The sequence below is a fragment of the Triticum aestivum genome, chromosome 4A, assembly GCF_018294505.1.
Source record: "Triticum aestivum cultivar Chinese Spring chromosome 4A, IWGSC CS RefSeq v2.1, whole genome shotgun sequence".
Lineage (NCBI taxonomy): Eukaryota > Viridiplantae > Streptophyta > Magnoliopsida > Poales > Poaceae > Triticum > Triticum aestivum.
In genome coordinates this window covers 386,144,193-386,288,371 of record NC_057803.1, presented here as the reverse complement: position 1 = coordinate 386,288,371, position 144,179 = coordinate 386,144,193, and the positions used below count along the sequence as shown (strand labels likewise).

Here is a 144,179-nt window from a genome sequence, read left to right as displayed (position 1 = left end):
TCTCGATCATTACCCGGACTAACATAGCAGTATGACCGGGCACGTCGAGGCACCGGGTCAGGCGAACCACTTGGTTTTGAACACGGTTGGCCATCTGAAAGCACAACCACAATGCAAAGACATCAGAATTTCTAGGGAAAATTGGACAGTATAACAGCTATAAATGCTCAGAAAAAGATTTGAGACATCCACAACAGTTCGCAATACCACTCAACAACATCATATCAAGATTCTGATCCAATTAACAACATACTAAAATAGTAGAAACTGAACTGGGGCTTGTAGCATCAATCCTATAAGCTACTACAGATTAGTAACACGTGAACCTTATAGAAGGAGAGAGCCTAGTCCTTAACCCACGTTGAATGAGAAGAGAATGACTCAGATCAGAGGCATAGGGTAAAGGAGTAAAAGAGCCTTACGTTCCCTCCCACAATCAATTCCCCTTAGGGGGTTTTAGGAGCGTTTCGGAGCGTCCGATCGCGATCTGACGATCCGGAATGGAGGGGGGTTTATGTGGGCTGCAGGTGGGTTGTCAAAAGAGGTTGGGCCGAGATGAGAGAAGAGGAGTGCAGCCCGGCAGCTGTTTCCGGAGACCGAAAACGTCCAACATTTTGACCGACTATAATGTCGCTATAGTTATCCGTTGGGGCATCAAACGAACTCCGAATGCGATAAAACTTGGCAGGCGGCCTAGCTACACTATAACAAGACCGCACGCGAACTTTCAACCCACCCGGACAGATGCACGTTTTGAAAACATGAAGATGCAATGCACATGATGACAAGACAAGATGCAACACGCAAGCGAATGACATGGCAACGACAGCGAATAACTGGAAGACACCTGGCGCATCGGCCTCGGGGCGTCACATCATCCAACGGCAGTACTGCTTCTTCAACCTCTGGTCTTCTTGCTCCAGCCGCCCAAACCAGCGCCGGTCGTGCCGCGTGCTCCTGTCTTCCGTGGCCGGCTGTGATGCCGCGGAGGCCTCACCGCCCCCTACTACTCCCACCGCTGGCCAGGCCATCCCTCTACTCACCCACACCCCCTGTTATTCTGCGGAGACAGCAGCCTCACACCGCAGCCAAACCAGTGAACCCTCGTACTCCTTTTCGCGTGGGCATCCACTGATGTGTCTTCCCCGGCTCCGAGTCGTCCCCTTCCTAGTCCTCGCCGTTGTCCACCGCCCTGGTGCTCACGGCGCGGCGTGGTCAACCTGGTCAACGACCGACTTCCATCGGAAGAGTACTGTACGTGGAGAGGCTGACAGCTGGGTCCATGGCAGCTGCAAGGAAGTGCCTCCTTATTACGTGGAAAATAATTATTCCTCCACCTGACAGCGGGGACCCACCGGACGGGCCACCAGTATTTTGCGAAAAAAATCATTTCCCCCTGACTGCTGGGACCCACCGGACGGGCCACCGTATTTCGCAAAAAAAATGTTCCCCCCGCTGTCAGCTCGGACCCACCGGAAGTGCCTCCTTATTACGCACAAAAAAATGAATACTCCCCCGGCTAGCTGGGACCCACCTTGCTGGGAGGCTGACTTGTGGGCCTACTAAGTTGACGGGGACGAAGGGCTTTGTCAACTTAGTCAATATGAACGATTCTAGCTCCAGTGACCGTACGATGTCCATCCAATGGCCGTAGTGCTTCTTCAACCTCTGGTCTTCTTGCTCCAGCCGCCCAAAGCAGCGCCGGTCGTGCCGCATGCTCCTGCCTCCCGTGGCCGGCTGTGCTGCCGCAGAGGCCTCACTGCCCCCTACTATTCCCACCGCTGGCCAAGCCTTGCGGCGACGGCGGCCTCACACCGCAGCCGAACCAGTGAACCCTCGTAGTCCTCTCCGCGCGGGCTTCCACTGCCGCGTCGTCCCCTTCCTAGGCCTCGCCATCGTCCACCGCCATGGTGCTCTCCGCGCGGCGTGGTCAACATGGTCAAGGAACGACTTCCATCGGAAGAGTACTATACGTGGAGAGGCTGACAGCTGGGTCCACGGCCACAGCCCAGTTTTTTTGTGATTTGCCAAGTAAGTCGCTTTGTCAGGCCTGTTGGGCTGCAAATATTTCAAGACGAGGAGAGCTTTCATTCGGCTGGCCGAGAAAATGGCCCATTAGTAATGAGAAATGGGTTGTACATTTTTAAAACACATCAAACCGGCAATTAGTTTCAAATATCTTTTTTTTCATTTCAAGATTTTAAATTACATTAATTTTTATGCATGGAAAATTTGTTGGATTTTATATTGATATACATTTATTTTTAAAATCAGTTTGAATGTGAGTCGAAATTTTGGGATTAAAAACAATTCGGACCGCACCGAAATATGCAAAATTTCATATAAGTTTTTAACCGTTGCCACAATATGGGTTGTAATGCTAACATAAAGAATATGGGCTCCAAAAAACCTTAAGAATTAGCAAATGGGCTGTAAATTATTAGAAATAATGGCAGATGGGTTGTATGTTGTTTTCCACATATTTGAGGCTTTCCTAAAAAAAGGTAGGCGCACAAGCACTGACTGTTGGATGTCCATCCAACAGCCGCCGTGCTTCTTCAGTCTCTGCTCTTCCTGCTCCAGCCGCTCAAACAAGCACCGGCGGGACTGCCTGCTCCCTACTCCTCGCGGTCGGCTGTGCTGCCGCGCAGGCCTCACCGCCCGACCGTACTCCCATCGCTGGCCTAGCCATCCCTCTACTCACCCACACCTGCTGTTATTCTCCGGTGACGGCAGACGAACTAGTAAACCCTCGTACAGTCGTACTCCCCTCCGTGTGGGAAACAACTACCGAGTCTTCCCTGCCTCCGTGTCGTCCCCTTCCTAGGCCTCGCCGTCGTCCACTGCCCTGGTGCTCTCGGCGCGGCGTGGTCAACGTGGTCAAGGAACGACTCCATCCGATGTGGACTGTACGTGGAGAGGCTGACAGCTGGGTCCACGGCCGTAGCAAGGAAGTGCCTCCTTATTACGCGGAAAATAATGATTCCTCCACCTGATAGCTGGGACCCATCGGACGGGCCACTGTATTTCATGAAAAAAATGTTTCCCCCTAACTGCTGGGACCCACCAGCTACATCTTCGCACGCAAGGAAGTGTGTCCGGGCAAAAAAACGATTCGCCCCCTGACTACTGGGACCGACCAGCTACATCTTCGCAGGCAAGGAAGTGCCTGATAGTCAGGACCCACCTGGTCAAAGCGTATGTAGCGTTGTCATTCTGGTCACGAACGTGTACGTACATACGAGCGGGGTCTTGAACGCCTACCCGCGCATACGTACGGCCAGGGCTCGTGTACATGGCTGGGTCGGAACGAAGAATCAGCGTCGTTGTCGTGTTCATGGGGAGGCAACGGAATGCGTCGTGTTCATGGGGAGGCAACGGAATGCGTCGTGTTCATGGGGAGGCAACGGAATGCGTCGTGTTCATCGGGAGGGCTTGGATGGAACAGGCGATGGAAACGAGGTCTGGCGTACCGCAGAACAGAGGAAACGGCCTTGTGTTCGACCGGCCACGTTCGAAACGGGATCCTGTTCATCGGGAGGGGTCTGGCGTATCGCAAAATGGAGGAAACGGACCTCCTACGGTCGAAACGCGGGTCTTGTTGATCGGGAGGGGTGTGGCGTACCGCAAAACGGACGAAACGGACTTGTGTTGGAGCGCTACGGTCGAAACGAGGGTCCTGTTCATCGGGAGGGGTGTGGCGTACCGCAAAACGGGACTCCACGGGATACTGTTCATCTCCACCGTCGACCTCCTCCAGCCTCCACGGGCTCCTGTTCATCCAGCCTCCACGGGCTCCTGTTCATCCGGCCTCCACGGGCTCCTGTTCATCCAGCGTCCACAGCGCTACTCCACCGGCTACTGTTCAACCACCCCTCCACTGTCTACTGTTCATCCAGCCCTCCACACCACGGGGTCCTGTTCAACCACCCCTCCACGGGAACCCCTCCACCGTCTACTGTTCATCCAGCCCTCCACACCACGGGGTCCTGTACAACCACCCCTCCACCATCTACTGTTCATCCAGCCCTCCACACCACGGGGTCCTATTCATCCACCCCTCCACGGGCACCCCTCCACCATCTACTGTATATCCAGCCCTCCACCACACCACGGGGTCCTGTTCATCCAGAGGCAACTCCACTGCTCACTGTTCATCCAACCCCCCCCCCCCCCCCGCAACGCTCACTGTTCATCCCATCGATCGGCTTCAGTTAGCAGCAGTAGCGAAGGAATCGCTCGATCGGGTTCAGTTAACAGCCATCGATCGATCGCTCGGGTTCAGTAACGTGTAGCCTGCAGTGCAATCGCTCGGGTTCAGTTAGAGCCCAACACCTCGCTCGGGTTCAATTAGAGCCAACGCCTCGCACACACGCGCGTACGTGTACGAGAGAAACACGCATCGCTCGGCCCCCGACCTCCTGCCGTAACCGGGAACTCCCTGAAATTTTCCTCCCCATCGCTTCTACCACGGTTTTTTCCGTCATGGACGGCCCAAAGAATGTCATGCAACTGCGTCTTCGGCCCGCCCAGGACGAAAAGCCCATTTTCTGTCATGATTTTTTGTCATAGAAGTAGGAGCCCACCACATCTATGATGATACCGGGTTTTGTCACAATTTTTGTCATAGAAGTGTCATATGTATGACAGAAAAAAAAATTGTTCGGCCCAAAATGTCACGGATGTGTCTTTTTTTGTAGTGTTAACCGTTGGAGCATCAAACGGATTCCAAATGGAACGAAATTTGACAGGCGGTCTACCGGTGGTGTACCAAGGCCACTTGGCAAATCTCGGTCCATTCCGAGGCTGTTTAACACCTGCTCACGAAAAGAGACAAGGGGGGTGCGCCGGTGCACGTGGGAGTGTCGGAATGCAAAACGGACAACGGGGAAAATGCTCGGATGCATGAGACGAACACGTATGCAAATGAGATGCACATGATGACATGATATGGAATGCATGACATGAACAAAATGCAAAATGAAGACAAAAACCCAACCACGAAGGGAATCTCATAACTTAAAGCCGAAAATGGCAAGAGTCAAAGTTACAAATATGGCAAGTTGCATCCGGGGTGTTACATCATTGGGTTCGACACTCTTACTTATCGAAAGGACTACTATAGATCCCCTACACTTGAGGGTCATCAAGACTCTTTTCTGGCGCCGTTGCCGGGGAGTGAAGCATCTTTGGTAGGTGGAATTTGGTAAGGAAAAAATTTATATAGTGTGCTGAAATTTACTGTCACTTGTTACTATGGAACATAATCCTTTAAGGGGCTTGTTCAGGGTATCTTCACCCCGACCATTAGAGCAAAGAGTTGCTCCTCAACCTACTGAACCTACTGAAAATGTTTACTTGGAAATTCCTTCGGGTATGATAGAGAAACTGCTAGGTAATTATTTCGCATGTGATGGAACATTACATCCCGATTTGCACCTAAACTATGTGGATGAAGTTTGTGGATTATTTAAGCTTGCAGGTATGCCCAAGGATGTTATCAAGAAGAAGTTCTTCCCTTTATCTTTGAAGGGAAAGGCAATGACATGGTTTACGCTATGTGATGATATGGGTTCATGGAACTACAACCGATTGAAATTGGAATTTCATCAGAAGTTTTATCCTATACATCTTGTTCATCGTGATCGTAATTATATATATAATTTTTGGCCTTGCAAAGGAGAAAGCATCGCTCAATCTTGGGGGAGGCTTAATTCAATGTTATATTCATGCCTCAATCATGAGCTCTCAAGAGAAATTATTATTCAAAATTTTATGCTTGGCTTTCTCTTGATAATCGCTCCATGCTCGATACTTCTTGTACTGGCTCCTTTATGATGAAGACTATTGAATTCAAATGGGATTTATTGGAAAGAATTAAATGCAACTCTGAAGATTGGGATCTCGACAAAGGTAAGGAGTCAGGTATAACACCTAAGTTTGATTGTGTTAAATCTTTTATGGATACCGATGCTTTCCATGAATTTAGCACTAAATATGGACTTGACTCTGAGATAGTAGCTTCTTTCTGTGAATCCTTTGATACTCATGTTGATCTCCCTAAGGAGAAGTGGTTTAAATATGATCCTCCCGTTGAAGTAAAATTAGTTGCACCTATTAAAGTTGAAGAAAAGACTATCACTTATAATGATCATGTTGTTCCTACTGCTTATATTGAGAAACCACCTTTCCCTGTTAGAATAAAGGATCATGCTAAAGCTTCAACTTTTGTTCGTAAGAGTAATACTAGAACACCTACACCCTCTGAGAAAATTAAAGTTGAACCTAGTGTTGCTATGGTTAAAGATATCTTGGTCGATAATATTGATGGGCATGTTATTTACTTCTGTGATGTATCTGCTAGAATTGCTAGACCCGATACTAAAAATAAACATAGACCTATTGTAGGCATGCCTGTTATTTCTGTTAAAATAGGAGATCATTGCTATCATGGCTTATGTGATATGGGTGCTAGTGCAAGTGCAATACCTCATTCCTTATATAAAGAAATTATGCATGATATTGCACCTGCTGAGATAGAGGAAATTGATGTTATGATTAATCTTGCCAATAGAGACACTATTTCACCAGTTGGGATTGTTAGAGATCCTGCTGATTTTCTTGTTCTTGGTTCCCCACAAGATAACTTTTGTCCCATTATATTTGGTAGACCCTTCTTGAATACTATTAATGCTAGGATCGACTGCAATAAAGATTTTGTTTCTATTGGTTTGGGGGATATGTCTCATGAGTTTAATTTTGCTAAATTTCGTAGACAACCCCATGATAAAGAATTGCCTAGTAAAGATGAAATTATTGGTCTTGATTCTATTGTCGTGCCTCCTAATGATCCTTTAAAACAATATTTGCTAGACCATGAAAATGATATGTTTATGAATGAAAGAAGGGAAATAGATGAAGTATTCTTTAAACCGGGGCCTATTTTGAAACACAACTTGCATGTTGAAATCCTTGGGGATCCTCCTCCACCCAAGGGTGATCCCGTGTTTGAGCTTAAACCATTGCCTGATACTCTTAAATATGCTTATCTTGATGAGAAAGAGTTATATCCTGTTATTATTAGCACTAACCTTTCAGAGCATGAAGAAAAGAAACTATTGAAAACTCTAAAGAAGCACCGTGCTTCTATTGGATATACTCTTGATGATCTTAAGGGCATTAATCCCACTCTATGTCAGCACAAAATAAAAATGGAGAAATACGTGAAACCAGTTGTTGATCACCAACGACGGTTAAATCCTAAGATGAAAAAAGTGGTCAGAAAAGAAATGCTAAAGCTTCTGGAGGCAGGTATAATTTATCCCGTTGCTGATAGTCAGTGGGTAAGTCATGTCCAGTGTGTCCCTAAGAAGGGAGGTATTACTGTAGTTCCTAATGATAAAGATGAATTGATCCCACAGAGAATTTTTACAGGTTATAGAATGGTAATTGATTTCCGCAAAATAAATAAAGGTACTAAAAAGGATCATTACCATTTACCTTTTATTGATCAAATGCTAGAAAAATTATCCAAACATACACATTTTTGCTTTCTAGATGGTTATTCTGGTTTCTCTCAAATACCTGTGTCAAAAGAGGATCAAGAAAAGACAACTTTTACTTACCCTTTCGGTACATTTGCTTATAGACGTATGCCTTTTGGTTTATGCAATGCACCTACTACTTTTCAAAGATGTATGACTGCTATATTCTCTAACTTGTGTGAAAAGATTGTTGAGATTTTCATGGATGATTTCTCCGTATATGGAACTTCTTTTGATGATTGCTTAAGCAACCTTGATAGAGTTTTGTAGAGATGTGAAGAAACTAATCTTGTCTTGAATTGGGAGAAGTGCCACTTTATGGTTAATGAAGGTATTGTCTTGGGGCATAAAATTTCTGAAAGAGGTATTGAAGTTGATAAAGCTAAAGTTGATGCTATTGAAAAGATGTCGTGTCCTAAGGACATTAAAGGTATAAGAAGCTTCCTTGGTCATGCCAGTTTTTATAGGAGGTTCATTAAGGACTTCTCTAAAATTTCCCGGCCTCTAACTAATCTCTTACAAAAAGATGTTCCTTTTTTTTGATGATGATTGTGTAGAAGCATTTGAAATACTTAAGAAAGATTTGATTTCTGCACCTATTGTTCAGCCTCCTGATTGGAATTTACCATTTGAAATCATGTGTGATGCTAGTGATTATGCTGTAGGGGATGTTCTAGGACAAAGAGTTGATAAGAAATTAAATGTTATCCAATATGCTAGTAAAACTCTAGACAGTGCTCAAAGAAATTATGCTACTACTGAAAAATAATTTTTAGCAGTTGTATTTGCTTGTGATAAGTTCAGACCTTATATTGTTGATTCTAAGGTAACTGTTCACACTGATCATGCTGTTATTAAATATCTTATGGAAAAGAAAGATGCTAAACCTAGACTTATTAGATGGGTTCTCTTGCTACAAGAATTTGATTTGCATATTATTGATAGAAAGGGAGCTAAGAACCCCGTTGCAGACAATTTGTCTATGTTAGAGAATGTTCTTGATGACCCACTACCTATTGATGATAGCTTTCCTGATGAACAATTAGCTGTCATAAATGCTTCTCGTACAGCTCCATGGTATGCTAATTATGCTAATTACATTGTTGCTAAATTTATACCACCTAGTTTCACATACCAACAAAAGAAAAAGTTTTTTATATGATTTAAGACATTACTTTTGGGATGACCCACACATTTATAAAGAAGGAGCAGATGGTGTCATTAGACGTTGTGTTCCTGAGCATGAACAAGAACAGATCATATGCAAGTGTCACTCTGAGGCTTATGGAGGACACGATGCTGGAGATAGAACTGCACATAAGGTACTGCAATCCTGTTTTTATTGGCCTACTCTCTTCAAGGATGCCCGTAAGTTTGTCTTGTCTTGTGATGAATGTCAAATAATTGGTAATATCAGTAGACGTCAAGAAATGCCTATGAATTATTCACATGTTATTGAACCATTTGATGTTTGGGTCTTTGATTATATGGGACTGTTTCCTTCCTCTAATGGGTATACACATATTTTAGTTGCTGTTGATTACATTACTAAGTGGGTAGAAGCTATTCCAACTAGTAGTGCTGATCATAACACCTCTATTAAGATGATTAAAGAAGTTATTTTTCCGAGGTTTGGAGTCCCTAGATATTTAATGACTGATGGTGATTCACATTTTATTTATGGTGCCTTTCGTAAAATGCTTGCTAAGTATGATGTTAATCATAGAATTGCATCTCCATATCATCCACAGTCTAGTGGTCAAGTAGAATTAAGTAACAGAGAGCTTAAATTAATTTTGCAAAAGACTGTTAATAGATCTAGAAAGAATTGGTCCAAGAAACTTGATGATGCATTATGGGCTTATAGAACTGCATACAGAAATCCTATGGGTATGTCTCCGTATAAGATGGTTTATGGAAAAGCATGTCATTTACCTCTCGAACTAGAACATAAGGCATATTGGGCCATTAAAGAGATCAATTATGATTTCAAACTTGCTGGTGAGAAGAGGCTTTTTGATATTAGCTCACTCGATGAATGGAGAACCCAGGCTTACGAGAATGCCAAACCGTTTAAAGAAAAGGTTAAAAGATGGCATGCTAAAAGGATACAAAAACGTGAGTTTAATATAGGTGATTATGTATTATTATACAACTCTCGTTTAAGATTCTTTGCAGGAAAACTCCACTCTAAATGGGAAGGGCCTTACGTCGTCGAGGAGTTCTATCGTTTCGGGGCCATAAAAATCAACAACTTCTAAGGCACAAATCCGAGGGTGGTGAATGGTCAAAGAATCAAACATTATATCTCAGGTAATCCTATAAATGTTGAAACTAATGTTGTTGAAACCGTAACCCTGGAGGAATACATAAGGGACACTTCCCAGGACGTTTTAGACTCCGAAAAGGAAGAGGTATGAGGTACAGTAAGTAAACCGACTCCAAAACAGTTCTAATAGCATTTTTTTTCTCTGTTTTGGAATATTTAAGAAAATAGGAAAATAAGAAGAAGTCCGGGAAGGAAATAAGGCGTCCACGAGGGTGGAGGGCACGCCCTACCCCCCTGGGCGCGCCCCCCTACCTCGTGGGCACCTCGTGTGCTCTCCGGACTCTGTTTTCTTGCACGATACTTCTTTCGGTCTGTAAAAAATCATTATATAATCTCCCGAAAGTTTTGACCACCATACCACGCAAACATCCTCTGTTTTTGTTTCGAGCTGTTTCTGCTGCAGATTTAGAGCAAGATGTCTTCTCAAGAGTCGGTCGGGGAGAGTCGAGTGTCTCATCCGACACCGAGGCCAAGAGCAAATAGCTATGCTGACCACTTTGGGCCATCAACTGAGGAAGAGATGGAGGTCAACATGAAAAGGATAGATGCCATGGAGGAGGATGAAGAAGTTACTTCTCGTTCCCGAGCTGGATTCACGATGGGAGAACTACAGAACTCAACTATTCCAAACTCGGTCATCCCTTCCAATGTTAGGTTTCTTTCTTATGAAAATATGAAAAAGAGTGTTACTTGTTCTCCGCGGCTATGCAACACCCTTGGGTGAAAGGAGCTTTAGCCGTCACATGCAAGCTCCGTAAGGAAATAATGGACCTCAAGCAGCAAGTCAATAAGCTCGAGGAAGAGAATCGCATCCTGAGGGGCATCATCGCCAAGAATATCACATCACCACCCCCAAAGAAAGAGACAAAAACACATGGGTATGGGCACTCCCCTTGGCAACTGCCAAGCTTGGGGGAGTGCCCCGGTATCGTATCACCATCACACTTTTATCTTTACCATTTTTCTTAGTTCGATCCTTTTGATAATATCTTGATCTAGTAGAATAAAATTTTAGTATGATCTAGCTTTGAGTTTTGCTTTATGATCCTCCTATGTAATCGAGTCCGTGAGCTATATATAATAAAGATTAGTGTTGAGTCGAGGGCTTGATTACCTTGCTATGATCTTGAGGGAATAAAATAAAAGAGAAAGAATAAAAAGAAATAAAGAGATCATATGGATCTTATGGAGAGTAATGACTTCACATATAAAGAGTATGATGAATCAAAATTGTTGAGAGTTGACAAGCATAGTTTCGGTCATCGTTGCAATTAATAGGAAGTAATAAAGAAAGAGAGGTTTTCACATATAAATATACTATCTTGGGCATCTTTTATGATTGTGAGGACTCACTAAAATATGACATGCTAAAAGGTTGAGGTTGGACAAGGAAGACAACGTAATGGGTTATGTTTTCTTACATCTGAAATAAATTATATTGTCATGGATCATTCACCATGTTGAGCTTGCCTTTCCCTCTCATGCTAGCCAAACTGTGAATGAAATATATATGTTGTTGTTCTAAGAATGATCAGATGCTCTCGTGTACAAAATTTTATTTTTATCGACACCTCTATCTCTAAACATGTGGACATGTTTTTCGATTTCGGCTTTCGCTTGAGGAAAAGCGAGGTCTAAGCTTGGGGGAGTTGATACGTCCATTTTGCATCATGCTTTTATATCGATATTTATTGCATTATGGGCTGTTATTACACATAATTTCACAATACTTATGCCTATTCTCTCTTATTTTACAAGGTTTACATGAAGAGGGAGGATGCCGGCAGCTAGAATTCTGGGCTAGAAAAGGAGAAAATATTAGAGACCTATTCTGCACAACTCCAAAAGTCCTGAAACTTCACGGGAGAAAGTTTCAGAATATATAAAAAATATTGGGCGAAAGAAATACCAAAGGGGGGCCACCCACCATCCACGAGGGTGGGGGCGCGCCCTACCCCCCTGGGCGCGCCCCTGCCTCGTGGGCCCCCTGGTAGCCCTTTGATGCCCATCTTCTAAGGTCTTTTGTCGAGGAAAAAATCATAAGCTAGCTCACGGGAGAAACTCCGCCGCCACGAGGCGGAACCTTGGCGGAACCAATCTAGGGCTCCGGCGGAGCTGTTCTGCCGGGGAAACTTCCCTCCGGGAGGGGGAAATCATCACCATCGATCCTCTCATCGGGAGGGGGTCAATCTCCATCAACATCTTCACCAGCACCATCTCATCTCAAACCCTAGTTCATCTCTTGTATCCAATATTTGTCCCAAAGCCTCATATTGGTACCTGTGGGTTGCTAGTAGTGTTGATTACTCCTCGTAGTTGATGCTAGTTGGTTTATCCGGTGGAAGAACATATGTTCATATCCTTTATGCATATTAATACCCCTCTGATTATGAACATGAATATGATTTGTGAGTAGTTACGTTTGTTCCTGAGGACATGGGAGAAGTCTTGCTATCGGTAGTCATGTGAATTTGGTATTCATTCGATATTTTGATGAGATGTATGTTGTCTCTCCTCTAGTGGTGTCATGTGAACATCGACTACATGACACTTCACCATTATTTGGCCCTAGGGGAAGGCATTGGGAAGTAATAAGTAGATGATGGGTTGCTAGAGTGACAGAAGCTTAAACCCTAGTTTATGCGTTGCTTCGTAAGGGGCTGATTTGGATCCATATGTTTCATGCTATGGTTAGGTTTACCTTAATACTTCTGTTGTAGTTGCGGATGCTTGCCATAGGGGTTAATCATAAGTGGGATGCTTGTCCAAGGACAGTACCCAAGCACCGGTCCACCCACATATCAAATTATCGAAGTACCGAACGCGTATCATATGAGCGTGATGAAAACTAGCTTGACAATAATTCCCATGTGTCCTCGGGGGCGCTTTCCTTTATATAAGAGTTTGTCCAGGCTAGTCCTTTGCTACAAAAAGGATTGGGCCATCTTGATGCACCTTATTTACTTTTATTACTTGCTACCCGTAACAAATTACCTTATCACAAAACTATCTACTACCGATAATTTCAGTGCTTGCAGAGAATACCTTACTGAAAACTGCTTATCATTTCCTTCTGCTCCTCATTGGGTTCGACACTCTTACTTATTGGAAGGACTACGATAGATCCCCTACACTTGTGGGTCATCAACGATAATTTCATGCTTTGTGTGTTGGCTATTGAATCAACATTCTAGCATTGATCATGCTACCTAGCACAGATTTCCGGGTGCACCTTTCGATCAATGTTTAATTGTGGATGTTTTCTCGAGCATACCTCAATATATCATTTGATCTGACAAATGCTATATCCTTGTTCATATAATTTTGGGAATCCATCTTTGTGGAAATCTCGATGAATTGTTGTCAAGCCCATCGGCCACATTCTCATCTTTTCCATGATGAAATTGTATGACTTGTTTTTATAAGTTGTTCTTGATGGATCCTTTGTGTATCCAAAGTCCAACCATTATCTGATGACCATGTCGGTGCTACCTTGAAGCATGACTGTGGTATTCCGATCATCAAAGGAGAACATTGGAAGCACAAGGCTAAATGTTTCTTCATCAATTATCCAAACACTGCAGTATGGGTAAACATCATGATTCTCCTTGCCCCATTAACTAAATGGATAAGTACTTGATGAACTGTCATGTATATCATGCTCTGTTTGTTCTTCGGAAGCATATACTCCAATACTTTTATATAAACACCTTTTCCTTTACATTGGTCCGGTTAATCTAATAACCACATTTTCCTTTCCGTTGTTTTGTTTAACCTTCATTGTGATCTATAAGAATAAGCAGTAATATTTCCCCGCTTATGTAAACACCTTGGTGTACAGCCCTGTTACTATTGTTGACGACATTCCGGTAACCCCGGTGGACGAGAACTTTACCAATTGGTCCGCATCATCTTAACAAGCAGGAAAATGGTTCTCTTCGTCCCCGGCCCTTGGTACCGACGTTGTTGCCAACATAGCTGACAAACTATCCTCTAACATGTCTGGCTATCATGGCCATGCAATATGTCAACGCCCTTCCTATTTTTAACCCACATGGTGGGCCCGTAACCCACAGTTCCACAGGATCGAAACCTGACTCTCCTGTACATCCTTGTTTCCAAAGTTAGTCCTCACGCTTGCCTTCGTATGTAGATCACGAGCCACCTTCCTAGAGATGATCTACTCTAGTACCAAATGCAATATTTATTTTCATTGCTCTGAACCCCTTTCACCTTCTGATTAGGCATCGAACAAGTGCTTGCATGCTCAAAACTTCTCATAGTACCTTCTTACTTTGCTCTTGATATTTTCTTAAGTTTCAATTCGAGGGTTACTTTTCCGCCACTTTCCCTGATGTTATCTACCAGATAAGCAACCTTGTAGAGGTCTGTTCTTCCGAAGTTACCCCTTATCCTTTTCGTAAGTACGTTGGAGTTCCCGAAGAAAGGATGGCGACTACATCATGATGACATGAAGTAGAGAAATGAAGACATCAACAAGAGGGATCAAATCCTTCGAGAAGATCAACCAAGGATGAGAAGATCCGTTAGAACTTCGTAACCAAAACTTTCCCCCTTACTCCACCTCATAAATCTGAAGACGATATTTCTTGTAGTGGAGAAGATTTGTAACACCCCAGTGTCATGCTACAGTGACCTCACACTAATGGTCCCATGTCATCAAGTTTGACTGAGCCAAGTTGCCACTTGACAAAAATCAAAGCCAATTTCAAATTTTTAAAAAAAAACTCAAATAGATTATTTCTTCAAATGGTAAGACAAAAATTCATAGTGTTGCAAATAATCCCTGGATAATTGTCATGGTGGATCCAACATTTAATAAAATATTTATATGCCCTAAAACAGTTAAAAGAGGGGCCAAAAGAATATTTTAATTGCTTTTTAACTTATAAAAATTCTACTCTATTTTATTTAAAATGTCAAACTTTTTTTGGAGTGGCCTAAAATTATAATACTAATTAAGGTGCAAGTTTTATATTTTATAAAACTATTTAGCTTTTGAAAATAAAAGAAAATATGAGCTAAATAAAAAGAAAACAAAAGTAAAATAGAAAAAAGGGGCACTGTGCCACTGCTGCTAATGGCCACAGTGCATGTCCCAGCTCGCTCCCAGGTCGGCCCCTACCTCCCACCTCCATGACCGAGACATGGCGCTGTCCCAGCCGCACCCTGCCAGCCACCGCACCGCTACAGTCGCAGTGGGGAGGATAAGGGCGCCAACGTCGACGCCCTAGTCGTCCCAAATATCTTACGCTCTCCCCTCCTCGATCCCGTTTACACAGGGGCGCCTCCGACGCCATGCCCTCAGTGTAGCCACGACCACGGGAGGCCCCCGCCATGGATCTGCAGCTCCGGTTGTCCCCAACCCCTCCCAAGCTCGCCATCGCCCCTCGCTGTGAGCCCCCTCGCCCATTCCCCCTACGTTTCCCCTTCTTCCCAACGCCGTATCCATCGCCCGATACACCGCACGCTCGCGTCGCCTGTTGCCTCCCCCTGTGTGCTGCTGCCTGCTACTCTTGCGGCTGCACTGCTCTCTACCTGCTGCTCGTTTTGCTGTTGCACTGCTCGCTATGATGCGTGCTGCTGCTGCTCCCCTGCTGTCGTCACCGCCGCGCCCGCCTCCGACCTCCGCTTTGTTGGGGAACGCAGTATTTCAAAACAAAATCCTATGATCATGCAAGATCTATCTAGGAGAAGCATAGCAAGCGGGAAGAGTGTGTCCACGTACACTCATAGACCGAAAGCGGAAGCGTTTAGTAATGCGGTTGATGTAGTCGAACGTCTTCGCGATCCAACCGATCCAAGCACCGAATGTACGGCACCTTCACGTTCAGCACACGTTTAGCTCAATGACATCCCTCGGTCTCTTGATCCACTTGAGGACGAGGGAGAGTTCCGTCAGCAGGACGGCGTGGGGATGGTGATGATGAAGTTACCAGCGCAGGGCTTCGCCTAAGCACTACAACGATATGACCGAGGTGTGTAACTGTGGAGGGGGGCACCGCACACGGGTAAGAGAAGACTTGGTGTGTCTTTGAGGTGCCCCCTGCCCACGTATATAAAGGAGGGAGGGAGAGAGGCCGGCCCCCTAGGGGCGCACCAAGAGTATGGAGTCCTACTAGGACTTCCAAGTCCTAGTAGGAATCCCTTTCCTTTTCGGAGTAGGAGAGAAGGAAAGAGGGAAAGAGAGAGGGAGTAGGAAAAGGCAAGGGGGCGCCGTCCCCTTCCCCTAGTCCAATTCGGACCCATGGGGGGCGCACGCCACCTCCCCTTGGCATGTCTCCTCTTTTCCCGTATGGCCCAATAAGGCCCATTACTTCTCCCTGTGAATTCCCGTAACTCCCCGATACTCCGAAAAATACCCGAATCACTCGGAACCTTTCCGATGTCCGAATATAGCCTTCCAATATATGAATATTTACCTCTCAACCATTTCGAGACTCCTCGTCATGTCCGTGATCTCATCCGGGACTCTAAACAAACTTCGGTCATCAAATCACATAACTCATAATACAAATCATCATCGAACGTTAAGCGTGCAGACCCTACGGGTTCGAGAACTATGTAGACATGACCGAGACACATCTCCGGTCAATAACCAATAGCGGAACCTGGATGCTCATATAGGTTCCTATATATTCTTCGAAGATCTTTATCGGTCAAACCGTATAACAACATACGTTATTCCCTTTGCCATCGGTATGTTACTTGCCCGAGATTCGATCTTCGGTATCCACATACCTAGTTCAATCTCGTTACCGGCAAGTCTCTTTACTCGTTCTGTAATGCATCATCCCGTAACTAACTCATTAGTCACATTGCTTGCAAGGCTTATAGTGATGTGCCTTACCGAGAGGGCCTAGAGATACCTCTCCGATGCACCGGGTGACAAATCCTAATCTTGATCTATGCCAAATCACATTGCTTGCAAGAGTACTAAGGTGTGATCGTCATGTGATTTAACACCAATAGTTCACATCTTTATGTGATTAGTTCATATCTTCATGTGACTAATACCCAAAGGGTTTACTAGAGTCAATGATCTAGTTCACATCGCTATGTGATTAACATCCAAAGAGTACTAAGGTGTGATCATGTTTTGCTTGTGAGAGAAGCTTAGTCAACGGGTCTGACATATTTAGAGCCTTATGTATTTTGCACATTTTTTATGTCTACAAAGCTCTGCACGGAGCTACTCTAGCTAATTGCTCCAACTTTCAATATGTATCCAGATTGAGATTTAGAGTCATCCGGATCAGTGCCAAAGCTTGCATCGACGTAACCCTGTACGATGAACTCTTTGTCACCTCCATAATCAAGAAACATATCCTTATTCCACTAAGGATAATTTTAACCACTGTCCAGTGATCCACTCCTGGATCACTATTGTACCATCTTGCCAAACTCATGGTGAGGTACACAATAGGTCTGGTACACGGCATAGCATACTTTATAGAACCTATGACTGAGGCATAGGGAATGGCTTTCATTCTCTTTCTATTTTCTGTCGTGGTCGGGTTTTCAGTCTTACTCAACTTCACACCTTGCAACACAGGCAAGAACTCCTTCTTTGACTGTTCCATTTTGGACTACTTCAAAATCTTGTCAAGGCATGTATTCATTGAAAAATCTTATCAAGCATCTTGATCCATCTCTATAGATCTTGATGCTCAATGTGTAAGCAGCTTCACCGAGGTCTTTCTTTGAAAAACTCCTTTCAAACACTCCTTTATGCTTTCTAGAAAAATTCTACATCATTTCCGATCAACAATATGTCACTCACATACACTTATAAGAAAGGTTGTAGTGCTCCCACTAACTTTCTTGTAAATACAGGCTTCACTGCAAGTCTGTATAAAACTATATGCTTTGATCACACTATAAAAGTGTATATTCCAACTCTGAGAGGCTTGCACTAGTCCATAAATGGATCGCTGGAGCTTGCACACTTTGTTAGTACCTTTAGGATCGATAAAACCTTCTGGTTACATCATATACAACTCTTATTTAAGATATCCATAAAGGAATGCAGTTTTGACATCCATTTGCCAAATTTCATAATCATGAAATGCGGAAATTGCTAACATGATTCGGACAGACTTAAGCATCGCTACGGGTGAGAAGGTCTCATCATAGTCAACTCCTTGAACTTTTCAAAAACCTTTCGTAACAAGTCGAGCTTTGTAGACAGTAATATTACCGTCAGCGTCAGTCTTCTTCTTGAAGATCCATTTATTCTCTATGGCTTGCCGATCATCGGGCAAGTCAACCAAAGTCCACACTTTGTTCTCATAAATGGATCCCATCTCATATTTCATGGCCTCAAGCCATTTCACGGAATCTGGGCTCATCATCGCTTCCGCATAGTTCGTAGGTTCATCATGGTCAAGTAACATGACCTCCAGAATAGGATTACCGTAACACTCTAGTGCGGATCTTACTCTGGTTGACCTAAGAGGTTCGGTAGTAACTTGATCAGAAGTTTCATGATCATCATCATTAGCTTCCTCAGTAATTGGTGAAGGAATCACTGGAACTAATTTTTGTGATGAACTACTTTCCAATCCGGAAGAAGGTACAATTACCTCATCAAGTTATACTTTCCTCCCACTCACTTCTTTCGAGAGAAACTCCTTTTCTAGAAAGGATCCATTCTTAGCAACGAATATCTTGCCTTCGGATCTGTGATAGAAGGTGTACCCAACAGTCTCCTTTGGGTATCCTATGAAGACACATTTCTCCTATTTGGGTTCGAGCTTATCAGGTTGAAGCTTTTTCACATAAGCATCGCAACCCCAAACTTTAAGAAACGACAACTTGGGTTTCTTGCCAAACCATAGTTCATATGGTGTCGTCTCAACGGATTTAGATGGCGCCCTATTTAACATGAATGCAGCTGTCTCTAATGCTTAACCCCAAAATCATAGTGGTACATCAGTAAGAGACATCATAGATCGCACTGAGAGTGCGTTATATCGACTAGAGGGTGGTGAATAGGCGATTTTTATGAACTCTTCACTGAGGAATTTCAAGGTGACGAAATTCCTTAGCGAAGATCTACTTGCAGAGGAATAAGTACTCAGAAGTAAACATAACATAACACAAGCATGGTCATCATGATGAAATCAAGACAAGCACAGAGTACGGAAAGCGTAAACACAGGATAACACAGGATGAAGACAAACAGACTGAAGAAATTGAACTGAGGAAATTAAGAAAGTCTTCAGTCAAAGTCTTCCAACAGATATGAACAAGCACACAACACAGAAATGAGGAAATGGAAGGGTTGAGGAAATGGAACCAGGTAGCTTGGTGAAGACAATGATTTGGTAGACCAGTTCCAACTGTTGTGACAGTTGTACGTCTGGTTAGGGCGGCTAGGTATTTAAACCTGAGGACACATAGTCCCGGACACCCAGTTCTGAACACGCAGTTCAGAACACTCAGCCCTCACTATATTCCCCTTGAGCTGAGATCACACAGACCTCGCCCAATCACTCGTGGTAAGTCTTCAGGTGACTTCCAAACCTTCACAGACTCGGTCACTCGGCAATCCACAATTTCCTCTTGGATGCTCTAGACCATGACGCCTAACCATCTGGAAGATGCACAGTCTTCAAAGGTAACAAGCGTCGAATCCATGCAGGATCAATCTCTTCAGTGATGCTCAACCACTTTGGGTTTGTAGGTGTTTGGGTTTGGGTTTTCCTCACTTGATGATTTTCACTCAAAGTCCTCGGAGGATGGGATGCTCTCAAATGACAAGTGTCAGTTTCTCTCGGAGCAGCCAACCAGCTAGTGGTTGTAGGGGCGGCTATTTATAGCCTAGGGAGCAGCCCGACATGATAAGACATAAATGCCCTTCAATGATCTGACCATTAGGTGGGTAGATATTTTGGGACAGCTGGCACAAGGCACAACAACGATCGGAAATGTGAGTATCAAATTTCTCAGGGCTATCATGTTCCTCACTATGTAGGCAATCCGCACTGGCGAATTCCTAACTCCTCAGTCAGAACAAATTCCTCAGAGACCAAAAGAACTTCGTCTCTGTCACTGAAGAATATGACTGAACTGTATGAGATTTCCAATGGCTTCACTCGAAGGGATTGGTAGGTGTAGGATTTTGAGTTGAGAATCACATGGAAATTTTTCCTTAGTATTTCCTCGACCCCTTTTAATAGTACGGTGTTTCCTATGACTCAAGAAAGAGAAAATGGAACTACGAAAACAAGAGTCTTCACGCTTCATGTTCCTCGAATGAGTACCAAGTCTTCAAGGTCACACCAATTTCTTCACTTTCAAAGTCTTCAAAAAGTCTTCAGAAATCCAAAGTCTTCAGTCGAAGAACTTCATTTTTAGAGGTCGACTTTCTCTGTAAATATCAAACTCCTCAAAGACTTATAGACCTATGTACACTCATAAACACATTAGTCCCTTAACCTATAAGTCTTCAATACACCAAAAATCACTAAGGGGCACTAGATGCACGTACACGCACCATATCTAATAAAGTACGGTTACAACGTTCGGACACACCAGTACTCTGTGTTGTTCCAAGTGGCATGAGTTGTGAAACTATTCCACATTGTTTTAAATGAAGGCCAAACTCGTAACTCAAATATTTGCCTCTGCGATCAGATCGTAGAAACTTTATTTTCTTGTTATGATGATTCTCAACTTCACTCTGAATTTCTTTGAACTTTTCAAATGTTCCAGACTTGTGTTTTATTAAGTAGATATACCCATATATGCTTAAATCATCTGTGAAGGTCAAAAAATAATGATACCCGTCGCGAGCCTCAACACTCATCGGACAGCATACATCAGTATGTATTATTTCCTATAAGTTAGTGGCTCGCTCCATTGTTCCAGAGAAGGGAGTTTTAGTCATCTTGCCCATGAGGCATGGTTCACAAGCATCAAGTGATTCTAAAAGCCCATCAGCATGGAGTTTCTTCATGCACTTTATACCAATATGACCTAAACGGCAGTGCCACTAGTATGTTGCACTATCATTATCAACTTTGCATCTTTTGGCAACAATATTATGAATATGTGTATCACTACGATCGAGATTCAATAAACCATTCACCTTGGGTGTATGACCACGGAAGGTTTTATTCATGTAAACATAATAACAATTATTCTTTGACTTAAATGAATAACCGTATTGCAATAATTATGATCCAATCATATTATGCTCAACGCAAAACACCAAATAACATTTATTTTAGGTTCGACACTAATCCCAAAGGTAAAGGGAGTGTGCGATGGTGATCTTATCAACCTTGGAATCACTTCCGACACACATCGTCACCTCGCCCTCAACTAGTCTCTGTTCATTTTGTAACTCTTGTTTTGAGTTACAAATCTTAGCAACTGAACCGGTATCAAATACCCTGGGGTTACTATGAACACTAGTAAAGTACACATCAATAACATGCATATCATATATACTTTTGTTCACTTCCCCATCTTTCTTATCCGCCAAGTATTTGGGGCAGTCCCGCTTCCAGTGACCATTTCCTTTGCAGTAGAAGCACTCAGTTTCAGGCTTGGGTCTAGCTTTGGGCTTCTTCATGGGAGTGGCAACTTGCTTGCCATTCTTCTTGAAGTTCCCTTTCTTTCGCTTGCCCTTTTACTTGAAACTAGTGGTCTTGTCAACCATCAACACTTGATGCTTTTCTTGATTTCTACCTTTGCTGATTTCAGCATCACGAAGAGCTCGGGAACCGTTTTCGTCATCCCTTGCATATTATAGTTCATCACGAAGTTCCAGTAACTTCATGATAGTGACTAGAGAACTTTGTCAATCACTATCTTATCTGGAAGATTAACTCCCACTTGATTCAAGCGATAGTAGTACTCAAACATTCTGAGCACATGCTCACTAGTTGAGCTATTCTCCTCCATCTTGTAGGCAAAATACTTGTCAGAGGTCTCATACTTCTCGACTTGGGCATGAGTCTGAAATATCAATTTCAGCTCTTGGAACATCTTATATGCTTTGCGGCGTTCAAAATGTTTTTGAAGTCCTGGTTCTAAGCCGTAAAGAATGGTGCACGAAACTATAAAGTAGTCATCATACCGAGCTTGCCAAATGTTCATAACGTCTACATCTGCTCCTGCAATAGACCCGTCACCTAGCGGTGCATCAAGGACATAATTCTTCTGTGCAGCAATGAGGATAGTCCTCAGACACAGAGCCAGTCTGCATCATTGCTACTATCATCTTACAACTTATTTTTCTCTAAGAACATATCAAAAATAAATGGAGAGCTACATCGCAAGCTATTGATCTACAACATAGATATGAAAATACTATCAGGACTAAGTTCATGATAAATTAAAGTTCAATTTAATCATATTACTTAAGAAATCCCACTTAGATAGACATCCCTCTAGTGATCTAAATGATCACGTGGTCCATATCAACTAAACCATGTCTGATCATCACATGAGATGGAGTAGTTTTCAATGGTGAACATCTGTTGATCATATCTACTATATGATTCACGTTTGACCTTTCGGTCTCAGTGTTCCGAGGCCATATCTGCATATGATAGGCTCGTCAAGTTTAACCCGAGTATTCTGCACGTGCAAAACTGGCTTGCACCCATTGTATGTGAACATAGAGCTTATCACACCCGATCATCACGTGGTGTCTCGGCACGATGAACTGTAGCAACAGTGCATACTCAGGGAGAACACTTATACCTTGAAATTTAGTGAGGGATCATCTTATAATGCTACCGCCGTACTAAGCAAAATAAGATGCATAAAGGATAAACATCACATGCAATCAGTATAAGTGATATGATATGGCCATCATCATCTTGTGCCTTTGATCTCCATCTCCAAAGCACCATCATGATCACCATAGTCACCAGCTTGACACCTTGATCTCCGTCGTAGGATGATTTTCGTCTCGCCAACTATTGCTTCTACGACTATCGCTACCGCTTAGTGATAAAGTAAAGCAATTACATGCGATTGCATTTCATACAATGAAGCGACAACCATAAGGCTCCTGCCAGTTGTCAATAACTTTTACGAAACATGATCATCTCATACAACAATTTATGTCTCATCACGTCCTGACCATATCATATCACAACATGCCCTGCAAAAACAAGTTAGACGTCCTCTACTTTGTTGTTGCAAGTTTTACGTGGATGCTACGGGCTTCTAGCAAGAACCGTTCTTACCTACGCATCAAAACCATAACGATTTTTCGTCAAGCGTGTTGTTTTAACCATCAACAAGGACCGGGCGTAGTCAAACTTGATTCAACTAAAGTTGGAGAAATAGACACCCGCCAGCCACCTGTGTGCAAAGCACGTCGGTAGAACCAGTCTCATGAACACGGTCATGTAATGTTGGTCTGGGCCACTTCATCCAACAATATCGCTGAATCAAAGTAAGACGTTGCTGGTAAGCAGTATGACTATTATCACCCACAACTCATTGTGTTCTACTCGTGCATATAACATCTACGCATAGACCTGGCTCGGATGCCACTGTTGGGGAACGTAGTATTTCAAAAAAAATCCTACAATCATGCAAGATCTATCTAGGAGAAGCATAGCAATGAGCGGGGAGAGTGTGTCCACGTACCCTCGTAGACCGAAAGCGGAAGCGTTTAGTAACGCAGTTGATGTAATCAAACGTCTTCGCGATCCAACCAATCCAAGCACCGAATGTATGGCACCTCCGCGTTCAACACACGTACAGCTCGATGACATCCCCCGATCTCTCGATGCAGTTGAGGACGAGGGAGAGTTCCGTCAGCACGATGGCGTGGCGATGGTGATGATGAAGTTACCGGCGTAGGGCTTCGCCTAAGCACTACGATGATATGACCGAGATGTGTAACTATGGAGGGGGGCACCACACACGGCTAAGAGAAGACTTGGTGTGTCTTTGGGGTGCCCCCTGCCCACGTATATAAAGGAGGGAGGGTGTCGGTGTCAAAACCGGCGGATCTCGGGTAGGGGGTCCCGAACTGTGCGTCTAGGCGGATGGTAACAGGAGACAAGGGACACGATGTTTTTACCCAGGTTCGGGCCCTCTCGATGGAGGTAAAACCCTACTCCTCCTTGATTGATATTGATGATATGGGTAGTACAAGAGTAGATCTACCACGAGATCAAGGAGGCTAAACCCTAGAAGCTAGCCTATGGTATGATTGTTGTTTTTACGGACTAAAACCCTCTGGTTTATATAGACACCGGAGAGGGCTAGGGTTACACAGAGTCGGTTACAATGGTAGGAGATCTACATATCTGTATCGCCAAGCTTGCCTTCCACGCCAAGGAAAGTCCCTTCCGGACACGGGACGAAGTCTTCAATCTTGTATCTTCATAGTCCAGGAGTCCGGCCGAAGGTATAGTCCAGCTATCCGGACACCCCCTAATCCAGGACTCCCTCACTAGCCCCCGAACCAGGCTTCAATGATGACGAGTTCGGCGCGCAGATTGTCTTCGGCATTGCAAGGCGGGTTCTCCTCCAAATTCCATGTACCTGTTGAATAATGTCCGGTTTCTTGTAAATGTAGCGCTCCTTGGCTTCTACGCCAATAATGGCCATCTTCCACGTGTCAAACGAATACGAAAAGTCAGGGTGTTTTTACATTTACACCCCTAGCCGCGTGAATGAGCCGCCTATTAAAGGGGACGAGGATTTAGATCCAAACCACACCTTCTCCCCTCCGTGAGTATTCATCAGAGCGTATCCGACAGAGGTCCATTCTATCATGACCGGCCGCCGCAGCTCCTCCTCTCGCCCTTCCAGCCCTCAGCCTGGAGATTGGGAGAGATGCTCCATCCTGCACAGCGAGCTAGTGACGCTCCAGACTAAGGGATTTCTCCCCCTGCCTATATGGTCCCGGTTCGAGTCGGACTTGCCACCTATAATGGCGGAGAGCAAGCGGAGAGCGCCCCCAATCTCTCCAAAGGAGAGCGGGTATGCCTTATCCCTTACTTAATAAGAGGGCTCGGATTTCCAATTCATCCGTTTCTCCGGGGGCTCCTGGAGTTCTATGGCCTCCAGCTGCACAACCTCACGCCTGCCTCCATATTGCATATCGCGGGCTTCGTAGCCCTTTGCGAGCTATTTTTGGGCTGCGAGGCTCATTTCGCGCTGTGGAAAAGGCTATTCTGCCTTGTGCCCCGTTCTCAGAAGGGGTCAATATATCAAGTGGGCGGAGCCAAAGTGTGGCGCATCGCCAGGACCGGATATCTATCCGGAACCCCAAAGAAGGCGTCCGAGGACTGGCCTTCGGAATGGTTTTATATAGAGGACGTCCCGCTACCGGATCCTGTCCGGATCGGCCTCCCTGAGTTTGACAGTGCTCCCCTAAATAAGCTCCTAAGATGGCGTCCACGGAGCCCTCAGAGGGAAATGACAAGGACGTTCTTTACCTGATGGGCCGGATAAGATTGTTAGCTCATTCCGGACTGACCATGATCGGGGTCATGGCCGCATGCATCATGCAAGGGGTGCAGCCGCTTTAGTATAGAGGCCACCCCATGTGGGACTTCAACGGGGAGGACGACGCCACCCGCCACGGCCGTAAGGGGCCGGATTCGGCTGCCGCTCCGATAAAGATCTTGTCTACTCTGTACAAGGGAGAAGAGGAGGAATTTCTTCGCGTCAACCCACAGGGTGGATTTTCTATGTACAATCCCCCAAGTTGGGTAAGTGGACACTTTTACTTGCCAAGCCAGGCTGTTAAAGAAATAAACAGCCCTCCTCCACAACCCGAGGATCCGGGATGGTCCCTCGACCCGGCCTCTCAAGAGGATCCGGACTTATCTGTGGAGCTGATTGAAGGGGTGTTTCATCAATTGAGCAAGGACAATGCCTTGGTGGCCATTACGGCCGATTACCCAGGGCTACTCCCGGCCTCACGGGTAACTGAGACCGAAGTCCTAGCACTTTGAAAAGGGAACTATCCTCGCGTGTTTTCGATTGCCGTATGACAACCGTGTTTTGCAGGGGAGGTCCTTGAGACGGGAGGCCGAGCCTGCGGCGACTAGCCAATGAGGGGCGGCAAGGCCCCGCGGGCTGAAAAGAAGTGCGGTCCGGACTGAGACGCCAGCGCAAAGGTATAGCGCGCCATCGTATTCCCAGGTGTTATTCCTTCAAGGCATTTTAACGCTCGTGCTCTTTTCAGGACGAAGATACCTCGCCGGACTATATCCGGAGAGGGTGCCAATCGCGCCTCCACTAGCCAGGCTCCAAAGCCTGGTTCGGAAGCGGAGGCGAACACAAGGCGCGCACCGGACGCTCCTCCGATAGAGGATGGGGACAGGCTGTCTGCCACCAATTCCGAGGTGGAGAGTGCCATGAACCACAGGCGTCGCCGGACAGTTCTTCGCGACGCTTGTTTCTCCCAAGAGGCATTGGATGCCTTTAATTCGGGAGATGCGTACCTCCGTGCCGCTCAAAATGGTCTAGACAGAGCCACGGAGCAATATGTAAAAGACATACGGGTAAGAAAATTTTGGTAATTATATATATACCAGTAGCCCCCGAGACTTGAAACAGTTAGAATAACTGATTTAAGGATCATTTGTTATGCAGGTTCTTACAGAAAAGAATACCCTACTGTCCCAGGAGCTAGAAGAGTGCAAAGCCCAACTTGAGGCCGCACTAGCCGCGGCAGGGGAGCCCAAGAAGACCCCCTCTAGTAATATACGCTTCGAAAGATAAGTATGCTGTGAAGTGCGGCGTGGGTGCAAATCTGACAAATGAAATTGCAGATGGCGCCGGATTAAATCCGGAAGAGCAACAACTCCTACGCCAGCTGAAGGCTGGTGAGAGCGTGCTGACAAAGGTGAGGCGGGAGAAGAACGATCTCCAAGATGCCAATACCAAGCTGGGCATTGAACTGAAGGATGTTCGTGCCCAGCTGTTGGACTCCGTTAAGGAGAATCAGCGGCTTCGACGCTGCATATTTAGTAAGTGCTTAAACGAACTTTGAAAAAAGAGTTCGGCGAGGAAGTCGACTAACAGAGTAATGTCTGTAGGTATGCTAACAGGTCATCCTACAGAGGAAATGTACGGTTCTATGGGTGACCTTCTTCCCGAGCTCTCACAACTGCACGAGCGAGTTCGGCAGGTGATGCAAGGCGTCGCCCAGGCCTTGTGGCCATCCGTCTCCATGCCCGAAGGCCTTGGAGAGCTTATAGAGTAGCTAAAGGGAGCGCGGCGGCGCTTCCGATTGTGGAAGATGTCAGCCTGCCATCAGGGTGCCAGGGAGGCCTGGGCCATGGTGAAGACGCGGTACACGAAGGCTGACCCAAACCACATGGCCGAGGTCGGACCCATGGGGCCCGATGGGAAGGAAATCCCTGTGAGCTTAGTATACGGCCAAGTATAATTGGCCGCAAAGTATTCCCAACAGGACTGTAAACTAGACAGCCTATTAGATGGTATTGAAGAGGAATACAATCAGTCAGATTGACTATGTAATTTTAATTGACATGTGTAATGCCTTCTAGCTGGATTGTAGATCGTTTGTCATGGCCGACCTTTTCACTTAAACCTCGGGACCTCACGGTCTGGAGTGTGTTCGAATACCCTCGCGGTTATATAAGAACCAGGGTATGCATGAAGACCAGGCATAGGGGTCATTAGTGCTTGAACAGACAAGTGCCCAACTAGTTATGTTATATTACATGGTTAGTAAGAAACATCTTCTAGGGAGAATAGTTCCGTTAGGGGTTCCTTTCCCTGGGAGGCATGCCCTAAAGTGCATGTCCATTCTGTGAAAAGAGACGCAGGAAAAAGATCTGGGGGCGTATAGATAAATAAGTGAAAAAAAGATCATCTTTAGTTCACTGACCGAATATTCCCTTAAGAACGCTAGCTTTCGGCTTCACCCAGTCTGAGGTACACATCCGGCTGACCCGACAGTAACAGTCGCAGAGGTGCTCCCTTTACCACCTAGCCGAATAATAGGGAACGTAGGGGTAAGCACAGGAGCCAGGCAACCCAGCTTGGCCAAAACTTAAGTCATATCGATGCATATAATGGTGAATAAAAGGTACATGCGGAAGTGTGACACATGTGTTGGGCATGAAGCCCGTATAAATAAGCTTCTGTTTAAAGAAGCCCCCAGGTTTAATGAGCGCAGATAGCGCGTCACTTTATGAGCCTTTAAAGGCTATAAGAGAGAGGGAGGGGAGAAGGAGAGAAATGTAAGACAGAAAGTATATAAAAAATGGACAGAGGAAGGAGACGAACACAGAGTCCGGCGCTAGGCATAGAATCTTCGGAGACAGGCTGCTTTCCATGGATTCGGCTCGAGTCGGTTATCCGATGCATCTCGCAGGCGGTATGCTCCACCAGTCAGGACTTGGTCAATTATGAAGGGACCTTCCCACTTGGGCTTGAGTTTGTCCTTTTTCTTGTCCGGCAGACGTAGAACTAATTCGCCAACGTTGTAATTTTTGGCCCGTACTTCTCTGTTTTGGTATCTTTGAGCCTGCTGTTGATAGAATGCGGAACGGGCTTTTGCCACGTCACGCTCTTCCTCCAAGGCGTCCAAACTGTCCTGCCGATCAAGCTCGGCTTCTCTTTCTTTGTACATGCGCACTCCAGGTGAGTCATGAATTATGTCGCAGGGCAAAACTGCCTCTGCGCCGTACACCATGAAGAATGGTGTGTATCCGGTGGTGCAATTCGACGTGGTCCGCAGCCCCCAGAGTATGGAGTCGAGCTCCTCTACCCAGTGCGTATTAGATTCCTTAAGGGACCGCACTAATCTGGGTTTGATGTCGCTCATGATAAGACCATTTGCATGTTCGACCTGGCCGTTAATTTGTGGGTGATAGACGGAAGCATAATCGAGCTTGATGCCCATGTTTTTGCACTAGAGTTTTACCTTGTCGGCCGTAAAGTTCGTGCCGTTATCAGTGATGATGCTGTGGGGGACGCCGTAACAGTGTACAACCCCGGATATAAAGTCTATCACCAGTCCGGATTCGGCCGTCTTAACAGGCTTGGCTTCTATCCATTTGGTGAACTTATCCACCATGACCAGTAAGTATTTTTTTCTTGTGGGTTCCGCCTTTAAGGGGTCCAACCATGTCAAGCCCCCAGACCGCGAAGGGCCAAGTGATGGGGATAGTTTGGAGGGCGGTGGGTGGCATATGGCTTTGGTTTGCAAAAAGCTGGCGACCAATGCATCATTGGACTTAGTCCTAGGCGTCTGCCTAGGCCGTCGGCCAATAAAAGCCTGTACGGAAGGCCTTGCTTACAAGGGACCGAGTTGCAACGTGATGACCGCCGAGTCCGGCGTGAATTTCAGCTAGGAGGTTCCGCCCTTCCTCTTCGGAGATGCACCTTTGAAGGACTCCGGTAGTGCTTTTCTTATAAAGCTCTCCCTCATGGACTTTATAGGCTTTAGATCGCCGCACTATGCAGCGTGCCTCATTTTGGTCCTCGGGGAGTTCCTGCCTAGTAAGGTAGGCGAGGAATGGTTCTGTCCATGGGGCGATGACGGCCATTATTACGTGGGCTGAAGGTGTTATTTCATTGGCAGAGCCTCCAATTATGTCAGAGTGTTCGGTGTCGGACAGTGCGGTTGGGTCCGGGCTGTTATTGCCGGGTTCCCCTTCCCATACTACGGATGGCTTGAACAGCCTTTCCAACAAGATGTTGGGGGGGACTACATCGCATTTTGCGCCGATGCGTGCCAGGACATCTGTCGCGTGATTATTTTCCCGGGCTATATGGTGAAATTAGAGCCCTTCGAACCGAGCTGACATTTTTAGGACAGCGTTGTGATAAGCTGCCATTTTTGGATCCTTGGCATCAAAGTCTCCATTTATTTGGGATATTGCGAGGTTCGAGTCCCCGTGCACCTCTAGGCGTTGAATGCCCATGGATACTGCCATCCGAACACCATGTAAAAGGGCCTCATATTCGGCTACATTGTTGGAGTCTGTGTACACTATCTAGAGTACATATTGAACTGTGTCTCCTATGGGGGACGTCAAAACGACACCAGCCCCTAGACCGGCCAACATTTTGGAGCCGTCAAAGTGCATGACCCAGTTTGAATATGTGCCGTACTCTTTAGGGAGTTCGGCCTCCGTCCATTCTGCGACGAAGTCGGCCAAAACTTGCGACTTGATAGCTCATCGTGGCTTGTAAGTTATGTCGAACGGGAGGAGCTCAATGGCCCATTTTGCAATCCGGCCCATCGCGTCGCGGTTGTTTATAATATCGTTAAGTGGCACTTCCGAGGCTACTGTTATTGAACACTCTTGAAAGTAGTGTCGCAGCTTCCGGGATGCCATAAATACCACGTATGCAATCTTTTGATAATGTGGGTACCGTGACTTGCACGGAGTAAGGACAGTGGACACATAGTAGACCGGCTTTTGAAGGGGGAATTTGTGTCCGTCTGTTTCTCGTTCGACAACGAGCACTACGCTTACAACCTGATGGGTTGCTGCAATGTATAATAGCATTGGTTCGCCAATGTTTGGCGCGGCCAGGACTGGGTTTGTTGCCAAGATGGCTTTTATTTCGTCGAGTCCGGCCATGGCTGCATCCGTCCACTCGAAGTGTTCAGTGCGCTGAAGGAGGCGGTAAAGGGGTAGGGCCTTTTCTCCCAAGCGGGAGATAAAGCGGCTTAGAGCCGCCACGCATCCGGTTAATTTTTGTATTTGTTTGAGGTCCTTCGGGATATCCAGTTGTGACAGAGCTCGGATCTTGGCTGGATTTGCTTCAATTCCTCTACCGGATACAATGAAGCCCAAGAGCTTTCCGGCTGGAACGCTGAAAACGCATTTTTCCGAGTTGAGCTTGATGTCGTATGTTCGGAGGTTATCTGTAAGTGCATCTAGTGCCCCTTAGTGATTTTGGTGTATTGAAGAATTATAGGTTAAGGGACTAATGCGTTTGTGAGTGTACACAGGTCTATAAGTCTATGAGGAGTTTGATATTTACAGGAAAAGTCGACCCCTAAAAATGAATATCTTCGACTGAAGATTTTGGTATTTCAGAAGACTTTCATGAAGACTTTGAAAGTGAAGAAATTGGTGTGTCCGTGAAGACTTGATATTCATGCAAGGAATATGAAGCTTGAAGACTTTCGTTTTCATAGTTTTGTTTTTCTCTTTCTTGAGTCATAGGAAACACCGTACTGTTAAAGGGGGTCGAGGAAATACTAAGGAAAAATTTCCATGTGATGCTCAACTCAAAACCCTACACCTACCAATCCCTTCGAGTGAAGCCATTGGAAATCTCATACAGTTCAGTCAATTTCTTCAGTGACAGAGACGAAGTTCTTCTGGTCTCTGAGGAATTTGTCCTGACTGAGGAGTTAGGAATTCGCCAGTGCGGATTGCCTACACAGTGAGGAACATGATAGCCCTGAGGATTTTACTACTCAAAATTCCGACCGTTGCTGTGCTATGCGCCAGCTGTCCCAAAATATCTATCCACCTAACGGTCATATCATTGAAGGGCATTTATGTCTTATCATGTCGGGCTGCTCCCTAGGCTATAAATAGCCGCCCCCTACAACCACTAGCTAGTTGGCTGCTCCGAGAGAAACTGACACTTGTCATTTGAGAGCAACCCATCCTCTGAGGACCTTGAGCAAAAATCATCAAGTGAGGAAAAACCAAAAACCCAAACACCTACAAACCCCAAGTGATTGAGCATCACTGAAGAGATTGATCCTGAGTGGATCTGACGCTTGTTACCTTTGAAGACTGTGCTTCTTCCAGACGGTTAGGCGTCATGGTCTAGAGCATCGAAGAGGAATTGTGGATTGCCGAGTGACCAAGTTTGTGAAGGTTTGGAAGTCGCATGAAGACTTACCACGAGTGATTGGACGAGGTCTGTGTGACCTTAGTTCAAGGAGAATACGGTGAGGACTGGGTGTCCTGAGCTGCATGTTCAGGACTGGGTGTCCGGGACTGTGTGTCCTTGAGTTTAAATACTCAGCCACTCCAACCAGACGTACAACTGAGACAGCAGTTGGAACTGGTCTACCAAATCATCGTCTTCACCAAGCTTACTGGTTCTATTTCCTCAACTCTTTCATTTCCTCATAACTGTGTTGTGTGTTTGTTCATATCTGTGTTTGAAGACTTTGACTGAAGACTTTCTCAATTTCCTCAGTTTAATTTCTTCAGTCTGTTTGTCTTCATCCTGTGTTATCCTGTGATTACGCTTCCTGTACTCTGTGCCTGTCTTCATTTCATCATGATGACTATGCTTGTATTCTGTAATGTTCACTTTTGAGTACTCATTCCGCTGCTAGTAGTTCTTCGCTAAGGAATTTCCTCACCGGCAAATTCCTTAGTGCAGAATCTCATAAAAATCGCCTATTCACCCCCCTCTAGTCGATATAACGCACTTTCAATTGGTATCAGAGCAAGGTACTTTCTTGTTATGTGTGATTTTGGTTTAACTGCCTAGAGTTTTAGTTATTTCGATCGCAGGTATGATCAAGGTCTCTGCTGGGTGTCCTACCTTCGATGGGACGGACTACCCCTACTGGAAGAATAAGATGTGAATGCATCTTGAAGCAATTGATAACGATCTCTGGTATGTTGTGGAAAATGGTGTTCCCTCAGTCACACCTTCTCTGAATGCTGCTGATGTGAAGAGATTCAAGCAACTCGACTCTCAAGCGAAGAATATCATATGTGGCCATCTGAGCAAAGGACAGTATGGCAGAGTGAGTGCTTTGGAGACAGCAAAGCTTATCTGGGACAGGTTGTCCAAAGTGAATGAAGGAGTCTCAACTCAGCGTGACTCTCGAGTTGATGTTCTTCGCAATCTCTTCAACCGCTTCAAAAGACTCGACAATGAAAATGTTCATCAAATCTTCGATCGCCTCACTGACATCTCAAATGAGCTTCAAGCACTTGGTGCCACTGACATCACCGACCATGAGGTGGTGAAGAAATTGCTGAGATCGCTTGATTCCTCATTTGACACTCTGGCATTGATGATACAAGAACGTGCTGATTACAAGTCACTTGATCCCGCTGATATTCTCGAGAGGCTAAATACTCATGAGTTCCAATTTGCTGAAAAGAGAGATCTCTATGGTTCAAGCTATGGCAGATCACGTGCACTAAAGGCCAAGGCAGTATCTGAGTCCGAAGATGAAGACTCTAATAGCAACCTTGGTGATCCTGAAGAACTGAGCCATGATCTGGCTCTGCTTGTGAAGAAGTTCCAAAAGTTCTCAAGACGTGGTCGCCTTGGAAGACCCTCAAGGAGCAATGATTCCTCATCAAGTGACTACAAGAGGAGGCTCTGCCACAAATGCAAGAAGCCTGGTCATTACATTCAAGACTATCCTCAATGGGAAAAGGAATCAAAGAAGAAGAAATACAAGGATTACAGTTCTGACGATGCGAAGAAAAAGAAGAAATCCTCAAAATATTCATCATCAAAATCCTCAAAGCCTTCACATCACAAGAAGAGCAGCTCCAAGAAGGCCAGGGCATTCATGGGCAAGGAAATGGACTCTGAGGCTGAATCTGAAGAAAATGAGGAAGAGGAGTCATCTGAGGAGTCCGAATTCGGAGTGGCGAGCCTAGCTCTCGCTACTGCATTCGTCAACAAGTGTATCTTCAACACTGAAGAAAATAACCTCACCAACAAAGCTGATGAAGGGGATGATGACTACGCTCCCACCTACCGCTTCATGGCAAAGGGTGCCAAGGTACTCAAATATACCTCATCTGAATCAAGTGAGAATGAATCTGATGAAAATCTTAAGCCCAGCTATTCTAAACTTGCTAAGATTGCTGTAAAACAACAAAGGGCTTTAGAAAAGGTTCAAAACATGCTAGACAAAAGTGATGATATGTTGGGTGAAGAAATGGATCGCACTAAAGCCCTGACTGAAAATCTTTAGAGATTTTAGACTAGGTTTGACAATTTTAAAGTCATCATAACACTCTCTTATCCGACCATGAGAAGCTTTCTTATGAATTTCTTCAAAGAAAGCAAGACCTTGAGAAGCTAAGAGTGAGTTATGAAGATCTTCAGAAGGAGCGCGATTCATTACTTGCTCAACAAATCAGCGCATCTCAGGAAGAATTTGTTCCTCCATGCTTGAAGTGCATTGAACGTGAATCTGCTAATTCTTCACCTGAATGTTCAAATGCTGCTAATGTTTCAAATTCTTCACATGCCTCTGCTATCACTAATTCCTCATCTGAGGACATTGCTAGTATCACTGACGATGCAGGGCTGAAGGAATTGTACACGACAGGCATGTACAAAAGCCTCAAAGGGCATCAGGCTCTTTGTGATGTGCTTAAAAAGCAGATCCTCAACAGGAACCCTAGGAAAGAGGGTATCGCCTTTGAGAGGAAACTCAATGCTGATGGTACATATTGGAAGCCTGAGCAGTACCCCAAAACAACATGGGTTGCTGCAAAGGGACCTCCAGTTGATCCATCTAACTTATCTGGATTTGCATGTGAAACTCCTCATTCTGATGATGAGTCAATTGACTCCAACTATAAATTGTTCAAAAATCAGAATGGTGAGGTATTTGCTAGATATGTTGGCACTAACTGCAGGAACGGCTCCACTATGAAGAAAATATGGATTCCCAAAAGATGCCTTGAAAATCTTCAGGTGAATGTCATCATGATGCCACCTGTGAAGAATAGGAACCCCAGATCAAATTCTTCATACGGACCAAATTCCTCAAAAGGATCAAAGTCCTCATATGAACATCATCGTGCTAACTTGTCTGTTTCTCAGGGAAGATCTAAGGATTATGGATATATGCATTATTCTTCAAATCATTATGTCCATAAGTCCTCGAAGAATTTCTCTGCTTACTCTTATGCTTATTCTAACCCCTCTTATGTGAAACGAAATGGACTGGCTTCTATGCCATCCTTCTCATATGGAGCTCGCAGAATGATGAACTCTTTGCCACCCCTTCATATGTGGGTGGTGAAGAAAAAGAACTAATCACTTTTGTAGGGTCGGGTCTCTAGGCGCATGTAATCGTCCGAAGAATTTGCTGGAGACCTGAGCATGCCTGATAGGATGCAGGCTAATCATGAAGAAATGAACTTTCATTTCTCACGTCCTCATACTGCTTTATCAATCCTTTTACTTGATGAAATTGATCCGATGAATTGATGTCATATTCTTCACTGATGAAGTATATGAGTTTGTAAGCTGCACTAATTTGTCTGCAGGATAATCAACCTAAAGCCACTGAGTGGGTCCTCGATAGTGGATGTACAAACCACATGACTGGTGACAAGAATCTATTGATGGATGATCCATTATCTCCATCGCATCTGAAGCATATCATCTTTGCTGACAAAGGCAAAAGTCAGGTATTGGGTCTAGGTAAGGTTGCGATTACAAAGGATCGACACATGGACAAAGTCATGCTTGTTGAGTCCTTAGGATACAACCTTATGTCTGTCTCAATGCTTTGTGATCTTGATATGGTTGTTGTCTTTGGCAAGTACCGTTGTGTTGTGGTTATGGAAGCTGACAATTCCAAAGTCTTCGAAGGCTTTAGGAGAGGAGACCTATATATTGTTGATTTCTCTACAGGACCACAACCAGCCGTGTGCTTACTTGCAAAAGCTTCAGAAAGCTGGCTCTGGCATCGATGACTTGATCATGCAGGCATGAGGAATTTGCACACGCTTGCGAAGAAGAAGCATGTCATTGGCATCGAGAATGTCAAATTCCTCAAGGATCACCTATGCGGAGCCTGTGAAGCTGGGAAGATGACGAAGGCCAAGCATCCAGCAAAGACTATCATGACCACCACTCGCCTGTTTGAATTGCTTCACATGGATCTCTTTGGTCCTAATCATTATTCTGCTATTTCAAATGAAGCATCTCAATATGGCTTTGTTATTGTTGATGATTATTCTTGCTATACATGGGTACACCTTGTTACTTACAAACATGAAGTGCAGGAAGTCTTCAAATGATTTTCCTCAAGGGCTTCAACCAACTTTGGTGTGAAGATCAAGCACATCAGAAGTGACAATGGCACTGAGTTCAAGAATTCTGGTCTCGATGACTATCTTGATGAACTTGGTATTACTCATGAGTTATCTGCTCCCTACACTCCTCAGCAGAATGGCGTCGTGGAGCGCAAGAACAGGACTCTTGCTGAGATGGCTCGCACTATGCTTGATGCATACAAAACGCCTCGTCGTTTCTGTACTGAGGCAATTGATACTGCGTGCCACATCATCAATAGAGTATATCTTCACAAATTCTTCAAAAAGACTGCCTATGAACTCCTCACTAATAAGAAACCCAATGTAAGTTATTTCAAAGTCTTCGGTGCTAAATGTTGGATTAGAGATCCTCATCACAACTCAAAATTTGCACCGAAAGCACATGAAGGTTTTATGCTTGGTTACGGAAAGGACTCGCACCTCTACATAGTCTTCGACAACGTTCTTCACAGAGTTGTTGAAACTGTAGATGTGCAGTTCGATGAAACTAATGGCTCGCAAAGAGAGCACCTAGCTATTGTGATAGATGAACCAGCACCTGAGGAAACTATCAAGTTCAAGGCTACTGAGGATGTCATTCCTACTGAAGAATCTGCTGAAGAATTCATTCCAGAACATGAAGAACGTCGAGCTAATGCACCTGAAGAAAATGCTGAAGAAAATGGTGCTGAAGAAAACGCTGATCAAATTCTTCAACGGCAACCAGCTCATCCTCGCATTGCAAAAGGAGTGCAAGTTGAAAAGATCATCAATGACATCAAAGCGCCAGGTCCTCTCACACGCTCAAAAGCTTCACATTTGTCTAACTTTTGTGGGCACTATGCTTTTGTCTCTATTACAGAGCCCACTAAGGTAGATGAAGCATTTTTGGAGCCTGAGTGGATTCAGGCCATGCAAGAAGAATTACATCAGTTCGAGCTCAACAATGTCTGGGAACTGGTCAAACGTCCAGACCCTCGCAAGCACAATATCATCGACACAAAGTGGATCTACCGCAACAAGCAAGATGAAAATGGCCTTGTGGTGAGGAATAAGGCACGACTTGTAGCTCAAGGCTACACACAGGTTGAAGGAATTGATTTCGATGAAACTTTTGCACCTGTTGCTAGACTTGAGGCTATTCGCATATTACTTGCTTATGCTAACCATCATGATATCACTTTATATCAAATGGATGTGAAAAGTGCATTCCTCAATGGTAAGCTTGAGGAAGAAGTATATGTTGCTCAACCCCCAGGTGTTGAAGATCCAAAGAATCCTGACAAAGTCTTCAGACTCAACAAGGCCCTCTATGGCCTCAAGCAGGCCCCACGGGCTTGGTATGATACCTTGAAGGAACTCCTCATGAAGAAAGGCTTCAAACCCGGTTCACTCGACCCTACTCTTTTCACTAAATCTTATGATGGTGAATTGTTTGTGTGCCAAATATATGTTGATGATATTATCTTTGGCTGTACTGACCAACGTTATAGTGATGAATTTTCCTATATGATGAGTGAAGAATATCAAATGTCTAGGATGGGAGAGTTGAAATTCTTCTTAGGTCTTCAAATTCGTCAACAACGCAATGGCATATTCATATCTCAGGAGAAATACCTCAAGGATGTACTGAGGAAATTCGGCATGCAAGATTACAAAGGCGTCAAAATTCCTATGCCCACAAATGGCCATCTGTGCACTGATGAAAATGATATTGACTTCGATCATAAGGTATACCGCTCCATGGTGTATGTTCCTTATTGTACTTATGTGCATCTAGGCCAGATATAATGCTTAGTGTTTGCATGTGTGCCCGATTTCAAGCTACACCGAAGGAATCACACCATAAGGCTGTGAAGCATATTCTTCGATATCTAGCTCACACACCAACACTTGGATTATGGTACCCCAAGGGCTCGACTTTTGATCTTGTTGGATATTCTGACTCTGACTATGCTGGTGATCGTGTGGATCGCAAGTCAACATCTGGTACATGTCATTTCCTCGGATGATCTTTGGTCTGTTGGTCCTCGAAGAAACAAAATTGTGTATCACTATCTACTGCTGAAGCTGAGTACATTGCCGCTGGTTCTTGCTGTGCCCAATTGCTATGGATGAAGCAAACTCTCAAGGACTACGGCGTCAACATGAAGAATGTGCCTCTCTTCTGTGACAATGAGAGTGCCATCAAGATTGCTCACAACGCAGTTCAGCACTAGAAGACAAAGCACATTCAGATTCATCATCATTTTCTTCGTGATCATGTGTTGAAGGGCGACATTTCTATTGAGCATGTGAAGACTGAAGCACAGCTAGCCGATATCTTCACAAAGCCCTTGGATGAGAAGAGATTTAGCAAGTTACGGTGTGAGCTAAATATCCTAGAATCTTCGAATGTTCTTTGAAAAGGACACTCATCCTAACACTTATGCAAATTGATGACTTAGATGTGCAACACATGAAGAAACGGTTCTCTTCAATCAATGAAGAATAACACTCTTAGTGTGAAAAAATTAATGAAGAATTTGATTCTCAGAACAGTACGATAATTGTACGCAGTGTCTGAAATCATCATTCTTATACGGTGGGTCACGCCACCACCGAAAGTTGAAATTCCTCAAATTATTCATATTCTTCAACTTTGCATAGTCTTCACTGGTTCCGACGTTTTTCTTCATTGGTTATATATATATATATGAGTTTATGTCCTCTACAGCATTCACTTATTGCTATTTCTTCAAGTTGGTTTTCTGCTAAGTGAATGTGATCGGACCCTCCCCCCTCTATGTTATACTCAACCCAATCTGTTCACAAATTCTTCATGTGCGTTCTATTTGAAACTCGTTCAAAATCTTCACTGTGTCCTTGTCAGCTGAAGAAATTGCGAACGGAACTTTAAAACCTATCTTATCTAAATTTTCGGCTTTGCCGCTCAAACCGTTCCGCATCCCACGATACACTTATCCACTCACCCACGATCTAACATGATCTCCACCTCTCACTACGTGGGTGACACATGTCATGCGAATGAGAAGGGTCAGGGGCACGTTCGTCCAATTTCTTCGGGCGAGCAGTTTTTCACCGTGGCTATAAATACCCCTCCTTCCCTTCCTCACTTCTTTTACTCCACTCGACCTCTCTCTCCAGCTCGAGCTTCTCAAACCCTAGCGCTGCCGCTACTTCATCGCCGCCGGTGAGGAAGAGCTTCACTGCCTCGACCTCGTCATCGACGTACTCGCGCCGACCGCGGACATCTTCACTCCGCCGCCGCCGTAGCCGTCTTCCTCCACCAAGTTAGGGCGTGGAAGATCTGCATAGACGAACTTCACATCTCCTCACTCCAGTTCGTCGTGTTCTTCATCCAGGGTAATTAAAAGTTACTTTACTGCCCTCGTTGATTTGAATGATTATCTACAAAATCTTCAAACGTGTTTTCTTCATATCTTCACACACTGAACACCTCACAAGTCATCTGTTCTTGATTCGTTTCTCTAAGCATCATTTTTCTTCAAGATTCCTCAATTGTGTGGATCTTCGATCTATACAACTCTGGAACCTAAGACAAAGAACGCTTAGTGAAAATCTTCAAGACTCATCTGGTCAAATTCCTCAAACTTGTTCTTTTTGAAAAACCTTCTAAGAACGCATATGACCTCTCCAAATTCCTCGCAACTATACTCTGTTCACAGGTACACATGTCAGCTGCTGAATCACTAGGTTCTCATCAACTTAACTCATTTGCAGCGTTCCTCGAAGAAAAGTTGCATACTTCTTCAGAGAATTCGATTGTTCAAATTCCTCAACTAAAGAAAATGGCTGATGGTAAAAGGCCACAGAAAGGAGGAAAGAGGCCTGAGGTAAATACAGTGTTTGAGATCCCTGATGACATATATGCTGGGTACTGCACACCTACTAAGGAAACCAAGAATGAGCGCAAAGTGCGCAAACAGAGGATAGAGAGGAGATGGGCAAGAGAATGGAGGGAGTACAGATATGTCACTCCTAAGTACATGAAGAAATTCGCACTCAATCCTCCATGCCCAAGAGCTCCATTGGCACCTGGCCAAATAGCAGATCCCACCAGCCTCAAGCGCGGTGAGGACTATCCTGATGAATGGGCCAAGTGCCAAACCAAGTTGGCTAAGCAAGCCAGAGAAGCAGTGAGGAAATTCAATGAAGACTCTGCTGCTGCTGCTGCCTCTGCTGAGGCCTCTGCTGTCAAGCCAAAGAAGGCTATGTCTAAGAAGCCTGCGCGCAGGCCAAGTTCCTCAGCAATGCCCTCACGGCCAGAATCATCAAAGCCCTCACGTCCAATTCCTCATGCTACTCCTGTTCCTCCCAAGTCCTTAGCTCCTCCGCCAAAGCCTTCAGCTGTTCCACCTAAATCCTCAGCACCTATGCATCTCACCTCGTGCCAAAGGACTGCCGGCATCTCCATTGCCTCAGGTGTCTCGGCTAGTTCCTCAGCTGCACCAAGTTCCTCAGCTGGCCCCTCACTGCTGAAGACAAAGGCCACTGCTGGATGAGGTCCTCGCCCAAGTCCTCAAAAGAAGCAAGTCGCTTTCCAAGTGCTGTCTGATGAAGATGAAGCTGATGATGATGAACTTGCAGAAATCATCAGAGACAGGCAAGTCAGGGCCGCTAGAGCCAAAGGATCAGAAGTGCCTCTGCTTTTGGATCCCAAGCTGATCCTCGACTACATTGATGATTGGTACAAGGACCCCAACACTCCCTTGCCTGACTTCAAGCTGACTCCTGGCCAGAGTCACATGTTGACCCACTTCATTCAAGAAGAAAAGTGGAAATTTGAGAAGGCTAGGCAGATCAAGAAAGCGCAATACAAGAAAGAGTGCTATCTGAAGAAAAACGTTGTCTCTATGACAACTGAAGAACTTGTCACTATTCAGACTGAGATTAAGAAACTCAGTGATGACTTTGATGCATATCGCGCTGATTGGCTTGGAGCCAAGGTTCGTTTTGTGAAACTTGCGAATAACTTCACTTCCAATGTTGCAGCCCCAACGCAACAGGAAATTCCTCAGGCTGAAGCATCTGCTCAGCCTACTGAAGAAAATGCCAGCACCGCTGATGACAATCAGGCTGCTGAAGATAATGTGAGTTCCAGGGCTGATGACTGCATTCCAGCCGCTGAAGAAATTGTCAGGGCACCCACTAGTGGTGTGCCTGAAGAAACTGAAGAACTCAGGGCAACTGCATCACTTGTGCCTGAAGAAAATCAACCAGATTCCTCAGCTGCTCTTGCACCAACTTCAACTCTAATCCTTCCATCTGCATCAGATGTGAAGAATACCAAGGCTGCAGAGCATGCTGCAGTGAAGAAAAGGAAAGCATCAACTGCTTCAGATTCTTCAGCTCCGAAGAAAATGAAGCCTATGACAAGTTCATTTGCAAATCCGATTGATGTTGTTCCCATCTCAACCAGGCCATCGAAGGACCTTGTTCCTTTTGATGGAGAATATGTGATCCCCAGCGGATCTGATGAAGAAACTCCTTCTGCTGCTTCGTCTGAACCGTTGGATGAAGAAATTGAAGTGGATGCGATCCCTTCAACACCTATCATCTCCTCGCCTATGCCTCAGTTCACAGCTGAAGAGGCTGGCGTTGAAGAAATGGAAGATGAAGATGTGGACATTGGCTGCTCCACACCCGTAATCAGTGATGAATTCTGGGAAAGTCAGCATCCAAACTCTCCAATGTTCACCCCTCTACAGCAAATTCCTCAGTCCCCCACACGAAGTGTTCAGATGGGCTCTGAAGAAACTCATCCCACTGCATCTGTCCATGAGGAAATTCCAGCCACTAGCGCTGAAGACACTGCTGCTGCTGAACAACCAACGATGCAGACTGCCACTGAGGAGGAACCAGAAATTCCTCAGCCTGAAGAACCTACGATTGAGATTCCTGAGGTCGTGATGCAACTCACTGACACTCCTCTGCCGAAGCCAAAGGATCCTTTCTCACGCAAGCAAAAGTTCAAGGCTGATGATTTCTTCGGCGAGCACGTATTCTTCGAAGATTACAACCCATATGACTCTGCTCGCATTAGGAAGAGGCGTTTCTGGACTGCCAGTCAAGCAAATTTCTATTCCTCAGTGCTGTTCAACAAGGAGAAAATCTTCTACCATCAGCATATTCCTCACGTGGATATGGAATCTCTGCCGTGCTTTGCACCAGTCCTCAGTGTTCTTCACGATGCTGGACTGCTAAACTTTTGCTCTGACATCTGCAATTGGAATGAAGAACTGATTCTTCAATTCTATGCTACGCTACACATCACCGGAGATGCTGAAGACGTAAATTCATGGGTGTTGGACTGGATGTCTGAAAACACTCACTACACTGCACCAGCCTCTGAATTGCTTCGTGCTCTACCACTCAGTCCTCCCCTTGAAGAAGCTCGCTGCATCTATAGTGAACCTGAGCTCACACATCATTACATGCAGGTGCTGATGAAACCTTTGAAGCCAGGTCAAGCACCAAGAACCAAATTCCTCGTGAAGGAATTGTTGTACATGCCCAGAAATGTCTATCGTATTCTTACGAGGACAATCAGTCCCATCAAAGGCCATGACTCATCTGATGAGGAAATTGTTGGCATCATGAAGAATCTGGTATTCAACATCGTTCATGGCATTCCTGTCAATTATCACGATTTCTTCATGAGGACTATGGCAAATGTTGCACTGTCACCGTTTGAGCTGAAGCCTTATGCACCTTGGATTATGATATTCCTCAGAACAAGGTCTTCACTCAACTACAAATCTGATTTCCAGAATCATCTCAGCTACTTGCCGCCAATTGAAGTCCTCAAGCAGACATATTCCTCAGTTGATGGAAAGGGCAAAGCACCAGCTATAATAGATGAAGGCATTCGTCCATTGGATGGTCAGTTTCGCAAATCTGCATCTTATTCCACCAATGATGACTCTGCCACACATGACTCTGCCAATGCACCTAAGTCCACTCCTCAAGCCACTGCTCCACGTGTGATGACTGACCGTGAACTTCTGCTTAGTCTTCACCAGAAGGTGGATCAAAATCACAAGTGGGTTAAGTGTCAGTTTGGTTCACTTCTTCACAACATGACTGCCACACACAATGAAGTGAAGAAAAACCACTACTACCTCCATCAAGTCTTCGGTCGCACCTGGGCAATCCTGTCACATCTGTATGGTGAAGAAGATCTGAAGAACATTGGTCTCAAAGAAAATTTTGACTGGTCTGCACCTCCACCGAAGAAATTCAAGAAGGTCCAGGTTCCTTCTCAGGTGGCCAGCTCATATTCTTCATCGCGTGACACTGATGAACATGAAGATTTGGACGACACTGCAGCAGGCCCTACATCAACAAACGACCCCAACAACGCTGGCGCTCCTTCATCAACATGATTATCTTCAGGGGCGTTAGTCCTCATTTTCGATCCTTTTGGTCATTCGATGACAAAGGGGGAGAACTATGAGTTAGTCTTCAAGCAGGTCTACTATATGGGCGTTTTTTATTTGCTAAGTTACAACTCTCGTTCTTCTGAAACTTTATTGGATCGAGTTGTAATCTTAAACCCGATGGTGCTCTGATACTTTTGATGCACTGTGCTCTGATACTTTGATGCACTATTCTGCATGCTTATTCCTCGTTAATATTATTGCACGCATGCTGAATTTCACCAGGCACCATATTTCATCATGCATTTCAAATTCTTCATATTATATGTTAAATGCGTGTATGAATTACAAGATATAGGGGGAGATCTCCATGATTCAACTCTTCAAGTGTGCATTGCTTCAAAAGCAGATTCCTCACTATGCACCTCTTCAGGGGGAGTTCTTCTATATCTTGTAATCAAATTCCTCAATATCAGTAGTTACACTTCATATGTTTATCCCCGTTGAAAACTTAACCTATATTGTCATCAATCACCAAAAAGGGGGAGATTGTAAGTGCATCTAGTGCCCCTTAGTGATTTTGGTGTATTGAAGACTTATAGGTTAAGGGACTAATGCGTTTGTGAGTGTACACAGGTCTATAAGTCTATGAGGAGTTTGATATTTACAGGAAAAGTCGACCCCTAAAAATGAATATCTTCGACTGAAGATTTTGGTATTTCTGAAGACTTTCATGAAGACTTTGAAAGTGAAGAAAATGGTGTGTCCGTGAAGACTTGATATTCATGCAAGGAATATGAAGCTTGAAGACTTTTGTTTTCATAGTTTTGTTTTTCTCTTTCTTGAGTCATAGGAAACACCGTACTGTTAAAGGGGGTCGAGGAAATACTAAGGAAAAATTTCCATGTGATGCTCAACTCAAAACCCCACACCTACCAATCCCTTCGAGTGAAGCCATTGGAAATCTCATACAGTTCAGTCAATTTCTTCAGTGACAGAGACGAAGTTCTTCTGGTCTCTGAGGAATTTGTCCTGACTGAGGAGTTAGGAATTCGCCAGTGCGGATTGCCTACACAGTGAGGAACATGATAGCCCTGAGGATTTTACTACTCAAAATTCCGCCGGTTGCTGTGCTATGCACCAGCTGTCCCAAAATATCTATCCACCTAACGGTCATATCATTGAAGGGCATTTATGTCTTATCATGTCGGGCTGCTCCCTAGGCTATAAATAGCCGCCCCCTACAACCACTAGCTAGTTGGCTGCTCCGAGAGAAACTGACACTTGTCATTTGAGAGCAACCCATCCTCTGAGGACCTTGAGCGAAAATCATCAAGTGAGGAAAAACCAAAACCCAAACACCTACAAACCCCAAGTGATTGAGCATCACTGAAGAGATTGATCCTGAGTGGATCCGACGCTTGTTACCTTTGAAGACTATGCTTCTTCCAGACGGTTAGGCGTCATGGTCTAGAGCATCCAAGAGGGATTGTGGATCGCCGAGTGACCAAGTTTGTGAAGGTTTGGAAGTCGCCTGAAGACTTACCACGAGTGATTGGACGAGGTCTGTTTGACCTTAGTTCAAGGAGAATACGGTGAGGACTGGGTGTCCTGAGCTGCGTGTTCAGGACTGGGTGTTCGGGACTATGTGTCCTTGAGTTTAAATACTCAGCCGCTCCAACTAGACGTGCAACTAAGACAGCAGTTGGAACTGGTCTACCAAATCATCGTCTTCACCAAGCTTACTGGTTCTATTTCCTCAACTCTTTCATTTCCTCATAACTGTGTTGTGTGTTTGTTCATATCTGTGTTTGAAGACTTTGACTGAAGACTTTCTCAATTTCCTCAGTTTAATTTCTTCAGTCTGTTTGTCTTCATCCTGTGTTATTATGTGATTACGCTTCCTGTACTCTGTGCCTGTCTTCATTTCATCATGATGACTATGCTTGTATTCTGTTATGTTTACTTTTGAGTACTCATTCCGCTGCTAGTAGTTCTTCGCTAAGGAATTTCCTCACCGGCAAATTCCTCAGTGAAGAATCTCATAAAAATCGCCTATTCAGCCCCCTCTAGTCGATATAACGCACTTTCATTATCGAATGTTAGCCTCAAGTCGTCTACTAGAGATTCGACATGTCTTGTTTTAACGACCACATCATCTACGTATGCCTCCACTGTTTTGCCGATCTGATTTGCCAAACATGTCTGAATCATGCGCTGATATGTTGCACCGGCATTTTTGAGCCCGAAGGGCATTGTGTTGAAGCAGAATGGGCCGTATGGTGTGATGAATGCCGTTGCGGCTTGGTCTGACTCTGCCATCTTTATTTGATGGTAGCCGGAGTATGCGTCGAGGAAACACAACGAATCGTGTCCTGCGGTAGCATCGATAATTTGATCGATGTGGGGGAGGGGGAAGGGATCCTTTGGGCAAGCCTTGTTAAGGTCTTTAAAATCAACGCACAGGCGCCCTGATTTGTCCTTCTTTGGTACCATCACCAGGTTTGCTAGCTAGTCCAGGTGTTTTATATCTTTGATGAATCCGGCCTCCAATAGCTTGGCTAGTTCCTCTCCCATGGCCTGTCTCTTAGGTTCGGAAAAACGCCGAAGAGCCTGTTTAACTGGCTTGAATCCTTTTAGGATATTTATGCTGTGTTCGGCCAGCCTGCGTGGGATTCCTGGCATGTCTGAAGGGTGCCAGGCGAAAATGTCCCAGTTCTCTCGTAGGAACTCTTGCAGTGCGGCGTCTACATCAGGGTTTAACTGTGCCCTGATGGAAGATGTTTTATTGGGATCTGTTGGATGGACATGGAATTTGACTATTTCGTCCGCCGGTTTAAAGGAGGTGGACTTGGATCTTTTGTCGAGTATCACATCGTCCCTATTCACCATGGAGCGCAGCGCAGTCAGTTCCTCAGCCACTAGGGCTTCGGATAGCGCCTCGAGGGCCAGAGCGGTTGTCTTGTTTTCGGCACGGAGTGCTATGTCCGGATCACTAGTGAGAGTGATGATTCCGTTAGGCCCGGGCATCTTGAGCTTCATGTACCCGTAATGGGGTATTGCTTGGAAGATTGTAAACGCTTCCCGCCCTAGCAGAGTGTGATATCCGCTACTGAACGGGGCCACTTGGAACGTGACCTCTTCGGACCTGTAATTATCCGGCGTGCCGAACACCACATCTAGTGTGATTTTTCCTGTACAACGCGCTTCCCGACTGGGAATTATTCCTCTAAAGGTTGTGCTGCTTCGCTCAATGCGGTTCCAGTCTATTTCCATTTTTTGAAAGGTTTCCTCATAAATGAGGTTCAATCCGCTGCCGCCATCCATGAGTACCTTGGTAAGACAAAAGCCGTCCACTATTGGACTGAGGACCAATGCGGCTGGTGCTCGGGTTGTTCGGAATTTAGGTTCATCACTGGCGTTAAAACTAATAGCCGTGTCACTCCATGGGTTTATTATTGCTACTTGGTAGACTTCGACAAGGATGCGGAGTGTTCTTTTTCGCATATTATTTGATGCGAAAGTCTCGAAGACTGTTAATACCGTGCTGGTGTCTCTGGGGTGGCTTTCTGTGGCTTCTGGAATTAGAAGATCTTCGCCAATTTTTGCCACCTGCCGGAGTATCCAACATGCTCTAAGGCTGTGAGTTGGTGTGGCGCCCTCTGCATTGTGAATTTTACAGGGTCCATTAAGCCATCCTTCCAGTATGGTTCCGTGCCCTGTAGAGGGCTTTTGCTTTTTGGTATTGAACCCGGGTGTCTGGCGATGATGCACCCTTTTATTTCGGACTGGGTTTGTATTCAGGGCCGGATTGTCCCAAAATTTTATTTCGGTTTTCCAGGCACTTTCCATCGCACAGTACTTTCGTACTATGGATGCCAAGTCAGCAAAGCGTGTAATATCACGGCGACTTATGGCGTTGAGGATTCCCTTGTCCGTGCAATTATTGCAGAAGAATGAAATTGCGTCTTCCTCGCGGCAGTTCTTTATCCTGTTCATAACCAGGAGGAACCTGGCCCAGTAATGATGTACCGTTTCTTCGGGCTCTTGCCTAATTTGGGATAGATCGCTTATGTAAGGGTGGGTGGGTGGAATCAAATCCGAAACCTTACCCAATCTGAGACCCAGAGGCCAAGGAGTTTCCGAACTCGGAAGTTTGGATTCTTGGATGCTGTCCAATGAATCTAGCTCGTCGCCTGACTTTCAGTTCAGGTCTTGAGTGATGTCCTCCCCTCCGCGGGTATCCGGCTTGGAGGGATCGGGAATCCGGACATAGCTAGTCCTTAATATAGATGAAGGGTCGCCGCACTGTCCCTCTACCACGGCAACGTGATGGGTGACCTGGGGAGAGTTAATCTCTCTCAGATCGGGTTTAGGCCCAATCTGGTCGTAATCCGTAGCGACTCCCAGGGCGGCGATGCGATCCAAGAGCTCGTTTAGGGAAGAGAGCTCCATTGGATCTAGCTGCTTGGCGAATTCCGAGCTGACGTGAAGATTGCTTTCGATGACCCGAGAGGTCATCGTCGGTGCAGCAGCCGAACAGGCGGTCATAAGGAAACCACCTAGGTGGAGAGTTTGGCCGACAGCCAAAGCTCCCTTAGCAATGGTACCTTCTTTAAAGATGGGATGAGGCATCCTTCCTGATGGCGACGGCACAGAGGAACTCTCAATGAAAGCACCAATGTCGGTGTCAAAACCGGCGGATCTCGGGTAGGGGGTCCCGAACTGTGCGTCTAGGCGGATGGTAACAGGAGACAAGGGACACGATGTTTTTACCCAGGTTCGGGCCCTCTCGATGGAGGTAAAACCCTACTCCTGCTTGATTAATATTGATGATATGGGTAGTACAAGAGTAGATCTACCATGAGATCAAGGAGGCTAAACCCTAGAAGCTAGCCTATGGTATGATTGTTGTTTTTACGGACTAAAACCCTCCGGTTTATATAGACACCGGAGAGGGCTAGGGTTACACAGAGTCGGTTACAATGGTAGGAGATCTACATATCCGTATCGCTAAGCTTGCCTTCCACGCCAAGGAAAGTCCCTTCCGGACACGGGACGAAGTCTTCAATCTTGTATCTTCATAGTCCAGGAGTCCGACCGAAGGTATAGTCCGGCTATTCAGACACCCCCTAATCCAGGACTCCCTCAGAGGGAGAGAGGCCGCCCCCTGTGACGCCCCGAGACCAATGTGCCAGGTGTCCTCTAGTTATTCGCTAACGTTGCCATGTCATTCGCTTGCGTGTTGCATCTTGTCTTGTCATCATGTGCATTGCATCATCATGTTTTCAAAACTTGCATTTGTCCGGGTCTCCTCGTTCTCTCCGTTGTCCGTTCTGAGCCCAGATACACTTGCACGTGCCCGCGACATGTCCGAAATAATATTTTATAAGCGGCCGGAAAATGTTCTCCGAATGGGTTGAAAGTTGACATGCGGTGTTGTTATGTTGTTAGTAGACAGCCTATCAAATCTCATCGCATTCGGAGTTCGTTCGATAGCCCAACCGTTAAACTATAGCGGCAATATTAGCCGGTCTTTTTGTCGGACATTTTCGGTCTCCGGAAACAGTCGCCGGGCCTCTCTCTCTCTCTCTCTCTTCTCTTCTCTCAGCTCGATACCGTCTACACAGTCCACTGCATACCGCCAGGCCCAACCTAACCTCTCTCGTCAGCCCGTGGCCCTCCTCGCGCGCGCGTCCGAAACTGTCCCGAACCCGACCTGGATAGTCATCACCGTCGGGTCCGGAACATCCCCAAACATCTAGAAAACATCTCCATTTCCTTAATTAGACTTCCCAACCTATATTTTTCTCGACCGCCTGATTATGATCGGAGGGTCAAACCTCAACCCTATTTCTCTATTTACAGTCCAACCTCACCTAATCAGGCCAAACCCTAACTTCTAGGGAGTTTATCCCACCGAGCGCCGCCAGCCAGTTTCCCTCGGGATCCATCCCCACCTACCGGCAGCCAAATCCCCGATCCAAAATCCAGCCATCCACCAGCACCCCCAAGATCCATCCACGACCATCAGATCTGACGATCCAACGACCAGGAAGCCTCCCAAGCCGCTCGTGGCCTCCCGCACCTCTCGATCTCGTTCGGATCGAGGCCACCGCCGCTCCTCCTGTGCGCCTTCCGCCACAACGAGCCACCGGCGAGCAGCAGCGCCAGGCCAGCCAGCCCTGTTTTCCCTCTTCTTCCCCTGCTCCTCTTCCTCCTTCCCTCACGCGCCCCTCTCTCTGGACCTGCAGGACCCATGGAGCCTGAAGCCATGGTCGCACCTCCCGTTGACCTCCGCCATGGTTGCCGCAGCTCCCTCGCCGCCGTTTGCACCAAGCCAGTCAGGAGACGGACGGATCCGCCCTCCTGCGTCCATCCCCGCATCCCGCTCGTCCTGGAGCTCCCCTGCTTCGCCAAGTCCGTGGCCGTCGCGTTGCCTCATCGCCGGAGCCCTGCAAGAGCACCAGCCGGCGCCACCATCATCGGAGATGGGCTTCCACCGGCCGGATTTGACGCCCTGGAAAACCGCGCCCCTGCCGAACCTTCTTCCTCTGCCCCAAGTCCCTCGACCCATCGTCCCGAGCCCACCTCCTTGTTGTCCTCGGCGCCATCGCGCTTCTGCTTCCTCTGCTTCAAGGACGACCGCAGCGCCAAGTCCCGCTCGATCCAGCCGCTCCATTGACCGCGCCTTTGCCTCCAGATCACCCGGCCCAGCGCGCTTCCCCAGCCCACTGTGCAGCCGGCCCAGCAATCGCCCCAAGCCGGCCTGCTTCGGCCTCCCTCCACCCCTGACCCGGGCCTTGGCCCATGGTGAGGCCAGCTCCACCGCCCTCCTTTTTCCCCATTGTTGGGCCAGCTATATATGGCCCGTTTCGTGTTTTTTTCATAGAACGATTTTCCTAATTTTCCAGGGAATTGCAGTTTTGCAGTTTAGCCCCTAAACTTCATGCATATCCTAACTAATTAACCGTGCATCGGATTAAAACAAACTTTATATGAAAGATGCTTAAAATTGTGTCTAGTTTCATAATATCCAACTTTCATACATGTTTGAAATGTTTAAAATGCTGTTTGTTTAAATTTTGCTTAATTGCCATGCTAAAATGATTTATTTCATAACTATTTAACCGTAGCTCGGTTTTAAATAAACTTTATATGTAAATGGGGTAGAAAAATGCCTAGTTTAACATGGTGGTTTTACTTTGCATGCTTAACAACTCTAAAATATGCTTTAGGGCAGAACAGTACCAAACCTAAAATATTGCACATCAGGTTTTTCCGGACTTGTTGTTTGTTGTTCCGGCCTCATTTAAACTTGCCTAGATAGGTAGTTTTCATTTGCTCCACCTCTTGCCATGATAATAAACATTTAATATTGTTGAGTACATAAACGGGAGAGAACTAAATAAATCATGTGGTGTTTCGTCAATATGCAACTCATTGCATATTGAGCTCCACTTAATTTGTAGGTTTGCTTGTGCATTTTGCCATGCCATGCCATGTATCATTAAACCGGACATGCATCATACTTGGTTGTGCATCATGCCATGATTATGTGATGGTTGTTTACTATGTTGTTTGCTTCTTTCCGGGTTACTTCTCGCGTTAGCTCCGGTTTCGTTCCGGAGTTGTGAGGATCCGTTTATCTACGCCCGTTTGTCTTCTTCATGGACTCGTTCTTCTTCCTTACGGGATCTCAGGCAAGATGACCATACCCTCGAAATCACTTCTATCTTTTCTTGCTAGTTGCTCGCTCTATTTCTATGCCGCGATACCTACCGCTTGCTATATCATGCCTCCCATATTGCCATGTCAAGCCTCTAACCCACCTTTCCTAGAAAACCATTGTTTGGGTATGTTACCGCTTTTGCTCAGCCCCTCTTATAGCGTTGTTAGTTGCAGGTGAAGATGAAGTTTGTTCCATGTTTAGGACATGGATATTGTTGGGATATCACTATATATATTTTGTTTAATTAATGCATCTATATACTTAGTAAAGGGTGGAAGGCTCGGCCTTATGCCTGGCATTTTGTTCCACTCTTGCCGCCCTAGTTTCCGTCATACCGGTGTTATGTTCCTTGATTTTGCGTTCCTTACATGGTTGGGTGTTATGGGGACCCCTTGACAGTTCACTTTGAATAAAACTCCTCCAGCAAGGCCCAACCTTGGTTTTACCATTTGCCTCACCACCACCTACTTTTCCCTTGGGAGTTGCACTCCCGAGGGTCATCTTTATTTTAACCCCCCCGGGCCAGTGCTTGTCTAAGTGTTGGTCCGAAACGGGCAGCCTGTGGGGCCACCTCGGGGCAACTCGAGGGTTGGTTTTACTCGTAGCTTGAACTATCCGGTGTGCCCTGAGAACGAGATACGTGCGACTCCTATCGAGATTTGTCGGCACATCGGGCAGCTTTGCCGGTCTTGTTTTACCATTGTCGAAATGTCTTGTATCCGGGATTCCGAGTCTGATTGGGCCTTCCTGGGAGAAGGAATATCCTTCGTTGACCGTGAGAGCTTGTGATGGGCTAAGTTGGGAACTTTCGAAAGCCATGCCCGCGGTTATGGGCATATGGGAATTTGTTAATATCCGGTTGTAGAGAACTTGACACTTGACTTAATTAAAATGCATCAACAGCGTGTGTAGCCGTGATGGTCTCTTTCCAGCGGAGTCCGGGAAGTGGACACGGTTCTTGTGTTATGTTTGTGCGTAAGTGGATTCAGGATCACTTCTTGATCACTTCTAGTTTCTCGACCGTTGCTTTGCTTCTCTTCTCGCTCTATTTTGCGTAACTTAGCCACCATATACGCTAGTGCTTGCTGCAGCTCCACCTCACTACCTTTCCCTACCCATAAGCTTAAATAGTCTTGATCTCGTGGGTGTGAGATTGCTGAGTCCCCGTGACTCACAGATACTTCCAAAACAGTTGTAGGTGCCGATGATACCAGTGCAGATGACGCAAGTGAGCTCAAGTGGGAGCTCGATGAAGATCGTGTTCGTTGTGTTGTTTTGTTTCCAGTCGATCAGTTGTGGAGCCCAGTTGGGGCGATCGGGGATCTATGCAATTGGGGTTGTCTTTCTTTATTTGGTTCCGTAGTCGGACCTTGATTGTATTTTGGATGATGTAATGCTATATTTATGTATTGTGTGAAGTGGCGATTGTAAGCCAACTCTTTATCCCTTTCTTATTCAGTACATGGGAAGTGTAAAGATTACCCCTCTTGTGACATGCCTACTATGCGGTTATGCCTCTAAGTCGTGCTCCGACACGTGGGAGATATAACCGTGTCGTGGGTGTTACACCCCCCCTAGTGGTGCGCCAAGAGTATGGAGTCCTACTAGGACTTCAAAGTTCTAGTAGGAATCCATTTCCTTTTCGGAGTAGGAGAGAAGGAAAGTGAGAAAGAGAGAGGCAGTAGGAAAAGGCAAGGGGGACGCTGCCCCCTTCCCCTAGTCCAATTCGGACCCATGGGGGGTGTGCCACCTCCCCTTGGCCTGCCTCCTCTTTTCCCGTATGGCCCAATAAGGCCCATTACTTCTCCCAGTGAATTCCCGTAACTCCCCGGTACTCTGAAAAATACTCGAATCACTCGGAATCTTTCCGATGTCCGAATATAGCCTTACAATATATGAATCTTTACCTCTCGACCATTTCGAGACTCCTCGTCATGTCTGTGATCTCATCCAGGACTCCGAACAAACTTCGGTCATCAAATCACATAACTCATAATACAAATCATTATCGAACGTTAAGCGTGCGGACCCTATGGGTTTGAGAACTATGTAGACATGACCGAGACACATCCTCGGACAATAACCAATAGCAGAACCTGGATGCTCATATTGGTTCCTACATATTCTTCGAAGATCTTTATCGATCAAACCGCATAACAACATACGTTATTCCATTTGCCATCGGTATGTTACTTGCCCAAGATTCGATCTTTGGTATCCACATACCTAGTTCAATCTTGTTACCGACAAGTCTCTTTACTCGTTCCGTAATGCATCATCCTGTAACTAACTCATTAGTCACATTGCTTGCAAGGCTTATAGTGATGTGCATTACCGAGAGGGCCCAGAGATACCTCTCCGATACACAGAGTGACAAATCCTAATCTTGATCTATGCCAACTCAACAAACACCTTCGGAGACACCTGTAGAGCATCATTATAATCACCCAATTATGTTGTGACATTTGATAGCACACAAGGTGTTCCTCTGGTATTCGGGAGTTGCATAATCTCATAGTCAGAGGAACATGTATAAGTCATGAAGAAAGCAATAGCAATAAAACTACACGATCATTATGCTAAGCTAATGGATGGGTCTTGTCCATCAAATCGTTCTCTAATGATGTGATCCCGTTTATCAAATGACAACACATGTATATGGTTAGGAAACTTAACCATCTTTGATTAACGAGCTAGTCTAGTAGAGGCTTACTAGGGACACTTTGTTTTGTCTATGTATCCACACATGTATCAAGTTTCCGGTTAATACAATCTAGCATGGATAATAAACATTTATCATGATATAAGGAAATATAAAATAACAATTTTATTATTGCCTCTACGACATATTTCCTTCATGCTCCTCCTCTACCCGCCTGCGCCTTGGGCTTCATGTGCCCGTGCTTCGCTCGCGCCATGGCGGCCCCGTGTGCGCCCACGTCGCGCCACTCCTTAGTCACGTGCGTCCGCGCGCCCTGGGCTCGCTCACCACTGCTCACACCCACCTGCTGCTTCGTCCGCTGTCGCCTGCGATCGCGCGCCCCGTAGCCCTATGAAGGCCACGCCCCCCGCCGCCTGCGCCTCCTCTCGCGCCCGTCTGCCGCTGCTAACTGCTGCTTGGCCGCGCGCGCCCACAGCTCCCCTTGCACGCCCCACGCCCGTACCTGCCTTCCTTGGCTCGCAGCGGCCGCCGGCGCCCGTTGCCGCGGCACCCCAGCGTCTACTTCCCTCGCACGCCACCGCCGCCGGTGTGGCACTAGCATGGGCCCATCCTAGGTCACTGCCAGAGGGACCCACATGCCCGGTTGACTAGTCAGCCTCTGATGCACCTGTGTGTGCACTACACCGGGTGCACCTAGTGAATTGTTGCTATTTTTGTAATAAAAATAAATCAGGAAATTACAAAATATTGTTTAAACTTCAAAAATTAATAGAAAATAAACATAAAACAGATGAAAATAATTTATATAAGAAATATGATCAGGAAAATGTGACCAATCCGAATATGCTATCCACTCATCTGTCACATGCCTCTAACATGACGAATATGGATCCTTCCCCTCTGTTTCATTTGTCTGATAACCGTCGAAAGCCAGTAAAACATTCCTAGATTTTTTCCTTCTTCGCCTGTAACGTGTAGCACTACGTTAGGTCACCCTAGCACTACATATTGCCATGTCATGCATCGTGATGTATTTGTTTGCTTTTATATTTATTGTTTATCTCCCCTCTTCTCTCCGGTCGACCCCCAGACCGACGCTGCTCTAGAGTACGACTGCGGCACTAATGTTTAGCCCCTTGCAGCAGAGTTTCCAAGCAAGCAAAACCCTCCTTGATCATTCATATATCGCTCATTTCCTTCTCTCTTATGCTTGCATTAGAATTTGGTACTATATTTGATTGATCCTATTATGATTATAAACTGATTTTGTAACCTGCTATTGTTACCTACCTGCTTATCCTATATGCTTAGTATATGTTGGTTAGTGATCCACCAGTGACCCCTCACCTTATCCCTGTTGCCCCCGCTTTATGATCGATGACTCGATCAACGTGATCGACGTTCAGAGCCCGACACATCACCTCACACCCCTTTAGTTGCACGACAGAGCCACCCTTTCACACTTGAGGTGTTGCACGACAGAGTCGTTATTGGGAGTGGTGAAGGGGGAATCACCCTTCGTATACCATGACCGATTAGCTACATCATAGAGATCTTATCAGAAGTGCTATACGAGGTATCACGCTCGACACTCGGTGGTAGCTCTGCAGAGTCGTTCAACTAAAGGGGTGTGAGGTGATGTGTCGGGCTCTGAACGTCGATCACGTTGATCGAGTCATCGATCATAAAGCGGGGGCAACAGTGATAAGGTGAGGGGTCACTAGTGGATCACTAACCAACATATACTAAGCATATAGGATAAGCAGGTAGGTAACAATAGCAGGTTACAAAATCAGGCTATAATCATAATAGGATCAATCAAATATAGTACCAAATTCTAATGCAAGCATAAGAGAGAAGGAAATGGGCGATATATGAATGATCAAGGAGGGTTTTGCTTGCCTGGAAACTCTGCTGCAAGGGGCTAAACGTCAGTGGCGCAGTCGTACTCTAGAGCAGCATCAGTCTGAGGGTCGACCGGAGAGAAGAGGGGAAATAAACAATAAATATAAAAGCAAACAAATACATCACGATGCATGACATGGCAATATGTAGTGCTAGGGGTAACCTAACGTAGTGCTACACGTTATAGACGAAGCAGGAAAAATCTAGGAATGTTTTCCCGGCTTTCGACGGTTATCAGACAGATGAAACAGAGGGGAAGGATCCATATTCGTCATGTTAGAGGCATGTGACAGATGAGTGGATAGCATATTCGGATTGGTCACATTTTCCTGCTCATATTTCTTATATAAATTATTTTCATCTATTTTATGTTTATTTTCTATTAATTTTTGAAGTTTAAACAATATTTTGTAATTTCCTGATTTATTTTTATTACGAAATATTACGAAAATAGCAACAATTCACTATGTGCACCCGGTGTAGTGCACACACAGGTGCATCAGAGGCTGACTAGTGGGCCCATCCTAGGTCACTGTCAGACGGCAAGGGCTCGGGCACGAGAAAGATAGGAGGGCGGCGGGAGAAGGAGGAAGGGTTTGGTGCAAATTGTGGTTGGGTAGGGCTGTCGAGTCTCATATGGCGGAAGCGCCCTGCCGCTCCATATCCGTCCTTGGATTGGATACGGGCCGGTCACTTTTGGTGTTTGAGGTGGCGCTCCATATCCATTCTTGGGTTGAATACGGGCTGGTCAGCTTAGGTGTTTGAGGTCCGTTTAAGAGGGCCATCTGAGTTGGATTTTTAAGACGCGTTTGGGGTGGCTTAAAACCATGCCGCTCCCGTGCTGTTTCTAACCCTCGCCTCCACGCCACATCCATGGCCACCCTCACCCCTCGTGCTCCACCACCAAATACCCACCGTCACTTCCTTCACCGACCACCGACCCTATCCCCCCAGCTCCGCCTCCGCCTCCCTGTTCGCCGCCTCCGCCTCGCTTCCCCGGTCGTGGCCATTGCCACGGTGACGGCCGCCGTGCCCCCCGACGACATCTCGCAGCTCAATAACCGTCTCCGCGCGCTCGTCCGCCGCCGCGGTGTCTCTTCCGCTGCCACATCTCCCATGGACCCCGCCCAGGCGGAGGCCTACCTCCACATGATCCGCGAGCAGCAGCGCCTCGGCCTCCGCCAGCTCCGCCGGCACGCGGCCGAACCGGAATACGAGAGAGACGTCGGAAGCAACGGGGAGGACGAGGAGGAGGGTGGCGGAAGGAGGAAGGGGATGGCGGCCAGGAGCTCTTTGGGGCACCGTGTGGACCCGCGTGAGCTGGAGCCCGGCGAGTACGTCGTTCACAAGAAAGTCGGCGTCGGCAAGTTCGTCTGTATAAGCGGAGAGGACGGAGAGGACTACGTGTTCATTCAGTATGCGGACGCCATGGCGAAGCTTGCAGTCGACCAGGCAGCACGCATGCTCTACCGATACAACCTGTATACCTCCGCGGTTAACCTGCTCACCTCTCTCTCTCTCTTTTTTTTTTGAAACTTCTTCTCCTCTTGTCTGTAGCGTCTCTTCTAACTAAATTGTGTATGTGCAATGCGCGATAATATTCGGCAAGATATTAATTGTATTGCACATTAATATTAGGCAAGATATAAATTGTATGTTAATATTAGGTAGGATATAATTATGTGGTTAATGCTGACATTGATATTAGGCATTATATTAATTAGGAGAGGGTGCTAAATGTGTTTAGTACTCCCCCGTTCACCTTTGTAAGACCTTTTAGACATTTAAGACAAAACTTAAAACAGTTCAATTCCAGCTGTCCTAAACGACTTATAAAAGTGAACAGAGGAAGTACTAAACTTGTTTAACGCCGGAGTGACGTGGACCTTTGAATATATGCTGTTGAACGGTTGAGATTTGTTGGATCTGCACAACTCACTCCTTTTACTATAGGTATATAGATTGTATGTAGGACTGGAATTGTTGGATCAATATGCTTGTCCAGACGTGTCTGAGCAAATGCTATTTTAAGTATTAAAGCAAACAAAGCTATGTCATTGCCACATTGCAAAATGCTGGTGGTTAGCCATGTGACTGGGATTGGTTCCAAACTTACAATTGCCAAGTTTTTGTGAGGTGCACGCCATATTTCCCGGTTTTCAAGTTTGATGCCAATTTAAAAGAATGTGATTCCTGATCCGAGTAGTTGCATGAATTTGCATCTTTTTAGCACTAGACCTAGTTTGCACCTCTTCTTTAGCTACCTGGCATCTGTGCTTAAATTTTGATTTACGTGCTATGTTGTGGGATGGTCACTTGAGTTTGATGGAAAACAAAAATGCACGTTGACCATTTATCCAGTTTGAACTTTTATGCAGTCCTCATGAGAAAAAGAGGCCAAGGAATCTAAGCAAGCTGAATGATCCTTCTACATGGGAGAAGAGGAGGCTGAAAGGAAAGCTTGCTGTTCAGAAGATGGTGGTCAACTTGATGGAGTTATATTTACAAAGGATGAGGCAGAGAAGGCCGCCGTACCGAAAGCCTGAGGCGATGGATCAGTTTGCTTCTGAATTTCCTTACGAGCCTACCCCAGATCAAAACCAGGTTTGCTCTCAACTAAAAGCTGTGTTCTTTTCTTCATGCAGTTAATATTCTTGATAAAATTGTTAATCTTTCATGGATATGGTTGGCGACCATATGTTTGCCTGTTGTTTGCTTACATCAAGGGTGAAACATAAGGCAATGATAGTTTGATTGCTTCTGAGGTCAGAAACACTTTGTTTGGGTTACTTGACATCAGCTTGGAAGCTTAAATTCAGATCTTTTTACAGTTTATACTTGCTTCAGAAATTTGAAATTACCTATTCATTTCCTGTATATGATACTTGTTGTGAGTAACAGATTTCCATTACGCTGTAGTGTGGACAACTTTTAGATTTTGCGTGTCTGTTCTGACACAATAAACGTAAGGTTGTTGAATGATCTTGGCTGACTTGTGTAGAAATCCATGTCAGATATACATAACCTTCGGCACATTACTGATTACTATTTATTTCCAGTCATTGCCAGTTTTTTCTTTTGCTTCTCACCTTCTTTAAACTTCTTACCATGCCTGGGGTTTCTTTTCTTATCTACTTACACTGTTATTGAATAATCTTAAAAAGAGCTTTTTTAACATTGTTCATTCTAATGACAGGCTTTCATAGATATTGAGAATGATCTGACTGAAAGGGAAACACCAATGGACAGATTGATCTGTGGAGATGTCGGGTTTGGTAAAACGGAAGTTGCAATGCGTGCTATATTCATCGTTGTATCTACAGGATATCAAGCTATGGTTCTCGCACCAACTGTAATACTAGCCAATCAACACTATGACGTAATGTCTGAGCGTTTCTCCAACTATCCTGACATAAAGGTCGCCATATTCAGCGGTGCTCAGGTATGCCACGAAACAAATTGAGTTTAACCCATAATACAACTCATCATGTAAAATTATCTTTCTTTGTTTATGTTTCTGAACTATAATTTTAGTAATTATTTAGTTTGTGCAATTCATCTTGACCCTAGAAAGCATTCCACTCTGGTTTCGTTGTAATACTCTAATTTGTATATGTCGGTTGTGTTGTAGCTATACTCAATAATGTTTATATAATCTATACTGCGTTATGCAATCTGTGGCAGCGCCATCTCGTTTCCACTTTTCATATTTCACTGACTGTTTAACTCAAATCATGGTTAATTTTGGTAACGCGTATTATACAATGCCAAGTACATTCGTTTGCTGAAGGGATTGGCTATCATTTGCATGGCTTGGTATGTGTCTTCCTTGCAGAGCAAGGATGAAAAGGATGAGCTAATAACCAAAATTACGAATGGGCATTTGCAAATAATTGTTGGAACTCATGCTCTTCTTACAGAACGGATGGCCTATAACAATCTTGGTCTCCTAGTGGTGGATGAGGAACAGGTACTCTATAAATCGTAATGTCTCTCTCACGGTGATAGCATATCCTTGCCCTGTATTCATTTGACATCATTTTTGTGCGTTTGCTGGTCTAGTCTGCCAATGATACACATTAGTTTGATGGTTATAATTTGGGCACTAGTAACATAAAAATGTTCTCTTTTTAGGGTATATAGCAAGAGAGAGCTCTGTCTTCAGTAATGTATTAAAAAGATCAGAAGATATAATATCTTTGAAGCAAACTCTGCCTATTTTTATATGCACACCTCACAAACTCCATCTTCTCCAACAGAAGTTCGGTGTACAACAAAAGGAGAAGATTGCATCATTCAAAGCTTCTATTGATGTTCTTACCCTGTCCGCAACACCCATTCCACGAACTCTGTATCTTGCTTTAACCGGTTTCCGTGATGCAAGGTACGATTTTATTGCAGTGCTTGCCATTTTTTCACCTTCTCATTTCAGTTGGAAGGGAACTATTGCTCTTCTTAAAAGAGATGATAGTTTTCTTGTGGGCTTTTTGTTCACATAGCTTCTGTACTTCGGTTACGTTCAACTTTTGAACTCCTTTTTCTGTTCTTAACAGAACTGTGTGCTTGCTTTCAGTTTAATGTCTACACCACCTCCGGAAAGAGTCGCTGTCAAGACCTATGTGTCAGCATTTAGTAGAGAAAGTGCTCTATCAGCTATCAAATTGGAGTTGAAGCGTGGCGGTCAAGTTTTCTATGTTGTTCCTCGAATAAAAGGTCACATCTTCGTTATCTAAAGATGACATTTTGTTTACGATACTACAATAAATCTTCATAATGCATGAACCTGAATATATAAGTCCAAAATTTTAGTTTAGTGTTTTTTTATGTGTGGCTTGTGACTATGGAAAGTAGTTGACATATGTTCCCAGAATTCAGCCGACCAGATGATGCTTTCATAAAAGTAGGCCAAGCTAAATTTTCAACAGCGTAGACCCTTTTCAATGACTCGCATAATGGAAATTTTGCTGTAAGTTACATGGCAATATGAAGTCAATGACTCAACATGGAAAAAATATATCATAAATACCCACTGATCAAAACATCATGAGTGAAGGAAACATCATGGATCATTAGCATTATATCGGAAACAAGAGCTTATTATTGCATCTCCTACATAGAAGTTGTACTCCCTCTGTAAAGAAATATAAACGATCTTATATTTCATTACAGAGGGAGTACTTGTTTCTTTAGTGTATTGTATTTAAGGAGGTGTTTGGTTAACACATTTGTAACGCGGTCTAATTACAGTGTTAACAAATAACGTTAAATCTTGTTTGGTTTGTTGGCTAGTAATCTCATCACGCTGGATCAGATCCCAGCCCAATACGAAACTGATTCCGGTAGGAAACCAATGTAAATCTGAAAACGATACAACAAGGCTCTCACATAAGCAGCTCCTCTACATGAATCGAACTATCGTCCATGATCTCTTCCGGTAACAGCATTTGAACCAAACAAGTTATGATTTTTGTCGATTACGTTTACAGTCCTGGTGCTTTTCCATTTTCCATTATGTTTACATTTGCGTTACCTGTTGGGACCAAACACCTTCTAAACATTTGCTTGAACGAATGTTGCATTTGTTGTGCATGAATCATAATTTTATAGCATAGAATAATTTAATCATATTGTATGAAGAATTGTGCTTGCCGTAATCTATCGGAATGAGGGAATTTTCAAGTTTCTTGCATTCATCGATGGAAGGACAATTGAACAAAAGCAAATGGGGAAAGAAGAAAAGAAGGGATGCATAAAGGAAACCGAGCTGACGCAGACCGATCCAACATGGGGCACGAGGCAGCTACATTAGGTGCTAGGGCTGAGCCGACAAAGATATGGGGACCTGTGCCAAACTCTAAAATAGGCCCTACTGCTCTAGAAAAATAGAAGTGGTGGATGTTGAACTACTCGTTGATGGACGGAAGCAGGGGTGAGCAGCCTGGAGACGACACTTCGTCACGCCAAGATCAATCAGCAATTGCGCAGATGAAGAAGAAGAGATGCGCTCGTCCAGGCAGAGGACTCATACGTAGACATATATGGATCACTCCTCAAAATTGGAAAATCACATTAATCAAATTCTTTCAAGTGTAACACTCTTAAAAATTCAAAACCCTGGCCAATAAATATAAGCACTTGAGGAAGATTGTTTACTTGCCTTGCCATATTCATTTTTTGTAGCTATCTAGGTGAGTGGGCTACGCCGGCGCTGGCGCCCCGTGATGCTTCGATGGAGTGGCTAGGTGGGCGACAATGCTCGGAAAAGCATGTGAGAAATCGGGAGGAGGCGAGAAGCCAACAAGCGAAACGCACTGTTCTCACGATCAGACCAACTGATCTTGTGTGCCTCCGCGTCAATGCGTGGGCGCGTTGATGGCTGCGTGAGCCTGTAGATGGGCCATGTGCACTTCTGTCGCTGGCTTCTGGCAGGTTTCCTGTGACCCCAATTGGGCCTCTGTGTCCGGTTTGTGTCTGGGCTGAACTAGGCCTATCTAAATAGCTCTACGAAACTTGGGCTCTTGTGCGGTTGCACGGGCCGCACGCCTTTGGGCCTGGGTGCCATATCCTAGTCCTCCCTCCCATTAGCTGACATGCGTAACTATTCGAAATCGCGACTGTTGCACTTTTTGCAAGGGGAAGGACAACATGCCTTTTGGTGTCTTTGAATCGGGACGGTCACGGTAGGATGAGAGACAATTGTTGTAGGACATGAGGAAGACTTGGTGGCGGCAGCCACCCCCAGCAAAGTGCTGACCAAGTTGTTTGACCACAACCCGCTGTGGGTTGTAGACCGTGCCTTGTAGCCATTTGCGGCCCGAATCGGGAGCTGCACTCAACCCATGCCTCATCCACCGAGTTGGGCCTCGTGCTTAGCATTGAAGGCCCACCATCTGCCGGTTGTGCTCTAGGGCACAACTACGAGCACCACCATGGGCATCCTTGGATCACTTCAACCTGCTCCTTGGCTTGGCTGAATAACGCATGTTCTTACTGGACCTAGACTCTGAGAACCCATTTGGAGGACTTATGATCTCGATGACCCTTCCTCCGAGGAGGTGGTGCGTCACTTGAATCTGGCGGATTCACGACTAGTTCCTCCAAACAGGTTGGGGCGTATCAAAAGGCAATGTCATGGCCGCCTTCACCAAGTTGCATTCACTTAATGGGCATGGCTTTCAGGGTCTGAATGAAGCTTTGTTGATGTTTGTGCCCAATCGGCCGGATGACTCTACTCCGAAGGACTACCGCCCCATTGGCCTCACCCATCTCTTTGCCAAATTGGTGGTGAAGATCTTGGCTGCAAGCTTGTCACTGAGATTGGCTTCCTGGGTTAAGGAGAACCAATGTGCGTTCCTTAAGAACCACTGCATACATGATAATTTCATGTTGGTTCAGCAGACGACATGCTAACCTTCACTGGCTTAAGGAGCCTTGTGTGGTGCTCCAATTGGACGTGCATTCGGCTCCATATCCTGGGCACTGCTCTTTAGGTGCTTTGTCGGGCAGGGTTTGGACCTTGCTTCCGCGAGTTGGTTTCCATTGTCCTTTTCACGGTCAGCACACGGGTGTTTTTGATTGGAGAATCGGTGCTGCTGGTGTGGCACAACAAGGGGCTGTGATAGGGGGTTCCGCTCTCCCCCATGCTGTTTGCATTGAACCAGCTATGGAGGTCCATATACTCCAATGTCTCGCACCGTGGGCCTTGACGTCCAGTTGTTGAGATCAAGGGCTAAGGAATAGAGGGGGTGAATAGTTCTCCGAAAATCACTACTCCAAATTTTAACCAAGCTGGCGTTGCTTAGAGCAACCACAATTCTAGTTGATCCTTGTGACTAAAGAAGCAAACGAGTTAAAGAGTATGACAGTGGAATAGAGTACCTTGCAAGAAAGTAAATGGTGATTGAGAGGATGCAAACACAAGGGGCTCAACGATGTTTTTCCCATGGTACGGATAGTTGGCGCTCTCCTACCCTGCGTTAATGGAGGCTTCAAACCAAATGGTTCTAGGATCACTCGGGGATCTTCGGTTGTGTCACCCACCAAGGGCCCACCAAGCACAACCAAATCCACCATGGCTTGCACCAAGAAGCCTCACTAAAAGTTCTAGGATCACTTGGGGATCTTCGCAAAGTAGGTGATCTCCTTGCCCTAAAAAACTCTTGAGTTCTTCACACATTGATGACGAAGGCTCTCAAGTGACTCCTAACCGTTTAGGAGGTGCATGTCCTCCAAGAGTAACAAGCAAAGCAAAGTCACTTGGTAGTACTTACTCAAAAAATCTTCAATCAAAGTATCTGTCATGAACCCATAGGATCTCTCTCACAAAGGATATGATTGTGGTGAAAATGATATGAAATTGAGGTGAAGGGTTCAAGAAAGGGAGTAGGTTTTGGCCTCAAGAATCAAGAAGTGTTCTTGAAATCACCCAACACTTGTCTTCTCGTCTTCTTTATTGCCTTGGAGCTCTCTCTATCTCTTGTGGCAGTTGGATGGAGTGAGGAGTGGGGTGGTTGCTTCCTTGCTTCCACGGAGGGGTATGTGGTTCTATAAATAGAGAGAATTTAAAATCTTCCCGTTATCTTGAAAAGATAACTAGCCGTAAGTAGTAGACGAAAATCTTCGAAACTTCCGAACACGTTTAAATATGACATAAAACACAGTAGTTGGAACTGCTGGCAGAAAATAGAGCTATGGTCCCGATCAGTAAAAGGTGGATCTTTTCTGCGAGAATAAAACTGGCTCAGAAGTATTGGGTAAAACTGTTTGCTCGGTAGTACCTTAGTAGACAAAGCAACCCTCAAATGAGAATTGTGCAGAAAAGCCAAAGTCACATATCAGAGGTACCAGACAAAACTTTCACGGAGGTCCAGGACCTATATTGTGACCACATAGAGAAGCAAACCGAGAGGACTCAGAAGTTACGGCCGGAGGTGCCAGAGCTAACAGAGAATGCCTGAGTCAGAATTGGCTCGGCAATACCGAGACAAAAAAGGTGTGGTAGTTCCGGCACCCTGGATGGGTTTGATCTCTATGGAGGAGTAACTCTTAAGTGGCCCGGTAGTACCGAAAGAAAATCTTCGGTGGTAGTGGGGCTTAGAGATACTAGAAATTTGAGTTGGCTGATTGGATTTTATAAGAACTTTGGTCTAGGATCTTTTCTTGGATTTCAATTGTGCCCCTCTCGATAGAATGCTTGTCCTATACTGAACGTGAATCTTGACTCAAAAGCAGATACATGATGTCCTTATATAAAGCATGCTCAGGTTTTTGACCTCTCCTAATACAATTGGGGCTGGTAGACCTTTTCAAATACGGTTGGACTCTTCAATAATCCAATTCATTTGTTACCATCTCTGCTGCTATTCTCTCTCATGATCTCCCATGCTGCTGCTCCTTGATACAGTAGACTCATGTCCACGTAATACGGTTGCCCTTTTTTAACCGGATCTAATCTGAAATGAGGCGCATTTATTTAAACTAGTTGGTATAGCAATGCACTTTGGTCTTTTAAAGTATCTATGCAGTAAACATGTTTCATTTCTTATTCAAACAGCCATAGAAGATGTATTGCAATTTCTCAAGGACTCTCTTCCAGATGTACCGATGGCTATTGCTCATGGAAAGGTTAGTTGGCTAAGCTGATTCAGAATGCAAGAATTCTGCATTTACAACATAATATCTTGAGTACTATCTACATTTGTGTGCACTGCTTTGTGTTAAAGGCCGAAGTGCAAGTTTCTACTAATGAAGTTAGGCTATCTTGTTAGGAAATATGCAACTTGTATTTCCTGGGGGCCATTCGCCGGTACAAGTGGTAAATATGCAGGAAACCCCTCATACAATGGGGAAAATATACAGGCTATACATGGAACATAATATAGCTCTTTAACACATTTGATGTTAGAACTTCGATACTTATTTATGTTCTTGTTGCATAGATGAATGGTGCTTGACCAATCTTATTGCTATATATTTTTCCCACAGAAAGTGTCAAAGAATATACAACTTGCTATGGAAAAGTTTTCTTGTGGGGAAATAAAGATTCTTGTATGCACACATATCATTGAAAGTGGAATAGATATTCCAAATGCCAACACAATGATAGTCCAGTATGCAGAACTATTTGGGCTCGCCCAGCTGTATCAGGTGGTTTTAGTTCTCAGTGTTTTACTTTGCCTTTTTTTCTGGCAAAAAAATTGTTGTATGAAATCTGAGGTCTGGACCTCAAGTTCGCTGCTTTTCTTTTCAACCGCAGTTGCGAGGAAGAGTAGGAAGATCAGGCAGAGAGGGTTTCACATACCTCTTCTACACCGACAAGTCTTTGCTTTCCAGAATTGCCATGGTGAGCTGCTGCAGCAGTGCTTTATAATTTTTTGGTTTGTCTAATATATTTATGCTCATATCATTTAATGTACCTGATGCTGAAAGCATATTCAAACATCAACATAGAATGTTCTAACCACCATCTCCAGCCCTTACTGAACTCTGCATGAGTATTAGTTCATTGTCTATGCAATTTTCTGATAAGTGGGGTCATCTTCTCTTGGTGGTTCTAGAAGCAGCACTCAGTTTGATTATAGAAAGAAATGTCTTACATGACAGATTACAGATAGCCAATCATAATTATAAACATTAGTTAGCTGGCCTATAAAGATGATTAATCATCTCATGGACCTTGTAACATCCTGGGGTGCTACAAGTGGTATTAGTGCCCAGGTTCCGAAACCCGTAGCCGCTCCGTAACGAATGGTTTCGGAGCAGTAGGGTCCGCAAGGCCTGTAGGATAACCTCGCTAACAGTTACAGCTGTGTCTAGTGCTATTTTGCAAAATGTGTTGGATGGATCTAAATAGGACTTCTTTTATTCCTTATCCCATTCTACTTCCTCTCTTACCTCCTCGCGAGTTTTAAGTCTGCTCTCTTCCCGTCTTTCAAAGCTTAGGATTCCATTCGGGGTTGATGTTTCTCTTGACCAGTTAGTTTCGGGTTGTGCAACCTGTTAGATAAAACGAGAATAAACGAGACACGAGAGACACGGATTTTTACGTGGAAACCCTTGCGGAAGAAAATCACGGACGCACGAAGGCGCAATCACTTTGATGGAGGAGTATTACAAGCACTGAGACGACATGCCATCTTTAGGTGCAACTACATGAGGTATATATGAGGGGCAATACACAAGTTCTTGGAGGACAAGTAAACGAATTGTACTCGTACGCGTCGATGTCAACGCAACGCCCCACACCGTTTGTACTACGGCTAGTCCAACACGGTAGAATTTGGATCATAATTTAACAATCTCCACCTTGAGCCAAATTCCCTCCAGTAGTCGAAAAGAAGTCAATAACTCCATCCAAATCAACATAAACACCTTGTGCGTCAAAGTCCATAGGACTAGTGAGAAATACCAACTAAGACTGAGCAAAGCTCAAATTTATTGGTAGGAACTGACTTTGTCATCATACCAGGAGGATTATGATGCGTACTTATCTAGCATACCTTCAAATCACCTTCAACAATAACATCTCGAATATAGTAAAATCTGACATCAATATGCTTCGTTCTCTCATGGTACATTGGATTCTTTGTAAGACATATAGCACTTTGATTGTCAGAAAATACGCTAGGGCAAGATGAATCTCCACAAAGCTCAGTATACAAACTTCTCAACCAGATTAGCTTCTTTGCATGCCTTAGAAATAGCCATATACTCGGCATCAGTAGTGGAACAAGCCAGAATAGACTACAAAGTTGCTCTCCAACTCACAACACAACCACCAATGGTGAAAATATAACCTGTGAGTGATCTTCTTTTGTCCAAATCACCAGCAAAATAAGAATCAACAAAACCAACAAGTCCATATCTAGTTTTCCCAAATTGTAAATAAGCATTAGAAGTACCTCGTAGGTATCTGAAAATACACTGAACTATTTTCCAATGCTCTTTTCCAGAATTACCATGTATCTACTGACAACACTCAATGCATATGATAAATCAGGACGAGAACAAACCATGACATACATAAGTGAACTAACTAGACTTGAATAGGGAACTCTAGACATGTACTCAATATCGGCATCTGACTTAGGACATAAGGCTGATGATAATTTGAAGTGTGCAGCTAACGGAATAGTTAATGGCTTGGCATTATGCATATTAAAATGACGAAGAACTTTATCAATATATCCCTTCTAACTTAGATATACCTTTTCAGACGGTCTATTTCCGGATATTTTTGTGCCAAATATTTTCTTTGTTGCATCCAAATCCTTCATCTCAAATTCATTGCACAATTGCTTCTTTAGTTCATCAATCTCTGACATGCTTTTTGCAGCGATTAACATATCATCAACATAAAGAAGCAAATAAATAGATGAACCATTGACAGTTTTCAAATAAACACAACTATCATAATTAGACCTTTTGAAACCTTGAGAGATCATTAAAGTGTCAAATCTCTTGTACCACTGTTTAGGGGATTGCTTCAATCCGTAAAGAGATTTTTTTAACTTACAAACAAGCTTTTCTTTTCCAGGAATAACAAACCTTCAGGTTGTTCCATATAAATATCCTTTTCTAATTCTCCATGCAAGGATGCAGTTTTAACATCTAATTGTTCAAGCTCAAAATCATGCATGGCAACAATACTGAGTAAAGTGCGAATAGAGCTATGCTTCACAACAGGACAAAAGACTTCATTATAGTCAATATCTGGAATTTGAGTATAACCTTTAGCAACTAACCTTGCTTTATATCTTGTCTCATCATTAAGAAAAACACTTTCTTTTCTTTTGAAAACCCACTTGCAACGAATAGGTTTCTTCTCTCTGGGTAATTTTACTAAATTCCGAGTGCCATTCTTTTCAAGTGATTCCATCTCATCATGCATAGCAGTCGTTCACTTATTACTATCTTCAGAAATAATAGCCTCGTAATATGAAGAAGGCTCGACATTACCTTCAATTTCCTCTGCAACAAATAAAGCAAAAGAAACAATATTGCACTCTTTAATTAACCTTGTAGGTTTATCAATACCCCGCCTAACTCTGTCACGTGCAAGATTTTAACCGGGTGGAACAATAGGCTGATTTGTAGTGACATGTTCATCATCAGCGACGTGTTCACCATCATGTGCATCAACATTTTCCTTATTGGATGTATTACTGGAATTAATGACATGCTCCACCCGGTGGCGTGGCGGCTACACGTTGGCCCAGTGGCTCTGCCCACGATGACCGGCTTCTCCGGTGTCGGCTTGTCTGTGGTCGGACCGTTTCGACCTTCGCTTCATCTCCTCGTCGTCTGGGCACTACTCCCATCGAACGGCTGGTCCTCTCCCAACTGCGGTCCATCGCTTGTCTCATGCCCGGTGCTGCAGGACAGGGCGATGGTGGCCAATTTTGGCCGGCTTATTGGGTCTTTGAGTTGGGGCCCGCCCAAGCGTGCGAAAGGCAAGGTCTTTCTGCTCGTCTCTTTGGTTGGGGTAGCGACGTGTCTCAGGTGAGGTGGTGTCTTGGTCTTGGATGCCGGGGCAGCGGCCCTGGTGGTGGTAGTGCGGTGCTCATTGGCAGAGCCCGTGGCTTGGTGTTGCCCGGTGGCCATGGCCGTGTGGGCGGCGTGGTAGCTGGGATGTGGCATACGGTGGCGGTGAGTGTTGGCTGGGGTGAAAACCTGTTCCATCCGCGGACAGACCGGCGGCGGCGAAGCTTGTTCCCTTCTTGATGGCGTCGTCGCGGCTCTCACTGCCTGTCGTGGTGCTTCAGGGGAAACTCTAACCCTCAGGTCGGGCTGTGGTGGCACTCTGGTGTCGTATACTTCCTGAAGGCGCCGCTTTGGAGTCCACGGTTTGTCGTATGCGGCTTCATCTCTTCGTAGATAGGGGGTGGTGTTGCTGCGCTCAGCGCCTGTATCCTACCTTGGGTGTGTGCGTGTGTTGTGGTGGCGTGCGTTTGTACTCCGCTGTTGATGATCGTTGCTTTATATACTTTATATATAAAGTGAGGTGAAAGCCTTTTTCGGTATACATAGGAGTCCTTAGAGGACAAGTAAACGAGTTGTACTCGTACGCGTCGACGTCAACGCAACGCAACACAACGGCCCACACCGTTTGTACTACGTCTAGTCCAACACGTTAGAATTTGGATCATAATTTAACACAAATGACTCCCCCAACCGAAGGATCTCGATGGAAGGATGTCAGCGTTCGACATGATGCAAAGTGTTAAGCTTCATGCACTAGCCAACATAACCAAAAGTCTGAACTTATGGAAAGGACTAGGCAATCCACATATACACAACACCCCTCTCACGTGTGACGCGGGAAGTCAACACGTGAATAGACTCGGCTCAAGAGGCCTATATATGGACATAGAGGGGGGCGACAACAATTTTTGGATAAATTGCGATAGCCAGGACTTGAACTCAAGACCTTAGGCCCTGATACCATGTTAAACTTCATGCACTAGCCAACACAACCAAAAGTCCGAACTTATGGAAAGGGCTAGACAATCCACATATACACTTCAACACAAACAGCCCTTTTTAGTGGTGACGAGAAGTTCCGTTAGATTTCTTGACCAACTCTTTTCCCCGTGCCTCGCCGTGGATCTCGGGGTAGTGCCGACGATTGTAACATCCCCGGGTGCTGCAGACCTCTACATTGCCTATGCTCATCCTGCTTAGTCCTATTGCAGCCTATCAAGTACTTTGGGGCCTGCATGGAGAACGTACACCAATGGCTTTTGAGCTGTTGCCTGTTGGACATGGAACTGAGGGTTGGGAGTAGGCTGCAAGATGGATTGGTGAAACATTTGCAAAAAAAGACCCCATAATAACAAGAAGAAGAAGAAGAAGAAGAAAGCCTTTAGTCCCAAACAAGTTGGGGTAGGCTAGAGGTGAAACCCATAAAATCTCGTGACCAACTCATGGTTCTGGCACATGGATAGCAAGCTTCCACGCACCCCTGTCCATAGCTAGATCTTTGGTGATACTCCAATCCTTTAGATCTCTCTTTACGGACTCCTCCCATGTCAAATTCGGTCTACCAAGACCTCTCTTGACATATGCGCACGCTTTAGCTGTCCGCTATGCACTGGAGCTTCTGGAGGCCTGAGCTGAATATGCCCAAACCATCTCAGACGATGTTGGACAAGCTTCTTTTCAATTGGTGCTACCCCAACTCTATCTCGTATGTCATCATTCCGCACTCGATCCTTCCTCTTGTGGCCACACATCCATCTCAACATGGCATCTCCACCACACCTAACTATCGAACATGCCGCCTTTTAGTCGGCCAGCACTCAGCGCCATACAACATTGCGGGGCGAACCGCCGTCCTGCAGAACTTGCCTTTTAGCTTTTGTGGCACTCTCTTGTCATAGAGAATGCCAAAAGCTTGGCGCCACTTCATCCATCCAGCTTTGATGCCATGGTTCACATCTTCATCAATACCCCCATCCTTCTGCAGCATTGACCCCAAATGTCTTTCTGAGGAACCACCTACGCATCAAGGCTAACCTCCTCCTCCTCGCGCCTAGTAGTATCGAACTCACACCTCATTTACTTGGTTTTAGTACTACAAAGCCTAAAACCTTTCGATTCCAAGGTTTGTCTCCATAACTCTAACTTCCTATTGACCCCGTCTGACTATCGTCAACTACCATCATATCATGATGCAGTCCTATCTTAATTGGGAAGTCATCAGTGTCGACATCACTTGTTCGGACACTTGTCACTGTTAGAGTTATATATATATAGCCATGTAACCTTTCGTATTTACCCTATTGTATAAGGGGTTTCCTGCATATATTCCACACTTGTACATGTATATATACCGGCCTATGGCCACCTGGAAATACAAATTGCATATTCCTATCATGGTATTAGAGCTAGGTCAATTTTGTAGCATGCGCAACTCGTGTTGTTGATCCACCTCCATCGCGACGCCTCCATCCTTGGCTGCGCTGACTCTCCGTGGTGGCCAAATCCTCAGGCTGCTACTGGTTTTTCTTCCTCCCACCCCCGATCGAGACTTTTGCTGTCGCCCAGATCGATCTGCTCGACCCGCCCTCGTCCGCCTCTGTCTCGTGAGGCCGCCGCCGCCTGAGCCGCGATCGAAGACTCCCGCCGTCGCCCCTGATTGCTCGGCCTGATCGATTTCCCTGCCCAGATCGAGCAGAGAAGGTCCCGATCGGGACTCCCGCCTCAGTCGCCACCTGTTTTGGTCTTCGCTGCATCGTTGGTGTTGGACGTGGTCTTCGCCCGCTTGGATTTGGTCTCCGCTGCTCGCGCGCGTGGACTTGGTCTCCGCTTCTGCTAGCCGCGCGTGTGCGGCTGTGCGCTCGCTGTTCAGTTTTCCGTCTGCTTCCGTTAAAAAAAGAAAAAAAAGAGGTACTATGTCTGCATCTACGGGCTATGTCGCAGTTCCTCGTTGTCCGGCGATTTTTGATGGCACTAACTACATTGAGTTCGTTGGCTTCATGCGCATTCACATGCGTGGCCTTCGTCTTTGGGGCATTCTTTCTGGCGAGGTCCCCAGTCCGCCGTGTCCAGTTCCTCCTGTGGCTCCTACTCCGCCGACGCCACCCGTTCTTGCTGCCGACGCTGATCAGGCTGCAAAGGATGCAGCTAAGCTGGCTGATGACGTTGTCGTTCTTTCTTATGATAAGCAGGTTCAGACCTATGAGGACGCACTTCAGACTTATCATGCAGCTCTATCTGCTTACACTCAGTGGCTTGATGATGATGCTCGTGCCGCAGCTGTTTTGACTGCTAGTGTTCTGCCTCAGTTTGCCTCTGAGTTTCTCGGCCTCTCTACTGTATTTGAGATGTGGACTCGGCTTCGTCAGCGCTATCAGCCCTCTGGTGATGCCTTATACCTGTCTGTGGTTCGTCAGGAGCATGCTCTTTAGCAAGGTGACTCCACTGTTGATGAGTTCTATGCACAGAGTTCTGCTATTTGGCGTCAGCTTGATTCTCTCCGTACTGCTGGTTGTCGTACTTGTCAGTGTTGCCAGGCTGTGCGGGCTGATTTGGAGTTTCATCGTGTCTACGAGTTCTTGTCTCGACTCCGTAAGGAGTTTGAGCCCCGACGCTCTCAGTTGTTTGCTTGTGGTCGTATCCCCCTCATGGAGGCGCTTTCTGAGATCCGTGCTGAGGAGACTCGCCTCCGTGGCGCTGGTTTACTTGAGGTTCCCTCTGTGCTCGCTACTCGAGTTTCTACTATGCCTGCTGCACCGACTCCTTCCCACTCGAGCGCTCCGCCGCTCTTGCCTACTCCTACGGGCGGCCAGGGTCGGTCTCGTCCTCACTGCGACTACTGCAAGATGGATGGTCATGTTGAGTCTCAGTGCTTCCAGAAGAAGAAACACCTGTGTAAGGCGCGATCATCAGCGTCAGGGACTTCTTCTACTTCGACATCTTCAGCCACCGCCTTGACTGAACAGGATATTCTGCGACTTAAGCGTCTGCTTGCCGCTTCAGGTTCTCCTTTGACGGGTACTACAGGATCTGTGACTGATGCTTCCCGCACTGAGCAACCACCCTCTACACAGTCAGGTACATCCTCGTGGGTTCTGGACTCCGGAGCTTCTTTTCATATGTCTTCTCATTCTTCAAATTTGTCCTCTCTTAAATCACTTGATTTTCCTGTTCATGTACTCACTGTTGATGGTACTCCTCTTTCTGTTGCTAGTCGAGACAATCTTACCACACCTTCTTACTCTGTTCCTGATGTTGCTCATGTTCCTCGACTTACCATGAATCTTTTTTCTGCCGGTCAACTTACTGATTCTGGTTGTCGCGCCATCCTTGACGTTGACTCCTGTTCTGTTCAGGATCGTCGAACGCACACTTTGGTTGGGGCTGGCCCTCGCCGCCGTGACTCTCAGGGTCTTTGGGAGCTAGACTGGCTTCATGTTCCTTCCGCTGCCACCACTATCGCCAGTCCATCCGCTTCTGTCGCTTCAGCTACCGGCTCCTTCCAGCAGTGGCATCATCGACTTGGTCATCTTTGTGGGTCTCGCTTGTCGTCATTAGTTCGTCGAGGTCTTCTGGAGTCTGTCTCAGGAGATGTCTCTTTAGAGTGTCAGGGTTGTAGACTAGGAAAACAGATTCAGTTACCTTACCCTACTAGTGAGTCGATCTCTCAGTGCCCTTTTGATTTGGTCCATTCTGATGTATGGGGTCCGGCTCCCTTCGCTTCGAAAGGGGGCCATCGATACTATATTATTTTCATAGATGATTTCTCTCGTTACACTTGGCTTTATTTTATGACTTCTCGCAGTGAGGTTCTTTCCATCTATAAGCGTTTTGCTGCCATGGTTCGCACTCAGTTCTCTTCGCCTATTCGTATGTTCCGTGCTGACTCCGCTGGCGAGTATATTTCCAAGATGTTGCGTGGTGTTCTTGCTGAGCAGGGCACTCTTCCTCAGTTCTCTTGTCCTGGTGCTCATGCTTAGAATGGCGTGGCTGAGCGAAAGCATCGCCACCTTCTTGAGACGGCTCGTGCGTTGATGATCGCCGCTTCTCTTCCACCTCATTTTTGGGCCGAGGCTATATTCACCTCCACCTATCTCATCAACCTTCAGCCGTCCGCTGCTCTCCAGGGTGATGTTCCTTTCGAGCGTCTCTTTGATCGTTCTCCTGATTATTCGATGCTTCGTTTGTTTGGTTGTGTTTGCTATGTTCTTCTTGCCCCTCGGGAACACACCAAACTGACCGCTCAGTCTGTTGAGTGTGTTTTCTTAGGCTATAGCATAGTAGCCGGAAACGGGAACGGTGGGCCGTCCCTCGATCCGGATTCATCGACCCGGAATCAGATTTGGGAACGAGGGTCGATTCGGTAAGATTCGATGCGGATTCGGCGTTTCCGCAGCCGGATCGTCGATTCAGGTTCGGCGACTCGACAGTCTTGGTTCTTGAATCGATCGAGTAAGCAAAAGGTCAGCCATATCAATCACGAACTCCTCGTTTTACTCTCCGCCCCGTTCTTTTTCACTCCCCTAAATAACTCCTCGTTCTGCTCTCCAATTACTCCAAGGCTGCTAATAAATTTTCCATTGGGAAGGAGATGATGTATTTTAGTCTTCATGAATCGACGATGCAGCCAGTTGCTCCCAGCCCAGCCAGTTCCCTGTATAAGTACTCCCTCGGCCCCTCCCAGCCAGTTGCTCCCCGCATCCGTAAAGATTCACGTTCCTCGTTCCATGGTACCGTACCGGATTCATCGTACCGGAATTGATTGGATCACGTTTCCACTTTAGAAAAATCGTTCTAGAGATGTATACCCCCACTGTACCCTATTTTTTCCAGCCCCCGACTCTCGTCCCCCGTTCCCGTTCCTCGTTCCCACCGTACCGGAAACATGGCAACTATGGGCTATAGTGATGAGCATAAGGGCTATCGTTGTTGGGATCCTATCGGTCGTCGGATGCGTATTTCTCGGGATGTGACTTTTGATGAGTCTCGTCCCTTCTACCCGCGTCCATCTTCCTCGACCTTTTCTGTGGAGGATATCTCTTTCCTCACTTTTCCTGACACACCTATCACTCCAGTTGAGCCCTTGTCTCTCCGTCCTGCTCACTCTACTTCTCCACCTCTTGTCGATTTGCCGCCACCATCTCCCACGGTTTCCTCACCTCGCATGTCACCAGATTCTGCACCTTCATCCCCGGTGATTTCTTTGTCTCCACCTCCTGATTCTACTTTGGCTATTCATCCTCGTGTTCTTCCATCTTTGCCTCAGTATTACACTCGTCATTCACGTAATGTGGATGTGTCTGCTGACGTGCCGTCCTCCTCATCTCAGCCTACCTATGGCTTGCGTCCTCGTCCGCTTCCGCCTGTTGATCGCCTTGGTTTTTCCATCGTTGGTGCTGTTGTTCTTGAGCCGACTTCTTATCGTGAGGCTGTTGTTCATCCTGAATGGCAGTTTGCGATGGCAGAGGAGATTGCTGCTCTTGAACGCACCGGTACATGGGATCTTGTTTCTCTTCTTCCAGGTGTCCGTCCCATCACTTGTAAGTGGGTCTACAAGGTTAAGACTCGCTCCGATGGTTCTCTTGAGCGTTACAAAGCTCGTCTCATGGCTCGTGGTTTTCAGCAGGAGCATGGTCATGATTATGATGAGACATTTGCTCCTGTGGCCCATATGACCACTATCCGCACACTTCTTGCCGTGGCCTCTGCACGCCACTGGTCTGTATCTCAGCTTGATGTTAAGAATGCCTTTCTTAACGGTGAACTGCGTGAGGAGGTATACATGCAGCCACCACCTGGGTATTCTGTTCCTGATGGCATGGTATGTCGTCTTCGTCGCTCTCTCTATGGCCTTAAGCAAGCCCCCCGCGCCTGGTTTGAGCGTTTTGCTTCTGTGGTGACCGCTGCTGGTTTTTCAACGAGTGCTCATGATCCAGCATTGTTTGTCCACCTTTCTCCTCGTGGTCGGACTCTTCTTCTTCTCTATGTTGATGACATGATCATCACTGGCGAGGACCCGGAGTATATTGCCTTTGTAAAGGCCCATCTTAGTGAGCAGTTTCTTATGTCCGATCTTGGACCTCTTCGCTGCTTTCTTGGGATTGAAGTCTCTTCTACCTCTAATGGCTTTTTTATATCCCAAGAAAAGTATATACAAGATCTTCTTGTTCGTGCTGCTCTTACCGATGAGCGCATTGTTGAGACTCCAATGGAGCTCAATGTTCACCTCTGTGATACTGATGGTGACCCCTTCCTGACCCGACGCGTTATCGTCATCTTGTTGAGTCTTGTCTATCTAGCTGTCACTCGTCCGGATATCTCTTATCCGGTTCATATTCTGAGTCAGTTTGTCTTCGCTCCCACTTCGGTTCACTATAGTCACCTCCTTCGTGTTCTCCGATATCTTCGGGGCACGATCTCTCACCGTCTATTCTTTCCTCGCTCCAGTTCTTTACAGCTTCAGGCCTATTCGGATGCTACGTGGGCTAGTGATCCCTCCGATCGCCGTTCACTTTCTGCTTACTGTGTTATTCTTGGTGGTTCTCTCGTTGCCTGGAAGACGAAGAAACAGACTGCAGTTTCTCGTTCGAGTGCAGAGGCTGAGTTACGAGCTATGGCTCTTTTGACGGCAGAGGTGACTTGGTTACGGTGGTTACTTCAGGATTTTGGTGTTTCTGTTACTACACCTACTCCGCTCTTGTCTGACAGTACAGGTGCTATTAGCATTGTGCGCGATCCTGTGAAGCATGAGCTCACCAAGCATATTGGTGTTGATGCTTTCTATGTCCGCGCTGGTGTGCACGATCAGGTTATTGCTCTTCAGTATGTGCCTTCCGAGTTACAGTTGGCGGATTTTCTGACGAAGGCCTAGACTAGAGCGCAGCATGGCTTCTATCTCTCCAAACTCAGTGTTGTTCATCCACCATGAGTTTGAGGAGGGGTGTTAGAGTTATATATATATAGCCATGTAACCTTTCGTATTTACCCTATTGTATAAGGGGTTTCCTGCATATATTCCACACCTGTACATGTATATATAACGGCCTATGGCCACCTGGAAATACAAGTTGCATATTCCTATCAGTCACAACATTATCGTACATGTCCTTGATGAGGGTAATACTTTACTGGGACTTTGTGTTTCTTCAATGCCCACCACATGACATTCCGCGGTATCTTATCATAGGCCTTCTCCAAGTCAATGAACACCATATGCAAGTCCTTTTGCTCACTGTATCTCTTCATAAGTTGTCGTACCAAGTAAATGGCTTCCATGGACCTCCCAGAAATGAAACCAAACTGATTTTTGGTCACACTTGTCGTTCTTCTTAAGCGGTGCTCAATGACTCTCTCCCATAACTTCATTGTATGGCTCATCAGCTTAATTCCACGGTAATTAGTACAACTCTAAACATCCCCCTTGTTCTTGAAGATTGGTACGAATATACTCCATCTCCATTCTTCTGGCATCTTGTTTGCCCGAAAAATGAGGTTGAAAAGCTTGGTTAGCCATACTATCGCTATTTCCTCAAGGCCTTTCCACACCTCAATGGGGATACAATCAGTGTCCATCGCATTGCCTCCTTTCATCTTTTTTAAAGCCTTCTTGACCTCAGACTCCTGGATTCGCCGCACAAAACGCCTGCTGGTCTCATCAAAGGAGTCGTCCAGTTCAATGGTAGAACTCTCATACTCCCCATTGAACAGCTTGTCGAAGTACTCCGTCATCTATGCTTAATCTCTTCATCCTTCACCAGGAGTTGGTCTGCTCCGTCCTTGATGCATTTTACTTGGCCAACATCCCTCGTCTTCCTCTCTCGAATCTTGGCCATCTTATAGATGTCCCTTTCGCCTTCCTTCGTACCTAACCGTTGGTTGGGATCCTCATACGCCCGAACCCTTGCTTCATCGACAGCTCGCTTTGCGGCCTTCTTCGCCATCTTGTACTTCTCTATGTTGTCTGCACTCCTATCCAGGTATAGGTGTCTGAAACAATCTTTCTTCTCCTTAAGCGCCTTCTGGACATCATCGTTCCACCACTAGGTGTCCTTAGCTTCGCTTCTCCTTCCCCCGGACACTCCAAACTCCCTCGAGGCCACCTTACGAATGCAAACCACCATCTTCATCCACACATTGTCTGCATCCCTCCTTCCTCCCAAGGGCCCTCCTTAATGACCCTCACCTTGAACGCCTGAGCTACCTCCCCCTTGAAGTTCCACCACTTCGTTCTAGCGACTTTGACACGTTTATCCCGCTGGACACGAATCCGAAAGCGGAAGTCAGCAATCACCAGCTTATGCTGAGGGACAACACTCTCTCCAGGTATCACCTTACAATCTAGGCACGCATGCCTATATTCTCTTCTCGAGAGGATGAAATCAATCTGGCTAGAGTGTTGACCACAACTAAAAGTCACCAGATGTGATTCTCTCTTTTTAAAGAGGGTGTTAGCTACAATCATGTCGTAGGCTAGAGCAAAGCTTAAGACATCTTCTCCTTCTTGATTCCTGATGCCATAGCCAAAGCCCCCATGCACACCTTCAAAACCTGTGTTAGATGTACCCACGTGGCCATTGAGGTCTCCTCCTATGAAGAGCTTCTCGCCAATCGGTACACTCCTAACCATGTCCTCTAGGCCTTCCCAGAACTCCCTCTTGGTGTTCTCCTTGTGGCCTACTTGCGGGGCATACACACTGATAACATTGAGAACTAAGTCCCTAACTACCAGCTTGACCACGATAATCCGGTCCCACGTCTCTTGACGTCTACCATTCCATACTTGAGGCTCTTGTTGATCAAGATGCCTATGCCATTTCTGTTTGCAGCCGTCCCCGTGTACCACAGCTTGAAGCTGGTATCCTCCACCTCCTTCGCCTTCTGTCCCCTCCATTTGGTTTCTTGGACGCAAAGGATATCTACACCTCTCCTCACCGTTGCATCAACTAGCTCCCGAAGCTTCCCTATCAGAAACCCTACGTTCCAGCTACCTAAGCGGATCCTCCTAGGCTTGGCTAGCTTCCTTACCTTTCGCACTCGTCGAGTCAAATGCGAAGACCCTTACTCATTTTCCACTACATCCGGGCGCCGATGTAGCGCGCCACTAAGGATGCGACGACCCGATCCCCGCTCACTTGCCACCGTATCCAGATAAGATACGGCGCGCCACCGAGGAGGTGATGGCCCGGCCCTTGCCCATTTGACACCACACTCGGGTTCCGATGTGGCGCGTCGCTGAGATGGTTATGCCTCAACGAAAATCTTTTGGGTTTCATCTCCATAAGAGTGGCTGAGTTTTTACGTTGGCTCGCCAAGCCTATCATAACCCTCCTCCTTTACCCGGGCTTGGGACTGGCTATGTTGAGACAACATAGGCGGAGTTGCAAAAGTCCTCATACTATGCTAAAATCAACCCGTGCTTCACACTCCTTTCCTATCATTGAATCAATGTCATTTCTTTCTCCAAACATAAATATGTTCATATATGTTGAGCCATATGTCTAAATTTGATTTTTCTCTGACCACCATTTTTCTTTTGACGAGATGTTTGAAACAAGATCAATGTTGAATATATTTTTCAAAATGGACTTTTTTTTCAAACTTAACCATAACATTTATATTTTTATATTAAAACTTAGATTTATTTTATAAGTTTTGTAACTTTGCCTCTCCCTCCACACATCGATCCATGTACATATGCTTAAATTATGTTTCAAAAAGAAAATAAAATAAAATTTCAAAAACATATTCAACAGTGATCTTGTTTCAAAGATCTCATCAAGACAAAGTTGCCAGTCAAGACGGAATGGAAATCAGACATTCGCTTCAAAATATATGACCATTGTTGTGTTTGGGCTAAAAAAAATTAAAACACAGATTTATTGATGGAAGAGTGGGATGTGAAGTGCGGGTTGAAACTATGAGGTTGCTTCTGCAAATATGATGTGGTCCAACTTTTGACCAAAATCTGATCCGTTGCTTTTTTTCATCTAATTGTCCAAAAGCTATTGGTGCACCGGGTTCACAGACTGGGCTGGTGCAGCGGATATGTTCTTGCCTACATGTCCCAAGCTTAATCACATGCACTGTTTGTTCCATTGCTTTTTGGGAAAGCCTTGTAATGGGCGGACCGGCTCAATATTGCGCCGGACACAGGCTTCGCTCGAGCTCTACTAGTAGCTTCTACGCACGCACCGCTTTCCTTATTTTTTTGCCTTATCTCTTCGGTCTCTCACAGCCATTCGTTCCTCCTCTTACCTATTTTCTTCTTCTCATCTCTCAGCTAAACTATCCCGTGAGCTGTTCCGGCCACCGCCGCCGATTCATGGCCACGCACGCACCCTCCTCCTTCTGGCCTCATATGCCATGGCGTAGTTCATCCCAAGGCGCGTACCGCCTGGCATCGGCACGCCCAAAGACCAAGCACTGTTTCCAGGCGCCCCTGGTGAGTGGAGTTGATGTGAGGGACTCGCCGGGGTCGCGGGCGAGGGCTACCAGCAGCCACCGCGTACGCCGTGTCTCAGACGACCCCAGCCACTGCAGCGCGTGCTGGAACCACGCATCATTTTTGTTGGAACCAGCACCGCGGGGAGCTAAAATCGACCGCACCGCAGTTCCGGCGCTCGCGGGTTCCAGCTTAGCTCTTGCCGGATTCAGCTTGGCCCCCCTGCCGGTTCTAACTCCGGCATCGAGGGCCACTATGTGCTAGCGAGTTGTGCTGCGACGGGCAGCGAGCGGTGCTGGAACCGGTGTCTATCGGTGCTGGAACCGGTGCATATGAAAGCTGGAACTAGCATCTTTTTTTGCTACTACTATCTTGGTTTTGCTGACCAACCAATTTTGTTACCACTGCATTCAATTTTTGCTGAAACCAACAATCTTTTTGTTACCACTATCTTTTGTTTTTGCTGGAACCAGACCCCAATTTTGCTTCCATCGCCTTCGATTTTTGCTGGAACCAGCAATCTTTTTTGCAACCACTATCTTTTGTTTTAGCTGGAACCAGCCCCAATTTTGCTTTCACCGCCATCGATTTTTGCTGGAACCAGCAATCCATTCTTTGCTACCATCAGCTTGGTCTGGAAGCGACACCGTCGTCGGCATTGATGCTGCAACCGGCGGTGGGCAGCACCAGCGAGGGACGGTGTTGCGGTCTGCGCCGCGGAGCTACCATGGATGCAACACAGACGCAAGAGAAAAAGCTACTACGGTCAACGGGCCTTTTTGTTGCGAGCGACGGCGGCGAGCATCGGCGGTGAGCGTCTGCGGCGAGGCAAACGGGAAAGGTTCGGCGAGCACGAGTCGTCTGCGGCCGAGGACGAGGGGGCGCTGGTCTATTTCCCCTTTCTTTTTTCTCCTCTGCTTTTTTTTGCTGCAGCGTTTTCTGGAAGCTTGACGAAGGAATCGTACGGTTTAGAAAAGCTAGATCATGTGGCCCACGTGGGACCGGACGAAATTTTCGGCCGGCGCACCGGCGCCTATTAGTGGCCTTGCTTTTTCTTGCCGAACACACATCTAAACGCTCATCATTTTGTATGAGAAGAACGGCACACTAAAACTGCAGAAGTTGTAGAGGTATCTGGTGGTCTGGCTTGCAACGACAATCTCCAAAGCTCTTTAGCTCCAACCAACTTCACACTGCTCTGCCTTGATCAATATCACCTCAACCAAAGCCCCGTTAAAGATGCACAAGTAGTGCAGAAGCGAATCCGCTTGAGTCAGGATGATGAGAGATTGCAGCCCCTTAGCCTTGACACTCGTACGCTCTGCAGCTGTTTCAAGCCATGAATTGAGCTTGTCGTCTACAGGTCCAATGCTCCCAATTTTGGCACCATTGCAGTGGCTCGATAGGTTTAAGATTCATTAGCTTTCTCATTCTACTCTTTCACAGAGTAATGCTGAACATCAATTTGAAAGCGATGATAGAAGCAGGAGTTCCTTCAGGCTGTTAGATTTATACACATTTAGTCGTGTTCTCCTTTGTATTTTTCCCTTTGTATAAGGGGTTTTCTGCATATTATACCACATCTGTACGTGTATATATACTGGCCTATGGCCACCTAGAAATACAACAACAACAACAACAACAATAGCAGCAGCAAAGCATTTCTTCCCAAACAAGTTGGGGTAGGCTAGAGGTGAAACCCATAAATCTCGCAACCAACTCATGGTTCTGAAACATGGATAGCAAGCTTCCACGCACCCCTGTCATGGCTAGTTCTTTGTCGATACTCCAGTCCTTCAGATCCCTCTTTACGGACTCCTCCCATGTCAAGTTCGGTCTACCCCGACCTCTCTTGACATTATCGGCACGCGTTAGGCATAAGCCATGCACTGGCGCTTCTGGAGGCCAGCGCTGAATGTGCCCAAACCATCTCAGATGATATGGCCACCTGGAAATATAAGTTCATATTTCCTAACACAAGCATCCAAGAAAGAAGTAAAGATCGAAATTGACCTTTCCAAGAAGAATGCCAAGTAAACAGATTTCTAAGAGTACTCACCAGAAGATGTCCATTGTCCAATGCCAAAACAAATGATCCTCCAGCTCTTTAGATAATCATATTTGATTGACTATGGCAGCTGTTAGGAAACGTGAGGAAGAGAGAATGACCGAACAGTTTTCTGTATCGAGGAGGAGAGAGATATATACAAGGTTACATGGGCCTGGGCCACACTCTAGACTATGGGCCTGGGCCACAAACACAACATATATACTTAACACCCCCCCTTCAAACTTAAGGTGGGTCAGGAGCATCTGATACACCAAGTTTGAGAGTGTGAAACCTATGCTGATCTCTAGTTTGTGCCTTGGTGAAGAAATCTGCGGCTTGAAGCTCTGATGGGACATATTGTAGCTTGACAGTGGATTGTTGACAATGAGATCGAGTGAAAAAGGCATCCACACCAATGTGTTTGGTCAACTCATGCTTGACTGGATCATTAGCAATCTGAATAGCAGCAGTGCTGTCACAAAGAAGAGGTGTTGGTGTATGACATAAGACACCAAGATCATCCAATAGCCAGCGAAGCCATACAATCTCAGCTGTAGTAGTAGAGAGAGCCCTAAGCTCTGCCTCGGCACTGGAGCGAGACACAACAGTTTGCTTCTTTGATTTCCATGCAATGAGAGATGTACCAAGAAATATGCAATAGCCAGTGACCGAGCGACGATGACCGAGCGACGATCAATAGGATCACTCGCCCAAGTGGAATCAGAGTAAGCATGAAGCTGGAGCTAACTGGAATTAGCATAGAACAATTGGCGAGATGTAGTTCCCCTTAAATACCTAAGGACTCGGAATAGGTGACCATGATGAACTAAGGTGGGAGCACAGACAAATTAACTGAGAATATGGACTGCATGTGCAATGTCAGGTCTGGTCACTGTGAGGTACACTAGACTGCCGACAATGTGACGATAGCGAAAGGGATCCTCAAGAGGAGTGCCATCAGTAGGACGCAACTACAGATGAAGCTCCATAGGTGTAGCAGCAATGCGCGTGCCTGAGCGAAGAATCAAATCCTGAGTGTACTTTTGCTGGGAGATATAGTAACCATCATCGGTGTGCTTGACCTCAATCCCGAGAAAATAGCTGAGAGACCCCAAATCTGACATCTTGAATTGTTCACTCAATTTTTTCTTAACAAAATCAATATACCCAACATCATCTCCAGTGATCAGCATGTCATCTACATAAAGTAGAAGCAATGTACGGCCATGCTCAGATGTATGAATGAAGAGTGCAGGGTCATGTTCACTAGGAGAAAAACCGGGAGCTTGAATCACAGAACCGAACCGCTCAAACCAGGCACGAGAGGCTTGCTTAAGCCCATAAAGAGCCTTTCGAAGACGACAAACATGACCTGATGGAACCTTGATACCTGGAGGTGGTTGCATATAAACTTCCTCATGTAAATCACCATGAAGGAAGGCATTCTTCACATCCATGTGGGAGATTTTCCATGACCGAGTAGCAGCCACAACAATTAGAGTTCGAACTGAAGTCATGTGAGCAAAAGGAGCAAACGTCTCATCATAATCTTTCCCATGAGACTGCTGAAAACCTCTTGCAACAAGGCGAGCCTTGTAGCGTTCCACAGAACCATTTGACTTGGTTTTAACCTCATACACCCATTTGCAAGTGATAGGGACTGAACGAGGAGGTAATGGTACCAAATCCCATGTACCAGTACGCTCTAAGGCTGCAAGCTCCTCAGACATAGCTAGTTGCCACTCAGGTGACACAACTGCATCCTGATAGGTACTAGGCTCAGAAACAGCCCCTGCATATAAGTCCTTTTTGTATCGCGTTGCTAGAGAAGAGCCGTCAGTGCAAGGGTCAGTAGTACTGGCTGGAGGAGTAGAAGACAAAGGCATAGATGACTGCGTGTCACATTGTACTTTAGAAAGACGAGTATAATGGAAAGTACTGGCTGGAGGAGTAGAATAACGACGAGTGTAATGGAAAGGAAGACTATCTAGAGGTGGAGCTAGTGGAAGAGAGAAAGGAGCTGGTGAGGAAGGAGATGAAACATGTGGTGGAGATGGTTCTGATGTTAGGACAGAGTAAGGTTGTTCAGCTATGGACTCATCTAAAAAGATAGGTGGAAGTGAAAGAAACGAGGTAGACTCTAAAGAAGTTGAGGATGATGGTTTAGTGGAAGGGGAATAGAATAAGGGTTGATCCTCAACAAAAGTGACATCGCGAGAAAAGCGAATGCGGCGAGCAGAAGAATCATAGCAACGGTAGCCCTTATGTTCAAGACTATATCCAAGGAAGACACACTGAGCAGACTGAGCAGTCAACTTGGTACACTCATGAGGTGCTAAAAGAACATAACAAGTACAACCAAAGACACAGAGGTGGTCATACGTGGGAGGAGAACCAAACAAAACCTCACCAGGACACTTGCCCTCAAGGCGAGTAGAAGGTTGGAGATTGATAAGATAAACAGCAGTTGAGATAGCTTCACCCCAAAAATGAGTGGTGACAAAGGAAGAAATCAAAAGGGTACGAGCTGTCTCAACAATATGGCGATGCTTACGCTCAGCAACACCATTCTGAGCATGGGCACTAGGGCACGAAAGCTGAGGGAGAGTACCCTCAGATGAGAGAAACTCACGAAAAGCAGTAGATAGATACTCCCCCCCGGAGTCAGAACGAAAAACACGAACAACACTAGAAAACTGAGTATGGACCATACGTACAAAAGCCTTATATATAGAAAACAACTCAGAACGATGCTTCATAAAATAGACCCAAGTATGTTGAGAGTGATCATCAACAAATATGACATAATGTTTGTGGCCACCTTTCGAAACAAAGGGGGAAGGACCCCATACATCAGAGTGCACTAAATCAAAAGGATGACTAGAATGAGTAGTGCTGGAAGAGTATGGTAGTTGTATTTGTTTCCCTAGCTTACAACCCTTACAGTGAAAACCAGCATCTATGGAAACATGACCCAAAACACCTTGTCGAACAAGGGTAGATAAACGAGAACCACACAAGTGACCTAAGCGATGGTGCCACTGGGCAAAAGAAAATGAGGAAGTGGACCTTGATGTTGATGCAGCCATCCGGAACGCGGATGTGGTGGAAGCTGAAGGAAGGTGTAAGGTGTCAAGGATGTAGAGGGATGTGGATCCTCTACGGCGATGGCCAGTTCCAATGACCCTCTTGCTCTGACGGTCCTGCACATAACAAAATGAGTCATCAAAACCAACAAAGTAGTTCATATCAGCAAGCTGGCCAACAGACATAAGATTCATGGACAACTCTGGAGCAAAGGAGATGGCAGAAACAGAAAACTTGGATGTGCAAAGAGAACCTTGATGAGTAATAGAACAAGATGTACCATCAGCAGTCTGAACAGAGGCACCATCCTGCACTGGCTGGCAAGACACAAGCTGAGAGCGATCAGAGGTCACATGGAAAGAAGCTCCAGAGTCCATAACCCAAGGCTGGGTTGCAGCAACAACGGGCTGAGAGAGAACAGATGCAGAAGCACCCCTTGCTTGTTGCTGATAAGGAGCTTGGGGTGCACGACGCTGCTGATTGAGGGCCCGTCTAGCCTGAAACTCAGCTAACAGCTCTGGATGAAGCTTGAAACAACCATCTCTGTGGTGTCCTGCCTTCTTGCAGAACGAGCAGACGATAGCTGAAGGTGTGGCTTTGGAGGCACTTGGCCATTGAGGAAAAGCCAGAACACTAGTGTGTAGAGTCTGCGCAGAAGTAGCCCCAAGAGGACGGAGACGAGTCTCCTCAGCGATCAAGCTAGCAAGTGCCTCTGTCAAGGTGGGAGGAGTCGTATGACCAAGCAATTGAGTGCGAATGTTCTCAAAGTCTGGCTTGAGACCCATCACAAACTGAAACATGAGAGTCTGATGGTCATACTTTTCCTTCGCTGCACATGACTCACAACCAGAATTACCCTTTGGAACCTAGCTGCCCAGTGATGCGAGTGAAAGCTCCATAGTACTCTTCTATGGACATGTCTTCTGGCTGCCGAGTGTTGTGTAAATTCTGCAACAAGGAGAAATGAAGTGCACTGCTGGGCTGAAGGTAGCGCTGCTCAAAGTACTTCCATATCTCTTTAGCTGAAGTGTGATGCTCAAGACTCATTCGAAGTGAGGGTTCAACATCCAGAATTGAAACTCCCATCGCACGATCATCGATCTTTTGCCAAGACTTCCTTGCTGCATCATCATTTGGGCTAGGTGGATCATCTGTCAGATGAGAAACAAAACCAGCTGTCCTCAAGACAGTCCGGGCAAAAAATGCCCATTCCCTGTAGTTTGAACCATCAAGCTTGATATCTATGATCAAAGATCCAAATCCGAAATCATTTCTTGCCATAGTGGTGAGCGGCCAGCGGCTGGAAACACCCAATCTGATAGCAGCTGCAGACAGCAACAAGAGAAGAGCAGCAGACAGCCACAAACAGGAGTTGGATCTCACTGGATAGAAGGAGGAATGCCTGGAGCTTGCTGTAGAGCAGGGAAGGCACCAAGAGCTTGCTGGAGATGGCTGCTGGAGAGCAGGGGAAGTATTCTCACAGAGTAGCTGTGAGGACACACAACACACAGAGGAGTTGCTGGAGAGCAGCTCCTACAGGTTGATGACGAAGATGGGATGGGGCAGCGATGTGGATGTCTCCTCACCAGACATATCCGCCTGAATCACCTCACCGGCGGCGATTTCATGGGTGGCGGCTGGAAGAGGGACTAGGGTTTGGTCCTGGTCTGATACCATGTTAGGAAACGCGAGGAAGAGAGAATGACCGAACAGTTTTTTGTATTGAGGAGGAGAGAGATATATACAAGGTTACATGGGCTTGGGCCACACTCTAGACTATACAAGGTTACATGGGCCTGGGCCACACTCTAGACTATGGGCCTGGGCCACAAACACAACATATATACTAGATTAAGGTACCCCATGATTCCCTTGGACACCAAGCTCGCTTGTGATGTCGTGTACCCATAGGCCTTGAGGCAGATCCTCGCTCTGTCACCCCCCAAACTGTGTGTGCGCGCGCGTGCGTCTGCCAACTGCCCATAGAACCATAGTTGTGAGTGTTAAGGAGTAATAGTATAGGTCCAGGTCTCTCTACGTAGTCGTATTAGTCTATATTTCATTTCTTTTTCCTCAAGTCTTTTGTTCTATATATTTGCCCCATGGGCTTTGCATTACAATCTGGTATCAGAGGCTAGGTTTTTCTCTCTCGCACGTGCAACACATGCTCTTCTTCCCGCAGATCAATTTTTTTGTTAGTATTAGTATCGGTATGTCTCTTTATGTAGTCATATTAGTCTTGATTTCCTTCCGTACCCCAAGTCCATTGTATTATATTTCCCCCCTTGGGCTATGCAATACATCTAAGTTGCTCCTCTAACATGGCATCAAAGCCCAGGTTTAGTTTTTTTAGGCACGCCACTACTCGTGCTCTCGGCCGATTCGAGTTCGTGACCAGCGAGTTCCATGGTTGATTGCTCATTAATTCATCTGTCTAGCTAGAATCTCATTTGCTCCTCGTTGCCGAAGATCACCGTTGGTGATGCATATAGCATCAACATGACAATCCGGCTTCAATTCAACCTGAACTACTCAAAGTTACAATTCCTCCACTACACAGATTGGGCTTTTGGGGAGAAAGAAACTCTTTACACATCCATTATGCTTTTCAACAAGAGGTCCCACATACCGAAAAAGGCTTTCGCCTCGCTTTTTATATATAAAGCAACGATCATCCACAACCCGGTACAAACACACGCAACCACAACGCACGCACACACCCAAGGCAGGATACATAGGTGGGTGCTGAGCGCAACAACACCATCCCTAGCACTACAAGAGCAACCGGGGTCCTCAACCGTCAACACGCCATCGCGAAGAGACGAAGCAGCATATGACGAACCGTGGGCTCCAAGGCGGCGCCTTTAGGAAGATTACGACGTCGGAGCGCTGCCATCGCCGACTCGAGAATCAGAGTTTCCCCTGGAGCAACACGACGGGCAATGAGAGCCACGACGATGCCTTCAGAAAGGGAACGAGCTTCGCCGCCGCCGGTACATCCAAAGATTGAATAGGTTTTCACCTCGGCCAACACTCACTGCCACGGAACGCCACACCCCGGCGACCACACCGCCCACATGGCCATGGCCACCGGGCAGCACCGAGCCACGGGCTCTGCCCATGAGCACCGCACTACTACCACCAGGGCGGCCGCCCCGGCATCCAAGACCTTGACACCACCTCACCCGAGAGCCGCAACTACCCCAACCAAAGAGACGAGTGGAAAGGACCCGCCTTTTGCACCCCTGGTCGGCCCCCAGCGACGGGACCCACTAGGCCGGCCAAAATTGGCCTCCATCGACCCGTCCTGCAGCATCGGGCGCGAGAAGAGCTCGGTCCTGCTGCCGGGAGCAAGACGAGCTCGGTCCTGCTGCCTGGCGCGAGACGAGTTCAGTCTCACAGCATCGGGCGCGAGACGAGCGATGGACCGCAGCTGGGAAAGGTCCAGTCCTTCGACGACGGTAGCGGCCGGACGACGAGGAGAGGGATCAAAGGCCGACACAGGCCGCTCACCGACGGGCCGACGTCGGAGATGTCTAGCCGTCGTCGCGAAACGACCTAGATCACCGCCATGAGCCACCACCACCGCGCCGCCGCCACCACCACCTACCACTGCAGGGCGGCCGTCCGCGGCCCAAGCCGCCCACGGCCCGCGCCGTCACAGGGCCGAGCAAGCAAGCAAGCAAGCCGTCACCCTCCCGCCTTGACCCGCACCATCCACCGCCGCTGCCATGCCTCCAGCTCCGCCAGTTGCCGGCCATGGCAGAGCCAGGTGCCCGCGACCCAAGCAGCACACTGCCCCCGCCGCGCGACGGGCCACCGGAGCCAAATCCGCCAGATCTGGACGGGGCCGTCATGCGCGTCACCGCCAGAGAAGCCACACCGCAGCAATCGTGCGCCGTCAGGGCCCCAAGTCGCTGCTGCACCGCTGCCACCGAGCACGCCCGCCGCCGCGCCGTCGGGCCTGGCACAACCTAGTGCCTTCTTGCGTCGCGCCGTCCCGAGTCGGACACCAACTACGAGGAGAGGGAATAGATCCCTGCCGCCACCAACGCCGGCCGGGCTTTGCCTGGCGGCGCCTTGTGGTGGCGGCTGGGGAAGACGCTGATGGGGGAACGAGTGGTCGCGCGCTAGGGGTTTCCCTCGAGGACTCGCGGGAGCGGCTCGGGGGGACGGGGGGGGGGGGGGAGAAGGAACTCGCGGGAGCGGCTCGGTGGGCGGAGAGGCCGACGGGGGGAACAAGAGGTCCAACATTAAACAGTAAGTATTTTTCAAAACCTTCCTTTGGAAGGCCAGGAGACCATCTTACCTTGAACATTACAAGGCAATGTTCTGTTTAGGACAGACAATAAATTTCAACTTCACTGACCCAAAATATAGCTAACTTTAAACAATGCGTTTTCCGTGCAATCTAATAGATCTTTTCATGTCTTCATCTGTAAACTTAATGTTTCCATCTGCAGGATAGACTTGGAGCTATTGAAGAGCATTCGGATCTCGGTCAAGGTTTCCATGTCGCAGAGAAGGATATGGGTATTAGGGGAATTGGAAGCATGTTTGGTGAGCAACAATCTGGAGATGTTGCAAATGTTGGCATCGATCTGTTCTTTGATATGCTTTTTGATAGCTTGTCCAAGGTATTGTCATTTTAGTCAACCGCAAGTTCTGAGAGGTGTGCCTCCCATTTTAGTTAATCATAGATGATACCCCTGCGTTGCTGCAGGAATTAGTTGCAATATACTTCAATGATATTTGGTTGTGGAAAGCATGAATTTTAGAACTAAAGCTAAAAACATATATGATTTATTGTACTTGATTATTGTATAGTTATAAAATATTTATTGAATATAAGTACCATACTAGCACAATATAACATTAAATTCCATGTGTAGAAGAGAGGTTTGGCAATGCAACTCAAAATAGTATTCATCGGGTGCATATGCACGTATATACAATATACATGCAAAACCATATGGTGTACAATGTGGGCCTCAACCTCTACTATACAAAGACTAGAAAGTGGGTCAGGATATACAATATACATGCAAAACCATATGTTCAACACCCCCACCACCCCTCCCTCCCTGCAGTCGAAGCGTCGCTGGAGACGCAGAGACTGGACCTGAACTCCTCAAAGACGGGAGTAGGCAATCCCTTAGTCATCACATTAGCGAACTGTTGCGCCGTCGGAACATGGAGAACCCGAAAGCAGCCAAGGGCCACCTGCTCGCAAACGAAGTGAATATCGAGCTCAATATGCTTCGTGCGGCGATGATGGACCGAGTTGGCGAAGAGGTAGACGGCGGAGACGTTGTCGCAGTACACAAGCGTGGCCTTGTGAACATCACAAAGCAACTCCTGGAGCAGCTGACGAAGCCAGGAGCATTCGGCAACGGCGTTAGCCACTGCCCGATACTCTGCCTCGACACTTGAGCGGGAGACCATGGGCTGCCGCTTGGACGACCAAGAGATCAGCGAGGGCCCAAGGTAGACACAATAGCCTGAGGTGGAGCGATGGCTGTCGGGGCAGCCTGCCCAATCCGCATCAGAGTAGGCGACGAGGTCGGTGGAGGCGGAGGCCGTTAGTCTGAGTCCCAAGGATGTAGTGCCGCGTATATAACGGAGGATACGCTTCACCAAGGCCCAATGAGAGTCCCGCGGGAGTGCATGTGGAGGCACACCTGCTGAACAGTGTACTGCAGGTCCGGACGCATCAGTGTCAGGTACTGCAGGGCACCGACAATAGAGCGATAGAACGCTGCATCTGACGCAGGAGAGCCCTCCAGGGCTGAGACCTTGGCCTTTGTGTTGACGGGTGTGGCGGCAGTTAAGCATGCCAGCACGCTCGAGAAGCTTGTGAGCATACTTCTACTGATGCAGAAAGAACCCATCGGACCTTCGGACCACCTCGATGCCGAGGAAGTAGTGCAGGGGCCCTCCTTGAGGGCAAACTCATCATGAAGATGAGTTGTAAGCCGCTAAAGAAGCTCAAGAGCGAACGCTGTCAGGATGATGTCGTCGATGTAGAGCAGTAAATATGCAGTGGCGGCTCCCTGATAATATACGAAGAAGGAAGCATCGGAGTGAGTGGACCGGAATCCAAGCGACTGCAGGAAGGCAGCGATACGCTGATACACGCCCGTGGCGCCTGCTTCAACCCGTAAAGAGAACGAGAGAGCAAGCACACGTGGTCGGGATGCTCGACGTCGACGAAACCAGTGGGCTGCTGACAGAACACCTGCTCAGCAAGGTGGCCATGCAGAAAGGCGTTGGAAACATGATGCACGGGCCAGGCACGAGAGAAGGCCAGCTGGAGCACTGTGCGGATCGTGCCCGGTTTGACAATCAGGGCAAAAGTGTCGGTGAAGTCCACGCCCGCACGTTGTCGAAATCCACGGACCACCCAACGAGCTTTGTAGCACTCAAGGGAACCGTTCGGACAGGTCTTGTGCCGGAACACCCACTTGCCAATGATGATGTTGGCATTAGGGGGCTGCGGAACAAGATGCCACGTGTGGTTGTGCTGCAATGTGTCGAACTCCTCCTGCATCGCCGCAAGCCAATGAGGATCCCAAAGGGCTGCGCGAGCGGAGGAGGGGACTGGTGAGGGCGTTGATGTCGAGGCAGCACAGGCATACTCGTCCAAAGTGTAGCGCGTGTTGGGCCGATGCACGCCGGCCCGAGCCCGAGTCGTCATGTTGAGAGGCGGAGAAGCGGCCGGGGCATCGGCGGCCGGGGCGGGCGCGACGACGGGCGATGGTGTAGTCGAGCCCGTCGCGGAGGCATTGGCAGGCGAGCCGGTGGCAGGAGAGGCAGCGCCGACAGGGGGGTGGCCATGCCAGGGTCGGCGGCCGTGGCCTGAGGGGTGCCCACCGAGGCACCTGAGAGGGAGGCCCGATCCAACTCGACCTTGGGAGAGGGAGTCGTGGACCAAGGGGCCCGGTCCGACTCGACCTCAGGAGAGGGAGTCGTGAACCCAGGTGGAGGCGAAAGCCGCCTGGCCGGTGGGGCGACCGGGAGCTGCAGCCTGGGCTCGCACCAGGCGGGAGGTGCGAGGGGGGGGGGGGCGGCGCCGTAGGCGATGTAGACGGGGGTACCTGGTGAAAGGGAAACACCGACTCATCAAAGTACACATGCTGTGAGGTGTGCACATGGTGGGAGACAGGGTCATAACACCGATAACCTTTGGTGTTGGAGGGATAGCCAAGGAAGATACACGGGAGTGATCGTGGTGCAAGTTTGTGTGGGGTGGTGGACGCGGTGCTAGGATAGTAGAGACAACCGAAGATGCGGAGCCCGTCATAGGACGGGGGCGCACCAAAGAGAAGGTGATGAGGGCCGTAGTTCCAACGAGGACGACACGGACGGATGTTAAGGAGGGTAGCGGTGGCGAGAGGGTCAGGCCAAAATCTGGGAGGTACGTTGGAGTGAAAGAGCAACGTACGAACGAAGTCATTAAGAGTGCGGAGTATGCGCTCAGCGCGACCGTTCTGTTGTGACGTGTAAGGGCAGGTTAGGCGGAAGATGGCGCTGTGGGAGGCGAGAAGACCTCGAACAACAACATATCAAACTCTTTCCCTTTATCTGTTTGGATTGCAAAAATAGGGCGACCGAACTGTGTGGTGATGTAGGAGTAAAAAGCTGTGGGAGCATCTCCAGCCGTTGGCCCCCCCAGGAGGCATAAAAATTGCCGCCTGGGGGCGAGCCAGCGGTAGAATCGGCGCTGGGGGCGGTTGGGCATCCAGTCGGTGCCCCCCAGGTCACTCCCAGGCACCGATATCGGCCCATTCGCGGTCGCTTTTCGGCCCAGATAAATAGAAAAATGGTCCGATATCGATGAGAAACGGCCCATATTTGGCGTGGTTTGGCATGGTTCGGCGTTGAATTGTCAACATAAATAATTTTTTTATCACATAGTTCATCACAGAAAATCAAATAATTCAGCAAAATAGTGCAACGACAAATAGTTCAATACAAATTATATAGTTCAACAAATAAAAACTCCATATTTCATCACACGTCGAGCTAGGCGTTGCCCTTTGTCCTCCATAGGTGCTCCACTAGATCCTGCTGCAATTGATGATACACTTGTGGGTCTCGGATCTCCTGACGCATACTAAGGTAGGCAGTCCAGGTTGCCGGTAGCTGGTGATCAACTTCGGCTAGAGGACCCTGCCTGTAGTATGGTTTAGTGTCAAACACTGGCTCTTCCTGCTCGCTCTCGATGATCATGTTGTGCAAGATGACACAACAAATCATGATCTCCCACATTTGATCTTTCGACTAGGTCTGAGCAGGGTACCGGACAACAGCAAATCGAGATTGGAGCACACCAAATGCCCGCTCCACATCCTTCCTGCAAGCCTCCTGCACCTTGGCAAAGTGGGACTTCTTGCCTCCTGACAAAGCGTTTGAGATAGTCTTCACAAATGTAGACCATCTCGGATACATGCCATCAGCTAGGTAGTACCCCTTGTTGTAGTGCCGCCCATTGACCTCGAAGTTCACCGGAGGAGAATGACCTTCAACAAGCTTGGCAAAGACAGGGGAGCACTTCAGCACGTTGATGTGATTGTGAGTTCCTGGCATACCAAAGGAGTGCCAAATCTAGAGGTCCTGTGTGGCCACCGCCTCAAGTACCACACTACAACCACCTTTGGCGTCTTTGTACATCCCTTGCCAAGCAAATGAGTAGTTCTTCCATTTCCAATGCATGCAGTCGATGCTTCCAAGCATCCCAGGAAATCCTCTTGCTGCATTCTGTTCTAGGATCCAAGCAGTGTCTTCCGCATTGGGTGTTCGCAAGTATTGCGGTCCAAACACTGCCACCACTGCCCGACAGAACTTGTAGAAACACTCAATGGTGGTGTACTCGGCCATGTGCCCATAGTCGTCGAGTGAATCACCGGGAGCTCTGTATGCAAGCATCCTCATCGTTGTCGTGCACTTCTGGATTGAGGTGAAACCAAGTTTGCCGGTGCAATCCTTCTTGCACTTGAAGTAGCTGTCGAACTCTCGGATGGAATTCACAATCTTGAGGAAAAGCTTTCGACTCATCAGATAACGGCGGCGAAATGTTTTGTCGCCGTGCAGTGGAGCGCCGGCGAAGTAGTCGGAGTAGAGCATGCAGTAGCCTTCGAGACGATGCCGGTTCTTTACTTTCATCCGCCCCGGCGCCGAGCCACCTTGCCGCGGCTTTTCATTGCTTGCCAGCAAGCCGGCGAGGGCGGCGAGGACCATGAGATGTTCCTCTTCCTGGATGTCGGCCTCGGCTTCCTCCTCCAGCAGCGCAGCGAGCGCTTCCTTGTCGTCCGAGTCCTTTGCCGAGGCAGGCAAATCGCCGAACACCTTGCGGGCGTGGTGGGCGCCGCTACACTGCCCCTCTGCAGTCGGAAATGCCGGAAAAATCGCCCAGCCGGTGGTGGAGAGGCTGCGTCGGCGAAACCTCTGCTCTTTTTCCGGCGGGGGTGGGCTATCTAGCGGTGGCGGGCGATGGGCGGCGCCGGGATCAGCCGGTTGGCGGCCGAGCGCGCGGGGGCTGGGAGGCGAATCTGGAAGATAGACTTGACTTTTCGCCTGACGGTGTGGGCCAGACGTGTTTTTCTCTTGCGCCGGAGCCCCGAGTGCCCCCAGTGCGCCGGGTTCGGTCTGCGATCGTCGGGCCCAAAAACGGGCCGAGCCGGCGAATTTCGGCGTCCTGGGGGCGCGACTGGGGCGTTTTTTCTGCGCCGGCGCGGAAAAAGTCGCCTGGGGGGGCCTGTTGGGGGCGCGGCTGTAGATGTTCTGAGTGTGGCAAAGACATCAGATTTGCGACGAAGGGGAAAAGTCCACACATAATGAGAGTAATCATCTAAAATCACCCAATAGTATAGGTAGCCGGTATTGCTTGCAACTGGAGATGTCCAAACATCACTATGAAGTAACTGAAATGGAAAAGTGGAAATAGTTGTGGACGCACTAAAAGGAAGATGAACGTGCTTGCCTAGACGACAAGCCTCACAAGTATGATCATCAATCTTATTACATGAGAAAGAAAAACTCCTAAGAATTTGACGTAAAACGGTGGGGTTGGGATGACCCAAACGAGCGTGCCATAGGTTGACGCCGGCGGCAAGAGCAACTGGAGTGGTGGAGGTGGCACCGGGGTGCACGGGGTAGAGCTCATCAGGGCTGTCACATCGGTGAAGTACCATCCGGGTACGGGCGTCCTTCATAGAAAAACCAACATCGTCAAATTCAACGATAACGGGATTCTCACGTGCAAGACGACGAACAGAAACAAGGTTCGTAACTAAGTCAGGTGAAACAAGAACATTAGACATAGTGATTGGTGTGGATGTAGAAGGAAAATTAGTGCGACCGACATGGGTGATGGGTAGAGATGAACCATTACCAACGGTGATACGAGTGGGAGTGTTAACGGAAGTGGAGGAGGTGAGGTTACCGGGATGAGATGTCATGTGAGCGGTGGCGCCCGAGTCCATGTACCAATCGCCTTCCCCGCCATAGTTGCTCGGAGGTGGTGCCGAGTGCAGTGCGGCCAATAGGGCGGGGTCCCATGGCGGGGGGACCTGCGGTGTGGGGAAGGCCCCGTAGGGCTGCACCTGAGTGGGCTGTCCGTAGCCACCGAAGAGCGACGGGGCGGGCGGGGCAGAGTAGCCGGCGGGCTGCTGCGGGGCACCGAAGAATGCCTGGTGGCCCGCGGGTCGGGGGCCGAGAAGTCCCGACACGGGGGCCCGCGGGACGGGCATGTGGTACGCGTGTACCACCCCCGTCCAGGGGTTCTGCCCAATGGCCTAGGGCGGCGACGGCTGCGGGAAGCTAGACGACCCCCGGAGCCCTGCGGCTGCTGCTGCTGGCATCGGCCGTCCCTGCCTTGTTGCGGTTGGGGCGTGGGGGACGCGGGGGGCAGCGGGAAGTAGCCCGGCGGCACAGGGGGCCGCGGCTGGGGTGGTGGTGGCGCCGGCTGAGCGGAGCCGCCACGGGTGGTGCCCACGGCGAGGGCGGTGTGCTGCACCCGCTGCTTGACCTTCTTCATCCGCCGTTCCTCTAGCTTCAAGTACGCGACGACGGTCTGTAAGGTAGGCTCAGGCAACAAGGTGAGGTTAGAAGCGGCGTTGCCGAAGTCCTCATTGAGACCGGTGGTGAGAGTGCTAAGCATGAGCTTGTCGAAAACTTTCGCGCCAATGTCACGAAGTTCATTGGCGAGCATGTTGAGCCGCATGCAGTAGTCATCGATGGTGGAGTCATCCTGATGGCACCCGAAGAACTCTTGCTGCAAGAAAATGAGGTGCTGAAGTTTGTTGTCGGTGAAGAGCGTGTTGATCTTGTTCCACACGGCGCAAGCATCGTCATCCTCCGCGACGACCGTGTGGAAGATGTCCTTCGAGACGGTTTGGTAGAACCATCGGATGAGAGAGGCCTCGATGGCGGACCACTCCGGGTCGCCCTTCATGTACTCGCGGTCGATGGAGCCATCGATGTGCTCGGTGAGATAATACTTGCGGAAGACAAGGCTGAAGTAGGTCTTCCACGCGTAGTATGAGGAGCTGGAGGAGTTGAGGCAGACGGGAACGCCGGCCTCGATGTTGAGCTCACGGATGGCGGCGGCGGAGGATGCAGGACCGGCGAAGGGGTTGGAGCTGTTGGTGGTGGTGGATCCCGGGGAGTCCATGACGGGGCGGCGGCGTAGGATTGGGTGGCGGCGGCTGCGGGTGGAGAGGAGGTGCGGGTGGAGAGGGGCGCTGCAGGGGAGGTGCAGCGCGGCTAGGGTTAGGCGGCGCGGCTAGGAGGGAGGCGGAAGCGGGAGGTGGGTGGGGTCGCGACACGAGGCAGCGGCGGCGTCGGTTGGGAGGGACGCGGCGGCGGCGGCTTAGGGTTAGGGGAGGATCGAGAGGTATGATACCATGTAGAAGAGAGGTTTGGCAATGCAACTCACGATAGTATTGATTGGGTGCATATGCACGTATATATGGTGTATAATGTGGGCCTCAACCTCTACTCGAAAGACTAGGAGGTGGGCCAGGATATACAATATACATGCAAAACCATATGTTCAACACCATGCATGGTTGCATGTTGAGGTGGATCTTTTCCATGCATGGTTGGATTTTGAGGTGCGCCTTTTCCCATACATGGTTGCATGTTGAGGTGGCATGCTTGCATGTTGAGATAAATAAGTTAGTGGGGATCATCTGTTTAGTTATATATGATATATGATATATTGCTTTCCACTATCACAAAAGCTACCTACTTGTTCTGTTATGGAAAAAGTCCAGTTTAGTCCCTCAAACTATTCATAAGGAGCGTTTTACCATTTAGTCCATTTAGTGTCTCACCTAACCACCTCAACTTTTAAAACTGTATCACTTCACCTTTTACAATGATTTCTAAGGTGCCCTTGTAGCAGCCACTGAACCTGGTTTTGCATGTGTCAGCTGCATCATCCTTTCGTCCTCTCCAACTCCCATATCTCCCTCGCAAAATCTGTTATATGTCGCCGCTTATTTTTTTGTCGAGCATGTGATCTCATGCTCACGTTGATCCAAGCATCTGATACTACATCAACATGCTCTTTGCTGATGGGCCATAGAATTTAGTGTGCATTCTCCAACTAGAAAGGTGAATCCAAGCATGCATCTATCCCTTGTTCTCGGACCCCCTCACTGGTTAGGACAGCGAGGCTGCCTGTGGTGGCCCCAAAGGCACTTTGTGTTCGTGGGCGCTACTACCTTCAGAAAACCATTATAGTCGGTAGAGTGAACTGGTGTTGGAAGTGGGGTTAAGTGAGATGGAAAATAGTTAGGTGTCAAGTACCCCTCGTTGATAGTTCCATGGAGTAAAGTGGGACTTTCTCCTTCTATGATCATCGTTGTTCCATGCTGCCTAGTGGATTTGGCAATCAGTTTATTTTTATATCCTCTTAGATAACCAACACAAAAACTGAACCATTTCTTTGCACTATTCACCGTCCAAGTCTTGGCACATTTTATAAGCCATATCCGGTTATGTAAAGGCTGTTCATAATACAAGCTATTATTCTACTACCCATATATGTATTTATGTATTTACATCGGTGGTGCTAAACCGCTAGTTCATGTTGGAATTGATCTTGTTATTGGTGTTAGGCGTATAGGATTAGATCATGTTTAATTTGTTGTATGGTGTCATAGCCATGTAGAGTTGCATCAGTGTTACTAAGTTATGGTTAGTTGCATGCTCGGCAACATGGTGTAGCAGCTGAATCAGCAGCACAGAGATAGAGTGAGTGCATGCGAGTGGATTGGAAAGCCAGGAGATGAGTGGGCGTGACTTTGCTTTAGTCAGACTTAGTCATGTACGTATGTATTAGGTGACCAAGAGACTAGTGCATGTGGAGAGATGTGGCCTACGTGCACATGTATTAGTGTGGTCAGGCTGTGTTGGTGTGAGGCTGCATGCATACAGTTTGTTTGGCCGAGTCGTGTTGCCATTGAGGAGAAGCCGTGCAAGCGCCGGACGTGTGTGTGTGTAGCTAGCCTGAGAGAGAAGTGGATCAAGCAGTTGTGGGCTTGACCATGTGTGTGCGTGCACGTGAGTTATATAAAGCCATGTAACCAGGTTGGTTAGTATGTGAAGAGAGGAAAACACTCTGGCTAAAAGGCATCAGCCGAGCACCAGAAAAATTCCTGCGTGTGTGTTCTTCTTTTGTTCACCACCCTTGTGTTAATCTCCTGGGCTATAAGACAACAGTTCACCTGGTGCTGTGTTACGATGCTTATTGGGGTAGTCGTCACATGGTTATATATTTCCTTGCGGTTTCATATACATCACATAATGTTTATTAGTGTCTCATTCATTGGGTCTATATCATGGTGAGCTTTATGTCTTGTAGTTATTCATCGGAGGAAAACCAATGCATTTCCATCTTTGCCATCATTGTGCGTGCAATGTATTTGTATTTCAGTATTTTTAGTTTAAAGATATTTAACTCATTCTGTGAGCCAAATTTCCTTCTATTTTTTTTGTCATGGTGTTTCATGATGTGATTATTTTGAATCTTGACAATTTTTTTTCTGCTTTTAGGTCGATCAATTTCGTCTTAAACCCATTCCTTATAAAGATGTTCAGGTAAACCTAAAAAATCTCATTTGTTGTGTTAAATAGCTTCATGTAATCATGACTAATTTCATTCAAATGATTTTACCTTCTTGCATTCATGAATGTTACTCCCTCTGTAAAGAAATATAAGAGCGTTTAGATGACTACTTTAGTGATCTACACACTCTTATATTTCTTTACGGAGGGAGTACATCTGATTTGTTATATTCTTTCCACAGCTGGACATTAACATTTCTCCGCATCTCTCTTCTGAATACATAAGTTATCTTGAAAATCCTGTTGAATTGCTCAATGAAGCAGCGCAAGCTGCAGAACAAGATATATGGAACTTAATGCAATTCACAGAAGATCTCCGTCGACAGTATGGGAAGGAGCCCCGTGATATGGAGGTCTGCTGTTGCTAAAATTTCATGTGGATATTAAGTGTTGATGATGTTAACTTTTTGTCTTGATGCCCTTCTTTTTTGTGTAGTTGCTATTAAAAAAGCTCTATGTAAGGCGGATGGCAGCAGATCTTGGTATCAGCCGGATATATCCATCTGGCAAAATGATCATCATGAAAACAAACATGAGCAGGAAAGTTTTTAGGCTCATGGAAGAAACCATGGCTTCTGAGACGCATCGCAATTCTTTGTCATTCACTGGAAAGGAAATTAAGGTAAATATCAACAGTCTCCACATAGATCCGCTGTGAAAAGTAACGGTGTGCTAGGGACAATGGTATGTACTCCCTCCGTTCCTAAATATAAGTCCTTTTAGACATTTCAAATAGACTACAACATACGGATGTATGTAGACATATTCTAGAGTGTAGATTCACTCATTTTGCTCCGTATGTAGTCACTTGTTGGAATCTCTAAGAAGACTTATATTTGGGAACGGAGGGAGTAATACGGAGTAGTATGTGAGAAACCCCACTTGTAGGAATCACTGTGAAAAATGTTGGTCTGCTAGGTTCATACATAATGAATTAGTCTACAATGCTTTTACATAACGGATTAAAATCCACAATGCTTAATAGTTTCATGTCCAGGAATCCATTGAATAATGCTCCCTCTGTTCCGAAATATAAGGTATTATTTTTTTCAAAAAGTCAAACTCTTCTATGCTTGACCAAGTTGCTGATATTTTTTCCATAGAAAATTTGGTCAAACATAGAAAAGTTTGATTTCTTGAAAACAGTAATACACCTTATAGTTTGGAACGGAAGGAGTACTAAATAAGTGAAAATAATTGGTTGCTGACACGCGATAGCACATTGACTCCATATACCCATAAGTTCTTCTATATTGCCAGTGTTGTACGGTTAATTTGTTGCATATTATTTGACATGTTCTCTTTTGGTCTCATGTTTTATGCATATACTTCATTTCCCCCTGAAAAGGACTGTAAACGCTGGACATGGCTTGCATGCTCATTGGTTTTGCTCCCATCTGTGCTCCACACCTACTTAATGAGCATTGGACGGTTGTCTCCCTTTCCTCTCTCCAAACGTGTTTTTCCTTGAAAAAACAAATTGTAATACTATCAGAAATACCGATTGTTCTCGTAATACTAGGACAACATTTAAACTGGAGGGAAATATACATGGCTGAGCGTGCCAATGCATCCAGAATACATGGCTGAATGCCACATCTCTTAATCATTTACTAACACATACAAATCCATAAAAAATCTACCACTAATACAAACAAGAACAGATGAATTAACCAGGCGGAAACAGAACAAATTAGCGACCTGGAGGCTGAAGCTCATCAATCAGCGACATTGGCCTTAACATAGCCCGAAGAAGAGGCAAATCCTTCAAATCACCAGTGAGCTGGAGTTGAAGCGAAGTAATCTCTCTTGTTCTCTGATGGCTTCTTCAAGGATTGATGCAGGGAACCATGAGGATCATGCCGAACTCACTCGTAATTTTTCTTCAAGATCCCATCCAATCGTATCCACTCTTGTGCTTCCCATCCTGCAAGTTGTAACCTATGCACAACTGGTGTTGAATCGGCCGCCAAGCTCTTCCACGTGCAGTATCCTCAACTTGTCCACATATAATTTTACTCTGTATTGTTCGATAATACTCTTGAAGGAGAGCCTTGGCGCAGCGGTAAAGCTGTTGCCTTGCAGAAATGCAGGGAAAGGCTGGGTAGAAAAGACCAAAAGTGGTCGGACCCTTCCCCGGACCCTACACAAGCGGGAGCTACGTGCACCGGGCTGCCCCTTTTTTGTTGTTGGATAATACTCTTATAATGCAGGTAATATAATTTTACAACCTGTTCCATAAATCCATTCAAATCACGGATGGTGAGTGCAATACCTTGTTCAACTATTCAGGTTCAGCAAGTTATGTGCTGTCATGTGTCTGTGCACCTAAAGTGTTGCTCGAGTTTTTCTTCTTAGTTACCTACATAAAAACAGATGAAGAAATTACAATTAACAAAAAGGCAACATAACTGTGAACATTAGATGTATGTTTCCTTTGCAAGGGAGATAAACTTGTGTACATAACCAGCTTTTACTGCATTAAGGTTGTGATCAAAGTTAATACATATTACTGAAAGGATGATTGTGTAAAGCACAAACCAGCATCCGAAAAAATTTCTTGATCAGGGAAAAGTAGAAAGTGAAGACAGATCCTTAAGACAATATAAGGAGAAATGAGTTCATAAACTGGTATCACATCATAAGTCAAAGGTATGACAAGTCAAAGGTGCCATTTGTACCAAAGCCTGCTCGTTCTCCAACTCTTCTGACTACACAAATGACATAGCCACACAGCACACTTGCATGATCAGACAAAAAGGGCACAATTCTGATTAAGAATTTGATCATCAGCAATGACTATCATCAGACTATAAACTTTCCATTCTTGCTGGCCATAGCATAATTAAGTTATCAAACGGTTTGGCCAACCCTTTATTATCAAGGATTCACAAATCCAAGAGATCGGATTATCTTAGATCTATATCATCACAATACAATTTAGTATTCCAAATTGGGAAAATGCTCCCCTTGACAAGACTGCTCTTGACAAGACTTTTATAGTCCACACAAGCAACTGCAACATTTATTCCCATACTCCATAATAACTGATATTTGATAATCAAACTGAAGCTATAACTTTGAGAGATGGAAGGGCCAGCTAAAAGATACGGTGTGTGTGTGTGTGTGTGTGTGTGTGTGTGTGTGTAGATTCTTTTTTTGCGGGGTATATATATATATATAAATTCAAGTCGGCGCCTTTGGTTCTTTGTATGACCGGTACTTTTTCTCCAGCTTCAGTTTAGTTGGTTGGACTACTTTTCAAGAATCAACTAACCGACAAATCCATAGCCCAGGTATGCGCCAGGGTTGCCACAACGAACGTAGCTATCAATAGTGGTGTCGAACTCGAGCGGTTTAAGTTTCCGGGGTCACACCCGCCACCTCGGCTACCATCATAGCCATTGTAGCCGCCGCCTCCGTTGTTTACCCTGCAACCAACGGCATAGGCAGTACTCTCATTGGAGTGGCCACCTCTGCCTTGTCGTGTAGCCTACACCGCAGAGCGTGAGTCTGTCACCTCGTCCTCCGGGTAACTTCCATCGCTGTAGAACTCGCCCCGCTGTTGTTGGTAGCTGGTGCTATGGCCACTGTAACCCACGCCGCGATCATGGGAGCATCATCGTTGTTACTATGGTCTCCCTGGCCATTTAAGCCCCCACGAGGGCCATAGCAGTCACTCTGAGAGCCGTCAATGTACTTGTCACCGTGACCCCCTTGTCCATCTATGTCGGGAGCCATGTGAGGAAGGGCCCACCGCCCACGACCATCGCTGGCATCTGCAGATACCTGATCTGACATGAGCACCGATGTGTAAGCTCGACGATCTACCATTACAGATGTTGAATATTTGAGCAATTTTCTATATAAATTAATCCAAAAATAAAAAAGGGCAGCCCGGTGCACGTAGCTCTGGCTTGTGCAGGATCCGGGGAAGGGTCCGACCATTTTGGGTCTATAGTACGCAGCCTTTCCCTACATTTCTGCAAGAGGCTGTTTCCAGGACTTGAACCCGTGACCTCATGGTCACAAGGACCTCATGGTAAACAGATTAAACATCTTTACCGCTGCGCCAAGGTTCCCCTTCAAATTAATCCAAAAATGCGATACATAAATCATGATAAACAGATTAAACAGATAAAAAGATAAAAGCATGTACAACTGAACGAGCAAAATTGCTAGACATATAATCAGGCATGTACGATAAAAGCACAATGTCCAGATCAATTGCTAGTACAAATAATCCAGAAGCAATCCTTAGCATAAGGGAAAGAACAAGTGCGGTAGAAGAAGAGTCGGACACATCGGTAACCATGTTGCTGAAGAGGTTGCCAGCATCGGGGTAGTAGTCGTGCACAAGCACTGTAGAGAAGAATCCAACAATCCCGCGAGAGCACTCCCCAAAGATTTGATCGCTCCTCTCTCGTATAGGATCACAAGAGGGCTGCTGTCTCACTTTGTGGTGCACGCTGTGAAGTGAGATGGGAAAGCAGTAGGCAGGCTCTGGAACGAGGCTGACACATAGAAGACGAAGTGGCTGTCTATGGAAGGGAAGCGGCCTCTAATAGTCTGAAAATGGAACTAAAAGTACTAATGAGGAGATGGAGAGAAACATCCCAATAATTGTTCAGTTTAGTTTTCCATTAGTGCAAAATGTTTCAATTTGTTTCTTGCGTGACAAAAAGAAGGCAGCGCGCACACGTGGTACAGGTCCTAGCATGGCTCTTCAATCACGAAACACGATGCCCATGCGAGGCGTGGTGAGGCAGGCGGCGGAGGAGCGCGCATGTGTGTCCTCTTCTCAAGCTCTTAACGGTGTGTGAGGCAACCAACCTTATATGTTGGTCCAACACTCTCCGGAACCGGAATGTGACTAAACTTTCTACACTCCCTTCATGCATGAATGGGCCACATTGGCCTATGGGGTTTCCTAGGAATTATTGGAAATAGTGAAATGGGCTTAAAGCTCAATAATCTCACGACAGACGGAGCTCGACCTCTACATGGCGTGCTAAACTCCAGTGATGAACAACATGGTCGCTGGCGATGCGCACATGCCTCCTGTTGACCCACATCAGATGCGACCAATGAGGCGAAGTTAAGTTGGGGCTTCTACCCTGCAACTCGGCTAGTAGAGGAGGCGTGGGCTAGGCCGTTTGCCCTACCTGAGAAACCATCAAGCTTGGGATGTGCTTGGCCATCTGCCCGATCGAGGGAGCTAGAGAATTCAAATGTACTTGCCGATGGGACGTGATCGTCGTCGATGCTGACGATGAAGCCACGGTGGGCGTCCTGCGCGTCACCCGTGCCGTCTTGCTCCCTTCAAACATTGTCCGAGTCTCCAGCTCAAGCGCTTCTTCGAGCATTGTCGTCGGAAACACAACATTGGGGATCAAGCCACAACAACTCTCTGACCAGCGAAGACACGCGAACTAGAGCATGTGCCGCATCTAGCTCGCTTGCCATTGACAAAGATGACGATGTGATGAAGCAAGCAGGGTCGGACACTGGGATCGGGTCCATCACGGCGACATCGGCTGCGGAATAGCCAATTCGCAGTGCATCACACACCCATTGGGAGGGTGCCGGCGAAGATATTGGCGACGCCGAAGGTGAGGAGTGTTAGGAAATATGCAACTTGTATTCCCATGCGTCCATAGGCCAGTATATATACATGTGTAGGATATGCAGAAACCCCCTTATACAACGGGGTAAATACACAAGGCTACATGGCTATATAAATAGTACTCGTGGTGGATAAACAACACTGAGTTTGCAGAGATAGAAGCCATGCTGCGGTCTAGTCTGGGCCTTCATAAAGAAATCCACCAACTGTAACTCGGAAGGCACATATTGAAGAGCAATAACCTGATCCTGCACACCAGCGCGCGCATAGAAAGCATCAACACCAATATGCTTGGTGCGCTCATGCTTCACAGGAGCATGCGCAATGCTAATAGCACCTGTAATGTCAGACAATAGCAGAGTAGGTGTAGTGACAGAAACACCAAAGTCCTGAAGTAACCCCCGTAACCAAGTCACCTCTGCCATCAAAATTGCCATAGCTCGCAACTCAGCTTCTGCACTTGAACGGAAACTGCAGTCTGTTTCTTGGTCCTCCAGGCAATGAGAGAACCACCAAGAAAAACACAGTAATAATAGCATCCGAATAGGCATGAAGCTGGAAGGAACTGGAGCGAGGAAAGAACATACGGTGAGAGATCGTGCCCCGGAGATATCGAAAAACACGAAGAAGGTGACTATAGTGAACTAAAGTGGGAGCAGAGACAAATTGACTCAGAATATGGACCGGATAAGAGATATCCGAACGAGTGACAGCTAGATAGACAAGACTCCCGACAAGATGGCGATAACGTGTCGGATCAGACAAGGGGTCACCATCAGTATCACGGAGGTGAACATTGAGCTCCATGGGAGTCTCAACAATGCGCTCATCAGTAAGAGCAGCACGAGCAAGAAGATACTGGATATACTTTTCGTGGGAAATAAAAAAGCCATAAGAGGTAGAACAGACTTCGATCCCAAGAAAGTTGTGAAGAGGGCCAAGATCAGACATAAGAAACTGCTCACTAAGACGGGCCTTCACAAAGGCAATGTACTCGGCGTCGTCGCCAGTGATGATCATGTCTCAACCTGCTTCACCTAATTGTGCTAAGTATTGACTACGGACCTAGTACTAATATTTTGAATAATCAAATATTGTTTTTTATAGTAAAAAGAAACATACCAGCTGTTTCAAAATGGTGAAAAATGGCAGAGAGGAAATTCCGAACATCGATGTTCTCAAAGTTGATGCAGAAATGGTTACTGGTGTTGTCGTGGCCGGAGACATAGTTTCGTGCTAGTCCGAGTCATCAATTGAAGACTTGATGATGGTAACCTGCTGGTGAATCGAAAAAAAACTAGACTGAGGATTCTTCGGATTTCCAAATTGCTTCATCTTCGTGAACACTGAACAAAGAAAAGAGTTGGGAGTTATGAATTTTTAGCTTACCTAATTGTTCGCTGGAGTTATTACGAGGGAAAAGCTTCAGTCCAGCCATAGTACACAAAGACGGCACTCATGGGGGGCGGCAGCGTTGCCTGATGAACCTGATTGATACCTGCACCAAGAACTTTGCCTTAACATTCCACAGAAGTGCATGCGATTTTGAAGGATTAGGACAGAGGGTATTAATTCGTAGGTGAGTTGGACCGTCGTAGATGTATGTCGTGGTATTCGAAGGAATACATGGCTATGTTAGCGTAGCACAAATCTAGGATCTTTTTTAGCAGTCAATCATTGAGAAAAATGGTTTTGATCCTTTCACATTGGTTATTGTCTAGGATTAAAGTGCAGGCGTGAAAGTAGCTTGAGCCTCAAAGATTGGGACCTCAGGACTTGAATTTAACTCTACCAGTTTAAATATTTTATTCCAGGTATTACCTTATTAACAGGTTTTTCTATTTTGTAGGCGGAACTTCTGGTCAATCTGCCAGACACACTACTTCTGAACTGGCTATTTCATTGCTTAGCGGATTGCTATGCAATAATGCCAGCCCTTGTGAGATACTAGATTCTTTGATTGGAAAAGGACAAGAACTATAACCTGGAATGAACTATTCATGTTCGAGAAAATGAAAAGGCAAGACACAGATATTCAATTAATCGGTCGATTTTTCAATTAATTGGCCATGGGACGGTCTCTTCTTTTGTTGGTGTTGTCACTTCAGGCAATTAATCAGCCATTGGTGTGTTGGTATTGTCACTTCAGGCAAATGTGTACCAATAATATGCAACATTGTTAAGAAAATCTGTGAAAATGTAGTGTGACAGATTATACCTATACATAAACTGGTATATTACCTTAAAGCTCCAGATTCTCCTCCAGTCCCCAGTACTTTCATATATGGCATTCAATATCTGACTTCCTTGGGAAAATTTTCAGGATGCCCAAATGGAAAGGCGTGAACTACATTTCTGCATCCACTGACAGTTTCGTTTAGCTAGCAGTGGCTGGTGTGATGCACAATTGATATCCTGAAATGCTGTTCATCAATGGCGTTAAAGAATTCTGGTTCAGATTCTTATTGCAGAGAAGATCTCCAAGATTCTTCTGAGGCTTTCTGATGGAGAAAATCCAGCATTGCGAGTAACAGGTGCATAGGGTTCATGACTGGTAACGTATAGTTTTGTAATCAGAATGCGCTGTATTAGGTGGGGAGATTGAGTGATTGATTACTTGATCCCTTTGATTCAGCAAAGGGTAGGTTTCTCTTTTTTTTAGGGGAACTAAAACTTTATTGATTAACTCGTTCCAGAGGTATGATTACAGTGTCATGCGGCTCAAGTAGCCACACACGTCTACCTATGTCTAAGTACAAAGAGTATTTCACTAGACTATCAGCTTCATGATTTCTTGATCTGCTCTCATGACTGAAATTGCACTCCTCAAAAGCTTGTGCATGTAGTCTGACCTCCCTAAGTATAGCTTCGTGGGCATCTCCCGTGATTGCCTTTTAAGTCATTGACTACCTGAAGACAGTCCGATGAAACCTTAATCATTTTTAGCATTAATCATCAGCAAGGGCCAATGCTTCCCGCACTGCTAATGTCTCTAAAATCGTCTATAGTTTGAAATCCCTGCCCAGGTGATCGAAGATAATCCCATAAACGATAGAGGATCACACGAACTGAGAATGACCGTTGCCGTTGCTCCCGCGACGCGCTCGGCGGCCCTGCCGCCGCCACCTCCGTTGCCGTTGCCGCCGGCCAACCTGCCCCAGCTCCTTTCCAGCCCACCATCCTTGCGCCACAAGCCCCCTGGTTCCTCTCCCAGCGCCAGGGTTCCATCATCGCTGCGTCAGGCCTCGTCAAGCTCCCGGTAAGCCAGATCCAGATTCACTCCGACACGCCGGCCTCAACTTCGCCCCCGCGCTCTGCTTCGCCGGTCTCGTCTGGCTACGTGCCCGACTCGCTGGTGGGCTCAGAGGGCTTCGTACCGGACTCTTGTGCCGCGTCGTCCTCGTCTGGCGCCGCATTTAAGGCCCCCTGGCTCCGCTCCATGGTGGTTGCGCCTGCAGGGGGGCATTCATGGCGGCGACTTTCAAGCCGCACCAGAAGGCGCGACAGGAGGGGATGGGCGCGCCGCGCCCTGGACGACGGTGGTCTCGAGGCGCCGTCCACGAAGGGACGCGCCATTACTCCGACGCGACGGGCGTCCGGCCGGGCTCGGCGACAGCCTGGCCGAGGAGAGGAGGCAGCACTTCTTAAGGGAGACGAGGGGGAGGTGTCTTTGCTGCCTAAGCAAGCACCACCACGTCCGCTCCTGCCGCGAGCCCCTACGCTGCCTTACCTGCGGCCGCTCTGGCCACCGCGCCCGGTTCTGCTCCGTGCGCGACGTGACGCCACCCACTCCGCCTCTGCCGCGCCCTCCCTCCACCTGCACGCCGAGCTCGGGCCGTTCCTGGGTTGACGATGTCGCCCCCCACCAAGGCTTCCCCGCCTCGCCCCCGCTCGACATGGCGCAGCATGGCCTCGGCGCGCCGGAGTCCAGGCCGAAGGAGGACACCTGCATCATTGCGGCCACTTTCGACATCGACCGCGACAGGCGCTCCTGGGAGTAGACGGCCGCCATTGCCTGGGCGGTTGACGCGCCTCGCCGCTTGGCACCGGACTTGGTGGAGCGCCTGTTACGCGACCGGCTTCGCCTGCGGCGGGGCGATGTTGCCGTCAGCAGCCACTACCCGGAGGAGTTCCTCCTCAAGTTCGAGCGCAAGGAGCTCTGGACAGGGGCCGGCTCCGGATGGGAGACGGCACGCTCGTCTTCATCAGGCCGTGGCGGCCGTTGGCGCACGCGCTCGGTGCAGCCATGCCATTCCGCGCGCGCCTCGTCCTTGACGGCGTGCCTGCCTACACCTGGACGCACTCCATCATCGAGCGCGTCATCGGCCGCACTTGCGCGCTGGACGTCATGGACGAGCGCTCCATCTTCATGTCGGATACGCGCGACATCGATCTATGGGCATGGACGAGCAGCCCGAGCAGGATCCCGAAGGTGGTCTGGCTGACCTTCACCTCGCGCGCCGCCAACGGCGTCACCATCTCCGCGCGGCAGCCGGCACGCTGCCTTCGCGGCGCCACCTTCCGCATCATCATCCATCTCCTGCGTGTTGAAGACTACACATCAGCTCCCCTTGACATGGAGATGCAGGACGGCCGCCAAATGCCATACTCGCCACCAACATCCGTGTTTCCTACATGCCAGCGCGGAACCATCGACGGCCATGTGCCCGTGTCCACTGACGACGTCGTCATCCCAGGGGAGTTCGACTCCCGTGGCACCACGACGCCGGGTGCACCCCGGGGCCGCGACAGCGGCGATGGAGCCTGCCGCGAGCTGCGGCCGCGGCGGCGTGATGACGAGGGCGAAAACGACGACGACAAGTTGAGTGCGCACGACGACCGGCATTCTGGGCGCAGGCATGACGCAGCCGTTCCGCGTCCCCGCTCGCGTTCCCCACGAAGGCGTGACGGGCAGTCAGGGGGTCGGCGCGACAACGGCGGGAGGCGCCACACTACCGATCCCTCCCCCGCCGTGGGCTGCTTCCGGCAGATGGGGGTGGTGGTGCTGGCCGAGGCAAAGGGCCGGCGAGTCTTCGGTGGCAAGGAGGCGGATGCGCGCCTGGCTCTTCGCGCTGTGATGCTCCGTGAGGCGTCTGAACTGCGTCAACTAATCGCCCTGCCGGCCGCGTCTGCCACGACTCCAGCGGGGGCCGGCTCGGCGTCTTCGCCGTCCCTGGAGGCTGGCACGCCCACGCCTTTGACCGTGGGGATGGAAGCCTCGTCCGACGGTGGCGCATGCATTGGCGTCGGCCATGCACTCGAGGCGCTCTGCATCGACGACACTCCTCCGGGTTTTGGCGCCATGCCTCCCCTATCCAGCCTGAAGGCAATGAACCATGATGGTTCCCCTTCCCACTCTCCGATGGCCATGACCGACCCGTCACCAGAACGCGACTCCCCTGTGCGCACGCCGGTGGCCACGCCACTGCCGACCTTGGCGCTGCTGGGGCCCTAAGCACAACACCCGCGGCAACTCTGACTCCGGCCTCCCCTGTCCACACGACACTAGACGGCGGCGATGCAGCGGCGCTCCAGAACAGCACCACGCCCGCACCCTGTGTGCTTCGCCGGTTCCTGGACTCCGTGGCAGCCCCCCCCCCCCCTGTGGCGCCCCTGCTTCCTGCCCTGGTGCCTAAACCGCCCAGGACCAAAGGAGCCAAAGGAGTCAACCTCTCCTCGCCACGGAGGAGCGGGAGGCTCGCGCAAAAGAAGACGCGTCAAGCCCTGCAAGGCAGTTCGGCGGTCCAGGAGTTGATTGCTCGTGCCTGCAACCTGCTCGACCCGGAGTCGGAGATGGATGCCGGGGTGCAGACGGCCTATGCGGCACTGTTCAACAGGCCCCTCGCTGCTCCGGTCATCCTGGCAATCGAGACTCTCGCGAAGCATGTTAAGGCGACCAACTCCAAGCCAGAAAAGAAGAAAGCCACCACCATTGAAGAACCTGGAGTTGACAATGTGTAGTTCCTCTACGTACTGCTTTGCTACCATGTGTGTCGTCATTCGCTACTCAGTCATTGCTGCCCCCTTTCGAGTTCTTCAGAACCACTGTACGCAACTTAGTGTCCTCATGTTCACAAAGCGGCATCCCAGTGTGCATCCTCGTCGACTGTCTCAAGTTTTCAGATCCTGCGTGCTTATTGTTTCCTCATATGGCACAACCTAATGTCAAACTTATATGCTGGAATGTGCGTGGACTAAATGCCCCTGCCCGTCGCGACGCCGTGAGGGACCTCGTCCGAGATTGCAAGGCCACAATTGTTTGCCTCCAGGAGACTAAGCTTGATCACGTCGATGATGTTTTGATTACAAGCATGCTCGGACCCTCCTTTACTGCAAACTACAAGGTCCTCCTGGCTGTTGGCTCTAGGGGGGGGGGGCATGATAATGTTGTCTCTGACTGTTACTTCAGTCTTTCGGACTTCCACGCTACGCAAGGAACTATCTCTACCACCGTGACCATGCTGGCTGAGGGCCTCGACTGGACACTGTCTTGCGTTTATGGCCCTCAGGGAGAACAAGAGAAGCTTCTGTTCATCAACGAGCTTAGAGAGCTGAAGTATGTTGTCAAGCCACGATGGCTCATTCTTGGTGATTTCAACCTCATCACCAGAGCGGCTGACAAGAACAACCAAAACATCAATAACCGCCTCATGGGTAGTTTCCGTTCTGCGCTAAATCACCTACAGCTAAAAGAGATTCGACTGTCAGGCAAAAAATTCACTTGGTCAAATGCTCAAGTGAATCCAGTGCTCACAAAGATAGATCATTTCTTCCACTCGGACGACTGGGATGTTTTTTCCCCAATGCGCACCTTCAAGCCATCTCGTCGGCCTACTCGGATCATGCCCCTTATTCCTCCTTGGGGATACGGAGGTACGTCGGCGTCCATCTGTCAAGTTTGAGGAGTTCTGGCTTCGTCTCCCAGGTTTCAAGGAAACGGTGGCCGCAGCCTGGAATAAAAACGTCCAGTCAACCAACCCAGTTCGCAAGGTACACATCAAACTGGCCAGGACTGCAAAGGCCCTCAAGAAATGGCAAAGAAAAAGAGTTGGAGTGCTTAAAACACAGATTGACATTGCAAAGGAGGTAATCTGGCGGCTCGACCTGGCCGAGGAGGGAAGGTCTCTCTCCCCGGCAGAACTGGGGCTCAGACATAGGCTTAAGCTCTCATATCTTGGTCTCCTATCCTTCCAGAAGATAAAGCTCCGCTAGCGAGCACGCCTCACGCGTATCAGGCTTGGGGACGTCAACTCAAAGTTTTTCCATGCAAAGGTGAATGGACGCCGACGAGAAAACTACATTCAGACACTACACACGGACCATGGTGTTGCCATCTCAGCCAAGGATAAGGAACATGTGCTCCTCTCCCACTTCCAGGACCACTTGGGTACTCCCACGCCCCGTAACTCAAGTTTAAATTGGGACAACCTGGAGATGACCACGCAGGATCTCTCAGAACTTGAGGCACCTTTCAATGAGGACGAGATAAAAGACGCGGTTTTTTCACTCCCTTCCGTAAAAGCGCCTGGCCCGGATGGGCTCATTGGAGCCTTCTTCAAAGCATGCTGGGACATCATCCGGACCGACATTGTTGACGCAACCCTTCAGCTTGCTAACCTTCGCGGCCACTGTGCCTCTCTCATTAACTCCGCGAACATCATACTGCTCCCCAAGAAAGCCGACGCCTGTGTGGTTGGAGACTATAGACCAATCATCCTGATTCATAGCCTGTCCAAGATCTTCTCCAAGCTGCTAGCAAATAGCCCCGCTCCTATACTGCCCAGTTTGGTCTCCAAATGCCAAAGTGCCTTCGTGAAGAAACGCTCCATCCATGACAACTTCCTGCATGTTCAGAACCTCATAAAGGACCTGCATCCTTGGAACATCCCGGGCCTCTTTCTCAAGGTCGATATTTCAAAGGCTTTTGACTTGGTAAATTGGGCCTTCTTGCTCGAGGTCATGCAACGCCTGGGATTTGGACAACGTTGGCGGGACTGGATCTGCCTCTCCTTGTCTTCTTCATCAAGGGTGCTTCTTAACGGAAACCCCGGCAGAAAGTTCAGCCACGCAAAAGGCCTTCGCCAGATGAGGAGCAAGAGTACTTTCCTAGCCATGATTCTTCCTGACTCGATTCGGGGATGGCAGTCGACTTGGTTCTATTGTAAGGATCAGCCGACCCCGGGTCAGTCGACAGGACTTCCTCCCTTTTCCTTGGCTCGAGTGGAGAACCCCGCCCCCCTGAAGGTAGTTCCAGAAGAGAAGGCGCAGGTCAAGGTGCTGGTCGAGCGGGTCGTCCAGCTTGTCCGCGACGGAGTGACCGGGATGGACCTACTGGAGGTCTTTCTCGGTCGACGCATCCAACCTCTTCAGGCGCGTGATCATCCGATGTGGATGTACTCTGGGATCGAGGATTCCACTCGGATCCACGCGGAGGATGTCAATGAGGATATCTTGGAGAAGTGGTTGAAGGGAATCACCGGCAACAAAGACAACCCCCGGGGGTCTAGGAGGGTGATTCCATTCGACAACTCGCATCAGCCGGAGCAGGTATATTTCTATTTTATCAAGTATCTTTCTGATTCACCGTGTGATGTCTTGTTTTTGGTCGACTGAATTTCCTTTGATTGTTATCCTTTCAGGCCCTCATCGACATGTACTCAATGCCCAATGGAGTGAAAGGCCAAGACGCTGAGGAAGAAGTGAGCGGGGGCGAGAGCGGCGAGGAGCATTCGGAAGCCGATGAGGACGAGCCGAGAGCGATGAATCGACTGATGACGAAGAAGTCGACTCGCCTCCTCATAGGGAGAGGAGATCCAAGCACGCTCACGACCCGACAAGCGCTCCGGACTTGGTGGCCACGCCAATTGGGCAGTCGTCGAAGCGCCCCAGGACGTCTTCCCCAACGCCGACTGAGAAGGCTCCAAAGCAATCCAAAGTTGCGCCACCTCCAGCGCCGAAAGCGCCGAAAGCCATCTCTTCCAAACTGCCAAAAGCTTTGCCCAGGATCAAAGTGACCATTTCTACTATCTCCGGTGGCCTGGGAATCATGGACCTAGAGAGATTCGGCCGCGCCCTACGTCTACGGTGGCCGTGGCTGCAATGGACTGACCTAGAGAGGCCATGGGTGGGTCCGAGTTACCATGTGACCAAGCAGACATGAACCTCTTTCGCGCATGCACCTTGATTACGCTGGGCAATGGGCAAAAGGCCCTCTTCTGGCAGGACAACTAGACTAGAAGCGGCCCCCTTAGGCTTCTGGCTCCAGAGCTTTACAAGATCACCTCTAGAAAGAACACATCGGTGCACAAAGAACTCACGAACGAGAACTGGATAAAGGTGGTCGCCAAACTTCAGACCAGGCAGCAACTGGGAGAATTTGTGACTCTCTGGGAGCAGATCGGGCAGGCAACCCTTCAGCCTGCCCAAGAGGACTGCATTCGCTGGAATTTAACCACCTCAGGGGCGTACTCCGCGGCTTCGGCCTACGGCGCACAATTCTTCGGCTCCTATGCACGGTTCGACACGACGAAGGTCTGGCACACAAAAGCTGAGCCTAAATGCAAATTCTTCGCCTGGCTCGTTCTTCATGGGAGAATCCTCACCGCGGATATGCTGGCTGTGAGGGGATGGCCTCATGACCCCAGGTGCCTGCTATGCCACCAACAGCCTGAAACTGCAACTCACCTCTGCAAGGACTGTCCCTTCACGGTCGCGGTCTGGAACCAGGTGAACACCTGGACAAACGAGGGCGTACCAATCTCGGGCTTCCTCCCGGAGCCTAGGAACGTGTCCGACTGGTGGGATAAAACACTGACAACAGTCCAAGCAGGGCCGCCGGCAGCGCAGTGGGAGAATCATCTACACTTTATGGTCAATCTGGAAGGAGCGAAATAGGCGTGTTTTCATCGGACAAAGACTGACGCACCGTGAGGTTGCCGCACTCGCCCTAGACGCTATCATTCAGCAGGACCTAGCATTTACAGGATGCTTCCCAAACACGGGTATTGGCTAACTATTTTTGGGTAGTTCTCAGTCTTCTATAGTCCTGCAGCGGTCCCTAAAACCGCTCGCCCCTCTGTAAATTGCACTTTTCTGCTCCTTCCCTTCTATAAAGAAAAAGACAGTGCTCCTGCCGGTTCCTAAAAAAAAAGATAATCCCATAAATTTTCCTTATCATTCCGGCAAACAGCTGCAACCGCTCCAGGGTCTCCATGCGTAGATGTAGGTCCATCTACGTTGAATTTAAATATACCCGGAGGTGGACAGACTCAGGGTTGTGTCGGTCCTGGAAATCTGGGTGCCGCTTTTGGAGCAAGAGCATCAAGCTCTGCAATGAAGCTTTGTTTACCACTTTTGGAGCAAGAGCATCAAGCTCTGCAATGTAACGTTGGGTGCTACTCACTCTGACGGAGGCCAGGAAGTGTTTGGTTACTGAATCTATCCGATGGGAGATGATAGCACGGACTATTTTCAACCGGTTTGAATGACGGTCATGTAATAGGATAGACAATTAGTTTTCCTATCTTTTTTGTGCGAGCCGGTTGTGGCTTTACGTTTATTTTCATCTTTCTGCTCTTTGTGAGCATTTTTATTCTTTTGTTTGAGACCTTAAGACTTGTGTTAAACCTATTTATTTTTTTAATTAAGTTGGCGGTATGCATCGTTTTGATGCAGAGGCTGGGGAGCTTCCCCTTTTCGGAAAAATAAAGCGTTGGGTGCCGCTTTTGGAGCAAGAGCATCAAGCTCCACACTTAATGAAGCGTTTTGATGAACAAGTGTGTTGACATGGGGGTCTGGAACACATGTTCATAAACTGATTTTCGATCGGGCGTGCCAAATCGCCCGCAATGTCACGGCCATGTTCGTGAAGTCTCACATGTGATAGAAGTCATGCATTGTGAACAACCATAACTTTCCATTTTCTTCCCTGGCCATTATCATATGCTCAACAATATCTTCAATTGGCAACGTCCGAACAGATGGTGAGGATGAGCACTCAATTAATGCGTGAAGCCATGAATCTGGCTAACCACACATAACATACATAAGCGAATCTTGTTGGTGCTAATCTTGTTACAACGTCTGCCAAATGTTGCATTAGACTTTAGCTCCATGCATTAGTTCAGTATAGACTAGTTTGTACATGCATGTGTTTGTACATGCATGCATTGGCTTTCCATTTAATTAGTTTGCATGTAGCAAATAACTTTTTTTGAACCGGGCATAACACCTTTCCATTACTTTGACATAACGGAAATACAGAGTTCCGAAACTGAAGCTACCAAGGAAACTAGAAAGGGGAAAGCGAGTTCAGAGCATCCTTGGGAAACCCACTATAAGCACCCGTCATTGAGCAGCTTATCATGGGGCGAAAACCCAAGGACACCCAAAAATGCAATCTAGACCTAAACCAGAAGAGTTCAACAAGTTTAGGATATGAAAAGGCTCATGCAGGAGCGACACCACAAGTTCACACAGGAGCAGGCGACAGAAAGTAACTAATATAAGCATGACGAAGGACCCCAAGACTATCAGCTCCACATCCTCGTGACCCATATTTTGCTGACCACGTCCTATCAGATCAGTCCTATGCCCTCTCGCCTGAGGCCACACAGATCCTCATCATGTTTGATGCGTTGGCCCTGAGCATCTTGGCCCCCCTCTCCATCGCCTCCCGATCTTCTCCAGTCATCATACCTGCCACATAAGACATGAAACCACATGCAGAGTAAATTGCTGCGAAAGGAGTCTGTAACTTTTTCCCCTCGAAGGTAGCCTGATTGCGACAGTTCCAAATTGCCCAGCAGATGGCCACAAGCCCAAATGTATAATTTTTTTCCCCATCTGGGAGGAAGACATAGCACCAAGAGAAGTATTGCCATATATGGTTCGGGCACTTGTCTGTGCCAAGAACGCACCCCACCGTCCTCCAGATTACCCTGGCCACAGGACAAGTGAAAAATAAATGCGTCGACGTCTCTCTCCCCATGCAGAAGGATCATCTGGGGTTGCCTGCCCAACGTCTTTTGCTCATGACGTCCCTAGTCAGGATAGTGTCCTGGAAGACTTGCCACAGGAATATTTGGATCTTTAAGGGGATGTTTGTTTGCCAAATCCACCTATAATTACACCCTGACAAGTTTCTTTCCAGGTGATCGTAGACCGACCTGGTCGTAAATTTTTTCTTCTTACCCAGAGTCCAAATAACCTGATCAGGTTCCTCCGACAGCACCCAGGAGTCAACTATAGCTTTAAGCTCGTTCCATTGATCTAACAGCGGCATGTGTAGTTGCCTTCGGAAGAAATCATCCCCCACACCATTTCTAAATTTCTCCACCGTGATTTCTTGCTTATTGCAAATGCTATATAGCATAGGATATTTCTGATCCATAGAGATCTCTTGATTCAAGGGATCTTTCCATACCCTAGCAAGATTGCCCGAATTCAGTACTACTTTCCTACCTGCTAGGTTACCTTCATGATTGCCTTCCACATAGGGGAGTCACTAAATTTGCTTTTGATAGAGGTCACCGTGTCTTTTTTCATATATTTTGCCCGGATCACCTCTTGCCACAACCCTTGTTGTGTTTCTAGCTTCCACCACCGTTTGGTGAGAAGGCTAATATTCTGTTTACGGAGATCTTTTACTCCCAGGCATCCTTTGCTTTTAGATCTACACATTCTGGACCATTTAACTAAGTGGTATCTCTTGCGTCCCTCGTGTTCTTGCCAGAAAAAACGTTTACGATTCTTATCCAGCTTTTCAATGACCTTCTTAGGAAGAAGAAACATGCACATATAGAAGTAAATGATACTAGTAAGAGAGGAGTTAAGGAGGATTAATCTTCCTCCGGAGGAGGCCGCGTTGCCTATCCAAGTTTCACAGCATTGAAGAAATCTATCATCAACAAAATTCCAGTGCAGGTTGCGAAGAGTGGAATAGCTGACCGGCACTCCCAAATATTTCATAGGGAAATGACCAATCTGACAGTTAAACAAATCTGCATAAAAGGCCACTGTATCGTCATCCCCTCCCACACACAAGGTTTCACTTTTCAAGAAGTTTATCTTTAGTCCAGACATAACTTCGAAGATATATAGTAACAGTTTCAGATTCACAGCTACTTTTTCATCATGCTTGAGGCAGCTGACTGTGTCATCAGCATATTGGAGAATGGCCACCCCATCTTTAACAAGATCCGGAGCCAACCCCGTGATAAGTTTCTCTTTTTGAGCATTACAGATCATCTTAGACAGCGCTTCAACAGCTAGGTTGAAAAGAAAAGCGGAGTGGGGATCGCCCTAGCGCACCCCCTTGTGGCTCTGAAAATAAGGTCCTCTTTCGTTATTCAACTTGACGCTAACAGTACCATTGTATAGGATGTTTTTGATCTAGCCGCACCAGGTTGCACCAAACCCTCGGTCGCGGTGACAATCTAGGAGGAATTCCCAATTGATTTTATCATAGGCTTTCTCGAAATCTAATTTCAAGATCACCCCCACTTTTTTTTTCATATGATGAGTATGATGAAGTATTTCATGCAAAGTGAGGATCCCGTCCATGATATTTCTATGCTTGATAAATGCATTCTGGTGCTTACTGATTAGAATATTAGCAAATATTGCCACCCGGTTATCTAAGACCTTGGTGATAAGCTTATATTCTCAGAAGACATATTGGATGATACTCCTGTATTTTCTTTGCTCTTTTCATCTTGGGAATTAGTGTAATAATGCCATAGTTCAGACGAGCTATGTCTAACTTGTTCGAGTGAAAAGCTTCGAACAAGTGCATGATATATTTTTTCACAAACTCCCAATAGTGCATATAGAATTCCGCTGGGATGTTATCCGGCCCTGGTGCTCGGTTGCATCCCATCCCGAACAAAGCTCTCTTCACCTCCTCCTCTGTGAATTCATGAGTGAGCAAGATGTTATCCTCCTCACTAAGTTTTTCCTCCTCCAACCACGTATCAGCAAATAAGTGAAACATGTTGCCCCTAGCAGGGCCAAAAAGTTCTTTGTAGAACGAGGTTGCGTGTGCTAGTAGGTTCTGTGTACCCTCAATCACCACCTCACCCGCAATGAATGAGTGAATAGTATTTTTCTTCTTCCTCCCATTTGCAACTCTATGGTAGAAGGCTGTGTTTCGATCTCCTTTGAGCGACCAACGCTCCTTGGAGTGTTGTAACCAAAACAACTCTTCCGTAATCAGGAGCTCGTTTAATTCTGCACACAAGGCAGTTCTCTCTTCATAAATTTTTGGACCAAGGGGGCCATTTTCTTCCATCTCTTCTATTCTCTCCAGTTCTTCTTTAATGTACTTTTTCCTTTTCCTAGCATGCCCAAAGGAGTGAGCCCCCCATCCTTTGAAATATTTTTTGATACGCTTTAGCTTTATGTTTAACATGTCGATGGGATCTTCAGACTTTACAGGCTGTTCCCAAATCTTTTTTGGTTTGATATAAAAATCTTCATTTTTAAGCCAGCTTAGTTCAAATCTGAACTCTCGATCATGGGAGGGGTTGGTTTTCACAACATCAGTGGCCAGAAGCAAGGGATTGTGGTCCGAAGTATCTCTTAGCAATTTACGGACAGATACCAATGGGAATAGCTCTTCCCACTCGAAACTCATGAGGACTCTGTCTAATTTCTCCAAAGTAGGATGTTTCTGTTTATTGGACCATGTGTATTTACCCCCTCCCATATGTATTTCTCTTAAATTCAGGGATTGTATGACATCATTAAATCTGTCAGTGTAGTGAAAATGTGTCATATTTTTATTTTTCTCCTCACTACTGCGGAGGATATTAAAATCTCCACCCACTATATAGGGGACATGAATCTGGGAGCAAGTATAAGCTAATTCATTAAGGAATTCCTCTTTTCTATCATCTTGGGCCACTCCATAAACCACTACAAGGGTCCACATACTCTTATGTTTAACATTGTACATGTTAGCTTGAAGAAGGAAGTTACCAGGTATCCAGGATACCACCTCTAGAGTTTCTTTCTTGATGCCACAAAGGATACCGCCAGATTTGCCAATAGAAGGAGTCCAGTTCCAATTATATCTATCGAAAGGGTCCATCTTTCTTAAAGACTTATGGGAGAACTTTTTCTTCATAGTTTACTGAAGGCCTATAAAATCTAGGGAATGATCTCTCATTAGGTCAGAGAAGCAGGTAGACATCCCTTTCTTCCCTGCTCCTTTGCAATTCCAGAAAATACCATTCATATTAAGGTGTTTTTTCCCTCTTCTGGTAATCCTACTAGGAGGCAGAGTAGGATTACCCTTTTTATCTAGCAAGGAGGCATGATTTTTTTGACTTTTGGTCACAGGTTTGGATATAACCACATTGACTTTTCTATCTCTTTTCTTTTTAGATTTAACCACTGTGAAATTCTCCTCATCTATATTGTTTTCATCACCCCATCTCAAACTAAGGGGAGTTTGGTCCCCTTTGGCATTAGTTAATATCATAGGATTCTCCATATTCTTTCCATCCTATTTCTTTTCCTCCTGAGTGTCATTATTGCGATATTTTTCAAGTTCTCTAAGCACATCAATGCAAGCAAAATCTGTATCAGGAATATTTACTCCCATTTTAACCGCTCTAAGAATTAATTCAAGATTAGATAGCTTATCAAAGGAGTTAGGACTATTGTGATTACCTTCTAGGTTTCTCTTCTTCATTGCTGCCATAGCCTTGTCGTCCATCCTTTCCGCTTTGTTCTGCACATTACGCAAGCTGAGCGCAGATTTTCTTCGGTGACAAGAGGAGGAGTAGGAATCACCTCATCCTCCCCCGCTTCGTCAGGTAGCTCAACTCTGTATGTACTGCCCCCACCCAACTTGGTTTGTTTGTATTCATTCACCTCATTCACCCGTGAACATGATCTCACAACATCAGAGTATAATTTTAGGCTACTATTGAATATATGAGGAACAGATTCTTTTTCATTGCCAAGGTTACTTACACCATCCTCCCCCATGTCCTGTTCTTGGGCCATCGTATCAATCAACAAAGTGGTATGTAAGGAATCATCAGACTCAACACTTTCCTGCGACTCCCGCCCTTGGACGTGGAAGGAGCTAGCCCAAGTCCGGGAGAGATACTGACCATCTTAGCTCTAGGAGCCGTCTGAATAGGACCATCTTTCCCCATATTTTGTTCAGGTTTCTGAGCAATCTCAACTGATTTTTTTTCTCTGTCAGGATCCCTAATCAAAACCTGTTCTACTTCGTAGAAGAAGTCATAGAAATCACCTCCAAGGACTGCCTCAGCAATGACAGGGATTTCATTCACATTCCTGCATCCCATTTTAACTCGAACTGAACTTGGGCGATGCAAGGTAGCACCGTCAATCTCAAGTGGAACACCAACTAAAGATGTAACATAGGCTAGATTTCTTTCACTTCTCTTGTCCAGAGGAACATTACTGACTTTCACCCAGGCCACCTCCATAACCCCCTTGGCCCCCACAGCAGATGACCACTGTGTGGCGTGTATCACTTCACCACTTGTTTTGAGAGTGACTTTGCCCACATAGCAGATTTGAGCTACAGCCCTGGGATTAGGAAATCTGACAACAAAAACTCCAGGGCCAATGGCATGAGCAGAGCAACGCCAGCCCGTAGCCAAGTAGTCACTAAGATCAAGCTCCATTTGACGGGTCGATGTTTCCCCTTCTACAATAGTAACAATGATGCTATTGGCCCTCTCCTTAACCTGACTAGCAGTACACAAATCATGTATGAAATAGAAACCCTGCCCTTTAGACTGAAAGGCACACATAGGAGCAATGCATTCCCATGGCAGAAACTCAACGCAGACAGAGGCAAGATGACCTAGTTTATTGCAACGCTCACAGAAAGCTTTAGGGCAGCGTGCATGAGGACGTTCAGGAGACTTGCAGATTGGACATAGGTCAAGATTCTTGGTAGGGTGCACCTGATTTTGCTTTCCATGAGGCTGCTACTGTGGTGGATGAGTGCGCTGATCTGCACTGGCGCCGCCCGAGCCCGACAGTGCCTGCGTCTGCACCCCGGCACCGTCATGTAGCAAATAACTAGGACCTGTCACATGTGTGTGCACTCACAGGATTAGATCGAGTCATAGATGAGTTGGTCAGCCTCCTGGCGATCCTCCGTGGGATGGCACGGGTGAATAGGATCGTGCGGAGACTTAGCATGTAATGGCCACGTTTTGTTGGGCGTGCAGCCGAGAGAATAAAGGAAGAAAAAAAATAGAAAAGAGGACGACAGTTGTGCCGTGGTCCTAAGACTGACAGTAGAATAGGGGGGTAGGAATGTAGAGGCAAGATCCTAGATATGGAGGAGTTGTACACATGAGTTTACGAGTTCAGGCCCTTCTCGGAGGGAGTAACAGCCCTACGTCTCGGAGCCCTGAGGCGGTCGACTGAATATAAGTGTGTGAATTACAGAAAGTGCGAACCCTTGTCCTAGAGGAGGGGGTGGCTTATATAGACTGCGCCAGGACCCCAGCTGCCCTCCGTTACACAGGGTTCAATGTTCATAAAGGAGGGGCGTTACTGGTAACGTCTGCAGTAAAGTGCTATAAATGCCCATAAAGCTATGGTTTAAGTCTTGACCGTTGTAGAGTGGAGAGTTTCTCATCTTCTGGTGGTCGAGTGTCTTCAAGGTGGTCGAGTGAGCACATCTTCATGGTCGAGTGGACGATGGTTTCTCTTCGACTGCTTCTGATTCTTTGTAGAGATGTCCTTGGGGAGGGTATGTCGGACAGACCCATGACCCTACCCTAGGTACATAGCTTCATCATTAGCCCCCGAATGGATTAGGGTTTGAGTGGGGAAGGAGTTGGGAACACTTCCGACCCATTCTTTGTGCTATGAGTATATCCTGTTCTGGAATAATGAGTTGAGGTGACGACGTCGACTCCTTTCTCAGTCGCTGTGGTCCATTCTTGGTTTTTCTCGAGTGAATTTTCACGGTAGAATTCCGAATGACGATGTGGAGGATGTTTGTCTTTAGTCTGATAGGTTGTTCCGCTCTCCGCGGATCTCACGGGATTCGAATTTTGGGAAGTGCGCCAGACGGGCGGAACCAAGGTTATCGGGAAGGATTAGGCAAGTCTCCTCGATCCCTACGCCACCTTTTTCGCAACGTACTACCCGCGGGACTGTTGCGGGATTTGTTTAGATCGTCAGGGTCCACTAGTCAGCCACTCGGTGAAAGGCCTTATAAAAGGCCCCGGACCAGGCCGCTGCCCCGCGCGCTCCCATTCTCTCTCTCTTCTTCTTCTTCTTCTTCTTCTTCTTCTTCTTCTTCTTCTTCTTCTTCTTCTCCCAATCTCTCCGCCATGCTCGCTTCCACCCTTGTCGCCGGACCTTTGCTCGAGCTTGACCCGTCGCCATGGGGAAGGAGAGGATGGTGGCGCTGCAACGCGCGAAGAAGGCGACCGCGAAGGCCAAGGGCAAGCGGACCAGCCGGGGCAGATCGTCGTCGAGATCTGGCCTGCCAGCGGGCTGGATCCAGGGTGACTGGATCCACTCGGCAATCACCCAAGATGACCTCGATGACCTGGTGGAGGGGGGACTGATCTCCCACAAGTCGGCACAACTCCCGGGAATAAAACCGAGCCGCAGCCAAGGGATGGTGAGTGTGTTCTCGTCGCCACCCACGTAGATCGCGGATTCTCACTGCCTCCCAATCCTTCCTTCCGGGGTTTTTTGAACTTCTTTGGGGCTCAACTCCACCATTTCACTCCAAACACCATAGTCTATCTGCTGCTTTCGTGTCGATGTGTGAAAACTTCTTCGGCTGTCGACCGCACTGGGGTCTTTTCAAACACATCTTCACCTGCCGCTCCCAGTCGGTCAAAAAGGCCAAGTTGAGTGACGAGAAGACACAAGTGGTCCAGATGTGCGGGGGTCTGTGGATCCAGATGAGGAGCAAGAGTACTTTCCCAGCCACGATTCTTCCCGACTCGATTCAGGGATGGCAGTCGACTTGGTTCTATTGTAACAATCAGCCGACACCGGGTCAGTCGACAGGACTTCCTCCCTTTTCCTTGGCTCGAGTGGAGAAGCCCACCCCCCCTGAAGGTAGTTCCAGAAGAGAAGGCGCGGGTCAAGGTGCTGGTCGAGCGGGTCATCCAGCTTGTCCGCGACGGAGTGACCGGGATGGACCTGCTGGAGGTCTTTCTCGGTCGACGCATCCAACCTCTTCAGGCGCGTGATCATCCGATGTGGATGTACTCTGGGATCGAGGATTCCACTCGGATCCACCCGGAGGATGTCAGTGAGGATATCTTGGAGAAGTGGTTGAAGGGAATCACCGGCAACAAAGACAACCCCCGGGGGTCTAGGAGGGTGATTCTATTCGACAACTTGCACCAGCCGGAGCAGGTATATTTCTATTTTATCAAGTATCTTTCCGATTCACCATGTGATGTCTTGTTTTTGGTCGACTGATTTTCCTTTGATCGTTATCCTTTCAGGCCCTCATCGACATGTACTCAATGCCCAACGGAGTGAAAGGCCAAGACGCTGAGGAAGAAGCGAGCGGGGGCAAGAGCGGCGAGGAGCATTCGGAAGCCGATGAGGACGAGGAGAGTGATGAATCGACTGATGACGAAGAAGTCGACTCGCCTCCTCATAGGGAGAGGAGATCCAAGCACGCTCACGACCCGACAAGCGCTCCGGACTTGGTGGCCGCGCCAATTGGGCAGTCGTCGAAGCGCCCCAGGACGTCTTCCCCAACACCGACTGAGAAGGCTCCAAAGCAATCCAAAGTTGCGCCGCCTCCAGCGCCGAAAGCGTCGAAAGCCACCTCTTCCAAACTGCCAAAAGCTTTGCCCAGGATCAAAGTGACCATTTCTACTATCTCCGGTGGCCTGGGAATCATGGACCTAGAGAGATTCGGCCGCACCCTACGTCTACGGTGGCCGTGGCTGCAATGGACTGACCCAGAGAGGCCATGGGTGGGTCCGAGTTACCATGTGACCAAGCAGACATGAACCTCTTTCGCGCATGCACCTCGATTACGCTGGGCAATGGGCAAAAGGCCCTCTTCTGGCAGGACAACTAGACTGGAAGCGGCCCCATCAGGCTTCTGGCTCCAGAGCTTTACAAGATCACCTCTAGAAAGAACAGATCGGTGCACAAAGAACTCACGAACGAGAACTGGATAAAGGTGGTCGCCAAACTTCAGACCAGGCAGCAACTGGGAGAATTTGTGACTCTCTGGGAGCAGATCGGGCAGGCAACCCTTCAGCCTGCCTAAGAGGACTGCATTCGCTGGAATTTAACCACCTCAGGGGCGTACTCCGCGGCTTCGGCCTACGGCGCGCAATTCTTCGGCTCCTATGCACGGTTCGACACGACGAAGGTCTGGCACACAAACGCTGAGCCTAAATGCAAATTCTTCGCCTGGCTCGTTCTTCATGGGAGAATCCTCACCGCAGATATGCTGGCTGTGAGGGGATGGCCTCATGACCCCAGGTGCCTGCTATGCCTCCAACAGCCTGAAACTGCAACTCACCTCTGCAAGGACTGTCCCTTCACGGTCGCGGTTTGGAACCAGGTGAACACCTGGACAAACGAGGGCGTACCAATCTTGGGCTTCCTCCCGGAGCCTAGGAACGTGTCCGACTGGTGGGATAAAACACTGACAACAGTCCAAGCAGGGCCGCCGGCAGCGCAGTGGGAGAATCATTTACACTTTATGGTCAATCTGGAAGGAGCGAAATAGGCGTGTTTTCATCGGACAAAGACTGACGCACCGTGAGGTTGCCGCACTCGCCCTAGACGCTATCATTCAGCAGGACCTGGCATTTACAGGATGCTTCCCAAACACGGGTATTGGCTAACTATTTTTGGGTAGTTCTTATTCTTCTGTAGTCCTGCAGCGGTCCCTAAAACCGCTCGCCCCTCTGTAAATTGCGCTTTTCTGCTCCTTCCCTTCTATAAAGAAAAAGACAGTGCTCCTGCCGGTTCCTAAAAAAAAGATAATCCCATAAATTTTCCTTATCATTCTGGCAAACAGCTACAAGCGCTACAGGGTCTCCATGCGTAGATGTAGCTCCATCTACGTTGAATTTAAATATACCCGGAGGTGGACAGACTCAGGGTTGTGTCGGTCCCGAAAATCTGGGTGCCGCTTTTGGAGCAAGAGCATCAAGCTCTGCAATGAAGCTTTGTTTACCACTTTTGGAGCAAGATCATCAAGCTCTGCAATGTAACGTTGGGTGGTACTCACTCTGACGGAGGCCTGGAAGTGTTTGGTTACTGAATCTATCCGATGGGAGATGATAGCACGGACTATTTTCAACCGGTTTGAATGACGGTCATGTAATAGGATAGACAATTAGTTTTCCTATCTTTTTTGTGCCAGCCGGTTGTGGATTTACGTTTATTTTCATTTTTCTGCTCTTTGTGAGCATTTTTATTCTTTTGTTTGAGACCTTAAGACTTGTGTTAAACCTATTTATTTTTTTAATTAAGTTGGCGGTATGCATCGTTTTGATGCAGAGGCTAGGGAGCTTCCCCTTTTCGGAAAAAATAAAGCGTTGGGTGCCGCTTTTGGAGCAAGAGCATCAAGCTCCGCACTTAATGAAGCGTTTTGATGAACAAGTGTGTTGACATGGGGGTCTGGAACACATGTTCATAAACTGATTTTCGATCGGGCGTGCCAAATCGCCCGCAATGTCACGGCCATGTTCGTGAAGTCTCACATGTGATAGAAGTCATGCATTGTGAACAACCATAACTTTCCATTTTCTTCCCTGGCCATTATCATATGCTCAACAATATTTTCAATTGGCAACGTCCGAACAGATGGTGAGGATGAGCACTCAATTAATGCGTGAAGCCATGAATCTGGCTAACCACACATAACATACATAAGCAAATCTTGTTGGTGCTAATCTTGTTACAACGTCTGCCAAATGTTGCATTAGACTTTAGCTCCATGCATTAGTTCAGTATAGACTAGTTTGTACATGCATGTGTTTGTACGTGCATGCATTGGCTTTCCATTTAATTAGTTTGCATGTAGCAAATAACTTTTTTTGAACCGGGCATAACACCTTTCCATTACTTTGACATAACGGAAATACAGAGTTCCGAAACTAAAGCTACCAAGGAAACTAGAAAGGGGAAAGCGAGTTCAGAGCATCCTTGGGAAACCCACTATAAGCACCTGTCATTGAGCAGCTTATCATGGGGCGAAAACCCAAGGACACCCAAAAACGCAATCTAGACCTAAACCAGAAGAGTTCAACAAGTTTAGGATACGAAAAGGCTCACGCAGGAGCGACACCACAAGTTCACACAGGAGCAGGCGATAGAAATTAACTAATATAAGCATGACGAAGGACCCCAAGACTATCAGCTCCACATCCTCGTGACCCATATTTTGCTGACCACGTCCTATCAGATCAGTCCTGTGCCCTCTCGCCTGAGGCCGCACAGATCCTCATCATGTTTGATGCGTTGGCCCTGAGCATCTTGGCCCCCCTATCCATCTCCTCCCGATCTTCTCCAGTCATCATACCTGCCCAATAAGACATGAAACCACATGCAGAGTAAATTGCTGCGAAAGGAGTCTGTAACTTTTTCCCCTCGAAGGTAGCCTGATTGCGACAGTTCCAAATTGCCAGCAGACGGCCACAAGCCCAAATGTATAATTTTTTTCCCCATCTGGGAGGAAGACATAGCACCAAGAGAAGTATTGCCATATATTGTTCGGCCACTTGTCTGTGCCAAGAACGCACCCCACCGTCCTCCAGATTACCGTGGCCACAGGACAAGTGAAAAATAAATACGTCGACGTCTCTCTCCCCATGCAGAAGGATCATCTGGGGTTGCCTGCCCAACGTCTTTTGCTCATGACGTCCCTAGTCAGGATAGTGTCCTGGAAGACTTGCCACAGGAATATTTGGATCTTTAAGGGGATGTTTGTTTGCCAAATCCACCTATAATTACACCCTGACAAGTTTCTTTCCAGGTGATCGTAGACCGACCTGGTCATAAATTTTTTCTTCTTACCCAGAGTCCAAATAACCTGATCAGGTTCCTCCGACAGCACCCAGGAGTCAACTGTAGCTTTAAGCTCATTCCATTGATCTAACAGCGGCGTGTGTAGTTGCCTTCGGAAGAAATCATCCCCCACACCATTTCTAAATTTCTCCACCGTGATTTCTTGCTTATTGCAAATGCTATATAGCATAGGATATTTCTGATCCATAGAGATCTCTTGATTCAAGGGATCTTTCCATACCCTAGCAAGATTGCCCGAATTCAGTACTACTTTCCTACCTGCTAGGTTACCTTCATGATTGCCTTCCACATAGGGGAGTCACTAAATTAGCTTTTGATAGAGGTCACCGTGTCTTTTTTCATATATTTTGCCCGGATCACCTCTTGCCACAACCCTTGTTGTGTTTCTAGCTTCCACCACCATTTGGTGAGAAGGCTAATATTCTGTTTACGGAGACCTTTTACTCCCAGGCCTCCTTTGCTTTTAGATCTACACATTCTGGACCATTTAACTAAGTGGTATCTCTTGCGTCCCTCGTGTTCTTGCCAGAAAAAATGTTCACGATTCTTATCCAGCTTCTCAATGACCTTCTTAGGAAGAAGAAACATGCACATATAGAAGTAAATGATACTAGTAAGAGAGGAGTTAAGGAGGATTAATCTTCCTCCGGAGGAGGCCGCGTTGCCTATCCAAGTTTCACAACATTGAAGAAATCTATCATCAACAAAATTCCTGTGCAGGTTGCGAAGAGTGGAATAGCTGACCGGCACTCCCAAATATTTCATAGGGAAATGACCAATCTGACAGTTAAACAAATCTGCATAAAAGGCCACTGTATCGTCATCCCCTCCCACACACAAGGTTTCACTTTTCAAGAAGTTTATCTTTAGTCCAGACATAACTTCGAAGATATATAGTAACAGTTTCAGATTCACAGCTACTTTTTCATCATGCTTGAGGCAGCTGACTGTGTCATCAGCATATTGGAGAATGGCCACCCCATCTTTAACAAGATCCGGAGCCAACCCCGTGATAAGTTTCTCTTTTGAGCATTACAGATCATCTTAGATAGCGCTTCAACAGCTAGGTTGAAAAGAAAAGCAGAGTGGGGATCGCGCTAGCGCACCCCCTTGTGGCTCTGAAAATAAGGTCCTCTTTCGTTATTCAACTTGACGCTAACAGTACCATTGTATAGGATGTTTTTGATCCAGCCGCACCAGGTTGCACCAAACCCTCGGTCGCGGTGACAATCTAGGAGGAATTCCCAATTGATTTTATCATAGGTTTTCTCGAAATCTAATTTCAAGATCACCCCCACTTTTTTTTTCATATGATGAGTATGATGAAGTATTTCATGCAAAGTGAGGATCCCGTCCATGATATTTCTATGCTTGATAAATGCATTCTGGTGCTTACTGATTAGAATATTAGCAAATATTTCCACCCGGTTATCTAAGACCTTGGTGATAAGCTTATATTCTCAGAAGACATATTGGACGATACTCCTGTATTTTCTTTGCTCCTTTCATCTTGGGAATTAGTGTAATAATGCCATAGTTCAGACAAGCTATGTCTAACTTGTTCGAATGAAAAGCTTCGAACAAGTGCATGATATCTTTTTTCACAAACTCCCAATAGTGCATATAGAATGCCGCTGGGATGTTATCCGACCCTGGTGCTCGGTTGCATCCCATCCCGAACAAAGCTCTCTTCACCTCCTCCTCTGTGAATTCACGAGTGAGCAAGATGTTATCCTCCTCACTAAGTTTTTCCTCCTCCGACCACGTATCAGCAGATAAGTGAAACATGTTGCCCCTAGCAGGGCCAAAAAGTTCTTTGTAGAACGAGGTTGCGTGTGCTAGTAGGTTCTGTGTACCCTCAATCACCACCTCCCCCGAAATGAATGAGTGAATAGTATTTTCTTCTTCCTCCCATTTGCAACTCTATGGTAGAAGGCTGTGTTTCGATCTCCTTTGAGCGACCAATGCTCCTTGGAGTGTTGTAACAAAAACAACTCTTCCGTAATCAGGAGCTCGTTTAATTCTGCACACAAGGCAGTTCTCTCTTCATAAATTTCTGGACCAAGGGGGCCATTTTCTTCTATATTTTCTATTCTCTCTAGTTCTTCTTTAATGTACCTTTTCCTTTTCCTAGCATGCCCAAAAGAGTGAGCCCCCCATCCTTTGAAATATTTTTTGATACGCTTTAGCTTTATGTTTAAGATGTCGATGGGATCTTCAGACTTTACAGGCTGTTCCCAAATCTTTTTTGGTTTGATATAAAAATCTTCATTTTTAAGCCAGCTTAGTTCAAATCTGAACTCTCGATCATGGGAGGGGTTGGTTTTCACAACATCAGTGGCCAGAAGCAGGGGATTGTGGTCCGAAGTATCTCTTACCAATTTACGGACAGATACCAATGGGAATAGCTCTTCCCACTTGAAACTCATGCGGACTTTGTCTAATTTCTCCAAAGTAGGATGTTTCTGTTTATTGGACCATGTGTATTTACCCCCTCCCATATGTATTTCTCTTAAATTCAGGGATTGTATGACATCATTAAATCTGTTAGTGTAGTGAAAGTGTGTCATATTTTTATTTTTCTCCTCACTGCTGCGGAGGATATTGAAATCTCCACCCACTATATAGGGGACATGAATCTAGGAGCAAGTATAAGCTAATTCATTAAGGAATTCCTCTTTTCTATCATCTTGGGCCACTCCATAAACCACTACAAGGGTCCACATACTCTTATGTTTAACATTGTACATGTTAGCTTGAAGAAGGAAGTTACCAGGTATCCAGGATACCACCTCTAGAGTTTCTTTCTTGATGCCACAAAGGATACCGCCAGATTTGCCAATAGAAGGCGTCCAGTTCCAATTATATCTATCGAAAGGGTCCATCTTTCTTAAAGACTTATGGGAGAACTTTTTCTTCATAGTTTACTGAAGGCCTATAAAATCTAGGGAATGATCTCTCATTAGGTCAGAGAAGCAGGTAGACATCCCTTTCTTCCCTGCTCCTCTGCAATTCCAGAAAATACCATTCATATTAAGGTGTTGTTTTTCCCTCTTCTGGTAATCCTACTAGGAGGCAGAGTAGGATTGCCCCTTTTATCTAGCAAGGAGGCATGATTTTTTTGAATTCTGGTCACAGGTTTGGATATAACCACATTGACTTTTCTATCTATTTTCTTTTTAGTTTTAACCATTGTGAAATTCTCCTCATCTATATTGTTTTCATCACCCCATCTCAAACTAAGGGGAGTTTGGTCCCCTTTGGCATTAGTTAATATCATAGGATTCTCCATATTCTTTCCATCCTCTTTATTTTCCTCCTGAGTGTCATTATTGCAATATTTTTCAAGTTCTCTAAGCACATCAATGCAAGCAAAATCTGTATCAGGAATATTTACTCCCATTTTAACCGCTCTAAGAATTAATTCAGGATTAGATAGCTTATCAAAGGAGTTGGGACTATTGTGATTACCTTCTAGGTTTCTCTTCTTCATTGCTGCCATAGCCTTGTCGTCCATCCTTTCCGCTTTGTTTTGCACATTACGCAAGGTGAAGCGCAGATTTTCTTCGGTGACAAGAGGAGGAGTAGGAATCACCTCATCCTCCCCCGCTTCGTCAGGTAGCTCAACTCTGTATGTACTGCCCCCACCCAACTTGCTTTGTTTGTATTCATTCACCTCATTCACCCGTGAACATGATCTCACAACATCAGAGTATAAATTTAGGCTACTCTTGAATATATGAGGAACAAATTCTTTTTCATTTCCAAGGTTACTTACACCATCCCCCCCCCCCCATGTCCTGTTCTTGGGCCATCGTATCAATCAACAAAGTGGTATGTAAGGAATCATCAGACTCAACGCTTTCCTACGACTCCCGAATGATGTGCTGTTTCTCACCCTTGGACGTGGAAGGAGCTAGCCCAGGTCCGGGAGAGATACTGACCATCTTAGCTCTAGGAGCCGTCTGAATAGGACCATCTTTCCCCATATTTTGTTCAGGTTTCTAAGCAATGTTAACTGATTTGTTTTCTCTGTCAGGATCCCTAATCAAAACCTGTTCTACTTCATAGAAGAAGTCATAGAAATGACCTCCAAGGACAGCCTCAGAAATGACAGGGATTTCATTCACATTCCTGCATCCCATTTTAACCTGAACTGAACTTGGGCGATGCAAGGTAGCACCGTCAATCTCAAGTGGAACACCAACTAAAGATGTAATATAGGCTAGATTTCTTTCACTTCTCTTGTCCAGAGGAACATTACTGACTTTCACCCAGGCCACCTCCATAACCCCCTTGGCCCCCACAGCAGATGACCACTGTGTGGCGTGTATCACTGCACCACTTGTTTTGAGAGTGACTTTGCCCACATAGCAGATTTGAGCTACAACCCTGGGATTAGGAAATCTAACAACAAAAACTCTAGGGCCAATGGCATGAGCAGAGCAATGCCAGCCCGTAGCCAAGTAGTCACTAAGATCAAGCTCCATTTGATGGGTCGATGTTTCCCCTTCTACAATAGTAACAACGATGCTATTGGCCCTCTCCTTAACCTGACTAGCAGTACACGAATCATGTGTGAAATAGAAACCCTGCCCTTTAGACTGAAAGGCACACATAGGAGCAATGCATTCCCATAGCAGAAACTCAACGCAGATAGAGGCAAGATGACCTAGTTTATTGCAACGCTCACAGAAAGCTTGAGGGCAACGTGCAGGAGGACGTTCAGGAGACTTGCAGATTGGACATAGGTCAAGATTCTTGGTAGTGTGCACCTGATTTTGCTTTCCATGAGGCTGCTGCTATGGTGGATGAGTGCGCTGATCCGCACTGGCGCCGCCCGAGCCCGACAGTGCCTACGTCTGCACCCCGGCACCGTCATGTAGCAAATAACTAGGACCTGTCACGTGTGTGTGCACGCACAGGATTAGATCGAGTCATAGATGAGTTGGTCAGCCTCCTGGCGATCCTCCGTGGGATGGCACGGGTGAATAGGATCGTGCGGACACTTAGCATGTAATGGCCACGTTCTGTTGGGCGTGCAGCCGAGAGAATAAAGGAAGAAAAAAAACAGAAAAGAGGATGACAGTTGTGTCGTGGTCCTAAGACTGACATTAGAATAGGGGGGTAGGAATGTAGAGGCAAGATCCTAGCTATGGAGGAGTTGTACACACGAGTTTACGAGTTCAGGCCCTTCTCGGAGGAAGTAACAGCCCTACGTCTCGGAGCCCTGAGGCGGTCGACTGAATATAAGTGTGTGAATTACAGAAAGTGCGAACCCTTGTCCCAGAGGAGGGGGGTGGCTTATATAGAGTGCGCCAGGACCCCAGCTCCCCTCCATTACACAGGGTTCAATGTTCATGAAGGAGGGGCGTTACTGGTAACGTCTGCAGTAAAGTGCTATAAATGCCCATAAAGCTATGGTTTAAGTCTTGACCGTTGCAGATTGGAGAGTTTCTCATCTTTTGGTGGTCGAGTGTCTTCAAGGTAGTCGAGTGTCTTCAAGGTGGTCGAGTGAGCACATCTTCATGGTCGAGTGGACGATGGTTTCTCTTCGACTGCTTCTGATTCCTTGTAGAGATGTCCTTGGGAAGGGTATGTCGGACAGATCCATGACCCTACCCTAGGAACATAGCTTCATCATTAGCCCCCGAATGGATCAAGGTTTGAGTGGGGAAGGAGTTGGGAACACTTCTGACCCATTCTTTGTGCTATGAGTATATCCTTTTCTGGAACAATGAGTTGAGGTGACGACGTCGACTCCTTTCTCAGTCGCCGTAGTCCATTCTTGGTTTTTGTCGAGTGAATTTTCACGGTAGAATTCCGAATGACGATGTGGAGGATGTTTGTCTTCAGTCTGACAGGTTGTTCTGCTCTCCGCGGATCTCGCGGGATTCGAATTTTGGGAAGTGCGCCAGACGGGCGGAACCGAGGTTATCGGGACGGATTAGGCAAGTCTCCTGGATCCCCGTGCCACCTTTTTCGCCATGTACTGCGCGCACGACTGTTGCGGGATTTGTTTAGATCATCTGGGTCCACTAGTCAGCCACTTGGTGAAAGGCCTTATAAAAGGCCCCAGACCAGGCCGCTGCCCCGCGCGCTCCCATTCTCTCTTCTTGTTCTTCTCCCAATCTCTCTACCACGCTCGCTTCCGCCCTTGTCGCCGGTCCTTTGCTCAAGCTTGACCCGTCGCCATGGGGAAGGAGAGGATGGTGGCGCTGGAACGCGTGAAGAAGGCGACCGTGAAGGCCAAGGGCAAGCGGACCAGCCGGGGCGGATCGTCGTCGAGATCTGGCCTGCCAGCGGGTTGGATCTAGGGCGACTGGATCCACTCGGCAATCACCCAAGACGACCTCGACGACCTGGTGGAGGGGGGACTGATCCCCCACAAGTCGGCACGGCTCCCGGGGAACAAAATCGAGCCGCAGCCAAGGAAGGGTGAGTGTGTTCTCCTCGCCACCCACGTAGATCGCGGATTCTCACTGCCTCCCCATCCTTTCTTCCGGGGTTTGTTGAACTTCTTTGGGGCTCAACTCTACCATTTCACTCCAAACACCATAGTCTATCTGGCCGCTTTCGTGTCGATGTGTGAAAACTTCTTGGGATGTCGACCGCACTGGGGTCTTTTTAAACACATATTCACCTGCCGCTCCCAGTCGGTCAAAAAGGCCAAGTTGAGTGACGAGAAGACACAAGTGATCCAGATGTGCGGGGGTCTGGGGATCCAGATGAGGAGCAAGAGTACTTCCCCAGCCATGATTCTTCCTGACTCGGTTCGGGGCTGGCAGTCGACTTGGTTCTACTGTAAGGATCAGCCGACCCTGGGTCAGTCGACTAGACTTCCTCCCTTTTCCTTGGCTCGAGTGGAGAAGCTCGCCCCCCTGAAGGTAGTTCCAGAAGAGAAGGCGCAGGTCAAGGTGCTGGTCGAGCGGGTCGTCCAGCTTGTCCGCGACGGAGTGACCGGGATGGACCTGCTGGAGGTCTTTCTCGGTCGACGCATCCAACCTCTTCAGGCGCGTGATCATCCGATGTGGATGTACTCTGGGCTCGAGGATTCCACTCGGATCCACCCAGAGGATGTCAGCGAGGATATCTTGGAGAAGTGGTTGAAGGGAATCACCGGCAACAAAGACAACCCCCGGGGGTCTAGGAGGGTGATTCCATTCGACAACTCGCACCAGGAGGAGCAGGTATATTTCTGTTTTATCAAGTATCTTTCCGATTCACCGTGTGATGTCTTGTTTGTGGTCGACTGAATTTCCTTTGATCGTTATCCTTTCAGGCCCTCATCGACATGTACTCAATGCCCAACGGAGTGAAAGACCAAGACGCTGAGGAAGAAGGGAGCGGGGGCGAGAGCGGCGAGGAGCATTCGGAAGCCGATGAGGATGAGGAGAGCGATGAATCGACTAATGAGGAAGAAGTCGACTCGCCTCCTCATAGGGAGAGGAGATCCAAGCACGCTCACGACCCGGCAAGCGCTCCGGACTTGGTGGCCGCGCCGATTGGGCAGTCGTCGAAGCGCCCCAGGACGTCTTCCCCAACACCGACTAAGAAGGCTGCAAAGCAATCCAAAGTTGCGCCGCCTCTAGCGCCTCCAGCGCCAAAAGCCACCTCTTCCAAACTGCCAAAAGCTTTGCCCAGGATCAAAGTGACTGTTCCTACTATCTCCGGGTAACCATCTGACTTGTCTTTTTCATCGACTCGATTAACCAGATGTAACCGATTGAATACGGGTCTTTGCAGTGCTGCTACGTCAGGAACCTCTTCTTTCCAGTACCGGGACGAGGAAATGGAAGATGCGGTAACCTCCAACCCAGGTATAAAGTCTTGTGATTTTGTTCCTGATTCTTTGGTTGACTGCATTCGAGTGGTTCACTTGGGGTCGAATGATCTGCCCTGCAGCTCCACCCAACATCATTGATCTTCCAGATGACGATGAAGATGTGGCTCTTAAGCCTAGGAAGAGCAAGAAGGTAGCAGCTGGCAGGATGGCTCGGCAAGAACCAACTACAACACCTCCCGTCCGTCAAGCTGAAGATGCGGGCAGGGCCTCTGTGACATTCGCTGCACCCTTGTCGAGTGGGCATCCCGCACCGTCGACTGCACCTGTGATTCCTTCAACTGTCTAACTCCACGCCACGGAGTTTCAAGCCGCCGCACCTGGGTCGTCTGCACACTTTTTCACCAGCTACTCCGTCCCGAACAACCAGTCGGAAGCGGCTGTGGAAGCCATCCGACAGGCTGACATGATGATGGAGCGGGTGAAGACGGTGCACGAGAACATCCAGGCTGCCTACGACGCCAGTGCCGCCCTTCGGGCCAATGTCCAGGTGAGTAGACTTTCTGACCGTTTTTGTTCTGTGAGGAAGTGTTGCTCGAAAAGAAATCTTCTTCTGCATAATCTGCTGTTGCTTGCGTCGAATTAGAGCACCCACTGGGTGTTTTGTTGTTTTTGGTAGTTATGCTCTTCCACTCGGTCTGGGCGAGTGGGATCAGAACCGGTGGGGGCACGCTAAGTGCACCCACTGGGTGTAGTTCCCGAGACCACGGTCGACTGCTGGCAGTCGACTGGGGTCTGAGTTCTTCTTTCTTTTCTTTTACTTCTTACACTCGACTCCGGCGGGCCGGTCGAGTAGGATCCGAACCGGTGGGGGCACGCCAAGTGCACCCACTGGGTGTAGTCCCCGAGACCGCAGTCGACTGTGTGCAGTCGGCTGGGGTCTAAATGAACTTCTTTAAGTTTTATTCACTCGGAAGTGAACCACCTTTGATTTTATCAATTGATCCGTCTTTTGTCTTCTACAGAAGTCTTGTACTCTTACTTCCAAGTTCGCTGAACTTGAGGAGAAGCAGAGGCAACTCAACCTAGACTTGGAATTGGCCCAGCAAAATCTGAAAAAAGCTCAAGACGAGGCCGCTGGTATGGAAGGTAACTGATTGTCGACTGGCTTTCAACATATCTCTTTGATCTCTTCTTTGATTCGATTGCTTCTCTTGCAGAGAAAATGAAGTTGGCTCTAGAGAAGGACTCGGACCTCGCCGCCGCGCAAAAAGCAGCCCAAGACAAAACCGCTCTCGCAGACAAGAAGCTTGCTTCAATCGGAACGCTGGAAGGAGAGGTGAACAAACTGAAATCTTGTCTCAATGAAGCTAACCGCGAAGTAACCAGTCTGAAGAAGGGCAAGGTCGTCCTGAATGAAAAGTTGGAGTCTGCAATCTGCAAGAGGAATGACACATAAGCTTATCTGAGGACTCTTGCCAAGAAGCTTTATCTCGCGCTGGAAGGTATTTCTTTTAATCCGACTGTGTTGATGCTTGTGATCAGATCTTGCTCGGTCGATTGACTAACTTTTTGCTGCAGAACTCTGCCAAGACTTCGACGAAGAAATTGGAAGGGTCGAGACGGGTCTGGACCCTATCGCTTCCCCAGTCTGCGACAAAACTGCGATGAACGTGCTCCGACTGGAGTCCCGTATCGCCAGCACCACAAGCTACCTCGCACACCTGAAGGAGGTTGTCTCTCGAATCGACTCATCGCTTTGCCGGGGGCGACGCTTCAGAATGACCTGGAATCCTTGATGACTCGACTGAATGAGATCCCTGACCGAGTGCAAGAATGGAAGAAATCCTCTGCCCGGTGCGGTGCTGACGTTGCATTGTCCTTGGTGCGAGTCCATTGCAAGGAGGCTCGTGAAGATAAGCTGGCTCCGATCAAAGTCGCTAACACCAAAAAGCACGACTTCCAGTTCTTCATGGAGACATTCATCGCTGCCGCCACTCGGATCGCTGATGGGATCGATCTGGACTCATTCGTGGAGCCTGCCAGCCCTCCTCCGGCCGATTGAACAGACTCATGAAACCTGAATACGCTTTAAATTTGCCTCGGAATGCTGAGTGATTGCTGTAACCGTTGAACTCCTTCGGGCTTGATGCCCGAGTACTTTTGATTTGTTGCTTGGAACCTTTAGGATTTATCTGAATTTGGTTTATTTCCGAATGTGCTTGTATTTGGCCTCGAATGGACTTTGCTCATTGCTTGGAATAGTCTTTTTCGCTGGAGACGTAGCTCTGAGGTGCGGCTCCAATCGACCCGCGCTTCAGCGTCCTTACGGATAGGGATGGAGCGGACGTTGTACTTGTGCTGTAGCTCCGAAGGAGAAGGTTGCAGTCGACCTGCACCTCGTCGTCCTTGCGGATAGGGATGGACCGGACGTTGTATTTGTGCCGCAGCTCCGAAGGAGAAGGTTGCAGTCGACCTGCACCTTGTCGTCCTTGCGGATAGGGATGGACCGGACGTTGTATTTGTGCCGCAGCTCCGAAGGAGAAGGTTGCAGTCGACCTGCACGTCGTCGTCCTTGCGGATAGGGATGGACCAGACGTTGTATTTGTGCCGCAGCTCCGAAGGAGAAGGTTGCAGTCGACCTGCACCTCGTCGTCCTTGCGGATAGGGATGGAGCAGACGTTGTATTTGTGCCGCAGCTCCGAAGGAGAAGGTTGCAGTCGACCTGCACCTCGTTGTCCTTGTGGATAGGAATATGTTTCTAACTTAGGCGAGTACTGGACTGCAGTTAAGCCCCCGAGTGGGAGGATTGCTCTCCACTTGGTAGGATTTTTTCAAACTTAGGCGAGTACCGGACTGCAGCTAAGTCTCCTAGTGAGAGAACTTAGGCGAGTGTTGGACTACAGCTAAGCCCCCGAGTAGGAGGATTGCTCTCCACTCGGTAGTTTTTTTTCAAACTTAGGGGAGTACCGGACTGCAGCTAAGCCTCCTAATGAGAGAACTTAGGCGAGTACTGGACTGCAGCTAAGCCCCCGAGTGGGAGGATTGCTCTCCACTCGGTAGGGTTTTTTCAAACTTAGGCGAGTACCGGACTGCAGCTAAGCCTCCTAATGAGAGAACTTAGGCGAGTGCTGGACTGCAGCTAAGCCCCCGAGTGGGAGGATTGCTCTCCACTCGGTAGGGTTTTTTCAAACTTAGGCGAGTACCGGACTGCAGCTAAGCCTCCTAATGAGAGAACTTAGGTGAGTGCTGGACTGCAGCTAAGCCCCCGAGTGGGAGGATTGCTCTCCACTTGGTAGGGTTTTTTCAACCTTAGGCGAGTACCGGACTGTAGCTAAGCCTCCTAATGAGAGAACTTAGGCGAGTACTGGACTGCAGCTAAGCCCCCGAGTGGGAGGATTGCTCTCCACTCGGTAGGGTTTTTTCAAACTTAGGCGAGTACCGGACTGCAGCTAAGCCTCCTAATGATAGAACTTATGCGAGTACTGGACTACAGCTAAGCCCCCGAGTGGGAGGATTGCTCCCCACTAGGTAGGATTTTTTCAAACTTAGGCGAGTACCAGACTGCAACTAAGTCTCCTAGTGAGAGAACTTAGGCGAGTGCTGAACTGCAGCTAAGCCCCCGAGTGGGAGGATTGCTCTCCACTCGATAGGGTTTTTTCAAACTTAGGCGAGTACCGGACTGCAGCTAAGCCTCCTAATGAGAGAACTTAGGCGAGTGCTGGACTGCAGCTAAGCCTCCGAGTGGGAGGATTGCTCTCCACTCGGTAGGATTTTCTTTCGAACTTAGGCGAAATGGATTCGCGACTAAGCTCACGCACTGGGGGATTTCAGAAGTAAATAAGAACAACACAATCGAATAAGAGAACCGTAAGCTCTTGTCTTTGATAAACAAATTACAAAAGGTGTTTCTTATTACATTTTATTCGAACGAGTGCTCAAGTATAAAAGGGGCGGAGCAGCTCCGCGTTCCAAGGCTCGTCTTTCTGATGCTCAATACTGTAAAGATGGTATGCTCCATTGTGAAGAACTTTGGTGATGATGAAGGGGCCTTCCCAAGTCAGGGCGAGCTTGTGCGGTTTCTGTTGGTCAACTCGAAGAACCAGATCTCCCTCTTGAAAGGCTTAACCCTTCACATTTCTGGCGTGGAATCGACGCAAATCTTGTTGGTAAATGGTCGACCGGATCAAGGCCATCTCTCTTTCCTCCTCCAAGAGATCGACTGAATCTTGCCGGGCCTGCTCTGCTTCCTCTTCGGAGAAGAGCTCGACTTGGGGTGCGTTGTGGAGTAGGTCACTTGGCAAAACAGCTTTGGCTCCGTAAACCAAAAAGAAAGGAGTTCGTCCGGTCGTCCGATTAGGATTTGTCCTCAAGCCCCACAGAACTGACGGAAGTTCATCAACCCAAGCGCCTGCTGCGTGTTTGAGATCACGCATCAGTCGGGGTTTCAGTCCTTTGAGAATTAGGCCATTAGCTCTTTCTGCTTGTCCGTTTGGCTGCGGATGAGCGACCGAAGCATAGTTGACTCGAGTGCCCTAAGAGGTGCAGAAAGTTCTGAATTCATCGGAGTCAAAGTTCAACCCGTTGTCCGTGATGATGCTGTGTGGGACTCCATATCTGAATGCCAATTCTCTGATAAAACTGACAGCGGTGCTAGCATCAAGGTTCTTGATAGGTTTAGCTTCGATCCATTTGGTAAACTTGTCAACTGCAACAAGCACATGAGTGAAGCCGCTCCTGCCAGTTCTCAGTGGTCCAACCATATCCAGTCCCCAAACAGCAAAGGGCCAGATGAGGGGGATGGTCTTCAGGGTATGTGAGACATGTCGGAGTAAAACTGGCAGCCTTCACATCTGTCGACGATATCTTTCGCCATTTCATTTGCTCGTGGCCAATAGAATCCAGCTCGGTATGCTTTAGCCACGATGGCCCGGGAGGACGCATGATGACCACAGGTCCCCTCCGTGGATGTCATTGAGGATCATTCGACCTTCTTCTGGTGTTATGCATTTCTGACCGACTCCAGTCACGCTTTCCCTGAACAGCTGCCCTCTTATCATAGTAAAAGCCTTGGATCGACGGACGATCTGTCGAGCCTCTTCTTCATCCTTTGGGAGTTCTTTCCTGAGGATGTACGCAATGTAGGGCACCGTCCAGTCGGGAGTAATGGCCATAACCTCCATGATCAGGTCGACCACGGCTGGGACCTCGACTTCAGTCGGATCTGTGGTGCTCTTAGGTTGCGGGGGCTCTTCAGTAAAAGGATCTTCCTGAACTATCGGCGTGTGAATATGCTCCAAAAACACATTGCTGGGGATGGCTTCTCTCTTGGAACCTATCTTTGCCAAATCGTCGGCTGCTTGATTTTTCAGTTAGGGTATGTGGTGGAGTTCTAACCCCTCAAACTTCTTGTCGAGCTTTCTCACTGCGTTGCAGTAACCAGTCATGGCTGGGCTTCTGACGTCCCACTCCTTCATCACTTGATTAACTACCAAATCTGAGTCGCCATAGACCATGAGGCGACGGACACCGAGTGAGATGGCCATGCGCAACCCATACAGGAGTGCTTCATATTCTGCTTCATTGTTGGAGGAATCAAAGTGAATCTGGAGGACATATCTGAGCCTGTCTCCTCGGGGGGGGGGGGGGGGGGGTACCAGAACTACTCCAGGACCAGAACCGTTCAACATCTTGGATCCTTCAAAGAACATGGTCCAGTGCTCAGAGTGAACTTGAGTCGGCAATTGCCGTTCGATCCACTCGGCGAGGAAATCTGCTATTGCTTGTGACTTGATAGCTTTCTTTGCCTCAAACTTGATATCCAGGGGAAGGAGTTCAATCACCCATTTGGCCACTCGACCAGTTGCATCTCTGTTGTGCAGAATCTCTGACAATGGAGCGTCGCTGACGACTGTAACAGAGTGATCTGAGAAATAGTGTGCAACCTTCTTCATGGTCATGTAAATCCCATAGACAAGCTTCTGATAATGAGGATATCTCTGCTTTGATGGGGTCAGGACTTCAGAAATATAATAAACTGGGCGTTGAACCTTATAAGATTTTCCTTCCTCTTCTTGCTCGACCGTAAGTACTATACTGACGACTTGTCCAGTGGCTGCTATATAAAGTAGTAGAGGCTCTTTGCTGATTGGAGCAGCAAGCACCGGTTGGGTGGAAAGCAGGGCTTTTAGCACTGCAAACTTTGCATCAGCTTCTGGGGTCCACTCGAACTTGTCCGATTTCTTCATCAGTTAGTAAAGAGGCAGCGCCTTTTCACTGAGGCGAGAAATGAATCGACTCAGGGCGGCCAAGCAACCAGTAAGCTTCTGGACATCATGCACACGCACAGGGCGTTTCATTCGGAGTATAGCACCTACTTTCTCTAGGTTAGCGTCGATTCCTCGTTCGGAAACAAGAAAACTGAGTAACTTTCCGCTTGGAACTCCAAATGTGCACTTTGATGGGTTGAGCTTGATATCATACCTTCTGAGGTTGGCAAAGGTTTTAGCAAGGTCAGTTAGTAGGTCGGAACCTTTACGTGACTTGACCACAATGTCATCCATGTATGCCTCCACAATCCATCTGATCTGAGTGAGCAGGAACTTCTGAATCATCCGCATGAATGTGGCTCCGGCGTTCTTCAAACCGAATGGCATTGTGACATAACAGAAGCACCCAAATGGGGTGATAAAAGCTGTTTTTATTTTGTCGGGTCCATACAGACGGATCTGGTGGTACCCGGAGTAGGCGTCCAAAAAGGACAAACGCTCGCACCCTACAGTCGAGTCGACTATCTGGTCGATGCGAAGGAGAGGAAAGTGATCTTTCGGGCAGGCCTGATTGATATGCTTGAAATCGATGCACATGCAAGGTGAGTCGTCTTTCTTTGGGACCATGACAACATTGGATAACCACTCAGAGTGGTAAATCTCTCGGATAAACTCAGCTGCCAAAAGCCGAGCCACCTCTTCCCTGATTGCCTTTCTTTTCTGGACGGCGGACCGTTGAAGATGTTCTTTGACTGGTTTCACCTTTGGGTCGACTCGCAAACGATGCTCAGCCAGTTCCCTGGGAACACCCGGCATGTCAGAAGTCTTCCATGCAAAGATGTCCTAGTTCTCACGGAGGAACTGGATGAGCGCTTCTTCCTATTTGGAGTCGAGTGAGGTCGAAATGTGATTAAAAGCAGCATTGGGATCTGTCGGGTGAATGTGAATTGACTTCGTTTCACCAGACGACTGGAATGCTGATTCTGTGGCTGGTTTCTTGGCTCGCAGCAAGTCACTCGGATCTGCATTTTTCTGGTATTCTTGCAATTCTACCACGGCCATCTGGGCATCAGCGATCTTTGAGCCCTTCTGGAAGCACTCTTCCACCTTCTTCCGATTGCCAGAGATAGTGATCACTCCTCTGGGACCAGGCATCTTCAGTTTGAGGTACACATAACATGGTCGAGTGTAAGTGCATCTAGTGCCTCTTAGTGATTTTGGTGTATTGAAGACTTATAGGTTAAGGGACTAATGCGTTTGTGAGTGTACACAGGTCTATAAGTCTATGAGGAGTTTGATATTTACAGGAAAAGTCGACCCCTAAAAATGAATATCTTCGACTGAAGATTTTGGCATTTCTGAAGACTTTGATGAAGACTTTAAAAGTGAAGAAATTGGTGTGTCCGTGAAGACTTGATATTCATGCGAGGAATATGAAGCTTGAAGACTTCCGTTTTCATAGTTTTATTTTTCACTTTCTTGAGTCATAGGAAACACCGTACTATTAAAGGGGGTCGAGGAAATACTAAGGAAAAATTTCCATGTGATGCTCAACTCAAAATCCTACACCTACCAATCCCTTCGAGTGAAGCCATTGGAAATCTCATACAATTTAGTCAATTTCTTCAATGATAGAGACGAAGTTCTTCTGGTCTCTGAGGAATTTGTCCTGACTG

General features: G+C 47.3%; 2 protein-coding genes and 1 long non-coding RNA gene across 12 annotated transcripts; 1 reads left to right on the top strand and 2 right to left on the bottom strand.

Annotated features, from left to right (window-relative positions):
- The first annotated feature begins 56,408 nt into the window (after positions 1–56,408).
- On the top strand, positions 56,409–108,203 carry LOC123086150 (ATP-dependent DNA helicase At3g02060, chloroplastic). 10 transcript variants are annotated; one of them, XM_044507863.1, is made up of 17 exons: positions 56,410–57,068; positions 57,966–58,191; positions 58,784–59,029; positions 59,423–59,557; positions 59,847–59,971; positions 60,161–60,300; positions 65,141–65,211; positions 65,572–65,733; positions 65,843–65,929; positions 90,107–90,280; positions 99,708–99,752; positions 99,962–100,132; positions 100,216–100,401; positions 101,128–101,210; positions 107,255–107,425; positions 107,555–107,637; positions 107,729–108,203. In XM_044507863.1, exons 1-15 carry the CDS (start codon positions 56,461–56,463, stop codon positions 107,292–107,294), a joined length of 2,499 nt encoding a protein of 832 aa, XP_044363798.1. In that variant the 5' UTR covers positions 56,410–56,460; the 3' UTR covers positions 107,295–107,425; positions 107,555–107,637; positions 107,729–108,203. The 10 variants fall into 10 exon arrangements, with proteins under 10 accessions (XP_044363803.1, XP_044363798.1, XP_044363801.1 ...); XM_044507866.1 differs by lacking the exon at positions 101,128–101,210; XM_044507864.1 differs by lacking the exon at positions 107,555–107,637.
- On the bottom strand, positions 85,336–85,995 carry LOC123086153 (uncharacterized). The gene is made up of 2 exons (XR_006440586.1): positions 85,924–85,995; positions 85,336–85,759 (listed from the first exon to the last, which is right to left on the bottom strand). It is a non-coding gene; the product is annotated as an uncharacterized lncRNA (long non-coding RNA).
- LOC123086152 (uncharacterized) lies at positions 108,067–109,568 on the bottom strand. Its single transcript, XM_044507872.1, has one exon. It carries the CDS (start codon positions 109,415–109,417, stop codon positions 108,887–108,889), a length of 531 nt encoding a protein of 176 aa, XP_044363807.1. The 5' UTR covers positions 109,418–109,568; the 3' UTR covers positions 108,067–108,886.
- Between the last annotated feature and the right edge of the window lie 34,611 nt (positions 109,569–144,179).

Excerpts from the sequence above, each read along its gene's own strand:
- LOC123086150 (XM_044507864.1), top strand. The coding sequence starts at position 56,461 with ATGGCCACCCTCACCCCTCGTGCTCCACCACCAAATACCCACCGTCAC. Across the intron at positions 65,212-65,571 it reads TGGCTATTGCTCATGGAAAG|AAAGTGTCAAAGAATATACA; the intron begins GTTAGTTGGCTA and ends TTTTTCCCACAG. Across the intron at positions 65,930-90,106 it reads TGCTTTCCAGAATTGCCATG|GATAGACTTGGAGCTATTGA; the intron begins GTGAGCTGCTGC and ends TTCCATCTGCAG.
- LOC123086152 (XM_044507872.1), bottom strand. The coding sequence starts at position 109,417 with ATGGCGGCCGTCTACTCCCAGGAGCGCCTGTCGCGGTCGATGTCGAAA.